At 42.9% G+C, this 144,179-nt stretch overlaps 8 protein-coding genes across 15 annotated transcripts; 3 read left to right on the top strand and 5 right to left on the bottom strand.

The window, feature by feature from the left end:
• Window positions 1–5,154: 5,154 nt before the first annotated feature.
• col1a1b (collagen, type I, alpha 1b) lies at window positions 5,155–33,800 on the bottom strand. Its single transcript, XM_084079192.1, has 50 exons — window positions 33,574–33,800; window positions 30,911–31,102; window positions 29,386–29,411; window positions 29,062–29,097; window positions 28,186–28,299; window positions 27,045–27,107; window positions 26,547–26,591; window positions 26,274–26,327; window positions 25,411–25,464; window positions 24,637–24,690; window positions 24,215–24,268; window positions 24,048–24,101; window positions 23,611–23,655; window positions 23,434–23,487; window positions 23,214–23,258; window positions 22,837–22,890; window positions 21,029–21,127; window positions 20,684–20,728; window positions 20,462–20,560; window positions 20,292–20,345; window positions 20,049–20,156; window positions 19,357–19,410; window positions 18,643–18,741; window positions 18,481–18,534; window positions 18,276–18,374; window positions 17,711–17,764; window positions 17,537–17,590; window positions 16,645–16,698; window positions 15,698–15,751; window positions 15,108–15,152; window positions 14,893–14,991; window positions 14,652–14,759; window positions 14,374–14,535; window positions 13,598–13,651; window positions 13,362–13,469; window positions 13,010–13,063; window positions 12,783–12,836; window positions 12,497–12,658; window positions 12,271–12,378; window positions 10,219–10,326; window positions 9,563–9,616; window positions 9,300–9,407; window positions 9,077–9,130; window positions 8,648–8,755; window positions 8,400–8,453; window positions 8,173–8,280; window positions 7,790–8,072; window positions 7,167–7,354; window positions 6,393–6,635; window positions 5,155–5,717 (listed from the first exon to the last, which is right to left on the bottom strand). Exons 1-50 carry the CDS (start codon window positions 33,653–33,655, stop codon window positions 5,571–5,573), a joined length of 4,362 nt encoding a protein of 1,453 aa, XP_083935318.1. The 5' UTR covers window positions 33,656–33,800; the 3' UTR covers window positions 5,155–5,570.
• A 21,755-nt stretch (window positions 33,801–55,555) lies between these two features.
• LOC311060230 (kelch domain-containing protein 3-like) lies at window positions 55,556–56,719 on the top strand (the record flags this gene model as incomplete). Its single annotated transcript, XM_084078363.1, has 2 exons — window positions 55,556–56,062; window positions 56,171–56,719. The coding sequence occupies 2 exons, from the start codon at window positions 55,556–55,558 to the stop codon at window positions 56,717–56,719; spliced, it is 1,056 nt and encodes a 351-aa protein (XP_083934489.1).
• A 38,496-nt stretch (window positions 56,720–95,215) lies between these two features.
• LOC311060229 (inactive all-trans-retinol 13,14-reductase) lies at window positions 95,216–106,575 on the bottom strand (the record flags this gene model as incomplete). Its single annotated transcript, XM_084078362.1, has 11 exons — window positions 95,216–95,385; window positions 95,866–96,025; window positions 97,006–97,172; window positions 97,685–97,794; window positions 98,106–98,244; window positions 98,603–98,725; window positions 99,042–99,239; window positions 99,982–100,177; window positions 102,723–102,964; window positions 103,957–104,139; window positions 106,419–106,575. The coding sequence occupies 11 exons, from the start codon at window positions 106,573–106,575 to the stop codon at window positions 95,216–95,218; spliced, it is 1,845 nt and encodes a 614-aa protein (XP_083934488.1).
• A 2,872-nt stretch (window positions 106,576–109,447) lies between these two features.
• gngt2b (guanine nucleotide binding protein (G protein), gamma transducing activity polypeptide 2b) lies at window positions 109,448–110,516 on the bottom strand (the record flags this gene model as incomplete). The annotated part of the gene is made up of 2 exons (XM_084078647.1): window positions 109,448–109,576; window positions 110,433–110,516. The coding sequence occupies 2 exons, from the start codon at window positions 110,514–110,516 to the stop codon at window positions 109,448–109,450; spliced, it is 213 nt and encodes a 70-aa protein (XP_083934773.1).
• A 3,941-nt stretch (window positions 110,517–114,457) lies between these two features.
• LOC311060228 (dynein regulatory complex subunit 2-like) lies at window positions 114,458–115,720 on the top strand (the record flags this gene model as incomplete). Its single annotated transcript, XM_084078361.1, has 1 exon — window positions 114,458–115,720. The coding sequence occupies one exon, from the start codon at window positions 114,458–114,460 to the stop codon at window positions 115,718–115,720; it is 1,263 nt and encodes a 420-aa protein (XP_083934487.1).
• Window positions 115,721–117,934: 2,214 nt separating this feature from the next.
• On the top strand, window positions 117,935–119,179 carry LOC311060227 (dynein regulatory complex subunit 2-like; the record flags this gene model as incomplete). Its single annotated transcript, XM_084078360.1, has 1 exon — window positions 117,935–119,179. The coding sequence occupies one exon, from the start codon at window positions 117,935–117,937 to the stop codon at window positions 119,177–119,179; it is 1,245 nt and encodes a 414-aa protein (XP_083934486.1).
• Window positions 119,180–125,081: 5,902 nt separating this feature from the next.
• On the bottom strand, window positions 125,082–133,340 carry mxra7 (matrix-remodelling associated 7). Of its 4 annotated transcripts, none has more exons than XR_014602276.1 (5): window positions 132,897–133,340; window positions 131,218–131,458; window positions 130,441–130,531; window positions 126,429–127,170; window positions 125,082–125,928 (listed from the first exon to the last, which is right to left on the bottom strand). XR_014602276.1 is itself a non-coding variant. In XM_084078782.1 (5 exons), the coding sequence occupies exons 1-5, from the start codon at window positions 133,101–133,103 to the stop codon at window positions 127,056–127,058; spliced, it is 606 nt and encodes a 201-aa protein (XP_083934908.1). In that variant the 5' UTR covers window positions 133,104–133,340; the 3' UTR covers window positions 125,082–127,055. The 4 variants fall into 4 exon arrangements, 3 of the variants coding, with proteins under 3 accessions (XP_083934908.1, XP_083934907.1, XP_083934909.1); XM_084078782.1 differs by having other exon boundaries at window positions 125,082–127,170; window positions 131,218–131,323; window positions 131,372–131,458; XM_084078781.1 differs by having other exon boundaries at window positions 125,082–127,170.
• A 2,429-nt stretch (window positions 133,341–135,769) lies between these two features.
• Window positions 135,770–140,434, bottom strand: srsf2a (serine and arginine rich splicing factor 2a). Of its 5 annotated transcripts, none has more exons than XR_014602213.1 (4): window positions 139,854–140,434; window positions 137,242–138,540; window positions 136,694–136,791; window positions 135,770–136,118 (listed from the first exon to the last, which is right to left on the bottom strand). XR_014602213.1 is itself a non-coding variant. In XM_084077908.1 (2 exons), exons 1-2 carry the CDS (start codon window positions 140,273–140,275, stop codon window positions 138,246–138,248), a joined length of 717 nt encoding a protein of 238 aa, XP_083934034.1. In that variant the 5' UTR covers window positions 140,276–140,434; the 3' UTR covers window positions 135,770–138,245. The 5 variants fall into 5 exon arrangements, 1 of the variants encoding a protein (XP_083934034.1); XR_014602214.1 differs by having other exon boundaries at window positions 137,344–138,540; XR_014602215.1 differs by having other exon boundaries at window positions 138,228–138,540.
• Window positions 140,435–144,179: the final 3,745 nt, after the last annotated feature.

The raw sequence follows: 144,179 nt of genomic DNA, 5'->3' as shown, positions 1-144,179 counted from the left end.
GCGAAAAAGGTTGAAAACCACTGCCATATAGTATCGACAGGGGTGGGGTGAGAGCTGCTAATGTTGTTATGTTGATTGTTCTCTTTTTTTCTGGCTGATCTGGCCCACGGGTTTACTGCCCAGGCCAGTATAGGCCTACTACTGGCAGTAGCTCTAGTTGTCCAAGTGAGCAGACGCCTCTGGAGTTAGCGTGTGCATATTTAATGTTCTTATTAGCTTCTGTCCCATCAACGTCATTTAAATGACACTTTTTTGTAACATACAGGGATCCATTTGTTTGATCAAAGCACCTTAAGCAAATGCCTGCTCAGTCCTACTGTAATTGTAGTTTATTTTCTTTTCTTCTTTATTTTTTACTTTATTCTCTATTCCCAAACTGACATCAAAGTACTGATGTCATAATGTAGACTGGTGTCCAATTGTGATAGTGTGAACTGCTGCACTTGCACTAATGCAGGGGTCTTCAACGTTTTCAGGTCAAGGACCCCCTAGCTGAGAGAGAGATGAAGCAGGGACCCCCTACTCTAAATTGTGTTTCAGATTAAAGTTTTTGTTACTTAGTCTGCTCTTTTTTTCCCTCTACACCAGTCACCTATAGCCTCTTTACAAGCTCTCAACGCCTTGCGAGAGCTTGTAGATCTGCTATTTTTTTGTCTAATGTTCCCCTCAGAAAAGGAATTCTAGGGTTCAAGTGGTTAATGTAAAAAAGCGAAATCCTATCACAGATTTGGCGGACCCCCTATAGTAGCTCTGAGGAGCCCCTAGGGGTCCATGACCCCCTGTTGAAGACCCCTGCACTAATGAATCTCACTGCGGGTACGGGTAAAACCACTGTATGGTAAACAGATGATTCGAGTATTTATTTTGAAATAAATATGTTCACGCGAATACGCGTGCACCGTGCGCAAAGGAGTGCCACATGGAGTGGTTACGCAAGGGATGAAACATTGCATTTATTGCGATTATCTTTGGTATTTTTTGGTCATATTAGCAACTTTTGAATCTGTACTTTGAATTCTACAGTTTGTTGAAGGGGGTGTGCGACGGGGGGAGGGGGGATACCCGCGTGGGCGACATTACAACGTCTAAACCAGTTGCGCTATAAACACGCCCCCTTCTGTGGCCAACGCGGAAGTGCCTTTTTCAAACAACCGCGGACTATTTTTTTCGTCGATAAATATAGTTTTGGACAGAGCCTTCTATTAGAGAGTTGCGCCAATGAGGGGTCAGAAACAGCGCCGGTCACGTGGTTCATGTAGCTGGAAATAGTGACAAGGAGCTGTCGACTTCAATGCATTCCATGAACTTCCGGTTTAGGGATTTGTCACTATTCGCCAATGTATGTGTATGCAGAAGACCTGGCCCGAAGAAGTGAACAGAGTTGGCGTAACTCTCTAATAGATGGCACTGGTTTTGGACCATGACGGAGGTGCGCCGACTCAGCAGACCTTGAGGCCTAGGAGACGCGCCCGAGCGCCTCCAGGCGCGAGTGCCCGCGTCGACCGGCCGATGGTCTGCTAGTCGAATCAGCGCCGTTCGAGTTATGTACCGATAGGGACAGAAGCGAACAGTTTATTTAGCCCCGGTCTCAGTTGCCCCGCCCTGTAGGCCCCGTAGGCCCCGTAGGTTTCTGAGTCCGACCCCTGCTGTATAGTTTGAGGGGCCCATATACATATTTGAGCATGAACCTATATACATTTTATTATACATCAGTCACAGCCCAGGGGCCCCTGGTAATCAAGGGCCCCTGTGCGCTGCATGGCCCCATTGGCCCGGTCCATAATCCACTCGTGAAAAGGGACACCGAAGCCAAACGGGTTGGAAAACCATTGTTGCAACTTGGTAGCTGCATGGCTTGCAATATGCTTCACCATCCCTGTCAAAGCCTGCATTGGTCCTACAGTAACACCATAAGGCACTACGGTCTTGAACCAGCCCTGCGGTCAGGCAGGCGTTATTAGACAGCTCCTCTAAGGTGCTACTGTTGTCAGGATTATCGATGGACATGTTGCTGATTGTATGCATATATATCACTTGTTGCCATTCACCTCACACCCACTCTTGTGGATGTCCTTTAAGGGGGGCCACAGCACCATCTGTATAGACAAAGCACTGGTTTGCCCTGTACTGGCCAGGGGGTAAGACCCATCCTTTGTGTTTATTCCTCCGTGTTGAATCAACCCTTTTGATCACGCTATGTAAATGGCCATGCCACACCTATTGTTTCTTGGTCATGGGACCCCCTGGGCCTGGCTTGGGAGAGAGGTATAAAGAGACTGAGAAAAGATATGAGAGTGACTTCTTTTAACCCTTAAAGACCGGGAACGCATCTGTCATGTTGAGATTTCTTTGGCTATTAAAAAATAGCAGATATACAAGCTCATAGCTTTTTTTTTTTTCAAACATCATGCAAATATGTAGTTCGAACGTTCCAAATGTTTCCTTATATTCAAAGATTGGCCAAATTTTCACGATTTCCCCCCCAAAAAACAGCAGATATACAAGCTCATAGTGCGGCACTCGGTGCCGCACTATGAGCTTGTATATCTGCTATTTTTGAATAGCCAAAGAACTCTTAAAGTGACACATATTTGTTGCCCGTCTAAATGGATTTTAAGAGAGCTTGGAGGGGACCACGCTGAGTGAGCTCATGGTACACTACAGGCCCAGGACAGGACATATGAGGAGAAACATGCTTGTTTTTTAATGTGGTGGGACTCGACACATAAACATATTTCTTATCAGCTTCACCTCAACTGGATATATATTATTTCTGTAACAGTAAGAAGACGTGGGAGGTGGGAGGATAGATGCTATGAGATCTGTTTAGAACCAAAGTGTCTACACTGCAGTGGAAATCATTATGCAGGATCAGCAACAGTGTCCTAAAAGAATAAAGGAGGGAGGTTCAGGTGAATCAAGATGAGAGCAGAAAGGGGATTAATTTATTCTGAAAGCTGTAAAGAGATTGGAGGGGGAGAAATGAACGCGTTGCAGTACAACAGGAAATTGAGGGGACACTCAATGGAGCTTTTCAAACTGCAGCATAATGCATAGACAAGAGATTATTTCTGGCTTTCATTGCAATGGTTTTAAATTGTACTGTTGAAATACAGGGGAAAGAACTAAGATGGTGTTGGATGCAGCCAGGAGATTGTTATTATGGAGAAGATGGTTTCGGATAATACACTGAGGGAAGGATTCACACCAACTCAGAGACAATTGAGTCTGGGTTGTAGAATAGATCCTGCAGTGAATGGGATGACTTTGGGTGGACACTGGGTTATATTCAATTAGCTTGCATTGTGAGAGCTACCACAGTCCACTAGATGGCGGTAGTGCAACACAAAATGTGTCCACTATGTGGTTGCTGCCATTTAGGTGTCGAGGGTTGGAGTGTATCATGATGGACACAGTGCATCATTGGTCAAAACTCCTTTACCCCTCCTCCTAATGACCCCCAGAGGTGGGGGGGGGGGGGGGGTTCGAGGGGGTCCCCAGCTAAATGTGTCAACAATAATTTTAACCTTTTATACTTTGGCTATCGTGAAAATTTGTGCAAATCTTTTAATATAATATTTTTTAAAGCGGACATTTGTAACTCAAATCTTTCAAATACGGGGGTCCACGGCCAAATACATATCAATTTGGGGGTCCTTGACAAGAAAAATAATTGAGAACCACTGTCCTAGTACCTTTGAGATTCCTGACACACATCTATCTCTTACTTATTACTTCCTTATTTGGAGACAGGTTGGTTGGTGTCTTTAGGTTACACTGTCAATACCAAAACAAGAAGACATGGTTTAATTGAATGATTAGGCCTCTATGGAAGCCTAATATAGGAATATTGTGAACTAAAAGCAATCAGTGGGAATACAAAACATTGGCCTTGTTTTCACTGCTGCTTATTAAAAGTTATATTTCACTGCAACGGTTGTGGAACAAGTACATTTTGACCTATATTGTAGTACTATTTTAACCACTTAAACCCCCAGCATCTGTATTGTGGGAACGCTTTTGCTGAAAATAGCAGATTGACAAGCTGCGACGCGTTGTAAAGCTTGTCGATTGGCTATTTTCAGCAAAAGCTTTCCCCACAATAACAAACAGCAGAAAATACACCAGGCATAGAGCCCTGAGGCACTCCTGTCAACCATGTGGGGTTTAAGTGGTTACAGTAATTGCACACCAGTGTCACTGTCGTAAAACAAAATATAAATCAGGCTACAGATTAAGTGCCACTTGGGCGTCATTATGAAGCATTTTCCAAAAGTTGAAACACTAATAAAACGCAGTTTCACAACAGTTGCAAACAGGACAGCGAAAACTCAGCCATTTTGAGTAGACCACTTCATGCTTTATTTGCAGCATCCAAAATAATTAAAAACATCTCGATTTATTATACATGTACAAAATACGTACAGAAGAATCTCTCATTTAAACCATGAAAGTGGGTCTGCTTCAATTTCACTTTTTTTTTTTTTGTAACTCTTTCCTCCCTCTTTTTTTTTTTAAGAAACACTTCATCGGGGGGAAAAAAGTGAAATCAACAAACAACATGAACAAAAAGGGGGGGGGGGGTGATGATGGGAAATGTGTGCTGTTTTAGTTGAAGAGAAATTATCCACAGGGCAAACAGAACAGAAAAAAGGTCAACATTGATTGAACACATGGGCAAGGGAAATGAGATTTGACCAGAATTCATTTTGCTTTTTTATCTACAAAGACATGATTTTTGCATGCATTACATCCACAGTTTATCACCTTTCAGAGGAACCCTTGCCATCGAGCCAACAATGAACAAGAAAACAATTGCACTGCGTTGACAACAAGACAATTTGTCAATTTTACTAGCACCAAAGGTTTTTGCAGGCATTAGTGGCAATAATAGTTACAGTATGGCTGAGATAGCGTTCACTATCAAACTCCAATAACTGGACCTCATTAAGCTGGAAATAGCACCGTTGACTGTAGCTGATTTTCCCCCAATAGCCTTGTTGTGTAAAATATGCCCTTGCGTTTAAGAAAACTGCAGGTGACTTCTTGTTTGAGGTAGCCATTCTTTGTTGTTCTCTCTTATTTGGTGTCGTTTTTGTATGAGCAACATTCAGGTGATTTTCATGAATTTAGAACAAGAAGACACTTCTTACACACTTTTTACAATTTATTCAACACCAGAACATGGTACATATCTTGTTGTTTTCAATGTCCTTCTGCAGTGGTAAAAAAAACACCAGTGTGTCATTGGAGTGTGCGTGGAGTGGTGGTTGTTGCTTTGTTTTTAAACTCCAGGGGGAAATTTTACACAAGTTTATATTATTTTCTTGTTGCCAGTGGAAACAAAAGATTCTTTTTAAAGGGTCCTTGTTGTTGGTTTCGGTCGAAGTAGCAGTCCCAAGAAAATGCTTCTCGTTGATGGAGAAAATAAAAACGTAAAACCGTCTTCAGTAGAGAGTAGTTTTAAAGCTTGTGGACCAATGGCAGCCGAATGAGTTTGGAATGCACGGAAAAAGATTTAGAGATGACTGCTAGAAAAAAAACAACAATGTCCATATTTCGTTCATTTTTTACAAGAAGCAAACTGGGCCAACTTCGACGCCAAACTCCTGATCGGCTGCGCCAACATCCATGGGAGCAATGTCAATGATGGGGAGACGGGATGTTTTTGATGTTTTGTAATCGATGACTGTCTTGCCCCATGAGCCAGTGTGTGACTGTGGAGAGAAAGGAGGAAAGACACGTCACGAGTCTGCCCGAGTAAACAGTAAACAACAGCAACACAGCTGCCCTGAACGTCTCGACCATTCTGAACATGTGGTTTTGTCAAACGTCGCCCTGGGAAACGGCATAAGCGATCAGAGAAACAGCTGCTCTAACTGTTGTTAGCCAACCTAGCTGCACATCTTCTGTTAATTTCACTGTCATCTGTATGCTCTCTGAGTTACAAATCAATAAATTAACAGTGAGGATGTTGTAGGATGTGTAGGATGTGTAGCCTACAAAAATATACAGTATACAGATGTATATATGGTGTAAATATCTCCTATACAATACTGCTTGAGTTCTAATATGGGTACATTTTAAGAACACTAATGATTTCGCTGTGTACTTCATTACTGCTTTAATGCTTTTGTCGCAATCTACTGTGGGTTTTTATGATCACATGGGGTCGAAGCAAAAAACAATGACAAAATCTACCAGCCTTTGTAAAGGCAAGAGTGTGATATTGCACAATTTCTACAGATTGCATCTTAGAATCCCTACAATGCTAAATCTAGAGTATCAGTTTCACTCTTGAGACCCATATGGGGCCATTTTACCATATGGGGCCATATAGAGCTAAGTTAGCAAGCACGAGGAAGATGAGAAATAGAGGGAGAGAGGCTCACCGTGCAACCATCCTCGGTGACGCTGTATGTGAAGCGGCTGTTGCCCTCGGCTCTGATCTCGATGTCGTTGGATCCCTGGAGCAGGACGGCCTTCTTCAGGTTGCCACTGGCAGCGTCCATGTAGGCGATGCTGTTCTTGCAGTGGTATGTGACGTTCTGGTTGGCCTGGTTGGACATCAGGCGCATGAAGGTCATCTGGATGCTGACGTCCTCGGAATCAGCTCCATCGGTGCCGTACTGGAACTGCAGGCGCGGGGAGAGAGAGAGAGAAGAGGGGGCTTTAGTACTGCTCAAAATCAGCTACTGTACACACGTCATTTCATGTATGAGTTATAACAGAAAATATTCTGTCTAGGTTAAGGCTGGGAAATTAACCGAAAATACATCGAAACCAATATTTAGAACAAATTGATCTGAATCAACGTAATCTTGTTTATGTATGTTAATCGAATAATCGAGAAACAGATTTATTTATATATATATATATTAAATTAGTTGTATATCAACAAATCGATACAGTAAAACTGGCCTGTATTATACTTCATTGTACAATGGTGGCATACAAAACAATAGCAAAACTAGAACCTATAGCTAGCTATAATCGTTAATTAATCAATACAAATTTTAAATAAACTTGATAATGATTTGAAGTCATTACACCCAGCCCTCGACTAGGTGCCTGCGGCTTACTTCGGCGACTACAGTGTCACCTTTGCTTTATCTTTTGGCCTTTTTAACCGAGCAACAAGCTTTCAGACGTGTGTTCGTTCTCACCTGGAATCCACCGGTCATGGACTCGCTGAACCAGACGTGCTTCTTCTGTGCGTTCTTGCTGCTGTACCAGTTCTTCATGGGGACGATGTTCTCGCTGGGGTGGACGCAGGTGGCGCCGGTCTCCATGTCGCAGTGGACCTTGATGGCGTCCAGAGCGGATCCCTGGTTGGGATCGACCCAGTACATGCCTGTTGTGATGAGCAGACAAACACAGCAGGAGTCATTAGACTGGCAAGGCTGGATTCAGATATATCATCACAGAGGAAACACAAAACAAAATACACTGTCTTGCACTTGTCCAGTGGTTCTCAAACTTTTCCATGTCAAGGACCCCAAAGTTATATTTATAATTGACTGCGGACCCCCATCTGAAAATATTTTTGTGCCAGGGACCCTCATATAAGATTAGTGTTAAAATGTTTCAAACACATTCAAATTCTATGGAAATAGTAGATCTACAAACTTGACTTGTGAAGTACGACTTTGAACTACGTGAACTAGGACTTTGCACGAGGGAGTCACTCAGACCACCTTATACACCATTGAGCGCCCCTCAGCGCCTTAATCTCCTCTTTCGGCTAAAACGTTTATTTGGACGCAGCAGGAGTTGGGAGAACACTCACCGCTCTTGTACTCGGGGTGGCACATTCTCAGGTCGCGGCACATGCGGGCGGGGTTCTTCTGGGTGCCGGCGGGGCTGCGGAGGTTCTCGATCTTCTGGGTCAGGGTCTTCAGGGTGGTGTCAACCTCCTGGTCGCGGTCGATCTGCATGTTGGGGTCATCAGCACGGTAGTGGCCTCCACGGAAGGGATCGGGTGCCTTCTCCTGGATGGGCTGGCTGACGAAGTCGAATCCGCTGCCGGGGGGGCCTGGGGGTCCGGGCATACCAGGAGCACCGGGAGCACCCTGGTTTGGAGATGGGGGAGAGGTTTAGGAATCAAACATATGGGGGTTTAGGTGGGGCAGGTGTGCATGATGACTACAATGGGATCAAAGTGTCACTTACAGCGGGTCCCATCTCTCCGTTGCGACCACGGGGTCCTGGGGGTCCGATGGGTCCGGGCATACCGTTCATGCCATCCTTACCAGACTGGCCGCTGTTTCCAGAGGGTCCCTATGGAGTTAAAGACAAGCAACGCACTTATTATTAAGGGGTGACACCACTTGGTCCGAGCCATTGTGTACACACATGATCAGCTTGGACAGGTCATGTGACAGGGTGCAAGCACTCACTCTGGGTCCAGCAGGTCCGTTAGCACCAGCAGGTCCTTGCTCTCCGTTAGATCCCTATAGGATTAAGACAAAAACGTTAACAGATTAGATGGATATATACATGAAACACAAGAGTCGAAACTGCATCAGTTACACCTCAACTATCAAGAACACACATGCAAAAAGAGATCCTCAACTAGGATATTACTTAACGCTGGTTACCAGCGGCTGGTATGACGGGTTAATACTGTACGGTATAATATACTCACATGAGGTCCGGGAAGACCAGCCATGCCGGTGAATCCTCTGTGTCCCTTGTGTCCTCTCTCGCCAGCCTCGCCTGCCTCTCCCTTATCACCACGACCACCAGCGGGGCCCTGAAAAAGACAAGCAACGGGGTTAGGGTCATCGCCCGTTCACATACCGGTCACCTGAACCATTAAGAGAGTCGCTTTTTTTAAGCATGTACGGGCTTAAAAGTAGTATGTGTGTGTTGTTATGTTTATGCCTGTTAGAATTGTGTGTGTGTGCGTGTGTTAGACCCTAGATGATGGACGAGAAAGTGAAATATGAGTAAGTCATAATTATGTTTTGTTCACCAGTGGAAAAATGTGTGTATGTGCATGTGTGTGCATGTGTGTGTGTGCGCGCGCATATTTGTGTGTATGTGTGTGTGTGTGTTGTAGGGCTGAACGTACCAGAGCACCACGAGCTCCAGCGGGTCCAGAGGGACCAGCAGGACCAGCGGGACCCTAGAAGACGGAAGAAGACAAAGCGAGGTTATATACGAGTGAGTCAGAGGAAAAAAAATCTCATCTATGAAGAACCAGAATAGTGACATCATAACAACATGGCGGTTTCAATGTAAAATCCCACAATGTAGTTTACACTTGGACTATACGGACTGCCAGGTATACTTACAGCCTCTCCACGGTCACCAGATTTGCCAGAGGGTCCAGCACCACCGGGGGCACCGGGCATACCAGGGGCACCAGGTGCTCCGGAAGGACCAGACTCTCCACGGTCTCCCTAGAAGGAGCACACACACACACATATGAGGTCAGAGATCCACATGAAGCCATTGAAGTCGTTGTTTGTTCTTTTAGTTATTAGATAAATAACAACAGTGACCAACTGACCAGTGATTCTACAAGTCAGTATTGATTATTGGGAAAAGGATTTACCTTGGGTCCACCAGGTCCATCACGGCCGGTGGCACCATCGTGACCGGCACTTCCCTGTAAGGTGGAGAGAGAGACAATCCCATCATCAGTGACCAGCGAGAGAGAAGACACTCACACACACATTTATCCTTGGGTAAGGATCATAGTTTATGATGATTCTGAATATTTATAATACGTACAAATGTTATGACTTCACTAGAAAGTACCCGTTATGCAGAATGTCCCATTTCACAAGTTTTCAAATGTAATTAAAATGTATGAAAATCTTTTGAAAATAGCAGATCTACAAGGTCACAATGCGTCGCATTGCGACAAATTGTATTTTCAAAGTAACTAGTAACTAAAGTTTTCAAATAATTGTAGATGGGGTAAAAGTAGAATATTTGACTCTGAGATGTAGTGGAGTAGAAGTAGTTTATGACAATTCTCATATTTATAATGCATTATTATAATCAATGTTATAATGCATTATAGTGCGATTATAATCACTATAATTGGTCATTGGACCCTGGTGTCCAACATCATGCCTGATGGTCTATGTTCCATGTGCAACTAAGTATAAACCAGGCATGAAATATACAGTTTACATTTGATGGAGTGATTCGGACTATATAAATCGGTATTATCGGTACTATGAATCAGGCCTGTTACTGTACCTCGCGACCAGCCTCTCCGGGGGCACCAGACAGGCCAGGGGGTCCCATGGGTCCTGGGGGTCCACGCTCACCGAGAGCACCGGAAGGTCCCTGTTTGCCGGGCTCACCCTGAAAGTTAAAAGAAGAGATGCTAGAGGTTACTTTCTGTGTAGATGAAGATGGAGGCTCACTGAAAAGGACCCTTCTTGAGTCTTGGTAGAGTATAGTGAGGACACTGTTATCAGCATATTGCATTATTCTATCATTATGCCGTGTTTATGGCCTTTGCAATATAGAACAGTTTGAGACGTGAGGGTAAATTGTCTCTTTCTTGTATAGTCTGTTGTCTATGTTATGACTTCATTTGTCCCTTTGTCATTTTGAAGGGCATCTTGTTGTGCGTTTGCATTCCAAACATCCCAAATTCCATGCATTTTTCTTGACCCAGGAAAAGAGCTAATTAGTGGCTATCAAATATTAGATCCATATCACTTTACAGTACATTCAAAATGGGAGTCCATTGTGGAGCAGAGTATACTAGCGCTAACTTCTGGTGGGCTACAGCAGTGGCTCTTTTCAGGCTTCAATACCTTCCTTTCCTTCACCCAACTACAATGTTGTGCTAAGAAAACGGCAAGAGAAAACCCATAGCTATTTTCACTAGTTTGGGTCACAGGGAAACATGAGATTTGTCTTTTGGGTCTTGAGCTAAAACATTTTGGGCTAAAGAATTATACTCACAGATGGTCCAGAGCAGGGGTCGGCAATAGGCGGCCCGCGGGCCGAAATTGGCCCCCCAGAAATAATATCTGGCCCGTGAGATAATTTTGAGAATTTAATTTTTTTGAAAAAATATATATATATTTTTTTAGAAAAATATTTTTTGATTTTTTTGGGGGGGAGGGATTTTATTTTTATACAGTATCAGACCGATAGTCTCACATATAGGCCGCTATTATATCTATTATATCCAAATACAGAAACTATCCCCACCTAAATAATGACTATTACTCCATGTTGAGAGTGGGTACATCCACACATGTCCGTAAGCTAGCGTGCAACGGTACGCTGGCTACGCGACGGTAGCCCCGTCCACTCCCATGTTAAAAAAAAACCGGAACGGTACTTCCGGTTTTAAACTTAACATGGGAGTGGATGGGACTTCCGGCGTCCGTACGGTAACTTGACGGAGATATGTGGATGCACCCAGAGAATGACAGTGGGGTATAACGTGGGCGGCGCTCGCTCAATGACATCTTACCCTAACCAGGTAAGATGAACACATACCGATCTGTCCACTCCTCTCTAAACACTCTGTTTTCACTGTCAACTTTCCTCTTCAAACTTTTCGATAGCGCCATTGTTGTTGTTTGTATCTCGCTCACTAGCAGCAGCTGAAATGTTTTCTGCAATCAAGCGACAGACTGAACAAATAACAGCGAGCGCCCCCCTATGTATTTTTTATTTAGTTAGTAAATGGCGCATTGTAATTATAACTAATGTAGCGCTCGTTTCAAGAGACTCTGAAATCAAGCACTCCATGATCAAATGGATTCATCTTTTATCTTGGTCTGATTTTAATTCGGTTTAATTATGTTAATGTTCACATTGTTGGTGCCATCAGTCACATATTAGTAAAGATACAGTATGAATGATTTACTGAAAAGTGTTATAAAAAAAGTATTAAAAATTAATGTTAAAATAATTATAAATACTAATTTCATAGAACCTGAACCCACTTTTGAAATCATGCACTCATAAACACGATGCATTTTAAAGGATTTATAACATTTTATAGCTAGATTAGAGGAAAATGGAGAAGAAAAAAAAAATCACCAGAAAAATCGCCTGTGCTGATATTTAAACCGGAAAAAATGTTGATTTATATTGGTCAAACAGAACTGAATTAGACCCAAATTAGACCCGAATTAGACCGAGTTAGACCCGAATTAGACCCGAAAATGTTTGAAGCGCGCGGGCGCGTGTTGTGCACGCACATGTTCGCGGGGAGGCCCGGCCCGCGATGGAATGTCTGGGTGTGATATTGGCCCTAGGCTTATCTCAATTGCCTACCCCTGGTCCAGAGAGTCCACCGAAACCGCGCTCTCCACGCTGTCCGGGCAGACCTACGATACCGCGCTGTCCAGCAATACCCTGAGGTCCAGAGGTACCGGGGGCACCCTGCACAAGAAGCAAAGAACACACACATTTAACCAGTGTTTCACAAACACATTATCTAATGTCTATCGTTATAATTGAAGACTATATAGAAGGAGGAATTGGAACGGGTTGCACTTACAGAGGGTCCATCAGCACCAGTGTTTCCCTTCTCTCCACCGGGTCCTGCGGGTCCAGCACCACCAGCCTCGCCGGGGCGACCAGCAACGCCGGTCTCACCGCGACCTCCTCTCTGTCCCTCCTTGCCAGCGGGTCCAACGGCTCCAGGGGCTCCGGAGTTGCCCTATAAAGAAGTATAGGGAGAAAGTTCAAGTTCAAACTTTATAGTCATAATTTCACAAACATTTTCAACATTTCCCAAAATAGTGAAAAATATGTGAACGGGCATTAAGAGGCAGGGAACTTACAGATGGGCCGGGGGGTCCAACTCTTCCTGCGGGTCCGGGGAAACCAGTAGCACCCTACACACACACACACACACACACACACACACACACACACACACACACACACACGGTTAATCATTGAAAACCTACATCACAATAAAAGAACAACTACATTTTTTTTGTATTATTATAACACAAGAGAATACAATATTGTTTGCATTAAAGATAAGGTTAAAGGGTATACTCACAGGAGATCCAGCACCACCACGAGCACCTTTAGCTCCAGCATTTCCGGAAGGTCCCTGGGGGATGTAAACATTTATACATTATAATACACAAACTATATTAGTTAATTAATAGTATTTTAATAGTCTTTTAAGGTCTAGGTTTAAGACAGCACAGTGGCATGAAATATATCGCAGAGAGAGAGAGAGTGAGAGAGTGAGAGAGAGACATTAACTTGCTGAGCCACCAGTGCATCCTGGCTCTGTACATGTAAAGTATGTCTGGACAAGACTAAGCACGTGATTCCATACTGTACATGTGTGATTTGGCCCGGTATAAACCAGTGACTCCATACTAAGAACTATTGGCCTATACCTGAGGTCCAGCACCGCCGGAAGGTCCAGCGGGTCCAGGAGCACCAGCCTCTCCCTTGGGTCCAGAATCACCAGTCTCTCCCTTGCCTCCGGCCTGACCGTCAGCACCCTGTTATGGCAGGAGGAGACAAAATGTCTGGGTCAGGACAATGTGTTGTGACTGAGACTCTCTGAAACCAGCCCAAATGTCCTTATGGCGTCAGTACTGGGATGTATTATTATGGACAACACACTCACAGGGGGTCCAGCGAATCCAGCGGGTCCGGGAGGTCCAGACTCACCACGCTCGCCCTGTGGAAGGAGGAGAGACAAAACTATTGGTTCAAAAAGGTCATGGACTTCACTCGTTTGCCGTGGCACATTTACGAATACACATGTTTATGCTTGTGCAAAATAAACAATGTTTTCAAATGAATGTTTCCTGATCATCAAAGAGTGTTCTGTATTATAATAGAGTATAGCATCGGTTCTCAAAGTGGGGTCCGGGGACCCCCAGGGGTACTTGAGGGGGTTCCAGGGGGTCCCCAGCTAAATGATGGGTAGGACTAGGAACCAAATGGACCTTACATTAACATTGATTTTACAATATGTATTGGGGTCCCAGAGATAGAAATGCCATTAAATGGGTGTCCGTAGCCCTAATGCATGTCAAACTGGTGGTCCTTGAAATTAAAATGGTTGAAAATCACTGCTAGAGAGCCGTAAAAATCTTCTCTTATGGGGGTCCCTGGCTTATCTTTTCAAATGGCGGTCCGCGGGGTAATAAGTGTCAATTTGGGGGTCCTTGACATGAAAAAAAAATGTTTGAGAACCAGTGGAGTATAGTGTTTTGTTTTGCTTATTGCCGTTGCATCTTAAATGGTTCCATTTCATTTTCTCTGTTTCTTTGTTTTTATTTTCTCTATATTGTCTTTGTATTTATTCCGAGGAGAAGGTGTGTGACTGTGCAAATGTTACAAATGATTAAGAATGTTGGATAAATTAAGAGTTTTATTGTTTGTAGATGAACTTACAGGGGATCCACGTCCACCAGTAACTCCAGCAGGTCCAACGGGTCCACCCTCACCCTTCTCGCCCTGACCACCGGGAGGTCCTGGGGGTCCAATACCACCAGTCATACCACGCATACCGTCCTTGCCGGCGCCGCCCTCGCCTCCCTTGGCTCCGCCATCTCCCTGGGAAGAGAGAACAGTGTATGCAATATGTCGTTAATCGCAATCATTTGAGTGACTATTAATCGCCAACTTAAATGTGTAATGGTGACCGCCCTGAGGCCAGGTGAGGTACTCACTCTCTCTCCCTTGGCACCAGGCATGCCACCGGCACCACGCTCGCCTGGCATTCCCTGCATACCTGGGGGTCCAGCGCCACCGGGGGCACCGCCAACACCAGCCTCTCCCTATAAGACCAAACACAACCAGAGAGAGAGAGAGGGGAAAAAAGAGAGGGTTATTATATCAGCTTTCGTTTTTCGAGACTGGCTGGTGTGTACATGACAATGAGATGAGAGCAGGTGGGGATCGATATCTCACCTTGGCACCATCGCTACCGCCGGGGCCAGGGGCACCACGGGGACCGGTGGGTCCGGCAGCACCAGTAGCTCCACGCTCACCGGGGAAACCTCTGTCACCCTGTTGGGGGGAGAGGGGGGTATCGGTTAAAGATCAAACAATAGAAGATCCAGGTTAATAATGATGGATGCTGAACACTATAGTGTTTTGGAATCAGAGTCCGTAATGTCACTCACTCTGGGTCCAGATGGGCCGAAGGGTCCGGCCTCACCGTTGACTCCCTGAAGGAGGAAGAGGAAGAGGAGGAGAAGGTTTAGTTTAGTTTAGTTTATTTGAACGGAAAAAAAAAAAAAAAACACAAGGTTACAGCAGCTGGAGGATAAACAGACTTATTTCCATTGTATGGTCCTCTCACAAGCAGCAAAAGCACCTTGCAATATAAAATAAATGATAGCGACATACAGTACATAAAGAAAACAAACAAAAAAAGAACCCTACCCCTAGACATTAACCTTTTTACAAAGGAACTTTCTCTAATAGCCAAGCGTTTGTCTGTTGTTTAAAAGGTCAAAAGACCTCCATCAGGTCATCATCAGGCCCATTTACTGTGTCAATATAATCCTAGATACATCTGGGTCAATGGGACTAATCTGTGTGTCAAATACTGTACACACAAGGCCAAGCAAAGCTGTCATTTTTTGAACAAGCACGTTTCAAAATATTGGCTCGATACAGTAAATAACTTTTACCATACTGCCCTTTGTTAATAGTTCAACATGTTGTTGTGGTGTGCAATGACATGACGTGATTATTTGTGACACCTTACCTGCTCACCAGGCTTGCCAGTCTCACCAGTAGCACCTTGGGGTCCGGGAAGTCCCTGTACACAAGAGCAAGAAGAGCGATGGTTATTATACACATTATTGTCAGGATCAGGCCTCCTTCTGTTTTATTTTGTAGTGATATTTTAAGTGTGTCCAGTTTTCAGTGCTGTACTTTAGTAGGTTTTACTTTACTGTTGTGTTCCTAGTGTTTCCTGTCTGCCCTAGTTACTGTTACCTGTCACCTCCCTCTGATTGATTAATACCCAGAGCCTTGTATTAGAGAGTTGCATCAATGAGGGGGCAGAAACAGTGCAGGTCACGTGGTTCATGTAAACTCGAAATAGTGACAAACGCTCATAGACTTCAATGCATTCTGTAAACTTCCGGTTCAGGGCTTCGTCACTTTTCGCCAATAAAAGGCTCTGTAGAAGACCGGCCCGATGAAGTGAACGGAGGTGACGCAACTCTCCTTATATGGCTCTGGTTATCTCCACCTGTGTCCTGTTAGTCCTCTAAGCCTATCCCTGTGTTGATTGTCAGTTGTGTTCACCCGTGTCTGGTTATCCCTGTGTGTACTTAAACCCTCAGTTCCTTAATATGTCCTGTCTCCGGTCTTAAATGTTGTTATTGTGTCCTGTTCTCGTTCTCCTAGTGTTCTCAGTACTCCTGTGTGTACTCTACTTGTGTTCCTGAGTTTGGGAGAATAGAACATCTGGTCCTCCTGAGTTGCACCCTGACACATAAACTGTGTACATACTCCATATGATATAGCAGTGGTTCTCAAATTGTGGTCCAGGGTTCCAAATGGAGCCTTATAGGTCTGTCTCTGAAGAGTGTACGATGTACGCTCTTGAGGTATGGGTCCATGGAATGATGTTTGAGAACCACTGTGGAGTATGTTAAGGGGAAAGCTAGCTTTGGGATTGGTGAGACGCTGTGAACAACCTACCTGGAATCCTGAAGGTCCAGCGGGTCCACCATCTCCCTTCTCACCAGCACCTCCCTAGAAAAGCAAAATGGAGCAAATAAATAAACACTGAAAAAAGGAAGCAGATCGGAAGCAGAACTCGTATTTTCACCATGTTCTGCAATGTGTCTCAAATGTCATGTGTGCTGCTGTGTCCAATAGGGCTGAACGAATGCAGGGAAATATTGAATTGCGATTGTGATTCAATTTATGATTAAGCCTTTTTTTATGTCAAGCTTCAATTCTGTTCACTGTTAACGGTATTATTAGCAGTAACTACAACATTAGATACTGTCAACATAAATTGATATTTCAAGGCGTTATCGTATGTTTTGCCAGTTGAATACAATTAGCATACAGCAGCATACTGAACTGAATGGAAACAATGGCTTCTTGGAACGTCGATAAAAAATGGAAATTATCGGCAGTAATGTTAAGTATACATTATATGACTCCTAGACCGTGAGCTGAGCAGCTTTTAGTACACATTTAAAGGGTGAAATTCATATTGTTCTGCATCGGTTTCATGGATCCAAATATGACCTAAAAAACTTACAATACCAAGTTCAGAAGTCCGTTTTGAACACGCTCCCTTTTTAATGGCAGCCTCTGTGATTTGGAAATCACAGATGGTTCATACTGTGACTTTGATTAATTGTTCAGCCCAAGAGTCCAACTGGGACCAATAACAGTGCTGAGGAAAATAAAGGGAGTCATGTACTGTATTGATGCTACATGCGATTGTCATTCTCTCGAAAAGAGCCGATCTGCAAGCGCTGTGAGCGGGTAGATCGGCTCTGTTCGGTGTGAAACTAAGCATAAGTTTAGGCTTAAGGTATGTGGAGATGGTGTTGATGATGATGATGGTACGTACAGCTGGGCCGGAAGGTCCAGGAGCACCAGTATCACCATCCTTGCCGGCAGCGCCCTAAGAGGAAGACATGACATTATTAGGAGACCATCATCAACACACACATATACACTAAGCTAACTGGTCGGTTAATATAACTTGTTCGTATAGTTTAGACATTTTGAAGATTATACTTACAAGGGGTCCAGCAGCACCACCAGGTCCTCTCTCGCCGGGCTTGCCAGCATCACCCTGAGGAAGGAGACAAAGTCCACATTTGATCTCTGGTGACCAATAAGCGTGTTGCATCAAAAGCTCAAAACTAAACTTATTTCAGCGGTAATAGTAGGTAGTATGCTTATTCTAACATTAAGAGGCAGTGAAATGAACAAGTGTGTGATGCATGGGATAAAGTCGTATCACACCTGGGGAAAAATATTGGCAATGTCTTGTTTAATGTTTTATTTAAAATTAATACAAATAGTAAGTCTTACAGTCTTACAAATAGTAAGACTGGGTCAAAAGCCATGCAGCCCAGGGGGCGTGGCTTCCATTTTGTGTCTTGATGGAGGGATAGAACAGTAAGTGATGGTGTCTACTGTACAACATGTTGTTTCTCAACGTCGGGTCTTGGGACCACCGACAGTGAGGATTTTATAGAGATAAGACATTGTATCAAATGGGGGTTCCGTGGCCTAATGCTTATGAAATTGGAGGTCGATCACTGATCTATCACTGAATGTGAATTTGCCCTAATACTCACGTTAGTTCCCTTGGGTCCGGGGAATCCCATGACACCGGGCTGTCCTCTGGCTCCGGAGGGGCCAGCAGGTCCAGAGCGACCATCTTGTCCAGGTGCACCCTATAAAGAACAGTGGGGGGTCAAATTATATTGAACACATAGTGCTGCAGTAATAATCTTTATCATTGATCCTTTATTGCAGTGATCTGTTCAAATCAGGACTTACGGAAGGTCCAGCTTTGCCATCAGGGCCAGGGGCTCCGGGGCTGCCAGTCATTCCCTACAGAGAGGAGAAACAAGAAGCAATGAACACAACTCTTCAGAGAGCAGCAGCAGGCGTCATCCATTAGCAAGAACCGTGTTTTGTGTTGTCCCATGTGTCGCTTACCTTGGATCCGGGCATGCCGGGCTCGCCGGGGCGTCCACCCTCACCGGTTGCGCCCTGAGCGCCACCAGGTCCGTTGGCTCCACGCTCACCAGGGGCTCCCTGTCATGGGGACGAACGAGAGAGAGAGAGAGGTCAGTCAGGTGAGATGTTTGATCACCATATTATTATTACGCTACGGTTGGAGTGCTTGAATTGTGTTCAGAAACTAAAATGTTGTTCAGAAACTAAAATGAATGAGGGTGTCATGTCAGCGATACACAGTTAATCCTCAATGTTAATGTATTCATTTGTAATATACAAATGTAACCAAACGGGTCCGTTTGTTTATATTTGTATACTCTCACAGTTAAATGAACACTGCTGATTTTACTGTGTATGATTGACAGTATGAATAGTTTGTATGTACAGTAAGCTTGACTGCTTTATACTTGTAATAATACCATTGCTCATGAATATCTGGAATATCTGACAAGACTCTATATGTATATACTGTATGTATATTTTATTTTAGGAACTTTTGATTATCTGGCCTGTTTCTATCCTATGTTGACTGATTTTTTTTCTCTGTCTCTATTTTCCTACACCTGTAAACCTGTGACGTGACAATTAAGCTGATTCTAAGCCTACTTTAATGACTCATTGAACTATGAACTATGGCAGATGTTGCACCGATATGTTAAGTGAAGAAGTAATAGACAAGATTCAGTCGCTCACCTTGCCACCAGCACCTCCGTCAGCACCGGGGAAACCGCGAGCACCAGGTCCACCCTATAATGGAGGCAAACAGAAACACACAGAGTGGGTCACGGATGAGAACAGGGAGGCGGTCGGACCCACGACACCAGACTGAATCCCCCTGGGAATTCAACGTGCAATACATGGATTTTGGTCCTGGGATGAGACGTGCATGCGGCCTCACAATGGGAATTACAACTTGTGTTGCTTTGAAAAGCTGAAAATGTGTTGGTTTTGAATGTGTTCTCTTATACGAGTTCAGTCAGATCACTCACGAATAGATTGAACCAATATTATAGAATGAGAATACAAGTGTGGCTGTAATATTTTATCTCAGCGTTCAGGCTCTGCTACATTTTTCTCCCTGCTCAGCACAGTTAGACAAGTAAGACAACCATCATTAACCATTAAGAGTAGGGAGATAGATATTCAATAACAACCCCCCATGGCGAACAGAACCAATAGCAGAGCCCACTTGTGGTGCTGGGGTAGCGGTGGGAGCTAACAACAAAACAGCCGCAAAAATAGCCCATCTACATGCAATAGTAGATCTGCTATTTTTGCTATTTTGGAAACATTTTGAAGTGAAAGTGGTCAAGTCTGTCTGTGGGTTTTATAAATATTGATTTCCACCTGACAGTGACAGATACGGCAGGTGTAGGTTAACTTACACGCTCTCCATTGGGTCCACGGGGTCCGGCACCACCGGGCTCACCGCGTGCGCCTCTCTTTCCCTCCTCGCCAGAGTTGCCGGCAAGTCCCTGAGGTCCACCGGAACCCTGGGAAAATTCAAAAAAGAAAAAGACTGATATTTAGACCGATGATCATTCAGAGCATGTACTGCCCAAACCTTCTGATAAAGTCAATACATCAAAGTGATTGTACATGAAAATTAGGATGTTTTGGAAACCTACAGGCTCTCCCTTTGCACCGGGCTCGCCTCTGGGTCCAGGAGTTCCAACCTCACCCTGTAAGCAGGAAACACAGAACGCACACACATAAGATAACAGCAGAGTGATTCCTGTACAGTTAACAACAGTGTGTAATCAATACAGGTCACTCTTATATTGTCTGGTCTACTCACGCTGTTTCCCTTGGGTCCGGGGGCGCCGAGGCCTCCGGTGGCTCCAGCGGGTCCACGTGCTCCGGGGAAGCCAGGGGCACCAGCAATGCCAGAAGCACCCTATGATGACACACAGGAGGAGGGGATGTTAGAATATTTTCAACCGCTTTAATTTTTTGGAAAATCATTTTGAAATCCTTTGAAAATAGGGCTTGAGTGGTGAATGATGCGTGTGATACTTACAGGTCCACCCTTGGCACCAGGAGAACCATCAGATCCGGGGGCACCCTGTTGATGAGCAATGAACAGAGAGAACATTTAAATCTAAATGCACTTCTCTACTGATACTGGTCTCCTAAGAATCTTTCTCACTAAGCCAAACTGAGGACGATTTGAATGATCTAATGAAGACGGAACACGGTAAGCAGTTGTGCCATTTTGCATCCCCACATTCAATCGTACTTAATTCTTAATTGGAACAATTGCATTCATGGATATTCAATAGAAAAAACGAATGCATTTGAGTGCAAAAGTAATGAGGGAATGAAGATCGTAATTTGGCGCTTGCTTGGTCTACGATATACTCACAGCAACACCAGCAGCGCCAGAAGCTCCGGGGTTACCGGGCTCACCACGGGCTCCCTGGGGTCCCTCGTTTCCACGGCCTCCCTGAGCGCCAGTCTCTCCCTGTGATGCAAGGCAAAAGGCTGCAGTTTAGTCACCAATACAGCAGTATAACAGAACTGCCTAGATATGTGTGAGGCAAACAGGTGTCCAGCACTGATGTGTATGAAGGTGTAATTGTTGTCTCCGCCAGGAGACTATGTTTTCGTTCTCGTCCTTCCGTGTGTCCACCAAGCTAACATTGGTCAAGCTTCACGTGACACGTGACAATATGTTGAAAGGGTGTGCTTTGATTGGCTAGAGAGACGCATGATGAAATAGAGCCATATAAATAGGTGTGTCACTTCAAAAGATCATTTATATCTTTTGAAGTGAGGTAAGACAGGATTAATCAGGAACAGTACTGGCGGAGACCTGTGCTCCGAGGAGCACATTTTCTAGTTATATACTGTGTTTATGCTGTGTATTATTGATCACTGTGATTGTTGAGACCAAAGCAAAATGGATGTCCAAATGTGTTTGCCTGGTCGATGTGTGTGTGTGTGTGTGTGTGTGTGTGTGTGTGTGTGTGTGTGTGTGTGTGTGTGTGTGTGTGTGTGTGTGTGTGTGTGTGTGTGTGTGTGTGTGTGTGTGTGTGTGTGTGTGTGTGTGTGTGTGTGTGCGTGCGTGCGTGCGTGCGTGCGTGCGTGCGTGCGTGCGTGCGTGCGTGCGTGCGTGCGTGCGTGCGTGCGTGCGTGTGTGTGTGTGAAATGTTTAATATGAGTGTGCTGTCCTACAGGAAAGCCCTTGCAATACATCATGGATTTGTTCCCACTAGTTGGAAGGTCATGATTTTTACACCTAATTATACTAGCACGTTGTGAAGTAAATGTTTTACCTATAATGACATGCCCAAAATAGGGATAGATTATTGATTTATTTGTATAACTAATTAAATTGATTAGTTCCATTAACCTTTGTACCCCTAGTGGTATATGATATTCTAATGGCTCATATGATATTCTAATAGCTCTAATGGTTGACTGTTTTCAGCACCACATGGAGGCTGACAGTGGAGGCAGGACACCATTAGAGGGGTACCCCTGCCACCTGGTGGACACACTGTTCATGTCAGGTGTCTGGGGGAAGTTGCAGCTTGGCACTAATCAGAGATCAGCTGAGCTCTGCATTTCAGGGTTAACTGTTATTTAACGGTTAACCCTGAGGGAAATCTAAACTTGCTGTTATTCTGGGCTGGATAGATCTGGTTTGATTCTGGTCCTTGGTGGGCTTGTAATTTCCCCACTAATTGGGTACAGGTCAAAGTTGGCACAAAATGTAATTTGGCAATAATTCTGCAATTTTGTGGTTCTAGAAGATAATATTGAGCTCTCTATGGTCTGGGGAGGTCAGGTGGATTACAGAGGGCATTTGTGGGTTAGTGATGATAAAAGATATTACTCCTATATGAGCATATGAGACTAATGACTCTAATGACTAAAGAGCAGGTTAAATGTTAAAGCGATACAGATGTTCAGTATATGACTTTATCTGGCGATTACATTAGATACAGTATGGGAGGTACATAACGTGCACTGATGGATTCCACATACAGCACAGACGCTGTACACACACTAGAAAACCCATAGAGTCATCTCTCCCTGTGCTTGCGTATGTGTGCTTGTGTGTGTGTGTGTGTGTGTGTGTGTGTGTGTGTGTGTGTGTGTGTGTGTGTGTGTGTGTGTGTGTGTGTGTGTGTGTGTGTGTGTGTGTGTGTGTGTGTGTGTGTGTACCTTAGCTCCAGCACCACCGGGGAAGCCAGGGGCTCCAGCAGGTCCGGTAGGTCCCTGGAAGATGAAGAAACATGACATTAAACCAAAGACTCACGGCAGCATTGGGTCCAGGTCTTTAATGACATGCAGTCAAATGGCTTAAGGCAGTGATTCTCAAAGTTGGGGGTCCAGGGATCCCCACTTTGTCCCCACCCTGGCACAAAATCTTTTTCAGATGGGGGTCTGCGGCCAAATAGGCCATAGAAATTTAAGGGGTCCTTGATATGAACATGATTGAGAATCACTGGCTTATGGCGTACCATTACTGCGTTCAGTGTGGATGTGACCACGTGATTTTAAAGACGTAATGTCGTCAATCGATCAAAAATTATACTTACAGGGGGTCCAGCAGCTCCATTGTTTCCATCGTTACCACGAGCACCCTGGAGATGAGACAGGAAGATGTTATTATAAGATTATCATTATACCATGACCTCAAAAAGCAAAGCGACTGAATAGCATAAATATGCTTTATGTTTGCATCTTTTAAGAGTCGCTGTCCTGCAGAAATATACAACACAGGACTATGGGCTAAGGACGAGTGTAATGGCCACTCACAGCGGGGCCGGCGGGTCCGGGGCGGCCTCTCTCACCAGGAAGACCACGTGCGCCCTGGGAAAGAGAAGAGCACAGCGAACATTAGGCTTTTATTCTGATCAACAACTATAGGACACCATTCTGACAAATTCGTACTCCAAATGGATCAATGTGGACTGACTGAGGTTAGATACGTACCATGGCACCAGGAATACCGTTCTCACCATTCTGGCCACCCTCTCCCTGTTGGACAAACACAGAAAGAAACAATTAGTTATAAAGTGATAGCAGAAACCTATCAATGCACCATGCCAGCACAGCGTTAATGTCATTTAATGTCATACATTTAAATGGATGATACATTAAATATGTAATTTCCTGCATTGGCAACTATTAAAATGTAAAAATGTATCTTATGTGTGGAAAATAAAAAGAAGATAAATTGTCCTCCAACAAATGTTATTTCATGTCGAACAGTGGAATTGTATCTTCACAAATATATTTATGCTGCATTTTGCCCACTCGAAAATGTTTCTCCTGAGCAAGAGAAACTTTTCGGTATTATACTAAAGTATGTTTTCCAAACATTGGGAATTTGTCTTTCGTCCATTCCATGTGAAATGGTGCTGTCTTACCTTGGGTCCAGCAACTCCGGCGTCTCCCTTAGCTCCATCCAGACCGCTGAATCCCTGAGAACAAAATAAGACAAGAATTGTGAGTTCACACATCATCCCATGACTCAGGAATCAGGTCAGATCAATGCAGTTCAACTGTGTTTCTTTAATGTGATTGTAATGCTCACTCTGTGTCCCTTGATGCCGGGGAGTCCAGGGGTTCCGGGGAATCCGCGAGCGCCCTGTAGGAGGAGAGGAAGAAGAAGAAGGAGAGATCAGCTTTTATGATACAACATGGGTGCCTCTGAAATACAGTTTGTTTTTGTGTAAAATTCAGTTTTTAAGCTATGTGTGTGTTTGTGTTCCTTAATTGGTACCATGTTATAAAAAAATTATGAAACATTAAGTGGGAGTTTTGCATCAGCAATTTGTTTTTATTATTTCTATATGAACATTAACAAAAGTGGTCAAATATGTGTCCTTGTGTTCTACTTTAGTCAGGTCTGCTTCTACCAGTCATAATAGTTGCTACTAAAGATGTGGGAACCAGTATCCTTTTTTTTCCTGGCTGACTTGATCGTGACCTGTGACCTGTGCAGGCATCACTCACCTGAGGGCCAGCGGGTCCACGCTCACCGGGGCGACCAGCCTTGCCGGGCTCACCCTGTGGGTGACACACATGGAGATTAGCAATGGCTAAAGGTAAAAGGTATGGTGAAACATGGCTTGGGGGAACAAAAATAATTCAACACTAGTTTTGTTTTTTCAAAAATAGCCATAATTGAGAACATCTATGTATTTATATATTTAAGTATTTGGAAATAGGTTTTAAGTTATGCATCAACTTGAAACATGATGTTCTCCTCAGAAACAAAACAGACATAACCTGCTTGGATATGGTATGGATAGAAAACTAAATATGACTTTTGTTGTTTTGTTTTGTTTTGTTTTGTTTTGTTTAGTTAGTAGTTTATCTTTCTAAAATATACAGTATCTTGACTTCCTTAGAGATAGTGTCAAATCTGTAAAGCGGGTCTCTCTTGAGAATGAGACCTCAGGTCTCAATGAGATTACCTGTATAAATAAAGGTGGGGTCTGGGGGCGTTTCAAGGGGTCCCCAACAAAATTAAAAATGTAATTGTTTAATTTCAATATCATTTCACTGGCTGGAAGTTGAGCCCCATGAATGTATAAGAAGGACTATTCAGTTCAAAGGTTTCACTCTCTCCACTGCTATCTCCACACCTACAGTATAGACAGTTGTAAAATGTTTCACTAAATCTAATCTAACATAAATCTTCTCTTATGGCACAAAATATTTTCAATTGGGGGGAAAAGGCCTAATACATATCAATTTGAGAAGAATGTTTAAAAGAGCACTTACATCATCTCCGTTCTTGCCAGGGGGACCTGAGGGGCCGCGAGAACCCATGGGACCCTAGAGTGGATGAAGAAACAACTTGGATCATTCATTTGAATTCAAGTAGGGTGTTTGTTGTTCGTACACCTGGATTCAAAAGTCCCTGTTGAATGTGAATGTAAAGCTGTACGGCCAGCTCTCTCTCTCTCTGTGTGTGTGTGTGTGTGTGTGTGTGTGTGTGTGTGTGTGTGTGTGTGTGTGTGTGTGTGTGTGTGTGTGTGTGTGTGTGTGTGTGTGTGTGTGTGTGTGTGTGTGTGTCACATGACAGGAAGTGAAACAGAAAGGACAGGAAGTTGATGTCAGTGGGGCAGCAGAAGGTGGAACATTCTACATCTCGGTCGATCCAGGTAGGTGACTTTAATAGTAGTTCAATCTTAAAGGCCCTGTTCAGACTAGCAGCCCAAATCCAGCCCAAATCTGATTTGTGGCCTATATCCAGATTGGAGACATATTGTTTGTATGCAGTCTGAACAGAAACACACCACATGGAAACTGATGTTTACAAATCAGATTTGAATCACATTTCTTTCGACAAACACTTAATACTTAACTCAGAGAATATACAAATGTAACATGTGTATACTCTCTGGGTTACAAATGTTTAAATTAACATGTGATTTTACTGTGTGGCTAGAAGGATTAACCTTACAACATACAGTCTACAACAGCCTCATCCAAGTCAAACCTTGCTCTTGCTAACTTTCCCCCGCTAAACCTCCGTCATGCAAAAGTTCTATGTGGTTGGGATGAAGATGAGAATGATGATTATGAAGATGATGATGTTTTAGTTAGATAAATCAGTTAGATGATGATGTTGGTATACTTACACCAGCGCCGGGCTCACCAGGCTCGCCTGGGGGTCCAGTGAAACCCTGAGGACCCTGGTTGACAACAAAGAAAGCATATTATTATTACAATGTCTCCATTTGTATGAACATAGTTTTAATTAGATTTGCCTAACTGATGAAATGTAAGCTTTCCATTGAAGCTGTGTGCTTGTGAATCTTGAATCCTTGCAACTAGTGCAGAATTTAAACAGTGAAACTAACTCATTCGGTCAGAAGCTAATTAAAAATGAAATAAGATAAAAGAATACTTACGGAAGATCCAGCAGATCCAGGAGGACCACGGGGACCCATAGGACCCTATTGAGAAAGAAACATCATTACATTAGTATCTCAGTTATAAAAACATGTCACACAAAAGAGCATTCATATAATGTATGAAGGGCCTATGAGAGCAAGCATACATTTTAGGTCGGTCAGTGTAGTTATCAGTTGACAAATATTGTCTCAGTGACAGAATATGCTGAGGAGTTTCTTATGCTATTACATTTCAATCGTCTCATTTAGCAACGGGGTAAATATTTTCCGAAGATTAAAGCTGGGGTCGACAGAGCAGATGTAAGTTGTGCTCCGATGTATGTGCATGTTGCCTCCTATGTCCTGAAGTCCATCCACATCAGGAGGACACATGCCATTTCACCCAAAAACAGTGTACTTTCGTCCGTGTTTTGCAGAAGGTTGCGGAGTCTCAAACCGTAGCAAGCCATTCAGGTGGTTTAAATGTATGTTCAGTGAGAGGAGGTGCATTCATACCATTGGGCCGGGCTGAGCTGGGCCAGATGACTTGGAGTGATCTGAGTATTGAGGAGAGAAGTTCTGTGGAGGAAAAGAGGAGAGAGCATTATAGTCACCGTTCAAATCTTTCAATTTCAGGTGAGACGTTCGCTAGCTTATGTCAAAGATGAAGCGATGAGATTCAGTCAACATTAGCTGACTGTGCTTTAAGATGTTCTGGGGGGGAATCTCATTCCCCCAAAGACACATCACACAGATACAGAACAGCTAAAAACTAATCATTTCTAGATAGTTCTTGAAACAAGTGCAGAAACTGCTCCTATTTTCAGCAGAAGGGCCAGAACCTTCAGAGTGTGCTTCTACATATTAGACCTGCCAGTACAGATTCTGCAATATGGGATACGGATAAAACAGTGAAGTGCCTTTGATAACTGCCGACTTAGACACGCTCAATGTGTGTGCAAGGTCATGGAGCAAGGTGACATGAGCAGTGGTTTTAAATCAACACAAACATCCTAATAGGTGTGGTGACAGACCACACATCTACTGTATACAACTGAGACCTGGGGAGCTGTCCGCTCAATCCCAGTGCTGAACTGAGTGGGAAACCAGAGCTGAACGGAGTCTTTCCCTCAAAAGTAGTCTGTGACTGGTCAGTGTTACTGGACTAAACTTCAACCTGTTACTGGTCAGTGTTACTGGATATAACATTCAACCTAACATGGAGTCGTTCTATCTTGAGATCTTATCTGTGAAGATAAATATCAATTTATGCTTTACACGCCAAAAAGGAGTCAAAACGTCAAAACTGTGTCGCAAATGGCCTTTGCAGATGATGCTGTGTGCCTCTGGAAAAATGGAAAGGTTGCAGACGCTTCATGAAATATCGCGTACTGTGATTGGTTGGGAAAATAAGGGAAGAAGCTCCCGTTACCAAGGAGATGCATGAGACCATATTCACTTCCTTGTTTAATTTCTTTCTGGCAACGCTGTAGTCGAGTTGCAGACAGTACGAATGCTCGAAACTGAGAATGATGTGAAACACGTGGTGTGCAACACGATGTTATTCGACATTTGTTCGCTCAAAGCGTAAATTGACGTTAACCCTGATGCTCCCTGGAGGTCAGGGGTGATGAGTACACATTTTATTTCGACTTACTCCGCCAAGGCCAGGCCTTGGTCCCCCAAGGCCAGGGGGACCAGGGGGTCCGGGAGGGCCAGGGAGACCAGGCATGCCGTCGAGTCCATCGTTGCCAGGAGGACCGGGTGTACCCTATAAAGAAACAGAGGCAAAGACACTTAATGTCAGTAACCAAGCCATTACATTAATTATCCACTTATTGGTATTGCTATTGTCTGTTATGTAGGACACATTATATGACCAATATAATCACAGAATGTCTATCACTATCAAGAAATATTAGATTGATACCTTGATAATAATTATCAATAATATTATCAATCTGTTGATAATAATTATCAACAGACAAAAGACATAACTGATATACAGTTTTTTTTTCCTTCCTAGTTTCCAAATGTATTCCATTGGGTTCTTTCTGTAAATATTATTGCTACATTAAATCGTTTGTTTGATTTGTCCAATCTAATTGACATGAAAACAAAACTAAAAACATTTAGTTCCAGTAATAATCAAAAAGCAATAAAAAGTTCAAATGAGTGAATTTACATTTGAGACCTACTTAAACTATGCACTCATCTATGACTGAATGAATGTTTGACCTTTTGACCCTTAACAATAAAGGTCAATTCCTTCACATTACAGGTCATGGGAGCATAACCTCTGACATGTAAACAAACATGCATGCTTTGTCTTCTATCATTCTATGTAGACTGCATGAGCTTCTGTTTGTTAATAAAAACTACACAAGACCTAATACAATACAGTAAGACATTGGGATAAATTACGTAAACACATTTTGTCCAGTTTATGAGGTAAACGGGATTAGTTAAAATGTATCATCTTTTTTTTTTAAAGAGCATACTGACAACATGAGTGCAGTGAATTAGAACGTACCCTATCTCCCTTCTCGCCAATGTCTCCCTGACCACCCTAAAATGTAAAGAGAGAAATATAGTTAGGTTTCGCTGTATTGTTTCATAGTACAAAACACACTTTGTGACATCTTGGACACACATCCATCATGCAGAATGCCAACATTCACTTTGAATGACAAATATCAGTTATCAAACTTGAAATATCTCTTAAGTTTGGGACAGTGCCCAAGATTAAGTCAAGTTTGGAAACAATCAGTCACACAGTGGTTGTGCAAATCCAAACATTCACAGATAATCTTTCATAATTGTAAAAGTGTGAAAATGTAAGAAAAAAATAAAATACCTCAGTGGGCTCTTGGACCTGGACGGCTAGAGAGCAAACAGAGAAGGAGAAAATATCTCATCAACATGTTCACACTGTAAGATTCAAATCATAACTTAACATTAAACGCCTATAGATTCAGCTGACAACGTAAGCCTAAGGAGATTTAGCTTAGGACTCATGATACATGTCAAATCTACAGTATGTTTCAATAGCATGGCTGAGTACTCCTGAGTGTTGGTTTAACTCTGACCGTGTACAAATGTAATGAAACAGACCCTTATGGGTCCACATAACAGCTAGTCAGAGGTAGAGTCAAGTCTGCATGTTTTGATGACATTTAAGTCACTAGAGCAAAACAAACGGGAGAAGTTTACTTGGAATAATATCTAATGAGTAATGAGTTATGGAGGAACAAACACATCATATTATAAGTTTAGGGACTGTTTAGGGACAAATGCGGTGTAATGCAGTGGTTCTCAAACATTTACATTTCAAGGACCCCCAATATGGTATGCATTAAGCCACAGACCCCCCATAACTCTGAGAAATGTACAAATGGAACCAAATTAATTTGGTATCTCATGGGAGAGATACCAAATGGAACCAAATGGCACCAATGGAAGCAATTGGTTCCATTTGTACACTCTCAGAGTTACAGACCTGTATGGGTCCATTTGGTTCTCAACAATAAATACTTTAGCTGGGGACCCCCTCGGACCCCACTTTGAGAGAACCACACTGGTGTAATGTGTGTGGCCTGTTTAGTCCCATTGTGTTCTGTCACAGGAGGCCTGTAGGCAGACTGCGTGGTCTTATATTCACACATATCCACAGAGTGAGCATAATCCATCTTTTAAAAAAGGAATTGTAAATCCAGAGCGGGTCTTTGTTGCACTGAATCCTCAGGGAACGTTTAGAAAAAGCCTGGAGTCCATTTTCTACAGGTGTGCACCAGCTGTGGCCCAAACTTTTGGTTGCCCCAACTTAAATGGGGGAAGCGCCAGGTGGCGCCACTGTGCCAATACAACCACAAAATGGGAGGGGGGGGGGGGGGGGGGGGGCTGGGGGAGTGGTCCTAGTAGGTAGAGTTGAGATCCCATGGTCCGAAGGGACGGTTGGTCAGTCGAGCTGTGATTGGATGCCGGAACTGCTGGGTGTCATGGCAATCACGGAAGATTGACCACCATTTTACTCATGTTGCATGAGTCGGCCTAGTCGCACATTTCAAGGAGGGAACTGTCCAAATTTGTAATTAATAACATCAGCCAGAGGTTTGTTTTTGACCTAGCCTTGGATCAAGACTATCATGACATCATAGATACGAAAGTAAAAGTCAGACTTGATAAAATACATCTATGATAGTCTAGAGATCCATGGCTAGTTTTTGACCTATCTAGGCCTCCTGTTTAATCAAACTAGTTCTAGCTAATATATCTATGACTTTACCAGTTTGTGTAAAGATAGATAGATATGCTGGCAAGAAAAAACTGAAAAGCGGTTGTCCGGACAACCGAGTAGTGGCCAATCACAGCAGGGTCCGTACCATCGTCCGGGCAGATTGGGCAGCACTCTCCGTCGGGGATGATGGGGTCGGCACAGTCGGACGTGTCCTCGCAGATCACTTCGTCGCACATAACGGTTCCGCTGTCGCACACGCAGATCTGGCAGGGCTCTGGTTTCCATACGTCCTTGTCATTGTACAGCTGTCCGTCTAACGTGCAGCTGCCGAATGCGCCTGGAAGGTGGAAGAGGGGGAAGTATTGGTGAGTTGGATCATCAAACAGTCAATTATTCAATCAATTACACATTGACAAACATCAATTAGGGAAGACACTCGTAAAGGAAGTCCTAAACTTTGTTAGTGTCTAACTTTAATTAAAATGAATTAATTAAACCACACCAAACCCATGCCTAGACATAACCATATTAACAGTGCCTAACCTGAAACAGCTGCAAGCTACAGTATAACCACATAATTACCCCCAGGCCATGGATATCCACTAGGCCCAGTGGCCCACCTATTAAAAAACAGTAGGCCTTAAAAGTGCCAAGAAGAAGGCCTACACTGTAACCACAACGTGACCCTGAAGTGTATTTAGATGAAGTTTGGTTTAGCCACACACCTTCTCCTAATCAGTTATAAGACAGGTGTAGCCTGTCACACTGACAGATACAAAAGCTACAAAGCTACAAAGCATATTTGTAGCTTTGTAGCTGAAGTTGAAACCAGCTCATCTTTTTGGTAGCTTTGTAGCAGCTGTAGCTTTTGTAGCAGAGTCGGATGTATCTTTGTATCTTCATGTCGCTGGCTTCCATTGAAAAAGAATGGTAGCTTGTAACTTTGTGGCAGCCAGTGTGAAATGAGACACAATGACCCTTGACGCAGCATAAGTCTATGACTTGCTGAGTTGCACTACCACCAAATGAAATAGGTGACAAAATGAAAACAGGTTGACAAGTATCAACAAAATGGACAGCAATTCAGCCCTTTTCTGAATAGACATAATAGCTTCTCATGTTCCCCTACATAGGTATGGTAAGAAATGTAATGGTCAACTTTTGGATTAGGTTCTGACAACAGTCAATCATGTCATCACTTAGCTTCATGCTGGTGTTGCATGTTGTAAATAGCATAGATATTCAAGCTCACAACACGTCACAAATGTGACGTGTTGTGAGCTTGTAGATCTGCTATTTACTGAGCATGACTTAGGTAGTGTGTGGCTGGTGAAGTCAAAATTAGATGAATGTTTAAGCCATGCTGATGTCCCAATAATAAGTCTTGGAATTCATGCCTATCGTGTGGTTGAGCACATAAGGCAGAAACATGAAAAGGAATAGACATTTTGATGAAGCCCCACTATGCAAGTAGCCTACAGTAAATTATAATAAAAGTTCTTATAGGGCAGGCCCATACGGCCTTGAGTCCAAATTTGGCACAGGGCTGCTGTGCAAAGCCCATGACTCACTTACACTGTATTCAACATTGCTCCACAGATGTGGCTTAAAGAAAAAACTATGAGAGGAACACTGGAAAAAGACATCTTTTTTCCCCCTGGCTGCAGATGGTTTGGTGAGGCCTGCATGGGGGTTGGAGGGGAGGAGGGGGCGTTCAGTGTTTGGAGGCTGCATTTGTGAGGCTCACCACAAGGAGGCGCTAGTAGTCCACAAAAAGGTTTCACCACACACCCTGCTTTTTTTCTTTTAGGTGATTAACGCATCATCATGATGTCTAGACCATTCTGCAGTCGACGTCAGTGTTCAGCAATTTTCCATTGTTCCTTTACTGAAACAAACTCTAAAATGGAATTATAGTCTTTCATTTTAATCAAATGTCCATAAAGGCCTAAGGTGTTTCTTTTCATGTCCATAAAGGTCTAAAAGGCCTTTCGTTTGCATGTTGGACTTAATGTTCTTAATGTTTGTGTAAAGCACTTTGAATTGCCTTATTGTTGCATTGTGCCATACAAATACACTTTTCTAGCTTAAACTAAATTCAATTAGGATTGCTCATTGACCTAGCCTTATTGGAAACGTTCAAACAAAGTCGGGGGGAAAACTATATAATTTTCTCACACCCTGAAACAAGTGATGTTTCAAGTTCGGTGCAGCTGCAGTGTAAAAGCTCTGTAAAACATCTGTAGGCTGCTCTGCTGTACAGATGTGGGCCCTTCAGTTTTAATTGAGTTTCATTCACAATGCAATAGAACCTGCACATTGCACCCTTGAATATACATTCATGAAACGTTGTTCCAAACGCCTTTCATGCGTTTCTTTATGTTTGAATTCTGATTCAACTTTGTTTGAACTCGCTATCATCAATCACCTCAAGAGCTCATCCATAGACCTGCCCTGCGTGCGTGTTATTTGGCCCTGCCTGCCTGCCTGGGGACATGGAACAGGAGGGGAGAGGACGCCAGCAACAACATCTGTACGCCAGGGAAAAAAGCTAAGCAAATCCTATTCTTTACTTCCAGATCTCGGGAAAAGAAAACAGCCCAAAGCTTCATTTTCACCACCTTTTGCCCCATAAACGTCGGCTCAGGCGGCCTCACGCAAAGCCGGATCAATTCCAATTTCCAAACATGAACTGAAGAAATTGTTCAGCATCCTTTTACGCACGCTCTATATCCAGATGTTGAGCATTGCCACAGCTGTCCCAAGAAAAAAAAAAGAGAGAATGCAGTGTTTGAAAAGGATACTTACTATCGTCCTCGCCTTGACCTCTCGCCAAGAGCACTGTTGCGCTGAGCAACAGCGCTAACCGAATATCCACAAAGCTGAACATGTCTTAAATACCAGACATGTAGACTCTTTGGGGCAAGGGGGAATCCTGGTTTTGTTTCTCCTCTAGACTCCACTCATCAACTTTGGGTCCGTTCTGTGATAACTCCAATCCAAGACCCTAGCAGAAACTCCCCTACTGACTAAACAAATGAGCTAGGAGGCTTTTATATGCCCGGGATATTTTGGGGAGGTCCCGGCCCGTCTCTGTGTTCGAGTCCCAGAGTCCCTCCCTTCATCTCTGCGAGGGGGCCGTCTTAAAACATGTCAAACAAGTTCACGTTTCAGCTCCAATACGTGGATGCTCAACATCATTAACGCGTCGATTCTGCTTCATTTTGGACGTGGCTCATCATTGTCCGGATCTGGAAGTGGATTTTCTTAAATTAATTAATGGTTTCTAGTCTTTTATTGATATGTAGGCTACTTAGTGTATCAGCGAGATGCGTTTTAATTGTCTGGATGTCGAGATACAAGTTCATTGGGTCTAGATTCTTCGTATAGAAAAGAGCTTGTAACGGGAGTAGAGAGGAGGAGTAGCTACTTGGCCAGGTTGTACGTGGCTTGTTTTAGGGGGATTCGTTTTTAGTTTTAATACATATAAAACACTTTTTTTTAAAAGAGCTCCAGCTATAGCATGCATTTTTGTGATACAATGTGGTATCAATTACGCATTTTACGCACGGGGGTGCCAACTCACCCGAGAGTCTAAAAATAGAATTCAAGAGATTATTTTTGCATAACTCGTATGCTATTTTCAATAAATGGGTTTGATAATGATTAATTGGAAGTTAGACAGGCTTCATCCAGCTGCTGTTTCTCCTGTGTGCTGGTTGTGCAGTTTTTACATGTTGTGAATCATGTGTACCTACATTGTGCAATTACAGTATTTGAACAAAACCAATGCTTTAATATTGTATCTATTTATATATCTTGTTTTTCACAAGCAAGAGTGAGTTAGTGTAACAGCAGACACACTAATACAAGCCATGAAGGCAATCCATTACACTCCATAATCCAGGGTTTCCAAATCAGGCTTGGCCCTCTCCATAGCCTGATGATGTTACACAGCAAGCAGGGCGGGACAGAGGGAAGAGAATTTGGCAGGTGTACAAAGCCCTCTGGTTGCACCGAGAGGACACGTAGCAGCTTCTACAACCACGACCCAGCCTGACCTTTCATTTTCTCCCCATACTATACATTTATCTTAGTTTGACGATACAGACTGAAGAAACCGGTCTCGCTGTGCCAGTTGAAATCGAGAGGATGCATTAGTTTAGAGCAGTGGTTCTCAAACTTTTTTGATTTGAACGACCGATCCATAACTCTGAGAGTGTACAAATGGAACCAAATGGATCCATTTGGTTCCATTTGTACACTCTCGGAGTGACAGACCTGTAAGGGTCCATTTGGAACCTCTTCAAGGAACCCTGAGAGTCCCCTGGACCTCACTTTGAGGACCACTGCATTATAGATTTGACCTGTTATCTTTCCAAACTGAGGAATTACTTTAAACCACATACAATTCATACATTGCTGTATGATGGTGTTGCGCAGAAATATCAGCTCTACATCTCACAATGCATCGCAATGCGTTCTGATCTTTTAGATCGGTTATTTTCAAAAGCAATTTTGCCTATAATAACATGCCCAAAATAGGTAGGCCTGTACAACAGGTTGAAAGTGCTTTTTAAAAAGATGCATTTTTTGCAAAAATATGATTCAGATCCTGGACACTGACTGATCATACTGTATGTTCATGTAGAATAATGATGCATTCAAAATATCATTAAAAAATGTCCTGTGCTTCCAACGACAAATATATTGTATGTCTGCTCAAAGTGCTATTCAGGTTAGCTACAGTAAAACTCAAACCTCATTTTGCTGGGGACCCCCTGGAACCCCCTAAAGGACGGACCCCTGGGTGTCCCCGGACCCCACTTTGAGAACCGAACCACTGAGCTAAATACCTGTATCTTTTTTTTATGATGTTCCCTCAGCTGCAGGGAAAATGAAGGGTTTCAGGGAAAGCCTGTGGTTAGTGATTTTTGTCTATATGCGAGGCAGGTATTTTAATTCTCAGCATCTGTGTGTGTCTAATGAAAACTGGTTGGCTGGCTGCTCCTAACACCTGCCATTAGCAGACAGGCAGCTGTCAATCTACATTTTAACGCCCCTTTACATATATATGTAAATATATATAAAATAAATGTATACATCTGTTCTATAGGGCGTTGTGGTATGACTGAAGATTTATGGTTCATATGTACATTTACTATGGCATATATACTGCTTTCGCTGAATGCTTACAGCGTATTGCTTCCAAGCGTGCATTATGGGGTTGGGAAAGTGCCAGCCTTAATATAGGTCATGTTACAGTATGAGTTAGTTGGGTATAAAATCACTTGTATACAGAGTTATAAAAACGTGATGACTTGTTTAGTTTCTGGTGAAAACACTGGACTTTAGGGCTGTCCGAGAACGATAAATTTAACAATAACTATAAATATGTCGTCTTAAAAATGTTCCTCACCACAACTACATGTATAAAGAAAATGTCAGTGGTGAACAATATTGTTGGGATCACTTTAAGAGCGATTTGATGACCAGGGTTATTATCAAGACACTCGGTGGCGCAGTGGTAAAGTCACTGTCCACCACCGCAGAGGTTGTGGGTTCGAATCCACCGCTGCATACGGCTGTGTTGGGCGTCTATGCAAACACAGTTGGCCCGTATTTGGGGGAGGGAAGCAGGGCGGGGAGGATGATATTGATCATTGTACGTACTGCTACGGGCTGGGGGTGGCACCTGTCAGTGGGGATTGTTGGGCGAGAGGAGTAGGACGAAGGCTTTACGTCCTCCTGGTGGGGGCTCCTCACTGGCAGTAGGATAACAGCAGTGTGTGGGGAGGAATTCATTGGCATAACTACTAAATTGGGGAGAAAAAGGGGGTGAAAAATAATTAGCTTATCTAAAAAAAAAAGAGGAAAAAAAGAACGTTGTTATCATTATTGGGGTGGTCAACCCTTTACAAACAACCTGTGACTCAATTTACTTTATTTAAAGCTGCACTATTCAATTTATATTTCTTTGACACCCACTGGCAATTCAATACACCATGTAGTTTTGCTGCTAGACCCTCAAGTGGTCTGGTGTGCCAAGCCGTCTTATTTAAGAGATGTTCTTGCCCGGAGATTAGCCCCCCAGACAGCAGTAACTGTACACCACCCCTTCAACAAAGTTAAAGATGGTTAAAGTTTAGGCTTGGGGCTGTGGTTGGGGTTAGGGGCTGCTAATCCTAGGATTACAGAGAAGTCGGAATTGTTGCCAGCCTGAGATATGACAGCAGATATGTCACTTTAAAGGTCAGCTGAGTTCCCCAGTCTCTGTGTTGATTTCGGAGTTGTGTTGACTTTGGTTTGTCTTTCTTTTGCTGTTATGCCAGAGAAGGGACATTCCTCTAAAATGGATTGAAAGCACAAAGGAAGTATCGCTCACAGCCAACCAGTCTCACTACAGTGCCAAACTCGCTTAGTTGTAGATTGTTACATCATATTGTGTATTTTAATCACTCCCTTTATGTAAAAAACAAAACAAAAACAAACATACAATATGCATTGATTGATTATCTTTATGTGTAAATTGTTACACTTGCATACCTGCCACAAAAGGTCCAGTAATGTAACTGCTGTGGCATAATGTGACAGCCTTGGGCATAAGGTGATGTCTGTCTGAGGCTTTGAGACAAGACACACCTATTACTTGCCACTCTCCTTTGATGAAGAGACGAGTTGTTGTAGGTCGTAGCTAGGCTTTAATGGTTTTAATTTTATGTTATACTGTACAAGCAAAAAGCACCACATTGTTAGCTTGCCTGCATGGCATTGCCAGGATTATTGCGTCGCAAAGTGACGTGTTGTCGGTGTGTTCCGGTTTCGGCACCCAGAACTGACCCATTATTGTGTGGGTGAAATCTCTGTCCCTCCCTCCCTCCCTCCCTCTTGTCTCCCTCTCACTCCCCCTTTCCTCTACATCTCCCCCCTCCTCTCTCTCTCTCTCTCTCTCTCTCTCTCTCTCTCTCTCTCTATTTGAATCTAGTATTTCAACATAAATATATTCACATACAAAAAGCTAAAGATTCCATGGCACTCTTCTTCTCAATGTAAGAAATATTTAATAAAATAGTGTGTGAATGAGTGGTAAGGAGTGGCTGATTGAGTACCAGCTGGTGTGAATGGTGACTGAGTGGTGTCTGAGTGTGACTGGCTAATTACTAGGTGGAGCCTGCTGGTGATTGGCTCCTGTGACCAGGCTGGGGACTATAAAGCTAGCTGTCTCTCCTATGCTTGGTGAATTCCATCTTGCCAGTCTTTAACTGCATTATATCTGTAGAAAAGAAGAAATCCAAGCACTCAAAAAGAGGAGAGTTAAAGAGAGTTAAAGTTAAAACAAGTTTTATTCTCTAAATATAGAATGACCTTTTTATAAGATACTTTTATACTTCCCCTCCATTTTTTGAGTGCTCGGATCTCTTCTTTTTTAAAGTTTTTTACATTCCTGCTGATCCTAGAAGCACCATACACCTTTAAGATGTTTGTATCTGCTGTGAGCACCTGGTTGGCCTGTCTTTTCACACAAGTTCTGTGTTTGAGTGTTTTCAGATTTGCCAGTGTTTTAGAGGTGTCACCGTTAACATGGGTTACAGTCTTGGTAGTGTAGGGGTGGGTGGGTGTCCTTTTTGTGTTTGTTTGATCATGTGTTCCTCTTTGTTTGTTAGGTAAGATACCTGTAAGAGCCATATGATTTCTGTTTCTCCTTTGATGACGTCACTGCAGGGCATGGTCAAGGTTGGTCAGGTTATTTGGCAAGGTCTGTAATCAAGGGCAGGTGTTGCTGATTGGCAGCGGCAAACAGTTTTTTGACTGTGTTGATGAGGCCTGATAGTCTGTATGCCGTATTTTTTTATGAACTCAGCGGACACATTTGGACATCAGTTTTATTGAGCACCTGCTCAACATAATTCTCGGCCGTCTGCAACCAGTAGTGCAATACCTGTGCTTTGTTTTGGGTTTGGTAAAGGTAAGCATGGTTTTCTTTTGATTAGGATTATATGTTCAGGCCCCACCCTGAGGTAATTACCCATGTTTTGTAATTTAGACAATAAACCACTGTATTTTGGATATTTGACTGGTTGTGTTTGGGGACTGGGAAGGAGGGAGTTTTTATGTTGCACCTGTGGTGACCTCTAGGCCGGGTTGTAGCGATATATACAGTATAGCTACCATTCCATGATGGACAGACTGATGGATGAGTTGCTATTATTTCATAACTTTAACTTTATTTTAAAACATCTGATTTTACTTCGTTCTTAACCACTTACGGCCTATATATTGTACTTCTTATAGAATGACGAATAGCCGATCAGCAAGCTTGCAACGTGTTTATTTTTATTTGTTTTATTTTCTGGGGAGGGGGTAATTAAAAAAAAAAAAAAAAAAAAACGTAATAGACATTTAAGAAATTGCCCATAATGACTTGCCCGAAGGACACCAGGTTATCAGTGTCTACTAATCATCAGTGTAGAGTGTGATGTGTTAAACGCAACATAGTGACCATTATTAAACTTGTGACTAGATGAATACATAGATGGATGGAGGAAGTCTGTCCACTGGACGATACTAGTAGCACAATCCGACTGAGTTACTTTATGTGAAATGTAGTGGAAGCTCACAGGACAGTGTTTAAATAGAACTGTGTAATTTGCTGCTGTTTGCCTTGGACTGGAGTTGCTGCAATCTATAATATATTTTCCTGTGGTGCGTCTCCCTTCGTCCAGACTGGTGGTTTGGGTGGAAGCACTTTGAATGGGAGTATGGAGGGTTTTTTTTTTCATCATGTCTCTCAGTCTCCACGCTGCCTGGGATGACTCGCTTTCTCACAGGTAGCGGAAATAACTCCTCTCATTGCCACCGCCGTTTAAATCAGGCTGAAGTTTGCCTGCATACCAAAGGGGATGTGAGAGAGTTTGAGCCCCGAATCCAGTTGAGCACCAGTTGAGGATGTTTAAAAATAACTGTCCCGCCCTTTCACATGTACTGTAGGTAACCTCCAAGGTTCAGTATGTCAGGCAGTGTTTACTTTTTATCATCAGATGCCTCTCCTTCGAGAGCAAGCCAAGGAGCGAGATGCATTTTGGAATTGGAGCCGCTGAGCCATGCATGACTTGGAAAAAAGGAAATCCCGGATTTGCCATTATTGGCTGCTTTCGGAAGGATCAGCCTTAGAAATGTTAAGGTGTAGGCCAAGGTAGTCTTGCATAGCCAGACGAGAGAGAGAGAAAGGGACATCTCCACCTAGTAACATCTAAATTCAATGTAGGGGCTAAAACTGGGAAAGAACATTTAAAAAAAAGAATAATTTCAGAACCATGCAGACTTGAGGGCGGTCCTTCATATTGGGGCTGTATCAGTAGGCCTATTAGTTTTCAAAGCTCTAGGTGATGTTAGCAAAGGGTTTCTCCGCTGTTCTAGCGGAGAAATTTAGATTTCCCCAGACGTATTGGTAGGCAGAGATCGGTGATCGTCTGGCTACGCAAGACTAAGGCCAAGGCACCTTCACATCAACACCATTATATTTCTGTACTGCTGTTTTCCGTAATGAAACCTAAAGTTATAAGCCTCCCTTAGAAGCTTTTGTGAACAGAAGCTGTCCGTTTAATCTTTGCAGGGCCACACGTTTGCTCAAAAAGCACAGTGCAGACCCTCATAAGGGGCAAACAAAGTAACAACACAACAGAATAAAAAACACGTCTTTGTAACACGACCTGGCATACTTTGCACAAGTCATGGAGAGTCTCCACTAATGGGATCACCTGCTTTCCACTCTACATGAGAGTGGAAAAGCGATCCAGGTTCATGTTGTTTTCTCGGGAACGGGCATGCTTCTATTCAAATCCCAAGCATAAATTTTGTACAGTAGAAGCAGGCAGACCTCATGTGAATTTTGTGTAATATATTACCGCGTATCTTCGCTGTCGGGTGGAAACCTCATACTGTATGTGTAAAACTGTTGCTTTTCAGGATTCAAATTCCAAAATAGCGCCACATTTTGAGCTTGTAGATCAGCAATTTTTTGGCACTTTTGTGTGAGACTGTAGTAGTAGAATTAATTAACGAAAAAACATAAGTTCAAATGAGGAGATAAGAGGTTTCTGCCTCAACAACAACGGTATATATTATTGCAGGCAGCATCATGGCGGCCAGGCACAACATGAAAGGCAAAGGCACTGGTGCTAAAACTGTGTGCAGCTGTGTGCGGCAGAGCCTCTATGTGCCGGCAACACGTAGCATCTGCCTGGCTCGAGCCACGTGTTTCTACTTGTATCACTTCAGTTTATGCTAGCCAAAGTCTCATAATGCCAAGCGTTCTCTCTCCCTCTCTCTCTCACTCTCTGTCTCTTCTCTTCTCTTCTCTCTCTCTATCTCTCTTCTCTCTTTCTCCCTCCCTCGCTGTATTTTCTTTTTTCCTTTCCCCTCCATCTATCAATCAGTGTCTGCAACACCATTGTTCTGTGTCAGACCGAAAGGGGCTATAAGCGTTCATTTTTATTTACAGCGGCTGACGAAGGCCAATATTTACTGGCTATTATACCTTAGTTATGTGCTATTATGACTTTGTCAGTTATCGTTGAGACTCATCATCAGAGGGCCAACTTTCCTGTAAATACCTGTCTCGTGCAGAAACTTCATGTTTTCTTTCGGCGCAATCCCATTGTAATCACAACCGTTTGAGACAAATTATAGGGTGAGCGCCGACCCGCTCTGCGTTTAATTGAAAATGTCTGCGATGAAGTGTAACTCCACAATTTAAGACATCTCTTAAAATATTTAAAAACTATATGCTCGCCCCAAGGCTGCACATCTCGCTCCCTCAGTGTTTATGATAAAGGAATAAAAACTTGTAGTGAAATGTGTCTTTAGATAGCAGCTTTTTTCCCCCTTGGCTGCTGGACAACGTTCTGCTTGCTGACACGTTCCAAGATATCTCAACCTGTTTTCTCAAGCCACGCTTTAAAACAGAGTGTGTTATTTCCCAACGGACCAAGGAAATTAACCTTTCTTTGGCAGATAAACCAATATAGGCCAACTGGAATGGGTAGCTTGATGTTGTCAAGGCCTTTGCATTTTACCAGCCTTTAAAGGACCATTCTGGTGGCCCAGCATGTTTAACCTATTAAAGGGGAATTTCACTTCTGGGGTAATTTTCACATCTAATCTGACTGTTCTGTCCCCCAGATAGTTTTTAAGTTGCTTGGTTCAATATCTAGGTATTTGATATTAATTTCATCAGACATCCCCCCCTGTTTTCAACTTGGGGTTAGGGTTGGCTCCATGTTGGACTCATTGAAAACACACGGCCCTGATTCTGGTGACTGATATTGTCCTTCTAATGAATGGGGAGAAAATGGGGAGTTTGAAGTTGAATGGGCTTATATAGGAGGGGGCGTGTCTGATCAAATGAATATCAAATTTCTAAATATTGAATCAAGCAACTTAAAACTGCCTGGAGTGCACACAAGAGTATGTGTGCACACAAACGTCTGTGACACGTTGTGACGCGTTGTTTTGTGAGCATGTCAATCGACCACTTTTGGCAAAGAGATTTGGTGTAGAGGGGGGAAAAAAGGAGTGGACCGGGTACAGAGCCCTGGGGGACCCCAGTCAACTAAGCACAGGGTTTATAAGTGGTATTAACAAGGCACAGCATCTGAGTCAATTCATACCGAGGCCTCCGTTAGAGGTCTTCTTCATCCAATGTCCAGACAGAACCCCACGTGCACAGACAGGCAAAACCGGTGTCATTGTCCGACATGCAGCGACTGCATGCCCTGCACCAGTCACCTCTGTGAAAATAAACCTAAGTTCCAGCTTTGTCCTAGACTCACCCAGTCACTGTCAGACCGAGACGTATAAATTCAGAGAAATAAAGTGACTTCCACGCGGCGTTATGGGCAAACGAACTGAATTACAGGGTGCGTTCTCCCAAGTCCAGCTCTGCATGGCTGTTTGTCCTAGTGAAGCCCTTTGTGAACTGCAATCATGTCATATAAGGCCCTGGATCTTTTTCCCCTTGGGTTTCTGGCCTGGGGCTGGTTCTCTCTGGCCTAACATCACTCTTACTGTACATCCACGCCCTATACAGTAGTCATCAACCAGGCCCATCATTTTCCACTACTGCATGTGTGAATACTGCTGTGTGATAAGGTAGAGATGACAGTGAGTCAACGTCATAGGCCCATGCTGCAGTGTTTTTAGCTTGACGACCTGAGTTAAATGGGAAATGGTGCATTTGTGTAGCGCCTTTATCTAAAAGCGATTTACATTGTGCTTTACATCAGGGGTCTTCAACGTTTTCAGGCCAAGGACCCCCTAGCTGAGAGATGGATGAAGCAGGGATCTCCTCTATATTGTATTTATCCCTTTTGTGTTTACTTGGTCTGCTCTTTTTTCCCTCTACACTTATACATCTTTGCCAAAAATAGCCAATCTACAAGCTCACAACGCCTCGCAGCGCGGAGGCGTTGTGAGGAGAAACCAGGGATCGAAATGGGAACCTTCTGATTCCAAGACGGCAGCGTTACCTTCTGAGCCACTGTCCTCTGTTGACTCTGAAGATTGAGGGCAATTACAGGGATTTTTAATTAACGGTGCAGCAAGTGATTTTTGTTTTAGTTAAAATAAGTGTTAAATAGCTTTATATCCTGATAGGAATCATAGCTAGAGAGTGTTTGTTCAGTAACAGGGCTCTCCCCGTCTCTCCAGCTCTTTAGTAAACATAAAATCAGGAGACATAACTCATACAGGATACAGGATAAACAAATGAAATTGGAAGTGATTACACAAAGAAGTGTGCAGACACAAATTGGAAATGGAACACTATCAAAATTGGCTGAAATAGGCAACCCACCTGAAAATGAATTTTCTGTTTATTAAAGAGCTGGTGAGAGAGACGGGGAGATCCCTGTTACTGAACAAACACTCTATACAGCAATGATTAATATAAGAATATAGAGCTTTAACTTTTCAACAAAAATCAAATATCACTTACACAACCATTAGTTACAATCTCCCTTTGGTTATCCTACATGAGAACATAATCATCACCTGTTCCTTTACCTGTCAAAACTGCGAAAAATTGCCCGTTGATCATAATCATGTCTCTTTTGTGCATGTGAAGAAAGCCCTTTCAATACAGAATTTGGCACAGACTCAACTCACCCACTGAACTACCAGAACATTGCTCCCACATGTATGTCAGAATGTGAGGCCAATAACCAAATTGCGTGTTTACTGTTTAGATTTTGCAGCAGTGTGTCATTACCCCAGGCCTGTGAATTCCCACACTTGACATCAGTAAGTCTGGGAGGATGCAGGTTGACATGTAAATATGGTCATCACTGTTACATGATCATCAGTTCTTCAATAAATGTTACAAAAAAGAATGAAGACAGCTCTGTAAATGTTACCTGTGACCTTCCATAAAGTTTCATCAATCAATCAATCTAAAGCATCTACATTTGGCAAGGAGCCAGTACGTATAAAACGAGGAATGGAGCATTGCAGACTTGAAGCCTCCTAGCTGTTTTTGAAACAGGAGCTGCTAAAGCAAAAATCCAGCCCCCTTGCTCAACTCCGCCCACGAGGCATCGCACCGCCTCCCCCGTCCGGGGCGTGAGAGAAAATGGCGAGGCACCCAAACCCTATACCAAACCCAGTGGCCTTTATCGTGGCCCTGTGTCCTTCATGGCCCAATTAAGATGACAGTTTAATGAAAGTGTAAGCAAGCCTGTCGTTTGATTACAAGGTCAGATTTGGCTCTTTATGCCCACATGCATGAGACCAGTTAGTTTGACGTTTTATGAGACAACACACTGGAGAACACCAGTCAAGGAAGAGACAACAACCCATGTTGAAACGTCTCTCTATCTTTTAACTCGAGGCTTTCTCCAAGCACAGATTTTCAGCGAAAGGTCTCTTTTTCCTCAGCTTTTCCTCGGTCCAGCTTTCTTTTCATCTCTGCATCTGGACTTCTCCAGAGACCCAGCCCCCTCCTCAGCCCCATCGCTCCATCCCTCCCTCTTCCCCCCTCCCCTCCCCTCCCTGTTCTCCTTCCTCCCATGCTCACACTCCCCCACCGGTGCAGACGACCAGTCAGACAGTGGATGGAAAATATGACTGAATTCTTCCCTGACTTCAGATAATGTGCAAGCCTGCTGGCAGGCGTGACCCCACTAAACAGGAGGAGAGAGAGAGAAAGAGAGAGAGAGAGAGAGAGAGGGAGGGAGAGAGAGAGAGAGAGAGAGAGAGAGAGAGAGAAGACAGGAAGAGAAAAGACAGGAACGTTTTCCTTGGTTGTTCCTTTCAGTGTGTGTAAATCAAGTTACTTTCACTGCAAAGTGTTCTTTTTGCCTTTCCTGTTTTTTCCTCACACGGCCAAGATGACCGAGATATATCGTTTGGTCGATCAGAACCTCTGTTGCATCTCTGGTAACTCTGTGCAAGAACACAATGTGACAGAAAGGGTTGTGAAACCCCCACACTTATTATAACCACTACAAGCAGCTGTGTGGGTTTATACTTCTGTTCATGGAAGTAATTGCTTTGCCCGCAGAGAGAAGCTACCGAACAATCAATATTCCTGAGACATGAGAGAATGGGTGTCGTAGGCGATGACAGGACAGCAGGCTCAATTAAAAAAGAACTCCAGAATAGCGCGTTCAAGAGCCCCATCGCATGGTGATGTTTATGCTGGCTGTGTCTGCGTGTCAGCATGACGTCAGATGCTACAACACAAAACCCAAGGAGCCTCACACAGCACATCTGGGTGTCATGTTACAGAGCCACGAAAAAAAAAGAAAATCAAAACCCAGGGAGACACTTATGTGACGGATAGAGAGAAAGAGAGAGAGAGAGAGAGTGAAAAAGACAAACCGAGGAAAAGAGAGAGGGAGATTTTAGCTAGCAGAATAATGTTGGGATGGAACATTCTTTGGGGGAGGAGTGACCTACACTTTAATGCACGCGTGTGGGTGTCCTAATTAGACACGTATGTCCTGAACTATTTTGCATATAGGCAGCTCAAAATGGTTTCAAAGTCAGAGGCATTGTTTGAGATTTCTGCTTCACGCGTTGCTCCACACAGGCTCTTGATTCCATTTCTGACTGACATGCGTGCGACACGCTGTTGTCTATGGAGGAGTCTTTCAGACACTGGGAACCTTTTTTCCGTGTTTCAGCTTGAACATAATTTCCAGGCGACCTGGAACAGTCGGCTGCGCGCTGCTTGCTGCCCAGAGCAACATCTGGGAAAAGACGGCCCTTCTCGTCTTTTCCTACAGCAACAACGCATTGCTCAGCTTTTCCCCTCCAAATCCTCCAAATCATCTTCATTGATCGTGTCTCTTTTGACAGTGAAACATCGTTATCGGTGTGTGGCTGAGAGGCTGAGAGGTGATGATAGACGTACAGGCATCTAGTCAAAACAAACGTCCATTAGGGCTCTTTATGCGTTATAGACCAGCTCTCCAGGAGATTGGTTGCATTTTAAATGTTTGTGACTTGCACGTCAAGTGCCATCCGTCATTAGTTCATCCTCTCTTTCACCACTGTCTCTTAAGTTACACATCATCAACAGCTAGTGTGTTGGAGTGTGCACCTCTCAGGAAGGGGAGCCGTGCTTTGAGACTGACGTATGCTCCTGTCAGTAAAAGGTAGTATGTGAAAATCATCGGGGGGGGGGTTGGAGTGGAAATGAGCTCAGAAGTGCCTCCTGGAAATGTCGTTAGCCCAGCCGCCTGCCTCCCCTCCGCACACCACCATAAATACTGTGGCCTACAGAGATGTTCCCATTCAAGAGAGGGAGAGAGAGAGAGAGAGAGGGGGAATACCACTGAAGAATAATGGGGAAAGGGACAGAGGAAAAGGAGAAAAACACTCGAGGAAAGAGAAAATGAGATTATGAAAATCAGAACCAAGCTTTCATTTGCTAAGCAACAAATCAGTGTCAAACCTTAAGGAGGAATATAGAAATTAAACATGAGAATATAATGTGAACTGAACAAGGGGAAGGAATATGACAGACAGAAAGCCATAAAGAAAGGGAGAATGGAAGGGAGGGGGTAAACCTCAGGTTTTTTTAGGGAGACTGGAATGGAAATAGAGAAGGCTGGAACTCTGGGAGGAAAATTTAAATGCCCGTCTTGTGAATGACTCACGCTCTCCCCACAGCCACAGAAATGGACAGCTCTCTAGTTTCTGCATTGTTCAGGCTCATTCGGCAGGACTGCTTTTTGGGGGGTGACTACAATGGCCGACAAATGCACTAAAAGTTATACCACAGATGATGTGTCACTTTTTCACATACAAAACGTGTGAACACACGTCACCCTGTAGGTTTTTGCCTGTGTCAGGCTAGTCTCACAGTAGCCAGATGATTAGACAGATGCCAAATGTCTGGGGAACAACTGTTGAACAATTGTCAAGGATCAAACAAATGCATGACAGCCATATGAATGAATTGACCAACCACAGACCAGTTTAGACCAACCAGCCCAGCCAATCAGAGGCCATGCAATCTGGGAACCCATTCTGTAAAAAAAAATATATATATATTGTTTTTTTTGTTTCTGCCTCTGGGGGCACAACCTCCTTTTTTCGTGTTCAACAGGAACTCGAGTTTGGCTCCTCCCTTTTCAGTCCGCTCCATCAGGGTGCTCCTGTGTTTATTCCTACTAACAACAATATTACTTAATATAAAATATTAAGGCAGTAGAGCCGACAGATTTGAGAGATTAATCAGAGGCTTACCTGACTTTTTCTCTGGCAAAACCCGACCATGCTGACTTGTGATTCAGATCGTGCCGTCACTGGAATTGCTGACGTAATGCCTGATTTATTCTTGGTTGCGCGACAAAGGTGTGCAGACAAGGACAGTATAAATCACTCTTAAGGCCTGACCAGATGAGACTATAGTTTCAGGGAGCATTTTCCCAATTTCATACCTTGCCCCCAGAAATGACATATTGGGTTTCTGGATGTTAGGTGTGTGTCAATCATTTGATAATAATACTGAACAAAAAGGCACACTCCTCTGCCGTGTGTTGGCTGTGTTGTCAGTAGTGTCAGTCTGACCCAGGTTGGTTTGACGCAGGCCAAGAAACAAGCTTTTCTCTCTGCATGTTATCTCAGCCTTGGCAGTCAAACTCTCGCTGGATCTTCTGTCCTAATATTTTCCCCCGTCTACAGCTGGTGAATCCATCAGTTCTACCTGGCAGCACCGCACCATCCCTTCTTTTCTTATTTAAATCTTTTTTATTGAGGCAGCAGTCAAAAAAATGCATTCGGCAGAGCAAATATGTCGTCATTATAAAGCCATCCCGGCTTTTCGAGGATCTTTTCGTGGAACTAATACTGCATAAAGAGGGCCAACTTACCTGAGGCAACCAAGATAGTGAAGTGAACAATACCTTTTCCCACTGAGCCCACTATTTCCCAATTTTTTCATCAAAATCATCTTTTTAGTTGTTATTGTTAGCACAGTATGCCACATGAGTTTTTCTTAATTGTTATTATTAATAATTTTCTTTGTAATGACGTTACAATGCATTGTTCGGAATTAGATCAAATGGAGTTGTAAAATAATAACTCATAATTGATATTGGTCTGTAATTGAAGGACTTCAAATTTATAAATGATGCTGGGAAGAAGTCACATAAATCATTGGTTCTCAAAGTGGGGTCCGGGGACCCCCAGGGGTCCTTGAGGGAGTTCCAGGGGGTCCCCAGCTAAATGATAGATTAGGCACCAAATGGACTCTTATGGGTCTGTAACTCTGAGAGTGTACAAATGGAACCAAATGGACCCTAACGGGTCCATTTGGTTCCATTTGTACACTCTCAGAGTTAAATTGACATAGATTTTACAATATAAATTGCGGTCCAAGTGATAGAAATGCCATTAAATGGGGGTCTGTAGCCTAATGCATGTCAAACTGGGGGTCCTTGAAATGAAAATGGTTGAGAATCACTGCTAGAGCCGTAAAAAATCTTCTCTTATGGGGGTCCCTGTTATATCTTTTGAAATGGGGGTCCGCGGGCTAATAAGTGTCAATTTGGGGGTCCTTGACATGAAAAAGTTTGAGAACCACTGACATAAATTACTTGGGCATCGTATGCCAGTCTGAAACGTAAAGGACGGAAAGAAAACACACTGTCATGTTTGGAATTCATTATGAGCCACTTTTCCCGTGCCCCAAATGGCCTGCGGCACAGAGTCTGCGTTTAGGTCCATGCATCTGTGCTCCATATGTGATGATATCAGTGGAGAGATGAACCAACGGCAGCACAGGAATGCTTACATGCAGCCCACCTCAACAACGCTGAAACCTAACAGCATGCGAACGTCTGCCAGAAGCTACACAGTCCTTTACTGCAGCAGACGTTCCCAAACTTTTCCATGCCAAAAGGACCAAAGCCATAGGCTCTGGCTGCAGCCCCCCTATAGCAAAATGGCTTGGGGAAAAAGCAGATCTATAAGCTCACAATGTCTTGCATCGCGTCATGTTGTGAGACTGTAGATCTGCTATTTTTGCTGTTTTTATTTTGGAAAATTCCTTGAAACTGTTGACAATAATAACATGCCCAAGATAGGGGTGCCAGCTTGAAAGTGGTTAAACTGGCACAATATTATTATGAATTAAATTTGAATTTAAGGCTGCACTATGTAACTTTCCTCTTCTACCCTGGATTTGAACCCGGTTTCCTGCGCAAGTGCTGGAATCTTTTTTTTTTACCATTGAGCTAATCTTGCTCAGGGGATAAATGTAATCTTGACCATAAGGTCAAGATTTGTGTCAGATCCTGTGTCTAGGTGAGACATGACCTTTGACACGATCCTAATGTCTCAATAGAAGACTAAATACAACACCCCAATTGTATAAGTTACTAGAAGTTGCTTAGTTATTTCTCTAGCACAATCAGTCAACACTGCCGGTTGTGTATGGATGTTTTAGACAGACAGTTTTTTGGTTCCTACTCAACTGCTGCTAAATTGGACGGGCCAAACACATTTTTGGTGCACCGTGTTTCCGCCCGGACGCCTTGTACCGACGCACCCTTAAAATGGCCGCTTTTTTCTTTTGGTCAAGTGGAACTGTTGTTTATAAAGTCATTAAAGTCGTGGTTAATAATTTAATTTTGTTTTTGGGATGTACATGACACGAAAATTACGGAAATATTAACGTGACTGGGGTGGCTATGGAATACGGACATTAACGCAAGTGACTGCAAAGACATAGTAAGTGGCAAATGTTTAATTACTATTAGCTATTTTGGCTAACTTCCCTTCCGGTGTACTTCCCCTACTGAGCCTACTGGGCCGAAATATTGCTGAAAGAAAATAAATATGCTCAAAAGAGCCAAATGTATAGTGAACAATTAAAAGTAGACGAAACAAAGGCCATGTGCATGCTGGTAGTTGTGGCCAACTATTGTCCGGAAATTCTACATGTTCTTTGGTAGAACATAGCTGAACAATGAAAAGAAAGAGCACAGTGATAACAGTACATAACAGAATTAGCGCGTTGTATTATGAGATATATAGGCTAATCTACCATACAGAATGATACATTTGATTCATAAAAAAGTGACATAGTGCTGTTTTAAATCATTTTCATTTTTTAGCGGCCAGCTCCTGGCCCCAGGGGCCCCCACTTTGTGAGCCAATGCCCTACTGAACCGTTCACATTTCTCATGTGAATATTGGCCAGGCTTGCTGTCTTTACATTGGAACATATTCCCTGTGTGTCCATGCATCATCACCAGCTCCTGGGGTGGTGGTGGTGGTAGTACGTATCCCCCTGTAGAATGCCTGTCTTCACTTCCTGCCAGAGTTGTTTTTCCAGCTCCATGGCTTGACATTACATCAGCATGTGTGTCAGTGATGAATGCGAGGCTGCTTCCAGGATCCTACCTGGTCGGATTCCCTCTAGGACCTGGCAGGAAAACACAGGAAGGATCCTCTTAACTGCTGAGCTAACTGCTGAGTTAAGTGAGAACCTGTAGCTGTACGTTTGGCTCTCGAAAAAATAAACAGAAAAAAAACGTGAAAAGAATTTGTTGGAGGCAACAAGTGCCTGTACTGGTGAGGCCCTCCTACTATGGCAGTGGCTGAGGAGGTAGCGCAGGCAGACGAACGGCGGTTTGATACCCGGCTGCTCCTGGCTTTCTGCTGAAGTGTCCTTCATATCAACAAGACACTGAACCCTTAGTCCATTAAAACTGGGAACGCATCTGTGTATAGCCATTACTTTATACTTTGGCTATTCAAAAAATAGCAGATATACAAGCTCATAGTGCGGCCCCCTCCCTTCCATTCTCCCTTTCTTTATGGCTTTCTGTCTGTCATATTCCTTCCCCCTGTTCAGTTCACATTATATTCTCATGTTTAATTTCTATATTCCTACTGTGTGAGTGTCCCGCTATGAGCTTGTAGATCTGCTATTTTTTTTTATCTTAAAACTTTGCACAAATCTTTGAATGTATTTTTTTAAAGTGAACATTTTTACTCAAATCTTTGCTTCTGGGGGGGTCCCTGGAACAACATATTTTGAGATGGGGGTCAACGGCCAAATACATATAATTTTGGGGGTCCTTGACATGAAAACGTTTGCGAACCACTGATATTATTGCAACATACATATAAGCATATATATTCAAAGATTTGCACACATTTTCAAGATTTTTCAAAAACAAGCTCGTAGTGTGGCACTCTGTGCCCGATGAGCAGGTTGTTACTTTATTGGTTTCCTCTGATGTTGTGTGAATGAATGGGTGAAGGTAAAAGCTCATTGTAAAATCCTTAAATAAGGCGTTACAGAAATACAGACAATTTACCTAGTACAGTCAATGCAATAATAGACAATTATAGGGCCGTTAACCAGTCCTTAAAAGCCAATTCTGTCAGACAGACTCCTATTGACAACATTATCCAGCCCCAATGACAAAGAGTATAATATTCTTTATTTTTCTACAGTTAAAGTACAGAACATTTATCTCTTAAATAAATCTCTTATTTTATTTTTCTGCTAGTTTTTATTTATTTATTATGTTTTAGCTTTATTAGGTAAATTCGGTAGTTAGTTTTATTCCCTCCAAAACTACTGTGACTAAGAGTACATCCCTCCAAAACTATAATGTGATACATGACAGACAAACAGGATAGATGGGAGGATTTTGCATGCAGGTCACATTTTGTTCCAAGGCTTCAAAGTAAAATCAGAACCATGAATGTGTGTTTGGGGTAAAGGGGGCGGGGGCTAATAGTCCCCTGTCACAATATAGAGAAATGAGCATTAGAGCCGCCTGTGTGTTCTGAGCATGTGCAGTAGACCCCTTTGCAGTCCAGGCCCAGAGCTCGCTGAGCAGCACTTGAGAGTGGTTGAGGAGAAAAAAAGTGACCTCAATTGAAAAGAATGCAATGTGGTTTACTCTCCCTCCCTTTAGCATCCAACTCGGGCAAAACGCGTTCTCTTAACCCACTGTTTAGCGGGAGGGAGTGTATATGACTTTGACCATTTAAAAACGCCACAAATCGCCTCCTCTCTCCTTCCTCCCTTTTCCTCCTTTCTTTTTCACCTAACCCTTTTCTCTTTTTTCCCTCCTCTCTCTCTTCTTTTTTTGTCATGAGAGGATGTGAATAAAGTTGCCACGTTAAATGCTCTCTCCGTGTATCACTCTCTCCCTTGTTCTCACTCGGGCAGAAGTAATGCTTAAGACAAACAAATAAAAGTGACGCTGGCACGCATCCTTGCATCCTTGGCATACTTCACACGTTATGAAGGCAAGAACAGCTGTAGTTAACCATTGTAGTTAACGGGTCTACACATAGTCAAAGAAGCACCGCCTGAGAGTCTTTGTGTCTTTCTGCTCGCGTCGACACACGTTTCATTTACCTGATCAAGCTTTGAGGCAGGATTTGAGAATGTCTTTCAGTTCCAAGTAAACTCAGGCCGATCATAATGCCGATAGCCGTCATTACTTCCGCTTGCCTTGCCTTCCCTTCCCTTCCTTTCCCCCCTGATTGTGGAGTTAGATTGGATGTAATTGTGTGTGACAGTGACAGTAAACTTTGGCTCCCTTTTAGTTTAACTTGTGTGTAGTTTGACAGTGACTCTCTGCAAGCATTTTGCTGTGGTCATTTTGGTTCAATTGACGATGCACAAGAGGGTACAATGCCACTTAACCCGGGGACTGGGGCATAACACTGTCCATGGAAATATAAGTGGAACCATGTTACATTTTAAATTAAAACACACTGTTTGAGGCCTGTAGACAGATATTCCAAGTTAGAAGCCAATTTACCACATTCCCAACCTTTGTATTTGCCCTGGGTGAGGGGAGTGATTAAAGGACCTGAGAGGGGATATCTGATAAGCCCAAGGGCTGATACTATAACTGATAAGCCCGAGGGCAGAAGCTGAATTAACACAGTTTAAAAAGAAGATGAAGCACTAGTCTTGTCAAATGCCTTTTCTGCTGCACAATGATAAGCTATTATATACATATATATCATAATCTCTCAAATACAGTACACTGCTCAACACATACAGTGCATCTGTAAGCGATTTTATATTCTAGTCTAATTGGTTTGATCATTATATAGAGCACAGACAATTTTTGCAAATTTCAACATTTCAGAAAGGGTCATGTGTTTTTTATCATCATCATCACCACCATCGTCATGGTATCACAACAACAAATCAAAACTTTAATCTTAAACAGTGAAATCCAAGTATAATCTAAACTCCAAAGTCATTTCCTTTTCAGCCAATTAATGGCCTGAGTCAGTCATGCAGTATGCTGCAAGAGTGTGTACAAACGGAAACCACATGGACCTGTAAGGATCCATTTGGTTCCATTTGTACACACTCTCAAAGTTAAATTAATACCAGGGATTTTGTTGCGTATGCTGAACACCCATCTCTTTTCACTGGAAGTTATCAGTGTCATCATGCATGCAGACCCCAGCATGAGAGGTTTTGCACACTTGGAGGCATTCTGGTGCCAGCCACATGCTCCAAAAGGTGCCAGGAGCCAGAGGAAGGAGGAGCAAGATTTATGCTTGCCTCTGCCTCCTGTGTCACCCTGGAAATGCACAGCTAAAGGGTTTCAGATGTTTGGGGGGGGGGCACTGAGGCAATGGTGTGCTTGTATATTTGTGGTGACGTCTTCTAGCCCAAGGGTTCCCAAACATTTCAGGCAGTGACCACCAAAATTATCATATTTGAACTGGGGACCCCCCCCACCCTGACGAGCACTTGGAATTTGAGGCATTACATTTAGTTTGACTCCGTTCCACAGATAAATATTGTGAAAATAGCTGAACCACGAGCTCACAACGCCTCACACTGCTTGTAGATCGGCTATTTTCACAATGTTTGCCTCTTTCTCGGGTAATATTTCACAATTTGGCTAATATGTTTTTTAAAAGGTCTTAAAAGTTGTAACTAGAAATGTGCAGATATCCTGTATACACTTATACCGTATGTTGGTTTGTTTACTGTTGAGTGAGAAAACAATGTTGCACATTAAGCTAATCATCTGGGGACCACCCAAAATAATTTGGATAACCCCTGGGAGCCAGTTTGGGAACCACTGTTCTAGGCACTATAATGTTTGATGGCGGCTGCTTGTAAATCCTTTCTGAATTAAGTTAGTAACCGGTTAATTACAGCACTAGTTCTCAACATCCGTTTCTTACTTCCTCTTGTGAAGGACTTGCAAAGTGAGTGTAGCCCAGTGACAGCGCGTTACGTTACATTTCACATCGCAGGATTACATTTGTGCAGTTTTGCATTGGTTGCATCATCCTAGCCTATATTGAAATTGGCTTAAGGGAGGACCGGCAGGGTGGACCTCTGACGTCATGCTCATGTCACCATGACTCAGCCATAACCATATAAGGAGTTCCCAATGCAGCTGAACCCAAATATGGAGTGTGTTGTCTAACCTCAATGCAGCTACACCCAAATATGGAGTGTGTTGTCTAACCTCAATGTGTCGTCATGCATGGCGTCAGGTGCAAACAAATCAGTCAGCTCCATATATGGGCACAAAAGGGGGCATGCCTATATATGGGCATATACTGATGACATCAGGGATCTCCATTTATGGGCATATCAGTATGCCCATATATGGGCATATACTGATGACATCAGGGATCTCCATGTATGGGCATATCAGTATGCCCATATATGGGCATATACTGAACTGATGACATCAGGGATCTCCATATATGGGCATAAAAGGGGACAAGGAATGACAGATACAGATATCTCCATGTATGGGCATAAAGGGACAAGGACTGACTATAGAGATTTCCATATATGGGCATATCAGCATGCCCAAAATATACTGATGACATCAAGGATCTTCATATATGGGCATAAAAGGGACTGACAGAGATCTCCATATTTGAGTATATCGGCATGCCCATATATGGACATATACTGATGGCATCAGGGATCTCCATTTATGGGTATAAAAGGGACAAGGACTAACAGATACAGAGATCTCCATATATGGGCATAAAAAGGACAAGGACTGACAGATACAGAGATCTCCATATATGAACACATCAGCAAAGTGTGCAGATCAGAATGTCTGTACAAATTGGCGTTGTTGTTAGGCATGCATGACGGTTCTGTGTGTGTCATCAGACCAACCTATATCTTGCGGGTGCTGCTAATCACCGTGTACGTCAAGAGAGAGGCAGCCGGACAGAGATATTTAGTCAGAGAGACAGACACAGAGACCTCCGACGTAGAGAACGAGCGAGCGGGAGAAAGATGTACTGGACCGTGTCCAAAGCCAAAAGGCCGACGCGAACCCATCATGCTGCAGTAGCGGTGCGGCAGAATGTGTACTCATTCGGAGGGCCTTGCAACGGGGAAACCTGCAACGACGTCGATCAGATCAACGTGCACGTCTTCGACTCGGTGTCCTTGAGCTGGACGAAGTTGCCACCAGTGACTAGAACCAGAAGTGGAAAATGTCCCCTTGAGGTTCCCTCCATGCGCGGGGGCCACGCGGCCGTGCTTGTTGAAGATACCGTCTACATCTGGGGCGGGATTACTTACAGAGGGCTCTATAGCAAAAACGTCACTTACGCATTTGATATCGACACCCACAGTTGGTTCAAGACCAGGACTTCTGGGACTATTCCAGGAGCAAGGTGCGGCCACTCGGCCTGCGCCTTGGGGACGTTCATGTATGTCTATGGAGGATTAACCATAAACGATGCGTTTGAGACTGAATGCAACAGCAACATCTACAAGCTGGACACCACCACAATGGTCTGGTCTTTGAATAAGACCAGGGGCACTCCGCCACCTGCTTCATCAAGTCACTCTGCCACCATCATGGGAACAAAGATGTTTGTATTTGGGGGCTGGGGTGACCAGGAGGACTACAACATCAGAGTGTTTGACACAAAGACCAACTGCTGGCTGAGTATGCCTCCCGCACAGCTTCTTCCAGAGCCACGCTTTGGCCAGTCAGCCTTTGTCTACAATGGAGAGCTGTACATATTTGGCGGCTGCACCTGGAAGCAGACCTTCAATGATCTGTGGAGATTCAACCCAAAGACCTTCGTCTGGAAGAAGGTTGAGCCCAAGGGGAAAGGCCCGTCTCGGATGTTTGGGATGTGCTGTTGCGTGGTGGGAGATCGTATCATCCTCTTTGGAGGATACAAGGGAGGATACACGGCGGCCGCCGCTGATGACCTGCACATCTTAGACTTCTGTACTGGTCTGAAGACACTATGCAAGGTAGCTGTCATTCGGTTCCGTCTGAAGCGGTCGGAGCTCCCACACAACATCAGGTGGGAACTGGCGGCCATGACTAACAACAAGCGTGTGCTCGCTGCCAACAAGCCCGCTAATAAAAGGAAAAAAGAAACGGCAAGCCCACTGGACAACGTCGCGACCACTAAAAGACGAAGACTAAACTAGATGGGGTCTAATAATGGATCTTGGACTTCCTGTTGCCAGGCTATGCCCTCAGTCCTGTACTGTATGGTCGGTACTATGATGTCTGTCATCTCCATAGCTGGGCAAAGTTTCAGTCCGACCCGACTGCCAGTGATTTCCAGTATTAAAGTTTTTTAAAGTATACTGTATATCCTTCTATAAATTACGCTCTTGTGCGTGTGAGTGAATGAGTGTGTCCCCAGCCCAGCGTATCTCGAGAACCGCCTGACTGATTGAGAAACTCAGTGTCCATCCATTGTTATCAGTAGGAATAAATGCAGACGCACCCGGGAGGAAGTGGACTACGAAAGGGGAAGAGCCAAACCGAATCCTGTTTCTACACAAAAAAGGAGGTGTTGCCCCCAGAGGCAAAAACAAAGGGGAAACAATATTTCTTTCCTTTTTTTTTACCGAATGGGTTCCCAGATTGCAACGGACCAGAGGAGGGAGTGATGCGCCTGATGGGAATTCGGTCAGATCTGCAAATCCCCATATATGGAGAATCCTGATGTCATTAATAATATGATGTCATAGTACTGACCTCCATATATGGGCATAAAAGGGACACAGACAGACAAACGGATATACAACAGGCATCGGCCTAGTCTATCTATAGTATAAATAAAATCTCTGTGTGTGCATACTTGTATCATAGTACTGATGTACTGGTCAGACTGGTCTGGACTCTATATTTGGGCGTGGCCGACAGAGCACAGACATTTGCATAATATTGTTTGTTATTCACCCAACGATGAATATAGTATACACAGTAGGGCAGGGGGTTTCAACGTTTTTCAGGCGAAGGACCCCTTAACTGAGAGAGACAAAGTAGGAAGCCCCACTATACAGTAAACATGTCATTATTTTTTGTTTTTTTAAAGCCTTACATGTTTTTAAGAACATGTCTGTTGACAGCTTGGACTTATTCCACTGTTTTTTCTTTTAAGTGACTATTGTCTCCAAGTGATGCTGCATCTTTGATGGCTTATAAAGTCGTTGACAGCTCTATCATCAGTGAGTGTTTTTTTTTTTGTTAGTTAGTTAGTATTTAGTTAATGTGTATTTTCAGACATTTTCTTTTGGGAGGTGACAAAACAAAAGCCCCCTGTTGAGGACCCATGCTTTAGGGCTTCAATAGTTAGTTTTGTGCGGAAATCAATGCATTCATATAAATGGTAAAAGTTAGCCTTTGTATATAGTGGATGGACTTACATCCCGCAGTATTACGTTTGAAGAAAGTGAATTTCCTTTGACTTTCTATCTCTTGATAGAATTGGTTGTGTTCCATGTTGATATAGACTGGGCATGGGTGAAACAGACCTGACAATTGCAGTGCATTTGAGACCATAAATCAGTGATGTTGAGAACCATGTAATTTATTTCTACACAAGAGTTTTAGGTAGAGAATGTGTTGATCCAGTTGGATCAACACATTCTCTACCTAAAACTTAGTATTGTACACTGACTGTACAATACCCGTAATGCTTGTTGGCATAAAAAGTAGCACTTTTCAATCACAAATATCACTGATTTCAGTTCCCATCAAACGATTCAAATCACAAAGATTGTAATCATTCATTAACCATATGGAAGATCCTGAGATTTTGCACATGGCTTCCTTCAACCTTTTTTTCTCACCAGCGATGGCAAATTATCATGTTGTGCCATCATTAACCACTTTTTTTGTTGTGTGGAGAATTGTATTATTTAGCACTTCCGTGCTCCTCCTCAACATTCCCCGCTGACAGGTGCCACCCCAGCCCATTGGTGTATGTGCAGCGGCGACAAAGATCTTTAGAAAACTCAGCATAAACAACCGCTGCTATGCAAATTAGAGTCTTCTGGTTGGTGGTCGGTCAGGGATCAATCAGAAGGCTGACAGACAATGGTCAATTGTGTTCGTATAGACCAGTGGTTTTCAACCCTTTTCATATCAAGGTCCATTATTTATTGGGCAGTTGAGCCACGGACCACCGTTTGATGAGATTTAGCTTCTCAGACCCAAAACTTTGAATATTTTGTTGTCGTTGGATACGATTTTGTCCACAATTCCATGCTGTATTGATGTTGGTACCATAGGAGAGATAACAGGAAAACGTTGATCAAAATAACAATTATTCTATATTCTCTAATTGTGTAGACTTCTTATAAATTAAGTAATGCAGACGTTTAACAATTGAACTTACGGGTCCATTCGGTTTCATTTTACGCTCTCAAGAGTTAAAGATCTATAAGGGTCCATTTGGTTTCCAACTGCCCATCATTTAGCTGAGGACCACCTGGAACCTCCTCAATGACCACTGGTGGTCCCGGACCACTGGTTGAATAGACGCTTGGCAAGCCAGATGTGTCTGTGGTGCATCATTAAGCCCTATTTTATACTTCGTCGTACGATCGTCCTTCCTTAAATGGTAATTTTCACCTATAATGACATCTATATTGCCAAAAATAAGGACGTCAGGTTGAAATTAGCTTTAAAGGGAGAAGAACTGTAATTCTTGCTTTGCACCTGTAAAGGCGCTTTTGAGGCAGGCACACCTGGAGAGCCCTGAAACCAGGTGAGCGTGCAGGTTTTCCGCTCATCCCACCAGCATCACCATCACCACCCATTTCTTCCAATCTCCCTGCTACCCTTTCACTGTCCCGTGAGCTACGGCTGGAATTTGAACACAGACTTGACACCCCTGTCCTCCCCCCATACCCCGTAGGTATGGGGGGCGTGCACATTTTTTTTTACATTTTATATTTTAATTATTATTAATAGTACCGCTATTAATTTAAAAGTACCAGAGGTTTTTTTTTTTTAAACTGTCAGTCTTGACTTAGGGGGGCGAGATGGGCCGGTTTGAAGGGGTGACGCCCCCCTCATGCACCCCCGTGATGCCGGGCCTGCCCTGTTAATGGCAGCCAATAAAAAACCTCCCATAAAGCAGTGATTCTCAAATTGGGGTCCTTGACGCGGTTCCAGGTGGTCCCCAGCTAAATCATCGATAGTTTGGAACAAAATGGACACGCTTGTAACTGTAACAATTGGAATGACAGCATAAAGGAAAAAAATCTAAAATCTTCATCACTTTTGAATGAAGATCACTGAGCCAGATAGTTTTGATTCAGTTGACTGTGGTCGTGATCTTTTTCTCCAATGCAAAATCTTTTTTTTTTAAATAGCCCATCTACAAGTACACAGCACCAAGCATTGCCGCGGCTCATTGGGAGCTTGTAAAGCGGCTATTTTTGAACAGCCAAAGCATAAAACAGGACGTAGGTGGTTATGCCATACTGTACTTTCAAGGCTGTCACCATCCCCTCATCCTAGATTTCAAAAAATATAAAATAAAACTATTGTCTATTGACCTTCGATGCTCCGAGTACGTCGACACCACAGGAGCCTAAATTAGAGAGCAATGAAAGCCCTCATCTTGAAGTGACTACGGTAACTCCCAGATGAGCTGGAGCGAGCAGAGAGAGAGAAAGAAAGAGAGAATCACAATGCAATTGTCAACTGGCCACCATGCGTTTGACATGGCACCGAGTGTAGGCTCAATAAACTCACAGTCTTAAAATAAATGTAAAATTAGAGGGTTATAGACTGAGAAAAAAAAAGCCAGTGGGTTTGGTTCTTGGCCTCTCTCTCTCTCTCTCTCTCTCTCTCTCTCTCTCTCTCTCCCTCTCTTATTATTCCTGGTTCCCTGCCAGGTAGAGCTGAGACACAAAGACAGACAGACAGAGAGACGGAGTGTAGAGAAAGAGAAGAGAGGTGGAAATGAGAGGGCTCACTCTCTCTCATTTCCACCAAGGAAGAAGAAAGCGAGGGGGGGTGTAGTGGGAAGGTAGGTAAAAAGAGAGAGAGAGGTAAAGAGAGAGAGAGTGAGAGAGTGAGAGAGTGAGTGAGAGAGATAAAATAGTGGCACACATTGAGTGGGAGACAGACAGACAGACAGACAGACAGACAGACAGACAGACAGACAGACAAAAAGACAGACAAAAAGACAGACAAAAATAGAGAGAGTAGGAGATTTGTCTGTGGGTGTCTCTGACTCTCTGATCCCGGCTAGTGTTTAAACAGGGAGTTGGATGACAGGGCTTATGTAGGAAATTTGGGAGGCGCAGTCCTCCCCTGGTTGGAAGCACAGCCATTTTGTGAGATCTGTATTTGCAAATCTCTGCCTGACAGATCTTTAGCCTTTATAAAGACCGTTTTGATCTGCCTTTCCATCCTCGGAGATGGGAGATGGTGCAGAGATGTTGATGTGAGCATTTTTTTCCGCTCAAGTTTAACCACATGAACCAACCTAGCATGCCTATATACAGTACAGTATAAGAGATTTGGTGTAGAGGGGAAAAAAGGACCGGACAACTACATAGCCCTAGGGGACCCCGACCGCGGTAAACTAATAGCTATAGGGTTTAAGTGGTAAAACATCATAGGGAGCAAAGCTGAGGGAAGCTGATTCCTGCCAGTCTGACATATTCTGTTTCATTTGTAAACATATTACAAATACAAATCTTACTTAGTGATGTCACAGGGGTAAAATCATAGTTATAATAAATGCGGAAGACCTGAGCACCGAGCAGGCGCACTAGGGTTTCAAACAGTACAGTAGATGCACGTGCAGTAGCGTTTTAGATGCGGAACTTGCGGAAGTCTTGGAATCCCAGATTTCACCACCAGGCGACGGCAGCTTCACTGTTCTACCGCGGTTCTGGGGGCTTGGGTACAATCCGTGACCGAACCCTTACTTCCTGTTACCCTCATTGGCTGTGATGTTGTCCTTGTTCACTGTGTTTACATCTTTATCTTGATTTCAGAATGAATCACATTGATGTAATGATGGCAGCCATAGACAGAATTGTAGGCCGTAAGCCGTTACGTAAACCATCAACAATGAACTGAAAAGCACACCAACAGCGAGTTTCCCTTTGAGGCAAACAACCAAACCACCTCCACATTGAGGCCCACACTGAACTTCAACAGCATAGTGTGTCTCTCTCCCTCACATTGGACATGGTTTGCACATAAGGAAATCCTCTCTCGGCGTGTAACTGTTCCAAAACCTGGAGGCAGGCAACCCTTCTGACTTGATTTCTTTTCCAGTCACATTCTAAGCAAGAGGAGTGAGCGTGTGCTGCTGGCTGAAGCTCCAAAAAGTGTCCAACAGTGACAAAACCAGATGGCTGTTGGACGCCGGTACTGCAACCTGAGCGAACATAGTCTCTGAGGACCGCAGCCTAGAAGAAGTATGATCAATATTCAGGCTGCAACAAGCGTGTGAAGAGATATCTTATTCTGCTGAGGGAGATACACCTTGTTCAAGTGTGGTTCCGACTAAAAGTTTTAGATCAATACTGTGTGTTTCTGTCTGCAGTGTAATGACTGTCTGATCTCTTGCTTATGGTGTGTAATATTCCAGCTACAGTACAAAGCTGGCAAAGCGAGCAAAGGGCCTTGAGTTGGATTTGAAGCTGGAATTTAGACTTTATCCGTACACATCTGGTGTGTTTACTTTGTGCGATTAATGTGCATTAATTTTAACTGGTGTATGTGTCATGAGTACACAGAACACAAATATTTCACAGTGACAAAGCAACATAATTTATGTTCGAAACAAGGTTGATTTTTTTAATGCGAATGATAGCACCAACCTGTATGAATGAGGCATCACCAAATTAATAGATTGATGTGGAATATTTGCTGTTACATTTTTGGATAGCTTATTCATCATGCATCCCATTGTCCAAGGACCTTTATTTACTGTACTGTATGCACTCTTACCAGGCGAACCCCACATTTGACTATTTTAAACACAATCACACAATTACCATCATCACACATTACGATCGAATCCTCAATATCCTATATCTGAAAGTTCCGCCATTTTTATCCCTGATCATAAAAATGTATTCTTGTGCCTTCGCCATCACAGAGTCAGATCAAACACCAGGCCCTGTTTCTGATTTCCACAGCCGTTTATGAGAGCTGGTTTTAGAGTGGTTGGCCAGGGTCCTCACAGTAGCAGGTCCACCATTAGAGGAGCTAGTTTTGTTCCTTAGTTTAGAAGATCAAGGTGTTTTTATTGTGTTCTTGTTGGCGTTCCCTGCGTAGGCCTATTTTACAATAGCCGTTGGTAGCTGGGTTTTAAAACGGAGACAGAAGCAAGCTTGTGGTCCTTGCCAAAAGGCTGAGGTACCCAAAGGCCTCCACAGAGGAAGATATTGAATGTTGAATCACTTTGCTCTACCGGTGTGTCATGACACTGACCATGATACTGACATGATACTGGCATGATACTGACATGATACTGAACATGATACTGACCATGATACTGACCATGATACTGTCATGATACTGACCTGATGCTGTCATGATACTGACCATGATACTGACATGATACTGACATGATACTGACTATTATACTGACATGATACTGACCTTGATACTGACCATGATACTGATATAATACTGACATGATATTGACATGATATTGACCATGAGAAGAACACGCTAAGTCTGACCAGCTCAATGAATCTGGCAAAACAGACAAACCAGAACACCCATGACCAAATCTCAAGTCATTGTTGAGGATGAGAAAGGGTTCATATATTTTCAAAATTTTACAAAATGTTATTACCGTGTTTTCCGTTTTCATAGGTGTATAGGCTTTGTATAGCATAGTGGTTCTACAAGCAATGCAGTGTATGTGGTTTCAGAGAGTTACATGGAGATGTACTTTTACTTGGTTTTTTATTTATTTTTTAAAAGCAATTACTTTTGTACTTTAACTTGAGTAAAATGTTGACTGAACTACTTTGTAGTTGAGTAATATTTTACTGGGGTTACTCAAGTACTAGTCTCGCGTAGCCAGACCCCACAGAAAATGAAAAACAGCGACCTCTGTTTTCTGATATTAGGCAGAATCTGTTCTTGAGAGATTACTCAAGTACCTGTTAATGCAAAAAAGTGTGGATTGATTTGAAAAGTATATCTGAAAACAGATTGAACTTCACAGGTCCATGACTTCATGTTGGATTTGGTCCTGTAAGTGTTGAACGTGTAAATAATATATCATAAGATGATGTGATTTTCAATCTTACACTGTAAGACATATTATCTGGAAAACACCACATTGCACCCTTTGTGGGTTGCCGTGCCACACATTTAAAATGCAGGAACTCTGACCTTACTGGCATGAAACGTGCTCAAGTGGCTCCGTTAATTACGGAAGAAGTTGAATAAAAGAGGGGCCTTTCTTTACTACCTGAAGCTAAAGTGTTGATTGTAGCCACGGGGCATTAGCAGGTATACTGAGGAGATATGCCCATAACCCATAGGCCTGGCTCCCTGGCGATATAGAGCACCATAAAGCAGGTCTGTTTCCCCGTAGCTAATGGATAGCATACGGCAGGTGGAGAGCGGTTTATGTACCTGTGTGATGGCGTGGCAGGTCTTACGTATAGCTTCAGAGACTGGCAGACGCCGCGTTTCTCAGTGAAAACTCGATTCTGCAGTGGGGTAAAGTAACTAAGTACATTTACTGTAAACACAGTGAACATAAGTACTGTACTTAAGTACAATTTTGAGGTATTTTTTACTTCACTGGAGTATTTCCAATTTTCAGTACTTTTACTTCTACTCCACTACATCTCAGAGGCAAATATTGTACTTTTACTCCTCTACAATTATTTGAAAACTTTAGTTACTAGTTACTTTGTAGATTTTTAATATTTTTACAAAACATACATCCCACTTCAGCCCTATATATATTTTGGGCCATTTGAAAATAGCAGATCTACAAGCTCACAATGTGTCGCGATGTGACGCATTGTGAGCTTGTAGAACGGCTATTTTCAAAAGATTTTTATACATTTGAAAACGTATTTCTATTTCTATTGCAGTATTGATACTTTTACTTAAGTAAATCATTTGAGTACTTTTTCCACCACTGCGATTCTGTAAACTGCACCCCCCGCCACCTTTGAGGAACATCTGAGCTAGGAACACCTGCAGAGCACGGTAAACCCTTATTGGCTATTAGTGTTTAATGCTGACAAGACTGCACCTTTACAACCCGTGGATATGAGCTGGTTGGACGAGTGGCTCTCAAAGTGATGTCCGGGGACCCCCAGGGGTCCTTGAGGGAGTTCCAGGGTGTCCCCAGCTAAATCAATCAATCCTTTTAACCACTTTAACCATTTGAAAATAGCCAATATACAAGATCACAACGCGCCTCGATGTGTAGCATTGTGAGCTTGTAGATCTGCTATTTCCAAAACAATCTTTTTGAAACATTTTAATCACAACACAAGTCTTGTATGGCGGCGGCCCCTGGCCTCACAATTTCTTCAGATGGGCGGTCTGTGGCCAAATACATATTAATTCGGGGGTCTATGACATGAAATTGTTTTGAGAACCACTGCAGTAGCCACCGCAGGGATTTCAATTTCTAACTGGAAAAAAATATCCTGATTTACCGTATTGGCTTTGACGGCCGGGGCCGTTCAACTTAATATAAATCAGCCTGGACGATGAAACATGATCGAAACTATGGTTGGAGGATTAGATGATATGGCAGGTAGGACGGGTCCTGAAACATGCATAGTTTGAAACAGATGCACACACTCTCTCTCTCACTCATTCCAATAGCTGGCAGGGCAGAACAATCTGAGGATGATCAAGTACTGTATGTTGATGCTGGAATTCAGCTGAGCTCACTATAGAGAGGGGCAGAGAGAGAGTGAGTGAGAGAGAGAGAGAGAGAGAGAGAGAGAGAGAGAGAGGTGTACACAGTAGAGACAGAATGGGAGGATCTATGTGAGAGAGAGAGTTAGGGAGAGGGAGAAGACTTTATTTGGTTTCTCCACGAAACTTGTCCCCCGTCCAAACGGATAAACATTTGAGCGAGTTGAAAGTTCGAAACGCCTTCTGTCGGTGCAGAAGGGTAATACACAGCTCACGTGCTGAAAGCAGTCAGGGGGTGGGTTCTGAGCATCAGCTGGTTAGATTGCACACATTAGAATGCACACATTCAGAAGAAGGTTAGAATCCACGTCATAGTTTTTTCTTGTTTGTTTGTTTTCTTCAAAGCACACTGATATTATAAGGGTTTGTTTGGCTGGGAAGGCGACCTCCTCGGAGCTTAATTGTTTCAAGAAATCTGGTACTGTATACGTTTCTGTCTCCAGGCAGGAGACACTTCTTCAGTGACTCACTGAAAAAAAATCACTACCGTGGCTGGATGAGGGAAAGAATGAGTGTGAAACTTAGTTCAGGTGCAAGAGACTGAGGAGTTCTGTGTATTTTCCACTTCACTCAGTCGTTGTAACCTTGAGACAAGAGACTTATTTCGAGGTCAGCGTCATTGCAACGAGAGCCTGCGGTACTTTCGTTTCTATGTTGTACTTTCACGATTGCACCTGTTCGTCAGGGATTGCGAACATCTCTCTCTCTCTGTCTCTGTACACATGCAGGAACGCTGCACAGTGAACCATGTCTCTGTTCCCGTAAAGCAGCCAGCTTCAGCCTCCGGTGTGTTTCAGCCAGCCAGGGGAACAGAGCGTTGTTCACGGCCTCTTCAGAGGAAATACCAGAGAAGAGATACAGAATCCAGGAGGAGGAGAGAACAGAACTCTGCTCAGCCAAGGGGGAAAGGGCATTTGGTAAGGAGAAACAGCAGTCTCCACGTAACGTTTTCACTACAATAATGGAACACAGTGGAGGTGGGGGTGGCGGGGTGTTAGTCATCAGCCATGAGTCGGGTGTAGGCGGGCTGAACGGATGTCAGGGCTGAGCTCTCATTCGCTCGGCCATATTTAGATAAACCGTTTGTCCCTGCCTACTTGGGTTGTGTTGAGCTATGCTTCGGGATGGAAGGATGATTTCTGGTTCTCTCTCTCTCTCTCTCTCTCTCTCTCTCTCTCTCTCTCTCTCTCTCTCTCTCTCTCTCTCTCTCTCTCTCTCTCTCTCTCTATCAATGTTTAATTCTCTTTTTTTCCTCTGTCTGCCTCTCTCTGTATCTGCCTGCCTAACCCCCCTCCCCTCCCTGTCTCACTCTATCATTATGTCTTTCCACATCACCTCATGGAAAGTGTTTGACTTTTCCTGCCGGTCCATCCAGAGTACCTCGTTCAGCCATTTAGAATCTGGCTCCCTGTGACAGATTCACATGCTGGACCAATCTGTTTTGAGATAGTGGGTCATGAAATGTTTTGGAGCACACACCTTGACTAAGGGTGAGAAATTGCTTTGGCTCACGATGTAGCTGAGAAAATGGTGCGTGAAACAAAACAACGTAACCAGCTGATTTTGGTATCAAGATGTGTGTTTAGTTTTTTTGTTTGTAAATCACAGTTTGGGCTACAATTTTGCACAAAATGTTTTGAAACACTAGAACTTCCATGGACATGCTGTATAGGTTATGGCGGAGCGGCATGCTCTGATGCTGGGCTATAGCAACAAAGAGATGCAACTCATCACACTAGCTAGCCCCATGACTTCAGCTGAATGTCATTCGCTCTGTCTCCCCCATACTGTAGTTCTTCCCAGTTTCCAGTAATAAATGTGAAAGAAATCAGTGAAACACATTTCACAGTGTTCATTTAACCATCTTTAACTATGGAACCATTTGGACACTCTCAGAGTTAAATCAACACTCGCTTTACAGAAGACCCCCTGACAGACAGACAGACACGCGCACACACACACACACACACACACACACACACACACACACACACACACACACACACACACACACACACACACACACACACACACACACACACACACACACACACATCCTTTGACTTCTTTGAACCATGCTGAAGAAGTCCAGTTTCGTGGACACCTCTCTTGAAATGTTGTGTCACTGTCCCATGAGTCACTGTAATCTCTGTCTGCCTTTGTCCACGTTTGCACACAAAAGATGAAGAAAGAGGAGGTTCTGTTTTCTCTCTCTCTTCTCTCTCTCTCTCTCTCTCTCTCTCTCTCTCTCTCTCTCTCTCTCTCTCTCTCTCTCTCTCTCTCTCTCTCTCTCTCTCTCTCTCTCTCTCTCTCTCTCTCTCTCTCTCTCTCTCTCTCTCTCTCTCTTGCCTGACACAAGGCATCGAGCACTCATTTCCCAGGCCTGCCACATCAACAGAGGGAGTATACTTGGCCGAGACGCAAAGAATACGAAACAACCATGTCCTCACTCCCGAACGAGAGAGGAAGAGAAAAGAAAACGTGAACAATCTGCCACAGAGAGATGCAGGGAGAGGCTGAGGGCTTTGGCAAAATGTTTGAATGTAAATGGTGTACGCATACTGTACATACTGAACACGCACACACAAGCACACATGCATGCGCACACGCATTCAGCCTTCAGCTTACTGATAGTGACTTATAGTATTCTTCTTAATGAGAATCACTCCACTGTGGCCAAGTTACTTTGCTCAAAGAAAGATTTGTGTGTGCGTATTGAGTATAAAGCTTACGGTACGTGGCATCCTGTGCCATAAGGCGTTATGCTTTGTCTGCTTTGTTCGTGTAAGACGAGGAAACCTCGATGAAATACAGTAGATAGATGTCTTTATAGTCATTTGTTCGAAGGGGGGGCCGAGTCACATTTTTGTGCAGCCCTGATTAAACAGAATGAGTCATCCGAGCCGTGTACCAGATATTCCCAGTGAATCCAAGCAAGATTCGCTGTGGGACTGAATTGTCTAGTCCAGTGGTTTTCAAACTTTTAAATTTCAAGGACCCCCATAACTCTCAGAGTTACAGACCATTTGGAAACCCCTCAAGGAACCTTGAGGGTCCCTGGACCCCACTTTGAGAACCCCTGGCTTGTCCAAGCGAGTTAAGAACGTGGAAGGTCAATAGGTTCAGTCACATAAACTCTTTATTGTCACATCACATGTTTACAGGTCTAAAAAGGAATAGGGGAAAATAATAGATAGAGATAGAAACAAGTAAAACAGACTGTACGTCAAATATTCTAATATGCTCGTCAATTATATACATAATAATGTGCATTTATTATAATATTTAAATTGCAACAGATATAGAAACTCAGTTCTTTGTGCGTATGGCCTAGTCTCATGTGCAGGTTGTGAGACATCTCTTACAGTATAGCAGCAAACATGTCAGTGTACATTAGCTACAAGTGACAGAACACAAATACACTAGCTGCAATAAAACTACCTGCTAACACACTGATGGTGGCGTGTGTGAGTGGGAGGGGGGGGGGGGCTAGCAGACAGCGCATACTGTATGTCATCGAGGTTGTCAAGCAGACCCAGCCCGTGACAGATGTTTTGGAGTCATTTCAGCGAGAGGGGAAACGCTCACTATAGCAGGGGTGTGACGAGCAGTTAAGTCTAATTGTTATACTTGCGTACCTGACAATGACTGTGGTCGTCCACGTTTAAGGCACTTTCCTCACGCACACCTCTTCGTTCTACGATCCAAATAACTACAATTATAAACAGTGAAGCCCACAGACCTCCGCAGAGTCAAGTATAAGTGGATTAGAAATTAGAATATCACATGTCAAAGACATTTCATAGACAAACAAGAGGGTTTGTCCTTAGGTTTCTTTGCAGTGACATAATATTACGCCCAGTTTATCTTCTGAAGGACTTTGGCATGAGCACTAAAATAAAACATACAGCATCCAAAAGTTACACACATATGTGAATACAGAACTATTAAGCCAGATGAGTATTTACACTAAAGTATTACAGCTAATGACAAAGCATCTTTCTCACTAAAACCCAGTAATGTTTGTTTAGTCACAAAACTCTTGACTTCTGCATTTTAAAAGATCAGGGTTAAAACCACATTTAATGTGTTCTCCTGCTCACCAGCGCTCCCCAGAAATGCAGTGCTTTTTTATCAACCCCATGCCTAACCACCACAAAGCATGGAATAAAATAATGGAAAGAATTACTCTGATCATAGCTTAGGTGACTCGCAAAGCGGAAAATGTCATTTCTTCCTTTAGTGTTGTTGGGGAATGTTTGTACCTCATGCTGTGTATCAAATGAAGTCGTTTTCAGACACAGATCAGTTCTCAGATCACAGTTCTCTCATCATGAATCATGAACTGCATGGATGGAGGACATTAAAAGGCTTCGGCGCTGGACTTCCCTCACAGCCCACCTCTCGCTCAACATGTTGAGACACTGAACAGACTGCATGCATTCCTCATCAGAACTAGGCCCTTTTACAAGGTACCATTAGGAAGCAATCCCAAAGCTGATCACTATCTGCTACTGCCTTGACAATATAAAAAGGAGAACTAGTGAGCAGTGACTTATGTAATAAACAGGGGGAATTGGTTTGTGTATCTATCTAAGTATTCTTAGGCTCATCTGTTTTTCTGCACAGGGCCTGAGAGCTGCAATCATGACAGGCAGCTAAACATACCGCTAGATGTGTTTATGCTCTCTCTCTCTCTCTCTCTCTCTCTCTCTCTCTCTCTCTCTCTCTCTCTCTCTCTCTCTCTCTCTCTCTCTCTTTCTCTCCCCTCCCATTTACAGTATGTGCCACATCTTCACTCATCCCCCACTTCTTTGAACCCGTGTCTCTTTCCCTCTCCCCCACTCTCTCTCGCTCTCTCTCTCTCCCCCCTCATCTCTCGCTGCTAATTTTGGTCCTGTCTCTACCTGTTTTGTGCATTGCTTAAGTTCTTCAATTCAACAAAGCCCCCCCCCACTCCTCCTCTGCTCTGATCCCCTTCCCAGTGGTGCATCCACACAGTGGGAGGGGGAAGCAGCTCCGCTAAAACACTTGAGGCATGCTGACAGTTCAGGGGCTGGGGGTGCATGCTCTCCTCCAGTCTCCACCCTCTCCCACCCACTAAGCCTATAGACCAGCCCCTCTGGGCACGGCCCAATCCCACTCAGCCACACCCTGCACTTGCCTTGCCCTCGGGGATGTGATTTTTTTTTGAGAGGGGAGAAATCTGTGGCCGCCCCACGGAACTGTCTGTCTGTCAACAGGTTTTGTAGTGGCTACACGTGCGTGGGCACTGCACTGTACTGTATACTGAAGAATGGACACAGGATTCTTTGAATGGACCGTTATTAACCACTTTAACCCTGGAGTACCTATTTTGTGCATGCCAGACAGTATAGGTGAAAAATGACATCAATAATGAGGTCAAGAATTTCCAAAAATCTAACATTTCAAAAATGTCCCAAATGTCTATACATTTCATTAAATATTGAACAATGTTAAAAAAAAAAAAGAATAATCGCGTCACATTGATATGTGTTGTGAGCTTGAAGATCGGATATACGTATATTTGTTATTTCTGAACTATAAAATGTAATTTTGTCCAATCTGTGTGGTAGAGTATGTTAATACAAAATAACTTATACAATTGGGTTGGTTGTATTTTGTCTCCCTGCTCTTCTATTGAGACATTTAGATCGTGTCAAAGGTCATGTCTCACCTAGACACAGGATCTGACACGAATTTTGACCTGATGGGCAAGATTCAATTTATCCCCTGAGCAAGCTCAGCACTTAAGCAGGAAACTGGGTTGAAATCCGGGGTAGAAGAGGAAAGTTACATAGTGCAGCTTTAAGTAATTTGTTTAATTGCTTCTATGTAATTAACTTAAACTAGTTTCATGTGTGTCCTATCAGTGTGACTCCATGACGTCCAGTATTGTCGTTTGATTACATAAAACCATTGGATCACAGCGAAGCAACAGTAGAATATTACAATCCCAGCTCTTTTAAGGTACCACACATTTTTCCAGCCATTGGCTGCCTTTTGCTCCAAATGTTCAACAAGCCACTGTGTCGAACGTTTTTCCACTCCGTTTTAAAGAAACTTGATATCTTTGGCTGGAGAGAATGCTTTTTTTCACTTCTTTTCATGTCATGGCAGAGACAGTAGTACAGTACAGTAAAGGCCCTGCTGCATGGAGTTCTCAGTGTACCGTGCAAGCAGGTTACAGGAGTACAGTACAGTACTGGACAGCAAGCAGAGCAAGGATTGATGACTTGAGGCCTGATTTATACTCAGTGGTGGAAAAAGAACTAAAGTGTTTTACTTTTTTACTTAAGTAAAAGTATCAATACTGCAATGTAGACGTACTCTGTTACAAGTAAAAGTCTGGAACTTGAGTAAAAGTACAAAAGTATTGATATCAAAATGTACTTAAAGTACCAAAAGTCAAAGTACTAAAATGTTTGAAAATAGCAGATCTACAAGCTCACAACGCGTCGCATCGCGACGCGTTGTGAGCTTGTAGATCGGCTATTTTCAAATAGCCTAGGTATAAAATAGGGCTAAAGTGGTTACTGTATGTTTTATAATGTAATAATTTATATCTGCAAAGTAACCAGTAACTTAAGTTTTCAAATAATTGTAGTGGAGTAAAAAGTATAATATTTGCCTCTGAGATGTAGTGGAGTAGAAGTATTGGAAATTGTAAATACTCATGTAAAGTACAAATACATCAAAATTGTACTTAAGTAAACGTACTTAGTTACTTTCCACCACTGCACTGCTGTACTGCAAGCAGATTACAGGAGTACAGTACAGTACTGGACAGCAAGCAGAGCAAGGATTGATGACTTGAAGCCTGATTTATACTTGGTCGTATGACAACGTCACAGACCGAAGATAGCAGATCTGTAAGCTCACAAGGCGTCGCAACCTCTGCGCCTTCTGAGCTTATTGATCGGCCATTTTCGGTCTGCAACGCTGTCATACGACGACGGAGCATGCGTGAGGCATTAGAGAAAGGGGAAACATCTTTTTTTGTTCTCTCTCCTGCACACGAATTCAATTGCTAAAACATCTGGAGTCACTTATGAGGCTGTACTGCTGGGTCTGTGCTGCATTGCTACAGTGCTAACAGTCACTTCAACCTTGGTCACAAAACATTTACAGTACAGCAGAAAAACTGAAACAGAACGGAGTCTCTGAAGTTTTGTTTTTATTTTCTATTTTTTGATAGGACATATAAACAACTGAAGTTGTCCATGTTGCGGAAAATCTAATAATGTTCCCATGGACATCAAGTTCCTGCCTCATTCAGTGCTGTACATTCCAAACTGGAACATTTTAATATGCTGTTCAATTCATTTGGAGTATCGGCATCCTCATGGATAAGATCAATGAATTCTCTCATCCGGTTGAACTCCAGACCAGAACCAGACCCGCCATCAGAAATAAATGACTTACAAATGTTTGTAATCGTACAAGAAACAATCCTCAACACAGTACACTGTATAATATTGAGAGTTTTTCATAAAAGTCTCCTGTGGACAGGTGTTGAAAGTTATTACTCGTGCTATATAGACTTTAAGCAATCCATCTGGTTCGTCCAATGTGACTGTGATTTCCACGTAAAACAAATAAACATAACATAACATAACTCTGAGAGTGTGCAAATGGAACCAAATGGATAAATGAGGATTTTAGTGCATACAAAATACCTATGAGGCCAGTTTGCTTCAACAGCCAGTCAGTTATTTTAGATTCACCTTATTCTATGTTTGAATGACTGATCATTTCTCACCTTATAATTCACGGATAACGTTAGCAAACATGTTTTTCTACTGAATTTGCTTGTTTGCTTGTTTTATTTGCCTTTCAAACCAATTTTTAACTTAGTGGTTTGGCTCGAGAGGTCCCTCTCTACTTCCAGAATCATAAAACACTCACAAAACAGATTATTAAACTATCATTGAGGGGTGGACCCTCATGCAATGGAACAATGTATTATTGTCTTTGATTCTGACTATAACAAAACCTTGTTTATGTACAGCACAGTCTAGGACTTGAAATACAGTGGCCTATATGTCTGACCCTCAGTCCACTGCTGTCCACTGGTACATAATACTAACATGATACTGACCATAATACTGACATGATACTGACCATAATACTGACCATGATACTGACATGATACTGACATGAAACTGACCATGATACTGACATCATGACATGATACTGACCATAATACTAACATGATACTGATCATAATACTGACATGATACTGACATGATACTCACATGATACTGACCATGATACCGACCATGATACTGACTATTATACTGACGTCATGACATGACACTGACCATGATACTGACCATGATACTGACACGGTACTGACCATGATACTGACACGGTACTGACCATGATACTGACATGGTACTGACCATGATACTGACACGGTACTGACCATGATACTGACGCGGTACTGACCATGATACTGACACGGTACTGACCATGATACTGACTATTATACTGACATTGTGACATGACACTGACCATGATACTGACATGATACAGTATCATGGTCAGTATCATGATACTGACATAACACTGATCATGACATGACAGCATTTTAGCAGTTTTAGGCAGCAGTCACACTCACGTATTTTCCATGTCATGTACAATTAGGATGACAGTGAAGGGCTGTCGGAGAGTGAATGCTTGTGAATTGTATTTCCTCGGACACAATGCTGTCATACTTTAGAAAGTAACTGCAATTCTGATCTCATACAGTATTCACTGCTTGCTTTAATTTTGCCTCAAACATGACACAACAGCGAAATAAATAAATAAATTAAAAACAAAAACAAACAAACCCACAAAGGTCTCCTCTGCAGTCATCTTCCTTTCCCACTCCCAGATGTTTGGTAAAGGAGAACCTCTTTACAAACATCTGTTTCTTGAAATCCTCTACCGTTATTGTCTGTTCTTTTGCCCAAAAGCTGCTCTTTGTCTGCAGTCATTCCTGATGGAGATCAACTGAGCGTAAAAGTTTCTATTCTTGGAGATCTTCTCCTTTGCTGTCATGTCTTGTCCTGAATGATGCAGTTCAGTTGTTGAGCTCTCTAGTCTCCTGTGTGATGCTGTTGACTTCCTGGTGGATATCACTGATCACATTCCTGTGCCCTGTTTTCTTTCCCATCTAAATGAAGTGAGCTGTAGTTTTCGCATTAATAAATACGAAAACTACAGAAGACAGACCAAGTAGGAAAAAAAGGACCATTTTATCATGACTATTAGTGAGGACCAATTATATGAAGATAGGTTGAAAGTGGGTGAAGTCGTCCTTTAAGGTCACAGTCTTACTGCTATCAAAATAACTTGAGTACAGACTACTGGATTGTCATGAAACTTGGTGTGGATGATCAGTAGAATTCACAAAGAGATGATTTAAGTTTTTTGTTGAAAAGGTCTCAATCGAGAAATGTAGCACACGAGAATAAGTCACGGTTTGCCCCCCAGGTGCATTTAGTTTAATTATTAATGCAAAAGAAAAGTGACAGACACAAAGGTGCGTGTGTGTGTGTGTGTGTGTGTGTGTGTGTGTGTGTGTGTGTGTGTGTGTGTGTGTGTGTGTGTGTGCGTGCGTGCGTGCGTGCGTGCGGCCCTCATTTATCAACGCGGTGCAGACCAAATAATGGGCGTACGGCGAGATCACGGCAACTTTCGGCATTTATCAATATATCCTGACGTTGGCTTCATCCTACCGTACGCTGAGATCTCACGTCTGGTGGAGACCAGTTGTTGACTTTGGCTGCGCCCGTTTATTCCATTGTAGACCTGCCGAGCAGCATTGTCTGACTGTCTGACAGGCATCTGGACACATAATCCACTCCTAAATGTATATCTACACTATCAAATAATCCCTGTGAAAATATAACATTTTATAAAGTAATTTAAACAAACTGCTTTAACAGTCATTCGGTTAAAGGACAACTTTGTTTTTTTACAACCAATGTTTATGTTTTAGATTGTAATTAAAGTAAATAAAAGATGAGTGTTAATTTTTTTTTTTTTACTGCTTTCTATAGTTTTAGCAATTTTCACAATCTTTTTTACAGTGTTTTCACAGTGGGCGGGGGCATTCTGTCCGGTGGCTAAATATGTATTTTTTTAACACATTAACCCGGCGTTTTCTTTATTATTATTTACAGTAGCTCTTCTAGCCCCCAATAACTCACATCTGGCCATCTCAGACAGCCGGACCTTTTTTATTGTGTAAAAAAGGCATATTTAGCCACCGGACAGAATGCCCCCGCCCACTGTAAAAAATATCGCAAAAAATGCTAAAACTATAGAAAGCAGTAAATGAAAAAAAAATTACACTCATCATTTATTTACTTTAATTACAAGCTAAAATATAAACCTTGGTTGTAAAAAAACAAAGTTGTCCTTTAAGCTTGCAGATCTGGCTGCATTGGCTATTTGAAAATAGCAGATCTGCAAGCTCACAACAGGGCGTTGTGAGCTTGTAGATCTACTATTTTCAAAATATACGAGCGCTTCTGCGAGCGCATTTTCGGGACTCCCGACCATCTTTTCATGGACAGTGAGGTGTACAAACTTACAGTAGCTTGTCCTATGGTATGGAGTTATGTCATAGAGAGTTATGAAGACTACAACCTGGCTGGGTTAAGGATATAAACCTGAGTCGACGCTCCAATCTCTTATTAACGTGGCGGCACGGAATCACTGCTTTATTTTTGTGTAACTCGGTTCTTCATGTCGTAAAATCGGGGTGTTTCCAGAATATTTAAGGGCGTGTTATTTAAATGACGCTCGGTTTCAGCCGTGACATTTATCAAGGCTCCGACCCAATGTATGCTAGGATCGGCTGTATAGGATTCATTGATAAATGTGACTTTGTCCTTGGTGTACGACCGAATGTATGGAAAAATATACGCCGGTTTATACGCTCCGTTGATAAATGAGGGCCAGTATGTGTGGCTGTGTGTGTTGGGGGGATGACTCGTGTCAGGTGTGCGTGGTTTGTCTGTGTGGGAGGGGAGTGTCATTCCAGCACTTCTATCCACATGTGAAGTTTTGTCTCCTGTGTATGTGTGTCATTGTGTTTTATTGAGTGTGTGTGCATGCGCGTGTGTGTGCGTGTGCGTGTGTCATTCTTGCACTTCTCTCCAGAGGTGAAGTAGTGTCTCTCCAGTAACTTCAGGCTGGCACAAGCCATAACAAGTCAGGTAGTGTTTTTAACGTCGCCTGGGGCTATATTCCATTCACCTAAACTTTAACTATAGCCATACATTTAGCCGTACATACTGTATATAAAATCTGAAAGCATGTTTTTTCAATATTTATCTGTGGAACAAGAGTCAAACAACATAATGCCTCAACTCCTACAAAGCTTGTCAGGGTGGGGGGTCCCCAGTTCAAATATGAGTATTTTGGGGGGTCGCGGCCAGAAAAGTTTGGGAACCCTTGACATAATAAGTATACGCCCCCTCTACAGTACCATAACCATAACCACCAACATTTAAAAATTGCTTAAAGGGATATTTCACTTTCAAAAAAACTTTCAGTCATTTTATAGTTTACTCAGGCTTTTGTGAGCACCCCAGACCGTTTTTATGTTGTGTGATTCATTATTTAGATATTTAACATTCATTTTATCAGACACGCCCCCTTCCTATACAAACCCATTATAACTTCAAACTCCATTTTTAACATGTTAGATTCATCAAAAACACCCGTCCTTTTTTCTGGTGACTCTCCCTGCCCTCCTAATACGCGAGGGGGCCGTGTTTTTTCGATTACCTTTTTCATTTATTCTATTTAATGTTTTTATTGTATTTACTTTTTTAAATTTTCAAAAAAATATATTAAAAAGAAATGAAAAAAAATATCGAAAAAACACGGCCCCCTCGCGTATTAGGAGGGCAGGGAGAGTCACCAGAAAAAAGGACGGGTGTTTTTGATGAATCTAACATGTTAAAAATGGAGTTTGAAGTTATAATGGGTTTGTATAGGAAGGGGGCGTGTCTGATAAAATGAATATCAAATATCTAAATAATGAATCAAGCAACTTAAAAACGGTCTGGGGGGCTCACAAAAGCCTGAGTAGACTATAAAATGACCCAAAGTTTTTTTGAAAGTGAAATATCCCTTTAAAGTCATTCTTCAGACACCACGTAAGAGCCTACAAATCGCTTTTTTGGGAAACCCGGCACTCCCAAACTCAATTAAAATGTGCTATTTTGGGGAAAGAACGTGAATATTTTTCAGATCATCAAAAGTCAACTTGAAAGTCGGAAAAAAGATGTGCAGTGAATTTATAAAAACCATGAGAACAGCATCAGAGACTGTGAAAAGGCGGAAAAAACGGTCCTGAATCATTTTCCTTTGTTATTTTTATACACAGATTCAAATGAGCGGATGTGAAGTGGAAGGCTGTTTCCTAGTTTTGGGGCAATAACAAAAAGCACCACAATGGAAATAAGCTTACGAGCTTTTAATGTGTTTTATAATTTTGTCGGTTATGTACAAATTATGTTCATGCAATATGGATATGCATTTTTTTTCAATAAAGATGGGGCCCACTTGAAAATCTTAAAAGTCTGCCGTGTTTAGTGGTCAGATGTGTGGGCCACGTGCATTTTCAGAGCACGTTATGATCAATCAATCGATTGTGTTCCAGCTTGGATCAATGGAACTAGCATAGTATGCATTACGTTCTTATCTATTATTCATGTCATTATGAAAACACATATATCAAGGTTTCAAAAGACCCCCTTGTAATGCCCTCACGGGCCTTGAGAACCACTGCCCGGCCTACAGTATATACCTGGGGTCTTCAACGTTTTTCAGGCCAAGGACCCCTTAGCTGAGAGGGGGATGAAGCAGGGACCCCCACTACATATTAAATGTGTGTTTTCAGACATTTAACCACTTAAACCTTCAATACTTTGCAAAGTTGACCGTTGGCTCTGTACTTGGTCTGCTCTTTTTCCATCTACACCAAACCTCTTTGCCAAAAATAGCTGATCTACAAGCTTGCGCTGTGCGAGGCGTTGTGTGCTTGTCGATCTGATCTATTTTCGGCTAATGTTCACCTCAGAATAGAGATGATAGGGTTCAGTGTAAAAAAAAAGTCCCTATCGCACAAAGATTTGGCGGCCCCCCTGTAGTTACTCTGAGGACCCCCTAGGGGTCCCGGACCCCTTGTTGAAGACCCCTGGTATATACTGTAGCTACATTGATAGGCGTGGGTCCATCTGCTCTCTTTGTGTGGCTCCCGTGGCTCGTCCCACTCACAGACAGGGGGGCCTGTGAAGCACAGTCACCCTGCTCCAAGCCCAAACACTGGAGAGTGGAAAGGGTGAATCATGAGGCTCACTGTCTGTTCCGACGGTTTGTGCTTCAACAATAACCACCCAATGGCCAACGTTTTTACTGCACTGAGTCTGGAAGAGAGAGGACAGAGTCTGGAAGAGAGAGGACAGAGCCTGAAGCGGATAGACTAAAGAAAACACAAACTCCAGTTCAATGAGTGTCATTGTTAACAATGCCACAAATGGTCTGACTCTGAGACCACTTTGACTTAAAAGTGCCACGCAAACCCTGTCTCTAGAACTTGTATTTTTCTCAGGAGGTATAAGGGTGTAACTGTTAATCAAACTAATTGATTTCTTCGATCATATATATTAGTTTTTTTTATTTTGTCAAAAGGACAGGAGCTTGTACATCCGTTGTACGACAAAGTATAAATTAAGGCTTAAAGCTTCACTATGTCACATTTTAATAACTACAGAACATTATACATACAAATACAACAAATACAAAAGTTTCACTTCTAAGTAACAAATCCCACCCTTCCCTGACTCTGCAGACTCAGGGTTTCGCTGCTAGAGGCTTTACTGTGACATTTACTGTGACACTCCACACATGGCGACTATTCCGCACGTTGCTTGGTCGAATCCTTCTTGCTCTTCTCCAATCTACTCAGGCGTTTCATTTCCTGATATAGCCCCTATACGTGCTGATGTCACTTCCTGTGTGCCACAGCTTGATTGGCCAGATGCCTCGCCAGTCGCCATTGGTCATACCCAGAGCCATTTAAGGAGAGTTGCGTCACCTCCTTTCACTTCATCGGGCCAGTCCGAGGAGCCGAATAGTGACAAAGCCCTGAACCGGACGTCTACGGAATGCACTGGAGTCTGTGAGCATTTGTCACTATTTCGGGTTTACATGAACCACTTGACCGACGCTATTTTCTGCCCACGTGGTGACGCATCTTTCTAATACGAGGCTCTGGTCATACCCTACCAAACACTCATAGCGAAAGTAATGGATAGTTGCAGCCCTACTGGGAGGTAAGATGTGTCTTCCTGTCCACATGGCCGCGTCTCTGAAATAAAAACATGTTGCTATGATGACTCCTCGGGGAATGGGATGATCCTGCTGCCATGAGGCCTCGTTCTCCAGACCAGACCCTAGTGAAACAACATCCTGGGAAACACCCCACCACCATCACCACCATCACCATCACCACCATTACCACCACCACCACCACCACCACCACCACCATTGCCACCATGAGAAAGAAACCTTCCACAAGCTTCACAGCAGATCAAGATGGAGGAAATGGTGTCAGTCCTGTTGAGACACACACACGCGCGCGTGTGCGCGCGCACACACACACACACACACACACACACACACACACACACACACACACACACACACACACACACACACACACACACACACACACACACACACACACACACACACACACACACACACACACACACACACACACACACACACACACAGGACCTGAGAGGCTGCAGGCGACAGCCCAGGCTACAGCATCTGTTTGCATAGGGAGGAGGGCCTTATACATCAGAGACCTTTTCGGTGTTTAATATGTTTATTATCTCCACTTCATAACTGTAGTCGTTCTATGTGAAAATCATTTATTATGTCCATTCACTCGAGGGGAAGGAGGGTTCGAACAGCTCGTAACACAAATCTAGGGGTGAAATAACAAACAGTGGAGGCGGAGAAACCCCATCAGGGAACTGATTCTGCCACCTTCTGGTCAAACCCTTTTCCTCGTGTCTGAGTGCTAAGTCCTAAAATAAATACATGGGTTGACTGAAGATCAAGACCAACGCGTGTCTCAGCAGCACTGTGCAAGCTCTCTCTTTTCCAGCACTGATCTAAGCCAGTGAGTTCTCAACCTTGTCAGGCCATGCGTGACCACCCAAAAAAATCATTTTTGAACTGGGGACCCCCCACCCTGACAGGCACTTGGAATTGTAGTAACATTTAGTTTGACTCGGTTCCACAGATAAATATTGAGAAAATAGACGATCTACAAGCTCACAACGCCTCGCACTTCGAGGCGTTGTGAGCTTGTAGATTGGCTATTTTAACAATGTTTGCCTCTTGCTTAGGTAATATTTGACAATTTGGCCATTTTTTATAGTAGTATAGTTTGTTGGTTACTTTTGACGTAGTGTTGTCTTATTATTATGAGGTATTCAAAATGTCTTTATAAGTCCTTACATTGTCACTTTAGAAATGTGCAGATACCCTGTAGCCTATACACTTACAGTATACTGTATGACTGTTTAGTGAGAAAACAATGTTGCACATTAAGCTAATCATCTGGGGACCCCCCAAAAATCATGTGGACCCCCAGTTCTTGGAACCACTGATCTTAAGCTATGGTGGTGAGAAGAGGCCGTCGGTCAGGCAGACCTCGAGAAGACAGACATGAAACAAAACTGTTGTTCATGTTAACAGACAAAGCAGATGTTTTTCCACTCTGTTTCCATTCCGCCACTTTTTGTGTCACAGCCAGTTGTTAAGAAACGCTCAGTTTAAGCCCCGCAGAAAACAGTGCTAACTCTTCCCAGCTATAGCTTTAGTTTTTTCGTTTGTCAGTGGATTTCTCTCTGCTCCGATGGGAAAGGACAATATTTTATTGCCTCTGAGGCAAATAAACTTGAGGCAAGTCTGGTCTCTCTCTCTACCAAAAACTGCACAAGAATGGCTCTCCATGCGAGGTTAGCTGGAATATCACTCCCACAGAAGCCCCTCCCTTGCATACTCTGTCTTCCCCTGCCAATAGTGGACTCGCCCCCAACTTCCCCAAGCTGTGTTACCTTGTAAACATGAGCCCACACTAGATATGGACAGGAGGGAAAATGATAAATGCGGGGGGTTACTGGGTGGGTGGCACCGCTTGGTGGAGGGGGAGGAGATGGGACGTCTGGGAACGACATCAACACTGAATAGTGAAATGTGAGATGATCCCCAAAATATGTACAGTTTATTCAATTGTTGGCCATGAGTACAACCGTTTTGATATAAACACCAGTGTAATTCAGACATGACAGTAAAAGGTGCAACAGTTAACTTTATTGAATTTTATTGTCATGATTAATTGCATCGTGGTCATTGAGAATTTCCTCACTGAATAAACATTTTAAAGAGTTACTGCCCTCACACCAGAATTAATTAAGACTTCATTCATTAACCTGGTTAATTCTGTCTCCCTGCAAGATCCTCTTTTTTTAAGTGTTTATTACAGAATCAAGTTTTCCAATCTTCCTCTATCTGTCACAAAGATTGCAAATTTGTCGTTTAAAAATGTTCAACTGCATGAATGTCTTCAACACACAATGGTCTTTTCTGTTTAACAGTGTCCGATAAAAAAACTCCCACGTATAATCTGCAGAGAACATGAAAATATTGTTGTATGGATGCCAAATCCTTCGAATATTCCCAGGCTTGGAATCCAGCCAGAGGTTCTTATCCTCCATGCAATCCAAAAATACAGTGTAAACTACCATCACACAATAGAGCACAGTTCTGTGGTTTTCCAGGTGGTGATTACTTTTGTTTGAATGATAAATATCTCCCTCTGGCATGAAAGTGGCGCTCCCTGTCATGCTGTCATACACGAGTTGCACCACAACTGTACCATCTGTAGCCTCGTTTATACTTTGTCGCACGATAGTGTCATGAGCTGAAAATAGCAGATCTACAAGCCATTTTCCAAAAGCTGAAGTACGAAATTTGAGTGGTTAATACTGTGTATACCATAGGTTTAGCAAATTATCTAAATCTGCAAGTTAACTTGTAGCTAAAGTTTTCAAATAATTGTAGCGTAAAAAGTTTACAATTGTAGAGTAAAAAGTATACAATAATGGGCTCTATGCACAGCAGCCATATTGGACAGAAATTGGGCCCCTTCCTTGCTTCCTTCACAGGTGTTACCAATGACACTGATGAAGGCTCTGTTCCATTTAGTGTAGCACAGTGGTTCTCAAACCTTTTAATTTCAAAGACCCCCATAACTCTGAGAGTGTACAAATGGAACCAAATGGGCCCGGGAGGGTCCATTTGGTTCCATTTGTACACTCTCAGAGTTACACCCTCTCAAGGAACCATGAGGGTCCCTGGACCACACTTTGAGACCCACTAGTATTTCTAGTGAACCAACATGCACAATATCAGCACCCTCACCCTGACTCTGTTTGATCAGAATGGAGCAGAGCCTTCATTAGTATCATTGGTAACACCTGTGAAGGAAGTAAGAAGAGGCCCAATTTTTCTCCAAAATGGCTGCTGTGCATAGAGCCTATTGCCTCTCTGAGTTGTAGTGGAGTGGAAGTATACATTTTAGAAAAAGTGGACAAACTCAAGTAGTAAAAGTACCTCAAAATTGTACTCAAGAACAGTACTTGAGTAAACGTACGTTACTTTGCAACACTGGGCTGAGGTTTATGAAAACTCATTCAAAACACATTGTATAATTTTCATGGTCGAAGATCTAAAAAATAAGCCTGTGTTTCCCTGGTTGTGGCTTTTGTTTTGGTACTGGGTATCCAATTTCTACAAGCTCCAAATCTGGGAGTTTGAGGTCACGCAATCTAAACCACAACCATAACTACTTAAGCCCTATGCAAACATTTTCAAATGCAGCCGATTGGCGATCTACATGCTTACATTGCATCGTGATGTGAGCCGTGTTTGAACATTTTCACCTATAATGACATACATGCCCAAGATATGGATGCTAGGGTGAAAGTGTTTAACCACAGCACACCCACACCCACACCTAAACACCACCTTTTTAACTTTATACCTGAATTTAGGTCAGCTCTGCTCTGGCTGTTTATGCAATGCATCGTGGGTACTGTATTATACTGCCCGTTCAGGAGCCACTACCTTCCTCACTTACGTTGTGAGCTTGTAGATCGTCTATTTTCACTATGGTTGAAATAGGGCTTAAGGGTACAGTCACACAGAACTTTGATTCTGTCTATACGGCGGATTCTGCCAATGTTTTTCCATAGGAATGGAGCGGTTTGTTGCCGTTGCGCAGCTTTCCGTGTGCGTTTTATGTGTTCTGTGCACCAGGGCCTCTCAATGCTTCCCCCCTCTGTCCAATCGGATGAGTCTGGCAATGTCAAGACAGAAGGCGCTGCAAGCTAATACGTTTTTTTTTTCATGGTTCTTGGGTGGGGGCAGTGATATGGGACTGTCATTCCATTCCTGGCATCTCTTTAGAAATGGAAGGTCACAGGTCAACTATTTGTTGTTGCCAGGTGTCACCTGAGGAGACAATAAAAGCATCAGATAAGAACACACTCCACATTCTCCAGGAGTTGTCTGATACTTCTAGATAATACCCCCCTCGTACATGGAGGTGTAACCCTTATACTACGCCCCCTCGTACATGGAGGTGTAAGCCTAATACTACCCCTCTCGTACATAGAGGTGTTCCCCTAATACTACCCACCTTGTACGCCTACTTTCAAATGCCACTCCTATCAGAGACCACTTGTACAAATGGAGCCAAATGGACCCTTAAGGGTCCATTTGGTTCCATGTATACGCTCTCAGAGTCAAAGACCCATATAAGATAGATGGATACTTTATTTGTCCTTGCGGAAATTCATTTTGTTTGTACCAAGCAGCCATCAGGATACAAAAAAAATCACAATTATCATGATAGGGGTCCATTTGAACCCCTTGTGGTGACCTGACCCGACGTCGAGACCCAGTTGAGTGACTCAAAGATAAAGGCCAAGAAAACGGATTCAACAAAATCCATGTAAAAAAATCGTTCTAGTTGTGAGACATCTACAAAAAGAAGTTGTCTCGGTTTACAGAGAGCACAAAGCCAAACATCCAAAATGTTCTCCTCTTCGTGGGCCTCTCTCTATTCCAGACTCTGTCTCTCTACCAAACTCTTACATGCAACATAATTTATAATCAAATGTGCAGAGCAGCCCTACAGGAAATATTGCTAACAGCTGAAAAATGGAAAGTTGAACGCTTGCCATGACACATTCCACACAGCTGAGTCAGCTATCGCACTGATGTAAAGTATAAGTAATCAGTAAGTATAACTAAGTAAATAAGTAACTGAGTGCGTTTACTCAAGTATACTGTACTGTAAGTACAGTTCCAATGGACTTTTTACTTTACTTGAGTATTTCCATTTCTTTGACACTTCGTACTGCTCCACTACATCTCAGAGGCGAATTTTGTCCTTTTTGCTCCACTACGCTTATTTGACAGCTTTGGTTAGTTGCTTTGCAGATTTAGATTATTAATAATAATTATACAATTATGAATAAAAAAATCACTAAATCTTTCGGAAATAGCAGATCTAAAAGCTTACGAACTTGTACAGTATATCGGATATTTTAGTATTGAATAGCTGAAGTATAAAATAGGGCTTAAAGAGGTTAATGAGCAATAATGACATGATATAAGATTCTGAAACGGGCATTCTGCAAAATGAATACCTTTTACTTTATGTACTTTAGTTTGCTGCTTTTGTACTTTGACTTAAGTAAGATTTTGACTGCAGGACGTTTACTTGTAACAAAGTATTTTTACTCCGTGGTATGGCTACTTGAGTACTTCAGATTCAGAGTCCTTCTTCCACCACTGAGCTATAGCATCTGGCGCAGGAGGAGAGTCACTGGTAATCCACTCCTCCAAGGTGGCAGTATGTCAATTACAGCTCTGTGACACCAGATCACGTTCAGATGTGCCAATAGGAAGGAGGAAAACTGCAGGATCTGGGGCTGAATTCTTATGTAATGTCACTAATCTGAAACAGGATTTCTAAGAATGAAAAGTAGTTTCTAAGAATGAAAAGTAGTTGTAAGTTGAAAAAAGGTTGGTTTATAGTTCTGTCATATGAACGTACTATACATGTTCATGCACACACATGCACAGTCTCACACACATGCATGCGGATGTAGAGTCAGTGATATGCAAGGCGTTTTCTTCAGGATGGGAGCCAATTATTTTATCACTTAGCACACGTGTGACTGCACCGTTCAACAGAACAGACACAGTTTCAAACATTAGTTTTGTAGGCTACAAAAAAAAACTAAAAAACGTTTGCCCTCTAAAAAACAGAGCCCTGCAACTCATTCCCCAGAATCTCAGCATTCCCAATTGTGAAAGATATTTATAAGTGACTGGGTTTTTCTGGAAGCATGGGTGTAGACCAGACGTAAGGGTCTGCTGGCATGCACCTCCTTCCCAAGGTTTTTTAACGGGGAGTTAAATGGAATCTTCCGATTCCCAACAGCCTACCCCACCCCCTTCCAGACCAGAGCAGTAGAAGAAAATACATTATGAATTAATCAACTAAGATCTGCTATTTTCATTACTTTTTAAACTTTCTGAAAATGTATGAGAAAAATGATTGATTAAAAAAACCTTCTTTTGGCCTGGGCCGTGGCGTCGCGGTCCAGGCACCCTGGTTGAAATCCCTTAACAGACAGCGTGCCGCGGGTTCGCGTCCCGTTCCCGACGGCCTTTGCTGCGTGTCTTCCCCCATCTCTCTCCCCATTTCCTGTCAGCCTACCGTACTTTCACTATCCCTCTCCCAATAAAGCTATAAAAAGCCACAAAAAAAAAATCTAAAAAAAAAAAAAAAAAAACCTTCTTTTGACTAGTGTGAAAAGTATTTATTTTTAGAAATACACCACACACACACACGGGGGCACACACACACACACACACACACACACACACACACACACACACACACACACACTGTGTACATATAGGACATTTAATTTACTCGCGACCCATACAAATGTATCGGTGAACCAAAAATGGGGTCCCGACCCATTGTTTGGGACACACTGTTCCAGAGATTCATGGTGAAGATATGGACTACTGGGGAAGGGGGGCGTTCAAGCTCTCTCTCTCTCACCCCAGCGTGTCATGTGTTCCACTGATGCAGAACTAACCTAAACAACGTGTGGTAGCCCGAGTGCTGCTCCCATGGCCACATGTGCACACGGCCCTGTATAGACTTCAGGAAGTAATAGTCCACAGTGATTCATATATTTTGTACAAACGTTTGAAACGGGGAGAGAAAATGGTCAGTGAGTTTTCACTGGTATAGTTCTACCTAGCTCTGGTCTATAGCCTTAAAGGAGTTCTCCTTAAGGAGAACTCCTTTAAGGCTATAGACCAGAGCTAGGTTCTACTGTACTTTCCATTTAGCTCAACAGAAACTATAGCCTGAAGCGGGGCAGTTTTTGGCCAGCATTAAAGCTTTTTGGGGAAAGTCTTAGCGTCTGGTTTGGGGGGTTTAGTTAGTAGTTTATGGGGAAAAAACACCGAAATACTCGGGCACGCTTGGCACTGTGACTGCCACGGGATGCTCCCTCAAATCTTTTGATAGCGTTTACTTTTTTTGCTTGCGTCTGTAAACCCCATCTTCGTCCAGTTCTCTCCACACTCTCGCTAGACCGCGTCTTCCTCTCTCGCCGGCGCCGTGTACTGCTCGGACTCTCTGATGAGAGCCCTTTGCTTTGCAGATTGGAAGCAGCTGTGGGCTTGCTGGCAAGCTTCCACCGGTGGGAGGCTCTACAGCTGGGTTCCCCTGCCAAGCACCGGGCCCCATGCACGCGGGGGGAGGGGCTCTCTCTCTACCACATCTGGAAAAGAAAGAAAGCTGCCTTAAAACAAAGAGTAGAGAGAGAGACAGACCAGCAACACGCCTGGCCTGTCCTATAGCTTTTTGTAATTTCAAGGACCCCCAGTTTGCATTAACCAGGGCTTCCCGACAATAGCTGCAGACTATGGTCTTTGGCAACGGACCCCTGGTTGTGAAACACTGCATTAGGCCACGAACACTGTCAGAGTTACAGACCTGTAAAGGTGACCATTTTAGGTGATCACCCTTTCACCTTTTACTGTAGGTGGAAAGGTGATATGATACTAGGCGCTCATAGTCCGGTGATGTCGGTCAGTAAAAGCAGAGAGATGTGTTGAGGTGAGCGGTGAGTCGCTTATCACTGCTCAGCTCAGTGACGTCATGTTGTAGTTTTCAAACCCCCGTGGTGAAAGAGTGATCACCGAAAATGGTAGCATGCGCCCCCCCCCCCCCTTTAGGGTCCATTTTCTATAACTATCCATCATTTTGCTGGGGACCCCCTGGAACCACCTCAATTTGAGAGCCACTGTGCCACAGTGTCTCTCAGCCAATCAGCGTGTTGTAGTGGCGGTGGCTGGGAGGGGCTGGGGGGAGGGGGGTTATTCTGTCCATTCTTAAAAACACACGTTTTCTGTACGTTAATGTTGTTGTATTATGGAGTGTGGCAGATACCCATCACACGCCTAATTGTAATTTAACATTCGGGGGACACACTGATCTACAGGGGGTGTGGTTGGTGTTGAAAGGAAGACTCTAGTGATGAAGAGTAGTAGGGGTAGAGTGGAGTGGAGACAAAGCGAGAGAGATAGTTGAGAGTGGACAGGCTGTCTGCTTTTAAGAGGCAGCCCTCTGGGCCTCCTGCATGCTGACATAAGAGCGTGTGTTAGCATGCCTGAGAAAAGAAAGTGGTGTGTGTGTGTGTGTGTGTGTGTGTGTGTGTGTGTGTGTGTGTGTGTGTGTGTGTGTGTGTGTGTGTGTGTGTGTGTGTGTGTGTGTGTGTGTGTGTGTGTGTGTGTGTGTGTGTGTGTGTGGGCGGGCGGGGGCAGACTAAGGAGGAGTTTGTGCTGGTCAAGAGGAACTTATCTTCCTCCACAAATCTCCTCGTTTAGCTGAAACAACACAGATAAATGACATTGTTTCCTAATGACAAGCACAGAGGTTCCCAACATTTTTCTGGATCAGGGCTCACTTTAAAATCGATTGCGAACCACCCCATCTGACCACTTAATACTGGTCAGATGGGGTGGGCACGCAATAATTTGCGGGCCCACTTGCAATATCCTCACTCACACATATTTTTCTGTCCCTGAGCTTGTTTGTGGAAAAAACACCTACATAAATCATTCTCTACAAAGTTGATTACTTTTACAGTTTTCTACAGGAGTTTGTAGAAATGTAATAATTAGTCACATAGACCAGGGGTTCCCAAGCTTTTTTCAGCTCGAGACCGAAAAGAGAAACAAATACATTATGAATTAACCACTTTAAACCCTATTTAATGGTGAAAATACAGTAGCACGTCGCATTGCGAGCTTGTAGATTGGCAATTCTTACAACATTTTTTCAAATTTATTTTGTACATTTATGGAATTGCTTTTTATTTGCTTGACAATTGCGGGGGGTTGTCGTAATTAAAAACAAAATGGGTCCGTGACACAAAAAATGGGTTCCAACCCATCGTTTGGCAACCACTGGCATAGACTACACAGCCATGGTGTCTTCATAGTTCTCTGTGAGTCAGTCGGACGGCGGGGCAGGGAAGGAAAGTAAGAGTTAGAAGCTGTGCTGACCTCTATTTTTAGTGGAGTGGTGCACATTATCGAGCCACCGTAATTACATGCTTTGGTCCAGAGAATTTCTAGCCAGGCAAAGTCAGTGTAATTAACTCTCCTCTTCACTCTTTTCTGAAACCAAGTTCAGTCTGGCCTCTTTTTTCCCCCATTCCTAACAGGTGCTGCAGTTAACGGTTTAGCAGAGCTATAACTGTTATACTTAAACAAGACTAAAGGTCTGAAAGCCACGCTAGCAGCTCCTTCAGTCTGTGCTGCTCTGGAAAGTGGCCAAAGTGTGGAGTTTGAGGAAAGGCCATAGGGTTCATCTCGGATGCTGCCTATTCGATTACAAGATTATGTGAAAAGTTGTCATTTTGGCCTTGAGGATGGCGCTAGATAGATGGTGGTCATGAGTCAAATAGTGTTAGTTCCAGGGAGCATAAATGCACTCAGCAAGTTTCATGGCAATATACGCTTGTGTGAAAGTGGAAATGGTGGCCTAATGGTGGCGCTATAGAGGAAAGGCCATTGAGTCACCAAAATCAGAGGCCATGCTCTGGGTTTCATTATAGGACATGTCATGGCAATCTAGTCAGCAGCAGTTTTTGAGTTATGTTGTTTGGGTTGAAAGTGGTTTACAGACAGATGGACCAACTGACCAAAACAGCCATCCTGAGATTACTGAACTAAATGAACTAAATTGATTCAAAGGGTCTAACGCTGGGTTCACATTGGATGTTTAAAGCATCATAAACTGCTGTGAAGCGCCAGACGAGTCAGACAGACAGTAGCCTATCCTTTCTACGCCCATGTTAGCCAATTCATCTGTCCATACCGCCTGCAACGGCTCCTGGTGTTCAGTAATCGTTTCAGTGTCTGGTCTATTTTTACCATGGTACTTCTGTGTCCAGTGTGAACCCAGCATAAGAGTTTCTACTTTTGAGGCCAAATTCTGTGGATCCAAACTATGGTTGAGTACCCGTCCCGTGGTATCAACGAAAGGCATGTTTGTTGTGTTGTTTCCTTTCTCCTCATTCTGCATTCAACTTTTCAGTTCCAAGCAGGGCTTTTTTTTTAAATAAAACCTCCAAAGAATTTGATTAGACAGCTCATATTAAACAAGCCTTGTTATCATCCCATCTGGGAAGCCACTCCTGTGCCAGGAAATAAGAAAAACGCATCAAAGGGGAATCTACTTTCAGTCCTTTAATTTCACCCAGGCTTGTCATTTGAATTTAAGTATAAGTACATATAAAAAGTGGATATTTTATTACTCACATAAGCTCACTGTGCATCACCAGTGGTGGAAGAAGTACTCTTTCTTTACTTAGGTAAAAGTCTGAGAAGTACAAGCTCACAACGCGTTGTGAGGCGTCAAATGAACTTCTACTGTCGATCTGCAATTTTCGGATAGACAAGTATGAAATGGGGCTTAATTGGTAAATGTATGTTTTGTAGCAATAATCACAATCTTTAAACAAACGTATAACTAAAGTTTTCAAATAATTGTAGTGGGGTAAAAAGTACAATATTTGCCTCTGAGATGTAATGGAGTAGAAGTATGAAGCATTGAAAATGGAAATACTCAAGTAACGTAAAAGCACCTCAGAATTGCACTTCAGTACAGTACTTCAGTGAATTGCAGATCTACTATTTCTGATGCTGTGACGCTGTTGCATGATCAAGTATTACATTACGAAAAAACACAGGATTCAAATTGAAAAATAGCAAAAATAGCAGATCAACAAGTTCAAAACGCGTCACTTTGTGCTGCGCTTCGAGCTTGTAGATCTGCTATTTTTATACTTTTGTGTGACGCTGCAGTATGATCAAGCAGGGCATTCATTTACAAAAAAAAAACACAAAAACCTTAAACATGGAGATAAGAGGTTTCTGCCCGACAGCAACGATATACTTAGTTACTTTCCATCACTGTGTGCTGCATTGGTTCTCAAAGTGGTGTCCGGGGACCCCCAGGGGTCCTTGGGGGGGTACCAGGGGGTCCCTAGCAAAATTAATGAATAAAGCGTCACAATCATTTTAACCCCTTTATCCATATTTTATACATTGCTATTAAAAAATAGCAGATCTACAAGCTCATAGCACGGCACTCAGATCTGCTATTTTTGAAAAATCTTGAAAATGTGTGCAAATCTTTGAATATATATATTTTTAAAGCGAACATTTGTAACTCAAATCTTTGCTTCTGGGGGTCCCTGGAACAAAATATTTTGAGATGGGGGTCCGCGGCCAAACACATATCATTTTGGGGGTCCTTGACATGAAAAAGTTTGAGAAAAACTGCTTTACTGCACAGCAGAACATGCACAGCCTTAGCTGTAGTGACACACAGAGGGCTTGTACAGGGCGAGTGGTAACACACACACACAGCATCCCACCACCGTGGGCCTGGGAGAGGCTGGGACAGAGGGGGCATTCTTCTCTGCAGATCCCCCTGGTCGTCCCGTTTTAGACCACAGCCCCGCCAGCCAATCTGTTCGCCGCTTACTGAGGAAATGTTCACTTAGCGCAGGAAGTCTGAGGTTTCCCCCGCTTTACCTTTTGATGCCAGTGCTTAGCCAAACAACACGGGGGTTATTAGCCGGGTCAGAACAACATAGGTGGGAACCGAAGGCCCCGGGAGAGTCTACAAGGTCAATTTGACTCTGGATAATATTTAAAGAGCGCTAATATTTTTTAAGAGTAATGTTTAAAATGCCATAGGGACTTCTCTGTGGTTTGAGTCCCTCCCTATGGCATTAGATCAGTGGTTCTCACCTGAAAATCTCTACAGCGCTTGTGGCCCACCCATCTGACCACTTAACACAGTAGCCGACAGGCTGCCGTGTTAAAGGAGAATTCCGGACTAGCCCTTTTCTTACCTTTTATATGATGTTATTATATCCTATAGGACGAGTGGTACAGTAGAACATTTTCATAACTCCACCGCAGCTAAAAACGTGAGCGGATGGTCCTGGTCCGTGCGCTAAATCGCATATTTCTATTAGATGCGGCCCTCCGGAAGTCTCCGGAGATTTCACCCATGATTTCATCCAAGCCGCTTGTAAACACTACAGCATCATGTCAGTATCATGGTCAGTATCATGGTCAGTATCATGTCAGTATCATGTCAGTATCATGTCAGTATCATGGTCAGTATCATGGTCAGTATCATGGTCAGTATCATGGTCAGTAGCATGGTCAGTAGCATGGTCAGTAGCATGGTCAGTATCATGTCAGTATCATGGTCAGTATCATGTCAGTATCATGGTCAGTAGCATGGTCAGTATCATGGTCAGTATCATGTCAGTATCATGTCAGTATCATGGTCAGTAGCATGGTCAGTATCATGTCAGTATCATGTCAGTATCATGGTCAGTATCACGGTCAGTAGCATGGTCAGTAGCATGGTCAGTATCATGTCAGTATCATGGTAAGTATATTGTCAGTATCATGGTCAGTAGCATGGTCAGTAGCATGGTCAGTATCATGTCAGTATCATGGTCAGTATCACGGTCAGTAGCATGGTCAGTAGCATGGTCAGTATCATGTCAGTATCATGGTCAGTATCACGGTCAGTAGCATGGTCAGTAGCATGGTCAGTATCATGGTCAGTAGCATGGTCAGTATCACGGTCAGTAGCATGGTCAGTAGCATGGTCAGTATCATGTCAGTATCATGGTCAGTATCACGGTCAGTAGCATGGTCAGTAGCATGGTCAGTATCATGTCAGTATCATGGTCAGTATCACGGTCAGTAGCATGGTCAGTAGCATGGTCAGTATCATGTCAGTATCATGGTCAGTATCACGGTCAGTAGCATGGTCAGTAGCATGGTCAGTATCATGGTCAGTAGCATGGTCAGTATCATGTCAGTATCATGGTCAGTAGCATGGTCAGTATCATGTCAGTATCATGTCAGTATCATGGTCAGTATCACGGTCAGTAGCATGGTCAGTAGCATGGTCAGTATCATGTCAGTATCATGGTAAGTATATTGTCAGTATCATGGTCAGTAGCATGGTCAGTATCATGGTCAGTATATTATCAGTATCATAGTCAGTAGCATGGTCAGTATCATGGTCAGTAGCATGGTCAGTATCATGTCAGTAGCATGGTCAGTATCATGGTCAGTAGCATGTCAGTATCATGTCAGTAGCATGGTCAGTATCATGTCAGTATCATGTCAGTAGCATGGTCAGTATCATGTCAGTATCATGGTCAGTATATTATCAGTATCATGGTCAGTATTATGATCAGTAGCATGGTCAGTATCATGGTCAGTAGCATGTCAGTATCAGGTCAGTATCATGGTCAGTATCATGTCAGTATCATGGTCAGTATATTATCAGTATCATGGTCAGTATTATGATCAGTAGCATGGTCAGTATCATGGTCAGTATATTGTCAGTATCATGGACCAAACAGTCCATTTGTTTCCATTTGTACAGTTTCGGAGTTATGGGAGTCCCACTGATCTAACTTCACAAAAATGTGATTTTTTGATGTTGAACTTGCTCAACTCTGACCTATGTGCTTAATACTGAGGAGAAGAATTTGGCCACGTGATTTATTTTCTCCAGTTTCATCATGACGTCACTGGCAGAGGAAAATAATACATTGTTCTGTGAAGTACACTTTGAATGTTGGAAAGTTTTAATTTCCCAAATGCCTCCTTGTGTTTGAGTTTCTTTGACAGTATTGTGTCATTAAGAAAGTATATTTTGCAGCTAGTTTCTCAGAAAGGCTGTCTCATATTTTCAGTACATTTGACAAACCCGTTACTGTTTTAATGGTCATTGCGTTTATTTGGTTTATGCAACAAGATCACAAATCCACATCTGGCTTAACACAAAACCAAACCATAAAATGTGACAGCACAAATATATTCTGTACATTGTGCAGAATTTTGGTAAAAATTAGATGATATAATACTATGACTGTCAACCAATTGATCATCATCACTAATGTTCAGTACAAGATGACACCATTTCTGTCCACTCACTCTGTGTCTCATTGGCAGGCTGTGGACAGTTAATAGAAACTACAGCCTTTCTTTTCTTGAAAAGTTAACAAGCTGAAATAAGCTATTGTTCTTGCATCAATTAAAAAACAATTTAAATCTTGTTTGAAATTACCAAACCTACAGATGATGTCACTAGTAGGCAGGTTTTTGAACTGTCCACAGCCCTCCTCTGAGACGCAGAACGAGACAGAAATGGTCCCATCTTATAATGACCATAGGTTGAAAGTGGGTGAAGAACTCCTTTAAACACAGCTGTAATATATACGACTAAGACCAAGTGGTGCCTAACTTTCATTGTTATAACAGAATAACACAATCTATTGCATCAATAGATTGTTAATCTAAAATATTCTGCATTGTTTTGCTTTGTTTTGTGAGCCATATACAATTAATAGGCTCACAGCTTTTCAACTTAAAATACTGGCCACACACTCATTATGTGCCAGTATTGATTTGTCTATTGATTTGTCATCATTCCTCTATTTGACATTTACAAATCAATCTATCATTCATTATTTAATAACAAGAAATTGCACTGCCCCAAAATTTTAAGTTACACTATCTACATTCACTTCCGGTTCTTAAGTTAGAGATGTGGAAGCAAAACAAGGGTTGAGATAAAGGAAATTGAAACGTCAACAAGATACATGTAAGGACATTACTGTACAATGGCCTTTCACTTAAAACTAAATATAACGCCTCATATCTCAGTATTCCTCTCAAAGCCAGCAGGCTCAGATACAGCAGACGGCTCTCTGTGTATTCGACCAAAGCTCAAGTACATGATAAATGTACCCTATCTGTCTAAAGATTACACATCAGGCCAGGGTACCTCGTTGTAATCAAGGGTGCTGTTATACCGTTCTTTCAGAATTCAAAACATTAGCGTGCAGTTCACCACCATTGTCCACCAGGGGGCTTAAAGAGCTGCGGTTTGGGTTTTCCCCACCTCACAGCAGCTTCTTCTTGGCCATCTCAGCCAGATGCTGGGCCTTCCTCCTCTTCAGTTTCTTCTTCAGAAACAGCAGGTCGATGTAGACGATGTGATCCAGCACGGTGGAGGAACACAGCAGACCTCCGTGCAGAGCTCCTGCAATCCCACAGCTGAACACGTCTTGTCCTGGAATAGGCACACACACACATATAGGGTTGAACAACTACCTGAAATTCAAATAAGGGACACTCGGCCGGGCGATCTTTGTTTCTAAGAAAGCTAAGGGACGCCCAGAAAAAAATCTCACTGCTTATATGTACAGGTTTTTTTGTATATTAAATTAACCACTTGGACCCCAGCATTCACCATCCATTATTTTGGGGGGAACATTAGCCAAAAATAGCAGATCTACAAGCTCAAAAAGGCGATCCAAGTAGCCTAAAAAAACAACTCGGGTCCAGTTTACTAAGTCTAGAGGGTCTAAATGGTTACAACCTGTGTTATGGTCTATGCTGTTTGAACAATCTTACAACACGTCATACGACGGATTATCAATTGATCTTATCTTCTAGGCCTAACTTCACTGAATTGGGCTCCACTAAACATTGATTCTGGTGATGTATTTCCACCAGAAGTGTTGCTGGTCCTGGAGGCAGGCTGTCTTACCAGAGATGTAGAGGTTTTTGACCGGAGTGTCACACCTGTTCTTGGCCACGGCCTCAGCGTGGAAGCGGTCCAGGTTGTGTTCTGCAGAGTACATGGCTCCACGCTGGGCTCCCAGGTAGTGCATGTTGGTGAGAGGGGTGGCTACCTCCTGGAACACCAGCTGAGGACAAGAAAAAAACAAGACTGTGGATCTCTGACACCATGTGGCCAGTCTATGAAGTCAGTACTAAACAATCAGAAGGAGAGAAGACTGGAGACCCCTGTCAAATCCAAAAACTCCTCTTTTTGGTATCTGCCACTTGGATTAAGGTGACTTGATAGATTGACATCAAGAAGGGCCTCAGCTACCTTCACATCTCCTATAGTAGGCATTTGTTTGCGTGTTGCTGAGTGTTGCTCACAAACGTCAGTTGTATTATAAAGTTATATAAAAATGTGCAAGGCAAAGAACCCGAAAACCTACTACTTCCATACAGAATGGAACTATTTCTATTTCGAAGGGCTATTCCAAAGCCCCCTCGGGTAATGTTTTTCTGCAATGGGATAATCATTTTTTGGGGTAGACCTTGTTGAGCTGGTCATTTTAAAAGTAGTTCTCAAGTAAAAAAAATGTGGACAGCAATGATTACTATTGGAATATATATCAATGTAACACTTTTAACAAAGAATATTGCTTTTACCCCCCTTTAAAGTTCAGAAAAAAGTATATTCTTGGATTTACTTATTTGGCCAACTGGTAGCATGCACCAGAAATTTGGGGCTGATCAGTACAGTGGACTGGTTTGTGAAATTAGCCGTGGACACACACACACACACACACACACTCACACTCACACTCACACTCACACTCACACACACACACACACACACACACACACACACACACACACACACACACACACACACACACACACACACACACACACACACACACACACACACTCACTGTCTTCTAGATGGCTTGGCCCCTCCAGTGCCATGCCGTGGAAAGACAAATCATAGCAATGTAAAGTAAAAAACATTCATTGGCATTCATTGATGAGTTTATAGAACAGAGAAGAAAATCATATTAATTAAAGACTTTACTATGAATACAGTGGATTAATTGGACTGCGCTTTTGTGATGGAGAGTTAAGTTACCTTGTCTTTGATTTTGGGGAATATAGTGCAGGCCCAGTTGAAGACGTTGTTTGCGAATCTCATCTTGTAGTCGTGGTATTCGTCGCCCCTCTTACGCACTGTGGTGTCCGTCCACTCCTCAAACCACTCATAGTTCACCATGGTCAGTATGGTCATGCAAGACTTTCCTGTAGACAGACAAGACACGAGGTACAGGCTGTATTAGTTTCCCACTAAACACACATGCATGCATGGCGCACGCACGCACGCACGCACGCACGCACGCACGCACGCACGCACGCACGCACGCACACACACACACACACCAATTTCTATGTTCTTTTATAAAGACCCAGCATGGCTCTTATTATAGGATCTGGTGTACGGTATACAAGTATGTCAATATACATATACACTACAAGAAAGTAGTAAGCAACGTGATGGCCTTACTGGGTAATTTAAGCTCAGTACAACATGCATGTGTCTGTGTTTGCTGGATATTTAAAGTTGGCTGCCATTTTCATATTAATTCAAGTTTGTGGGAGTTTGTAGCGTAAAACAAAGCCTGGTGCAGTTATAGGGCGTGTAGTAGCAGCAGTAGTAGTAGTAGTAGTAGTAGTAGGAATAGTAGTACACAGTAAAATTTGTTCACTGAACTCTAGAAGTGTCAGGTGGTGTTATTAAGTGTGTGTTTGTGTACCTGGGTGTCTGATCTTGGCCTCGGGGTCTTTAGCAGAAGGCATGGTGATGAACATCATGGGAATGTTATCAGGCGCTTCCTCTTTGCTCAGAGCGAAGTAGTCCTCCATCCTACAAACACAGGAGTTACCTCAGATTTTCACAATATTATTATAGCTGTTGTTGTTATTATTATTATTATTTTGTCTCTTCTGACAAGATGTTACATGCATGATTCATTCTCATTCTCCAAGCAGAGGCAACAAACAGCAGAGACTGCTCTCTGCCTGTGTAAATGATTCTTACTATTACTGTTACGCTATACGCTAGCTCCGCCTTGTGGGCTCTGAGAGCAGCACAAGTGGAAAAATAGCCAATTTAACATGGTTGTGATGGGGCCCACTCTTCCTGCATCATATTCCCATGTGTGTCATCATGCTTACGATTGATCCAGGTCGTTGTTCTTGAAGAGCCAGAAGTTGGTGGACACCAGGCCCAGCTCCTCCTGGGTCCCCTCGAACCCGGAGAACACCAGGAAGGACCCCCTGCCGTGTTTCATCATGTCCAGCCTCTGTTGAACATCTGTGAGGGACGTAAAAGTAGCACATTTACTTAAAAGCAGCACTACGTAACTTTCCTGTTCTACCCCAGATTTGAACCTGGGTCTCCTGCGCAAGTGCTGAAATGTTAACCACTGAGCTAATAGAGCCTGCCTGCTTGCTCAGGGGTAAAATGTGATTTCAAAATGCACGTCAAACCAGAAATAGGATTGTGTGAAAAGGTTGTGTCTAACCTAGACACAGGATCTAAATGTCTCAATAGAAGAGCAGGGAGACAAAATACAACGACCCCTATTTGTTTAAGTTATATTGTATTAATATACTCTACCATACAGATTGGACAGAATAACATTTGTGAAGTGTATTAGTATAGTACCTACCAGGCTTTGTTGTGACGTGAGGTGGGACCAGTTTCTGGAAGGTGGTGAAGAGGCCACAGTTGGAGACGATGATGGGAGCGTGAATCTCCACTTCCTCGGAGAGGCCCTTCCTCACCTTCACACCTTCATAAACACGACACACAACAGAGACAATTCATACCAGAATGTCGCCCTGATTTAATACATAGGCTACTAGATAAAAAGAGTGAAATGGGCCATTTACTGTAGGAATATATTTTGATGCCAATACTTTTGTACTTTGACTCAAGTGAAAGTTTGAAGGGTTCTGTAACAGAACTGTTACATTGTGGTAATGCTACTTTTATTTAAAACATCTCTCATGGGGGTGCGTGGCCTAATGCATATCAATCTGGGGAAAGTTTGAGAAGCACTGTATTAAACTGCTCCTGTGCCGTAATGAACTGGAGTCAGTCCTTACCGTAGGCTGTGTTGTTGTCGTTGACCAGGATCTTGGTGACGGGGGCCCTGACCAGACAGGTGCCTCCGTGGTTCTGGATGGTACGGATGATGTGATAGGCGATCTCACTGGCGCCCCCCTTGGGATAGTAGGCGCCGCGCTTGTAGTGATGAATCAGCAAGGCATTGATGACGATACTGGAGTCCTTTGGTGGCACACCTGGAAGTAGACACATAATGTCATATGCACATAATAGTTGTTGTTTTAAACCCTTACATTTGCATACATTAACTATGTTAGAACCTAGCCTGGGAGCGTCCCTCTTTTGGCTCGTACAGTTCCCGTTCTCACTGGATTTATTGTGTTGTGTGATAAGCATCATACAATTATATACATTGGAATACATTGTGCACACTTCATCTGTCTCAAAAGCTAAGCATAGTTAATGCCTCTGCTTCTGATATCCCCCCTATGGTGATTCATATTTATGGCCGGTGGATATATGTTTTATCCCTGTTTCTTGTCAGACTGAATTAAATACATATACATACTGTACATAAGTTAACCACATTAACCCTCGCATCCCTATTTTAGGATTTCATTTTTTAAATGACAAAGCAGCGAAGATAGCCGATCTACAAGCTCAGGAGGAGCAGTTAGGCAGGGACACCTCGACACATCGGTTGGGGCCGGGAGTCGAACCTGGGACCGTCTGCTTCCCAGACAGGCTCTCTACAATTTACAATTTACGATTTTGGCATTTAGCAGACGCTCTTAATCCAGAGCGACTTTTAGTAAGCAAGGACAACACATTCAGCTATGGCCGCCCACCCCAAATGTAATTGTCATATGATGAGGTATATAAATTGAACCCTGCTTACAAGGTTCCCAGATTCAGTCTTGTACTCTTAGAGGTGTTACGAAGACTTTGGTGACATTGGTAACGTCCAGGAGAACTGACCATAAAACAGATAGGAAAAGATGACGTGGAGGTCTTTGTTGGAGGTCAAGGTCTCGACCAGGCCAGTGGCACCAGTGCCAGTGAGGGTGAAGATTTCTGACACAAAGTGTGCGATGCGGGTCTTGAGCAGGAACAGAGAAAACCAGCGTGGGATTAGCTTCAGGGTTGCCAGGTAGTGGGTCTTCTTGGCAGAGACCTGTTGGAAAACAAAAGGACTTCAGGAATTCACATTAAAATGAAAATGTCTGCGAATCGCCATAAAGCTGCAATCCGGAACTTAATATGTTAACCCATTAAGACCTGAGACCGATTCTACATATGTCTTCCACATCCTGACAGTTTAAAAAAAAACGTATGTTGCTATATCAGTCATGTATTTGGCCCCCGACCCCCAAATATGTTGTTACAGGGACCCCCGGAAGCAAAGATTTTAGTTAAAAAATATATACTGTATGTATTCCAAGATTTGCAACCATTTTCATGATTTTTCAGAAATAGCAGATCTACAAGGTCATAGCGTGGCACAGAGTGACACGCTATGAGATGTATATCTGCTATTTTTGAATAGCTAAAATCTAAAATGACACAGATGCTTTCCCAGTTTTAATGCGCTAATGAATAAAATGTTATTTCATCCAATCTGTATGGTAGAGCAGTGGTTCTCGACCTTTTTCGGCTCGGGGCCCACTTGAAAATCTTGAAAGCCATGTGCGTTTTCAGAGCATGTTTATTTTAATGATCAATCAATTGATTATGTTCCTGCTTGGATCAATGGCAAAGATCCTATTTATCGGTATAACAATGAAAACTCAGACCGATCTATTTTTGGCATGTCATTATTATACAGTAGGCGATAATAGTTTATAATACCATTAGACGGCCCAATCTAGTGGTATCGTTCCAAGGAACCATCACGCCAGAAGGAAATGTTTGGATCGGGGCGGTGCACCTGATCTGGCGCAGCGCTCAGGTCCTGGACCTGGTGAGACGAAGGAGGAGCCCGGCCAGGAGACAACCCACAGAGCCTAGTCCCTCCACGTGCCAGAGCCTCCCCGAGTCCCGGCAGAGTACTTCCGGAGAAGCGGACTGCCCTGTCTTTCCCTATAGGTCTGACCGTGGGTGCTACTGGGACGTAAGTCGGGGCTTGATCAACCCTGGCTGGGTCACCTGGGTGAGGGTGTATGTTGTATGTTGCGAGACCCGAAACACCCTATGACCCCAGGCTACAACACTGATGATACGTCCCAGTTGCATCCATGTGATGTTTTTCTTTATCAGTTATTCTATTTATAGTGGCTCATAGGAATTTATAGTCTACGTGACAACCAGGAATAGTTTGGTGACCACAGGAGAGACTGTTGACAGCCGGAATGTAGACGGCACCCCGGGAGCAGTATGGGTTAGCGCCCCATGCTGTGTCTTCCGTGAGGAAGAAGCCCAACAAACCCGCGGTTAGGCCTTTAGGAGGGCCATTCCAGCGTACCGCAAGCAGAGCTAATACCATTAGACGGCCCAATCTAGTGGTATCGTTCCAAGGAACCATCACGCCAGAAGGAAATGTTTGGATCGGGGCGGTGCACCTGATCTGGCGCAGCGCTCAGGTCCTGGACCTGGTGAGACGAAGGAGGAGCCCGGCCAGGAGACAACCCACAGAGCCTAGTCCCTCCACGTGCCAGAGCCTCCCCGAGTCCCGGCAGAGTACTTCCGGAGAAGCGGACTGCCCTGTCTTTCCCTATAGGTCTGACCGTGGGTGCTACTGGGACGTAAGTCGGGGCTTGATCAACCCTGGCTGGGTCACCTGGGTGAGGGTGTATGTTGTATGTTGCGAGACCCGAAACACCCTATGACCCCAGGCTACAACACTGATGATACGTCCCAGTTGCATCCATGTGATGTTTTTCTTTATCAGTTATTCTATTTATAGTGGCTCATAGGAATTTATAGACTACGTGACAACCAGGAATAGTTTGGTGACCACAGGAGAGACTGTTGACAGCCGGAATGTAGACGGCACCCCGGGAGAAGTATGGGTTAGCGCCCCATGCTGTGTCTTCCGTGAGGAAGAAGCCCAACAAACCCGCGGTTAGGCCTTTAGGAGGGCCATTCCAGCGTACCGCAAGCAGAGCTAATACCATTAGACGGCCCAATCTAGTGGTATCGTTCCAAGGAACCATCACGCCAGAAGGAAATGTTTGGATCGGGGCGGTGCACCTGATCTGGCGCAGCGCTCAGGTCCTGGACCTGGTGAGACGAAGGAGGAGCCCGGCCAGGAGACAACCCACAGAGCCTAGTCCCTCCACGTGCCAGAGCCTCCCCGAGTCCCGGCAGAGTACTTCCGGAGAAGCGGACTGCCCTGTCTTTCCCTATAGGTCTGACCGTGGGTGCTACTGGGACGTAGCGAGGGTGTATGTTGTATGTTGCGAGACCCGAAACACCCTATGACCCCAGGCTACAACACTGATGATACGTCCCAGTTGCATCCATGTGATGTTTTTCTTTATCATAAAAGAATATATGAAATAAAATGCTGATCGACAACTTCGTAGATCGTCTATTTTCACTATAATTGCATGACACTGTCGTGCGACAAAGTATAAAATAACGCTTGGTTAATACCAGATTCGGTTAATTTACTTTTATTTTATTTTAAACCACGTTTCTCTATTAATCTAAAAAGTAATCGATGGATTAATCGCTAAGAAAATAATAAATAGTTGAAGCGGCCCCAGTCTGTTCTATACCTTCATGATTTTGAAGAACGTCTCAATGGCGGCCGTGTCATCTGGGAACTGCTTCTTCAGGTGGGCCTCCATCTCGGTCTTGCCGGTGTAGATGGTGTACTCACGCTTCTCCTCGCCCAGGCCGATCTGGATGGTGTCAAAGTGCTGGTCCAGCTCGTGGAACTCCAGCTGGCCCTCGCTGATCTGGTCAAAGGCGATGCGAAGAAGGCTGTTCTCGTGGAGCTGGCCAATGTAGTGAAGCCCTGCGTGATGAACGAGAAGGAACTGATTGAACTCAAGTCAGAAAAAAGAACATACACGTATTATGTACTGTATGTACTTTTACACTATGGCAAGAAAGCCGGCTTGGTTAATTGCCTTCCAGATTCAAATGATGCAACACTCTTCCTGTTGATTTTGAATTTACAGTTTGCAGTATCACCTCTTTCCCTTTCGGGATTCAGAGACAAATATGCATCATCATCTTACATTATCTTGGAAATGTAATGCAGGGAAGGGAAATGGCTTGAGACAAGCTTTCACATGCATCCACTTTCATCCGATAGCCTGGAAACCAGACGAATCTGCCACAGCTATATATTTTTTTACCCTGGGCAGATTGGTCTGGCACTCTTCGGTTTGAATTACATTTCGCTCACCCCAGAGTTGTGGGTGACCAATCAGAGCCCACTATTCAAAGTGGGATTTTTTTTGCTGTGACGTTTGAATCTGTTTGTAACCGCCCTTTGTAAATGAATCTTCCACACCGAAGTTCCAGCCCAATATCTACGCAGTGATATTAGTCTGGACATGCCAGGCTACTCTCATCCTTCTTTAATGAATAGTTCAGGAGTTATGCACACTGGCCATTGACCCCCAAATTCCTCCACATATGAGATATTGAGTTGGAGGTGAAGGTCTAATCATATTAGATTATATGCCATTGTGTTGTGTTTTGACGATGATACTGCATTGAGTCATTGCAGGCAGAGAGACTTGCATACAAAAACAGCCAATATATATGTTTGCCTCAGCTAGGCCTACATACTGTATAACAAGGCATTCCACAAACATCGTTTGTTGTATACCTTTAGATGAGCAGGCGATTTCACCCACACGCCAACACGCCAGTGTTGCTCAGCAAGATCTACCAGCTCACAATGGCTTGTGATGCAACATGTTGTGTGAGCTTGTAGATCGGCTATTTCTTTGATATCTGCTGGCTTTATATAAATTCCCACATGGGTTCTCTTACCGACATCAAACTCAAAGCCTTTCTCTATGAAGGTGTGGCAGCAGCCTCCAGCCTGCTCATGCTGTTCCAGCAGCAGGACCTTCTTCCCCGCCTTGGCCAGCACAGCTGCAGCTGTCAGGCCTCCGATACCACTGCCGATGACGATGACGTCCAGGTTCTGAGGCACCTTGTCAACGCTGAAACCTGGACACAGATCATTGGCACACATGTTTCAGAACATACATCTATACCAGTCTTTATCAAACTTTTTAGTTTGATATTCATTAGGTCACGGACCCACATTTGATATGATTTTTCTTTTGTCTTTTTATTAATCTCTGGGACCCCAATTTACGCTATCATCAGTGTCAATTTAACTCTGACAGTATACGAATGGAACCGATTTCTCTCTCTATCAATCATTTAGCTGGGGACCCCCTGTAACCCCTGAAGGACCCCTGGGGGTCCCCGGACCCCACTTTTAGAACCGCTGATCAATACAGTATGAGTTCACTGTCCTTATTTGAAACCATTATCATTCTTTGTTTCAATACATTCCAAAGTTATAAGTTACAAAACTACAAAACTCACAAATTAAGTGGTGTCCAAGAATAGGTAATCTTATTGTGGTCATTTAATAGTTTTAACCACTTTCAAACCGGCCGTCCCTATCCTGGGCATGTCATTAAAAGGCAAATACTTCTTTTCAATAGTATCAAAACATTTCCCTCAAAAAGCTAAAATAACAGATCTACAGTAAAAGCTCACAATTCGTTGTGATGCAACATATTGTGAGAAGGTAGATCGGCTATGGACTTAACAGGATGCACAATACTTTGCAACTTGTCTCGACGTAACGTGAGGAATAGATAAATGTTTAAGTTAAAGTTGGTTTCAAATGTGTGTTATATCATTTACTATTGATAAGATTCAAGTCTGAAGGTTGCCTTGCTCGAGTCTGTCGATTGTTAACGCGTAGTTCCTGAACAGGGTTTTCTATCTCGGCAATAAATAGCAGATTAGGGTGTTGCTATAATCTCGTGGTCATAATTTCATTAAGATAAACAGCACACATGAAAGATAGCACTTCTAGTACAGTCACTGGTGCATAATTTAAAATCTATTGTTGCTGTCGGGTAGAAACCTCTTATCTCCATGTTTTTTCATAAATGAATGCCCTACTTCATCATACAAGTGTCACAGTGTCACACAAAAGCAGTGAAAATAGCTGATCTACAAGCTCACAACACGTCGCACAATAATAACAAAAGGAACGGACATACAAGGTTTCCACCTGACAACATGCAACGCAATATGTTATGACAGACAGGGAAAACTTGGGTCGTATAATAAAGTCTAAATTACATTAGTGACCATAAAAGATAAAACTATTATGTCAGGGCAGCTTGACATAGAAGGGTCCTTTGATTCAAATGATGTGGTCTCTAGTTTCCAAGTGAAATGTGTGTGTGTGTGTGTGTGCGTGCATGTGTTTTCAATGATTAAACAAACAGTGTTATGAAACCGCATAGCCACATTATTAAGGACTGTTTTAATCAAATAGGGATTATACACTTTGAAATGTTTCTCCTGCTATTGGATGAAGTGGATTTGGTGCAGAATAGTAATGGCTTCAACAACAAGTATTGTACAAGTCTCCATGCAGAATGTGTTGTACATACTATACTGTTCAGCTCATGTCCTATCTTCAGCTGTAGATATTATGACTGTACTATACCCATTAAGACCTGAGGTCGATTATACAAATGTCTTCCAAATCTAAGTTCTAAACAGTTTTCTGAAAAATGTATGTTGCTATATCAGTGGTTCTCAAACCTTTTCATGTCAAAATGATATGTATTTGGCCGCCGACCCCCCATCTCAAAAATATGTTGATCCAGGGACCCCCAGAAGCAAAGATTTGAGTTAAAAATGTTCGCTTTAAAAAACATATATATTCAAAGATTGTGGGTCCCTATTTGCACGATTGATAGTTTAGAAACCAATGGTATCCTTAGGGGGTTATCTGTCACTGTAAAACACTGATTTTACGGTGTAGATTCAGCTCAGTGGTTGTGCGTGGTCTAATTTAGATCAAACCGGGGGTCCTAGAGCAGTGGTTCTCAACCTTTTCAGGCCTTGACCCCCCAAAATAATCGTATTTGAACTGGGGACCCCCCACCCTGATAAGCACTTGAAATTGTAGGAGTTGAGACATTGCATTTAGTTTGACTTTTTTTTTATAGTATAGTTTGTTGATTACTTTTGATGCAGTAATGGCCTTTTTTCTTTTCTTTTTTGAGTTATTAAAAAGGTCTTAAAAGTCCTTAAATTGTCACTTCACTGTCACTGTCGTCGTCCCCCCCCCCCCCCCCCCAAATAAAAAATCATTTGGTGACCCCCGCCTGGGGGTCCCACCCCACAGGTTGAGAACCACTGTCCTAAAAAATCTAAAACGGTTTAGAATCACTGCTTTTATTTACCGTTCTTGATGACTTTGTCCCTCTTCCTCTGGTCAAGCTCGCGAGGGGCAGGCGGTCTCACTGACTCCAGCGAGAAGGGACTCTTCTTCCCAAACAGATACCAGTACGATCCACCGGCCCATACCGCCAGCCACACCAGGAAAATCAACAGCCACATGACGGCAAAACGAAGCCACTATACTGTCAGAGTTGGTTGATTAGCTGTTAGTGAAAGATGCTCACTTGGCCAACTCTCTTTTATACTGCACCATGTCAATAAGGACTGTGGGCAAACAAGGGCAAGAGTCAGACATGTAATTCTACTCTTGTTATGACAAGCAGTAAAGATAAAGACGAAGGGTGAAAGACACTGTTTTTTTCCCAGGAGATTATACAGTCAAATAAGTGTTGGCACCATATTCTATTTCCGGCCTGTAGGTGTCAATCGATCTTTTTTCTGTAGTGTACACACAGTCACATCTGCCGTGTTTGTTTTATTCTGAGTGCAAAATGGACTCAAAAGGGTCCATTGTTACATCCTGAGAGTATATGATAAAATAAAATGACCCGCACACCGTCTACACTTGCACTATAGGGACAACTTTATTTAAGCAACGTTTCGGTCAATAGACCTCCTTCAGGCATCCAAGGTCAGGCAAGGTCTATTGACCGAAACGTTGCTTAAATAAAGTTGTGCTTTATCATCATATCGGTGTGCTTGGTCATTTTATTTCATTATATACGTCGGATCCCTGCCTACGCACCCGTCTCTGAGCTGATCAGGTGTGCATAAGATAGTACAACCTGAGAATAAAAATTCAGATATGACATTATGTACATTGTAGATATGACATCACAGAGCCTGTTGAGGACACTGATGAGCTTCAGGTCTCACATGCAGCAATGTGGTGATTGTCCTCAAAAGTAACCGTGTGTGTGTGTGTGTGTGTGTGTGTGTGTGTGTGTGTGTGTGTGTGTGTGTGTGTGTGTGTGTGTGTGTGTGTGTGTGTGTGTGTGTGTGTGTGTGTGTGTGTGTGTGTGTGTGTGTGTGTGTGTGTGTGTGTGTGTGTGTGTGTGTGTGATTTTCATAATAGGTTGAAAGTGGTTCATTATCTGTACTGTAGTAAAGACATAAAGGTGCACCACATTATGTTTAAAGTCTACTGTGAATTAGCCACAACATATCCCTTATCTAAATTACCTTATCAGATAAGAGTAAATGTGGAGATATCCCATCCATGCAGCTTGCTGATAAGCTTTCTGAAATGTATGTACTGTATATTGTGTGTGTGCCTTATGCTGTATCTCAGAAAAACTGAATATGTCGCAACCTATTATATACTATACTTATTACTTACAATATATTATACTATATTATATTATATTATACTACATTATATTATAAAGACTGAGACTAAACAAACTACTATAGTTGGATGCTCCTCAAAGCTCAAAGAGCTGTGTAGAAATGAGCTTAAAGTCTTTGACACAGGAAGCTGCAGTGTGTCAGCGGACCAAAGAGCATGGCTAAATAATCCTATTATGAATGATGACTCTATAAGCAGCACCTGACCTGGCACACGACTCGAATGACTTTGTGTCACCGTGCTCTCGTGTCGTAACAGATTGACCCCCACTGCTCTGTGCAGAGATGGCCTGTACTGTACAATACTGCTTGTTATTCAATATTGTAAAGTTGTATATTTCTGAAAGTTGTTTTATTTTCTTTATTGCACCCGATTCTAGTTTATATATCGTTTAACTTATTGTCTGTTTGTTGTGTCTATTGTATTGTATGTTGATGTGTATGAGTTTTATAGTGGGTGTGAAGAATAGCCATGCTTAGACAAGTGCTAATAGGTGGATCCATATTAGAGTTAAGTAAATGTGGGGTCTTGGGACAGCCAGGGGTCCTTGAGGGGGTCCGCAGTTGCACGATTGATAGCTACTCCAAACTCCGAATGGACCCTTAGGGGGTCTGAGATGTCTCAGAGTTAGATTAACACTGAAGATTTTACCGCGTCAATTGGGGTCCCACCGCCCCAGAGATAAAAATGCTATCAAATTAATCTGTGATGTAATGCATATCAAACTGTGTGTGTGTGTGTGTGTGTGTGTGTGTGTGTGTGTGTGTGTGTGTGTGTGTGTGTGTGTGTGTGTGTGTGTGTGTGTGTGTGTGTGTGTATGACAACAAGCGATCATAAAGTATTAATCAGGTATACTGTACAGCTGTGGTAGGCAAAAGGCGGCCCGTGGGCCAGAACTGGCCCGTCATGTTGAATGTTATGTTTTCACTGTCAACTTTCCTCTTGAGACTTTTGGATGAAAAAATCTCTCACGTTTAAAAAACAAACCAAAGCTGTGTTTCACATGCCTTGAATGATCCATTGTTTCTCTCCGTTCTAAGAGACCTTGAACCATGAAAGAGCTCTTGTTCGAAAAGGAGTATGACTCTCTGTCTCCAGATAAAATGAACAAAATATCCTCTAAGTGAAACATTCAAGGATGACGCTTGCACAACAAGGATTACATAAGCATTTCTGTGTGCACCTGTAACATTTGATTCCACATGCGTTTCTATCAATTGTTATACCACATCTTTATGTAGTATCCTTTATAACAATATAATTATTATTGTATATACGGTTGTTCCAGGTCCTAAATTAGCCATTGATTGTGTTCTAGCCCACAATCTAATGGCTTTGAAAAAGTTTGGCCCGAGGCCAAACTTACTTGCCGACCCCTGCTGTACAGACTAACAATAACATCAAACAGCCAGACCAGGTCAAAGCTTTGTACATCTATTTGTGTTTAATTACAAATTGACCAAGGTACATATCCATATCCATATCCATATCAATATACAGTATATAATCCAGTGATAGGGGGGAACAGGGAGGTTCTGTGGTTGTACCAATACAACATCACACCAAACAGTCTCCGAGCCTCTTGAAGGCTCTTCCACATGGATTCTACAGGATGGGAGTGACTGATAAAAAAAATCCCCAAACGACAACAGCGGAGTCTTCCTGTGGCGTCGTATGTGTGTGTTATGTTATTATACAGCCTCCCTTGTCTCCCTTGTAGGGGTTCTTGTCATCTGGAACGCCTTTGATCAGGGGGTCCTCTGCTGCCTTGCCCTCCACCCAGTCAATAGTATCTTGACAGTTTGCACCGACCTGTTAGTCAGAAGAGAAAGGTAGAAAACAACCCTGTATGTTACAGTCAGTTTTTAAAAGTGTAATATGAGGATTTATATTAAAACGGAAATAAGAGAACATATTGCAATTGATAACAATTAAGATAATGACTACTGGTAGGTTAACAAAAATACTGCCTATACTTATTTTTCATTCATAATGCACACAGTCTACACTTAGATTAAGCTCATATTTTTTCATTGTGTTAATACTCCACCAATTAAACCCTCTATATGTTTGATCCAAGTCCCTCAGTGCTCTAGTGTCTTTTTTGTTTTCTGTATTTGTCGCTGAAAATAGACGATCGGCAAATAGCTTGTCGATCTGCGAATGCTGGGGTTTACTCAGTGGTGGAAAAAGTATTCAAATGTTTCATTTAAGTAAAAGTATCAATACTGTAGAAATACTCTGTTTCAAGTAAAAGTCCGGAATTCAAAATTGACTTACGTAAAAGTACAAAAGTATTGGTATCAAAATGTACTTAAAGTTCCAAAAATAGTACTCATTATGCAGAATGTCTCCTTTCACACCTTTTCTAATGTACAAATTGTATATAAATATTTTGAAAATAGCAGATCCACAAGCTCACGATGTGTTGCATTCCGAGCTTGTAGATCTACTATTTTCAAATGGCCAAAATATATATAGGGCTGTTGGTTAATGTGTGTTTTGTAATAATAATCAAAATCTACAAAGTAACTAGTAACTAAAGTTTCCAAATAATTGTAGTGGAGTAAAAGTACAAGATTTGCCTCTGAGATGTAGTGGAGTAGAAGTAAAAGTACTGAACATTAAGTGGATTAGGTGGTTAAAAGGAGAGGAGCTTTGAACTCACTGCTGTGCGTGGGGTGTTAACCTCTTTCGTCAACTGATCCATCTCCATTTTCAGGATTTCCTTATCAGACATGTCCCGAGCCATCCTGGCTGTGGGAGCAAAGACATCATAGTTTTAATTACTACCTGATCATACAACATGCTTAATTACCACCTGATATACAACATGCTTAATTACCACCTGATATACAACATGCTTAATTACCACCTGATATACAACATGATAAATTACCACCTGATATACAACATGATAAATTACCACATGCACACACTGGTTCATAACCCTGACCCTAACCCAACAAATACTGGCAAATGCAAGATTATAGAATACTATATCATAGTATTCTATAGCCTGGCAAAATATAACACTATATTATATTGTTCTATATAGTATAATACCAAATTATTAAATATTATATTATAGTATTCTACAGTATGTAGTATAGCACTATATTATTGTATTCCACATAGTAAAGTATTATATTATAGTATTATATTATTATATACAGCATAGTATAATACTAAATTCTATTGTATTTTTCTATATGGTAAAATACTAGCCTATATTAAAGTGTTCTATAGTAAATTACTGTATAGTATTCTAGGTAGTATAAAACAATACAATATTCTATTTAGTATAATGCTATATTATAGTATTCTATAGAGTACTATATAAAATAATGTAAACTCTTATTAAGCATTATCTCTCCATGGCATCCTATCCTCCCCAGTGCCTACATCGTTGATGCCACTTGTATTTATTATTTATTATTATACACTTGATGTATTCTGCTGCATTTCATTCAAATTCAGCCGCAGCTTGTCTTGGTGGTTGTATAGTGAGAAGTAAGAAATACCTTCTTAATGTAAGACAATGAGACAAACGTCTCCCTTACCTGTTGAATGGTGGGATGCCCCGTTAAACCAGAGAAATGTGTTGAGTTGACGTCTCGGCTTCCCTCACACTGACTGAGGAGCTGATGTGCTGATGTCCGTTCTGCTGCTCTTCGCCAGGGCTCATCCCTGCACGCTCCTGACGAGGAGGAGGAGGGGGGGGGGGCTCGGCACAGGATTTGGCCTCCGGATGTCACCAATCCCCCCCTGATCAGATTAAACAATCAAGAGCCGTAATTCCCACAAGCCTCACCTGAGCAAGGAATGGAGGCCAGCACACATACAGTACACACAGCTCTGTGCCATGGCTCTGGTACTTGTGTAGACTAGCTATGCCAGTGGTTCTCAAACTTTTTTATGTCAAGGACCCCCAAATTGACGCTTATTAGCCAGCGGACCCCGATTTGAAAAGATAAGCCATGGCCCCCATAAGAGATTTTTACGGCTCTCTAGCAGTGATTCTCAACCATTTTAACTTCAAAGGACCCACACTTTGACATGCATTAGGCTACGGACCCCCATTTAATGGCATTCCTATCACTTGGACAGCAATTTATATTGTAAAATCTATGTCAATTTAACTCTGAGAGTGTACCCAAATGGACCCGTTAGTACTTGTACATTTGTACACTCTCGTTTTGTACAGTGTACATTTGTACACTCTCAGAGTTACAGACCCATAAGGGTCCATTTGGTTCCTATCCATCATTTAGCTGGGGACCCCCTGGGGACCCCCTGGAACCCCCTCAAGGACCCCTGGGGGTCCCCGGACCCCACTTTGAGAACCAATGCTGTAGATGGAGAGAGAACGGTTTCACACCCCGGGTTCACTTTTCCTGACCTAGTGATCAGGAAAAGTGAACTTGTCTTCCAGGAGGAAGGAGTCCAATCAATCAGGTGATTGTTTAATCCAATCAACTGCTGTAAGCCTTCCAACTTCACTCTAGTCACGGGCTTCTCAAAGTGGGTGCCGTGGCACCCTTGGGTGCCTTGACGCAAGTCCAGGGGTGCCTCAGAATACTTAATAATAATATTTGGAATTTATCAATGTCACTTCAGTTTAACCACTTAGACCCTCTATACTTAGTAAAAGGGACCTGAGTTCAACTGTACTTGGTGCGTTTTTTTTCCAGCCTACAGAACACCAAGTCTCTTCACGAAAAATAGCAGATCTACAAGCTCACAACGCGTCACAACGTGACTTTAGTTACTAGTTACTTTGAAGATTTTGAGTAATATTACAAAACATACACTAACCACTTCAACCCTATATATACTTTGGCTATTTGAAAATAGCCGAACGACAAGCTTGTAGATCTGCTATTTTCAAAAGATTTTTCCACTAACAAACTTGTGAAATGGGACACACTGCATAACAAGTACTTTTACTTTTGGTGCATTAAGTATATTTTGATGCCAATACTTTTGCACTTTTCCTCAAGTACATTTTGAATACCAAACTTGTACTAGTACACTGCTCCATATTGAAACGACAGAGCCCCACTACCCCAGTTCCCTTTCAGTGCTACACACACACACACACACGCACACGCACACGCACACACACACACACACACACACACACACACACACACACACACACACACACACACACACACACACACACACACACACACACACACACACACACACACACACACACACACACACACACACACACACTCACTCGTAAGTGACATTTGCTGTTGGACAGGACATGTTATTGATCCTGTGTTAAGCCCTATTCACACTCCCTTCACTCCTAAGCCATTTTCAGGATCTGGGCTAGTCTCATCTACTCCAGATTAACCCCAGACACGTGACGTCACTGTGGATTAACAGCGGGCAGCGTAGAAAACACAAGAGCCAGTTAAAGGGATAGTTCTACCAAAGAAATACTTTTTTCCTATCGATTAGTCACCCCATGGAGAGTAGAATTCATGGATTTGTTTTTGTTTTTGTCGCATTCCTAAGCCAATTAAGTTGATGACCAGCGGACCGGTAGGCAGCGGTTCCGGTAGGAGACATAAAGGAAACACTTTGTGTCTCCTACCGAAACCGCTGCTGGTCATCAAATTATTGGCTTAGTAATGCGACAAAAAACAAAAAAACTATTCATAAATTCAAGTCTCCATGGGGTGACTAATCGATAGGAAAAAAATCATTTTGGGGGTGAAGTGGTGAACTATCCCTTTAAAGTCAAGTAGCAAAACAGACAGAATCACCACAGTTATGTACAGTGGTGGAAAGTAACTAAGTACTGTACTTAAGTACACTTTTGAGGCTGTTTTAGTTTACTGAACTGTACTGAGTATTTCCAATTTTCAATATCAATACTTTAACTTCTACTCCATTACATTTCAGAGTCAAATATTGCATTTTTACTCCACTGCAATTATTTGAAAACTTTAGTTTCTATTTACTTTGTGGATTTCCATCATTATTCCAAAACATATATTAACCACTTCCGCCGTAACGTATACTTTGGCTATTCGAAAATAGCCGACCTACAAGCCCACAACGCGCCACGATGCGACGCGTTGTGGGCTTGTACATTGGCTATTTTCAAAAGCTTTTTATTCATTTGAAAACTTGAAACGGGACATTCTGCATAATGAGTACTTTCTACTTTTGGAAGTACATTTTGAATTCCGGACTTTTACTTGTAACAGAGTATTTTCTACATGGCAGTATTGATGACTTTTTCCACCACTGCCCCCAGTCCCCTGCACTATCCATGGGGAGTCAGTGGAGTTCATGGACACAAGTACCTGGGCGTACACCTGAACAATAAGCTGAACTGGACTGATAATGTTGAGGGCCCTCTACTGTGACCTTTTCTGGATCACTTCACGGCCTACTGGTCTCTGTATATAGCCCCCCTTACATAAGAAATAAAGTAGTGTATACAAATGTACTTTCAAGCAGCATGCTTGAAAGTATGGATATGTCTTCCAGTTCAGATGGTTTGTGGGTAATGTATTTCTATTATTTTCAACCTGTAATTACGAGGTCATTGCTGATGTCAGCAATGACCTCATCGAGGCCCGCTAAGTATATAACATATTTGCTGTTTGCTATTATTCATTTTGAGCTACGCACAGTGGAATCACCGAGGCCTGTTTAGACATCATGGCAAAGAAAAAGGAAAAGGGAAAGAAGGGGGGTAAAGGTAAGGCAAGTGGACCCACAGCCGAGGAGAAAGTCCAGCAACTTTTGGCAAAGTTGCACGAGGAAGAGAAGCTGAGCATTCTCAGCATACAGAAACTGAACTACGAATGGATGGGTGTTCTTCGCAAACAGCTCAGGGTCGATCTGCGCAAAGACATCGATCTATCCAAGGTGATCTTTGAAAAAGTGCTCAAGATTAAGGATAATATTATCCAGTCTTTGGCGGATGACCTCAACAATTCAGAGAAGCAGGCGGCCCAGGCCCAGGTCTCTCACCTGCAGTTCCAAGACAAACTGCAGGACCTGCAGGTGCAAAGACTGGTAGCTCTGGACCAACACTGGAAAGGCGGTCAGCAAGAGCTGAGCGCCGAGCTGAACTCCGAGAGAGATGAGATGTTGGTGCAGCATCGGGAAGAGATTGACTACTTGAAGGATGTATCTGTGGTGATGCGCAAGCGCGATTTTGACATGAGATTTGATGCCAGCCTGAACTACCAAAGCCTTTGCAACGCGTTGCAAAGGCTGCAGATCACAAAGAGGGACCTCGCGGCGAAGCACCTCGAGGAGCAGAAGAAGAGAGACGATATGCTCGAGCTCAAGCAGGACGAGGACACTTACGAACATGCAGAGGCAGAATTTAAGGTCTCTTTGAAGGCCATGGAAGACCGTTGCTGCACCAAAGGGATTTTAGCTACCGGGAGGAGGCTGCGGGGGCTACAGAAGATGCGGGACACGATGGTGCTACAGCTACAAGCGGGATCGGGCGACAACGGCAATCAGAGGGAGCGGGAGACCGCGGAAATGAGAGCCAACGTCGGAAAGGTGGCCATGAAGGCGACCAGGGTCAAGGTGAGGATGAGTCGTGAGCGCACCGCGGCAAAGCACCGGCTTACCAAGCTCGTCATGAACACCAGCTCTGCCGAAAAGAAGCTGCGGGACACTCGCACGAAGGGGGAGAGACTTCTGTTTCGAGCCCAGATGTGTGCCAAGATAGACGGCGAGCAGGTAAAAGTCCTGCCGCCAAGCTCAAAGGAGGAGGGAGCTCACGCAACGGAGCCACCGCCCAGAGCAATAGCAGAGGAAATGGCGGAATATAGGGAATTGGAGCAATTCTGGCAGCGCTATAATAAGGTTCGACTGGAGCAGCTGTATCTGAAGCAGCAGCAAATTGCTCTGACACGAGAGAACAAGCACCTGCATGCTCTTGTGGGGAATTACTTTTGATTAATTCCATTAAAGGCACTAAACCTTTTGAGGGGTTCAGTGCTGTGTCAGTACACAGTGTATACAGTATATAAGGCACTAGTTCTACACGTTGTGTCCGGTGACCGTGACCCCCATGGTCCAAAAGGACTACCCTTACACCGGGCTGTAAACTCAGAGAGTTTACAAAATGGAACCGGCTCCACTCAGATTTACATGATCCGTAAGGGACCATTTGGTTGCTATTAATATTTTAGCTGTGGACCCCCTGGAACGGCCTCAATGACCCCAGGTTTTGAGAGCCACTGGTGCTGATGGATTCCTTCTATTTTCATCCCCGCCAGGCAGCTAGCTTTGCACAAGCCTCAAATGTGGGTGAATGAATTCTGCAGAACAGTGCTTCTGAAATGTTTATATATATATTTCAACTACCCCCATAACTTGATGCTATAGGCAACTGCAAATGTCTGTATTTTATGTAGCTGAGCATAGGGGTGCAACAATTAATCAAACTAATCGATTTAATACATTATAAAAAAAGATCATCGATAATCAATAATTTAACAAAATAATAGATTAATAATCAATCCCTGTTTTGGGTCTGTAATTATATAAGCGAAAATGATGAAAAAATTAATAAAATCTACAGTAGTGAAAATAGCAGATATACAAACTTCCAACACGTTGCATCGCGACAAACATTAAACGTTTACTTTAATGATCAATCTATTGCTTGGATCAGTGGAAATAACATAGTATACTTTACGTTTGTATTTATTGGTATCACAAAGAAAACTATTTTTTTACATAATAAATACCGTTATTATTTTTTTCACATTATTTTTTTACATTAATGTTATATTATCATTAACTTCTTAGTGTTTTGCACAATTACTTTGGGGCCCACATACTGTAGGTTGGAAATCGCTGCTCTAGAGGAAGGGCCAGAGAGCAACCTGTTCTTCCTGAGGAGGCTCAGGTTCTTTGGCATTTGAAGCGTCTGTTGCGGCCAGTCACATCAATACAAGCGCCAACATTTCCTTCCGGTACTCAGCTGCTGAGTAGCAGCGGCGTTACCCATATTCACCCTATACCACCATGTAGAGGACCCATGGGACTCGGTCAGTCCTTGCAGGTAGCCATGAACCTGTACAATGATGGCGATTGTCGCTCCACTACCAGGTGTTCCGTCTGGTTAGCATACTTATGACAAAGGTATATTTATAGTTACATTTGTTTTTGTTTTACTTCGTTTTGACTTCATGTTCATCCATTTCAGTAGTTCGTTTTCAAACATGTTTGCTAGTTTAGTTTTTGTTCATTTTTGTGTTACTTTGAGTCAGAAAGCTCAGAACAATAGTGAACATAGTAGATATTTTCTCTATTTTTTAAGAAACATATTGGATACTGGCGAGACTAAAACTAAGGTGTTTGTAAACACACAATACAGTTTCAGTTAGTTATGGGTTTACATTTTTTTCGCTTAACTAAAATGTTTTTTCAATTCTGGGTTTAGTTTTTCTTTAGTTTTAGTTAACTACAATAACCCTAATGACCAATGTGACTCTTGCTCTCGCTTTCATTTGTGGCCCTCCTTTTTTTACCTGGCTTGCTATTGATTCTAATCTGCTGTGTTTCTATTATCTGTTCTTGTATTTTTATGATTGTTACAATAGCCATGGCAACTGACTTTCCCTCGTGGGAGCAATAATGATCTATTTATATACACTGTAGCCCCTCTGGTTCTCAAACCTTTTCATGGACTGGACTCCCAAATGAATATGTACTGTATGTGGCTGTGGACCCCCTTCCGAAAAGATTTTGCGTCAGGGACCCCCATACAAGATCTGTGTTGTTAAAATGTTTCAAGAATATTCAAATGTTTTCACCTTTTTTTCCCAAGATTTTTTGAAAATAGAATCTACAAGCTCACAACGTGGATGCCCAATTGGGTCTCCTAACGCAGCTGACACCGGGTAATTGAATTATTGGCTTAGGAATGCGACAAAAACAAAACAATTTCCATGAATTCAAGGCTTCATGGGGTGTGTAATTGATAGAAAATAAGCCATTCTTTTCGACCTGTAATTCCGTATTTGGGCAAGGCTGAGGTCAGCAATGACCTCATCAAGGTTGGTCATATATTACATTTATATTACATTTATATTACATTTACCATTTCATTATTATTCATTAGCAAAGCACAGTGGGATCACTCATACAAATTTATACATTATGCCAAAGCCCAAAAAAGGCCCTGCTGGACCCTCGGCTGAGGAGAAACTCCAGCTACTTTTGGAAAAACTCAAACAGGAAGAGGAACTCGGCGTTGAGAGCATGCGGCAAGTGAACTGCGACTGGCTGGATGTATTTCGCACCTCGATCAAGGAGGATCTGCGTCAAGACATTGACCTGTCCAGGCAAGTCTTTGAAAAGGTGATCATGAGCAAGAGCAGAATAATCAAGTCCTTGGCGAGTGACCTCAGCGATGCGCACCAGCAGGCAGCCCAGGCCCAGACCTGTCACCTGCAGTTCCAAGACAAGCTGCAGGCTCTGCAGGTGGAAAGACTAAAGGCTGTGGACCAGCTGTGGACAGGCGGTCAGCAAGAGCTGAGCGCCGAGTTCAACTCCGAGAGAGACGAGAGGTTGGAACAGCACTGGGAAGAGATTAACTACTTGAAGGACGTATACGAGGCGATGCGCAAGCGTGATTTTGACTTGAAATTCTATGCCAATCTGGACTACGAAAGTGTTAATGACGCATTGCAGAGGATGCAGATCGCAAAGAGGGACTTCGCAAAGAGGGACATAATCGCGCACCAGAAGAAGTTAGACGAGAAGGCCGCACTCATGCAGGACGACGAGGATAGTTACCAAAAAGCAATAGTAGAATTTAAGGCCGCTTTGAAGGCTATGGAAGACCGTTCCCGTACCAAAAAGATCATAAAGCAGGCGAAGAAGCTGCGGAAGCTGCAGAAGTTACGGGACGTGATGGTGCTACAGGCAAACTCGGAGGATGCCGGCAATCAGAGGGAGCGTGAGTTCACAGACCTGAGAGTCAGCACGGACAACGTGAAGGTGAAGGCTCGCCAGGTCAAGGTGAGGATGGGTCGTGAGCGCACGGCAACGAAGGATCGGCTCACTAGACTCGTCATGAACACCAGTGCCGCCGAAAAGAAGCTGCGGGACATTCGTACGAAGGGGGAGAGACTTCTGTTTCGCGCCGAGATGTGTGTCAAGCTAGCAAGTGATCAGGGAAAAGTCACGCCCTCGAGCACAACGGAGGAAGGAGTGCATGCAACTGAGCCACTGCCCAGAGAAATAGCAGAGTCAATGGCGGAATATAGGGACATGGAGCGATTCTGGCAGCGCTTCAATAAGGTTCGACTGGAGCAGCTGAATCTGAAGAGGCAGGAAACTGCTCTGACACGAGAGAACCAGTACCTGAATTCTCTTATGCGGCATTACACAGAATTTTGAGGGGTTTAGTACTACGTCAGTAAACAGCCGTAGTATATAAGGAATTGGTTCTCAACGTCAGGTCCTGGGACCACCATGGGTCCAAAAGAGAGTGCACAAATTGGTTCCATTTGTACACTCTCTGAGTTAAATTAACACTGAGGATTTTACAGAGCAGATTGATGTTCCAACCTATTTCTGTTTGTAAATATTTTTTCAGTGGGCGTGGCGTAATTGACTGAGTTAAAAGCTTTTCTTCCCAGTTCCCCAATCTGTTTCATACAGATTGGGCATGACAAACCTTTAGACACAATACTTTATTTTACCTTAAACCTGATTTGAAGAGTGCGCAAGGAAAATGTTTGATGATCGCCTCATTCCAATCATTTTGTATTATTACTCGTCTTCATATAGATTTTATTTGAATGGCAGTGGCAGCTGTTACAGTATGGGAGTAACAGTGGGATCAATTGGCTTTGCCGGTTGCTGATCTTGGTCTGGGTCTATAGCGGATACGGAAACGGTGTGTGCGTGTATATGTGTGTGCAAATGACCGAATATACTGATTACTAAATACTCCCTACAGCCTTATGCTGCTTTATTACTGACTCTACTGCCTTATGCTCCATTATTACTGACTCCCTACTGCTTTATGCTGCCTTATTATCGACTCCCTACTGACTTATGACTCCCTATTACCTTATGATGCCTTACCACTGACTCCCTACTGCCTTGTGCTGCCTTATTACTGACTCACTATTGCTTTAGGCTGCCTTATTACTGACTCCCTACTGCTTTATGCTGCCTTATTATTGACTCCCTACTGCCTTATGACTCCCTATTACCTTATGATGCCTTACCACTGACTCCCTACTGCCTTATGCTGCCTTATTACTGACTCACTATTGCTTTAGGCTGCCTTATTACTGACTCCCTACTGCCTTATGCTGCCTTATTATTGACTCCTTACTGCCTTATGCTGCCTTAATTACTGACTCCCTACTGCCTTATGCTGCCTTATTATTGACTCCCTACTGCCTTATGCTGCCTTATTATTGACTCCCTACTGCCTTATGCTCCTTATTACTGACTCCCTACTGCCTTATGCTCCTTATTACTGACTCCCTACTGCTGTATGCTGCCTTATTACTGACTCCCTACTGCCTTATTCATCTTTATTACTGATTACTGACTCCCTACTGCCTTATGCTGCCTCATTACTGACTCCCTACTGCATCACGCTGCCTCATTACTGACTCCCTACTGCCTTATGCTGCCTCATTACTGACTCCCTACTGCCTCATGCTGCCTCATTACTGACTCCCTACTGCCTTATGCTGCCTCATTACTGACTCCATACTGCCTTATGTTTCCTTATTACCGACTCCCTACTGCCTCATGCTGCCTTATTACTGACCCCCTACTGCCTTAGGTTCCCTTATTACTGACTCCCTACTGCCTTATGTTTCCTTATTACTGACTCCCTACTGCCTTGTGCAGCCTTATTACTGATACCTGCTGCTTATGCTCCCTTATTGTCAAGTGGTACTGCCGTTCTGTTTGTGTTGTAATCAGTTGCAGGTGGGGCCTGTGGGGCCCCCCTTGTTTGTGCATGTGCATGTGTTTGTGCATGTGCATGTGCATGTGCATGTGCATGTGCATGTGCATGTGCATGTGCATGTGCATGTGCATGTGCATGTGCATGTGCATGTGCATGTGTGTCACGCACACAACGTATTTATGTGGCGTGTGTGTGAGGGGTGCACTGTGCCTCCTGTTTGTGTTAAATTCCCTACTGCCTTATGCTGCCTTATTATTGACCCCTTACTGCCTTATGCTGCCTTAATCACTGACTCCCCACTGCCTTATGCTGCCTTAATTATCGACTCCCTACTGCCTTATGCTGCCTTATTACTGACTCCCTACTGCCTTATTCAGCTTCATTACTGATTACTGACTCCTACTGCCTTATGCTGCCTCATTACTGACTCCTTACTGCCTCATGCTGCCTCATTACTGACTCCCTACTGCCTTATGCTGCCTCATTACTGACTCCCTACTGCCTCATGCTGCCTTATTACTGACTCCCTACTGCCTTAGGCTTATTACTGACTCCATACTGCCTTATGCTGCCTTATTACCGATTCCCTGCTGCTTATGCTCCCTTGTTGTCAAGTGGTACTGCCGTCCTGTTTGTGTTGTAATCAGTTGCAGGTGGGGCCTGTGGGGCCCCCCTTGTTTGTGTGCATGTGCATGTGTCACGCACACAACGTATCTATGTGGCACGTGTGTGAGTGCACTGTGCCTTCTGTTTGTGTTAAATTCGTGTCATTATTTGCAGCTTTGTCTTGCATGCATTCAGTCACAGCTGTTTATGCCGTACTCATACAGACACACAAACATACATGCTGTACTTTCGTTTTATCACTTGTCTTTTATTTGACTGTTATGTGAGTAGACTCCCTACTGCCTCATGCTCCCTTATTACTGACTACCTACTGCATTATGCAGCTTTATTACTGACTGCCTATTGCCTTATGCTGCCTTATTATTGTCTCCCTACTGCCGTATGCTACCTTATTGGTGGTGCCGCGCTATGAGCTTGTATATCTGCTAGTTTTTTGAATAGCCAAAGAAATCTAAAATGACACAGATGTGTTCCCGGATTGAATGGGCTAAACTCACCTGTTCCTTGTCAGACTGTCATTTAGTGTGAGTTTAGTGTCTGTATTTGAGTTCTTGTTGGTTATTAAACCTTTTTGAGTTGAATCTCGCCTGGCTGCTCGTTCTGCATTTGGGTCCTACTTCACACTCTTACCTAGCCTGATCATCAGCCTGAAGCTGTGTGGAGCTTCAGTCTGACATTGGCTGCAGTGTCTGCGATTACCAGGGGGAGGGGATTCAAATTTCCTTAAACCAATCACAAGAGATCCACGGATCCGCCTACATCTGATGTCATCGCACAGCTTGTTTTAGCAGATATTCGCTGATTGGCTTGTCGTTAGACCACCTCCACCTCCGACTCTGATTTGACAGTTTTTTCTTCGACCGTGAAAAGCCATAGGCTCACATTATGACACCAGACCAAGAGGAGCAGTCCACTCAGAGAGTGGGCGGGGTCTATGGTCTGGAACCAGGCTAACTCTTACTCTGACAAATATAGGAATGACACAAGTCTCAAATGTGGTTGAATTGAATTCTGCAGAACAGTGATTCTCAAACGTTTTAATTTCAAGGACCCCACCATAACTCTTGAGAGTGTACAAAATGTGGTTCCATTTGAACACTCTCAGACTTACAGACCTGTAAGGGTCCATTTAGAACCCCTGAGGGTCCCTGGACCCCACTTTGAGAACCGCTGTTGTAGAACAACCGTTTTCTTTTTTTAAACGCCATTCAGCCAAGCAACGTGTTTCACTCATGTTTCCCTTTTTTCCCTCTTTTTTTACAGACGAGGGAAAAGGGGATTTGAGCCCTCCCCCATGTTGGAAGCCACTCCAACATGGAGTGGCCTCTTACTTTACTAGAGTTTGTCAATTTTATCAATACTTTGTACTTTTACTACTGTACATCTGTACAAAACATACATTAATTAAAGGGATATTTCACTTTCAAACATGTTTGGGGTGTATTTTCAATTACTTTTTTCATTTATTCTTTAGAATGCTTTGGGAAAATGCCAGAAAATAGAAAAATAAATGAAAACATTTATTGAAAAACCATGGCCCTCTCACGTATTAGCAGGACAATATCAGTCAGTTGAACCAAGGACTGGTGTTTTCTATTTTGCACACAAGTAAATGTACGTGCGTGCAACACCTTCATGTGATATTATTATTATTTTTTAGTTAGGAACACTTTCCATCTGACTGTAGTGAGAGGGAGGATGCTCTTTCACACACAGTGCCTCACATTGCAGTCTACTATCACCGTCACTAGAGGGCAGCAGAGATTTAACTTGTAGCCCACCTGCACTTGCTCTTTTCATCTATGGACTTGGTTCTCAAAGTTTAACCCACCTTAACCCTATGTTATACATCAGTTGTTCAATAACAGCCAACTGAAAAGTCATTAATCATAGTGAAGAATATGGAATAATCTTTTTTAAGATATGAGCAACACAAATCTTTTATGGGGTCCCCGGCACAAAATATTTTCATATGGGGGTCTGTGGTGGGCACTGGGTGTCTTTTACCTTTCTCTCTCCTCTGTGTGTCTCAATGTCAGGGTGAACTGCCTCTTCCTGTCTGCAATGAGGAAGAAGCACATGCATTATATACTTTTTAAAGTCACACAAACGAGGGATTGACCCCCCTGTGTGTGTGTGTGTGTGTGTGTGTGTGTGTGTGTGTGTGTGTGTGTGTGTGTGTGTGTGTGTGTGTGTGTGTGTGTGTGTGTGTGTGTGTGTGTGTGTGTGTGTGTGTGTGTGTGTGTGTGTGTGTGTGCGTGCGTGCGTGCGTGCGTGCGTGCGTGCGTGCGTGCGTGCGTGCGTGTGTGTGTGTGTACACTATAAAGAAGCACAATTATATTTATTGATTGAATTGAATACATCTGCCAATCAATTAACCACAGCACTGCTCTGATTTGGCCCGCCATGGCCCCCCACCCACAGCAGTCTTAATTGAGTGAGAGTTCACAACAAATGCAATTGCTTAACACTTTGACAAATTAATCACACTAAAACCATAGTTACTTAACCAACCTTTCACAGTGGTGTCCGATTCTGTCTTTAAGCGCCTCATGGCTGCAGCTGAACCAAGATGTGTGCTGAAAACTGACCAAGTACCTAGTTACGCATCTTCATCCAACTGCTGAACACACTGAGCCAGACAACACTTCAATGGGGTCAAGAACAGAACACACACACACACACACACACACACACACACACACACACACACACACACACACACACACACACACACACACACACACACACACACACACACACACACACACACACACACACACACACCACTGTCAGTTTAAATGTTTTTAGGAAAATAATATACTCAACACTTACACATAGGTCATTACAGTAAGATCCTCACCTCATGTTGTAATTTTACATATTGCAAATGAAATGTCCAAAGCAAAAACAAGCAGATCGACAGTCATCTGCTGTCAGCTATTCTTCTGCCTGCACATACGGCATGTCCTGGTTTTCAACCTTTTTCATGCCAGGGACCCCTAAATTGATGGCCGCGGATCCCCATCTGAAAATGTTGTGTCAGGGACCCCCAGAAGAAAAGATTTGAGTTAAAAATGTTCGCTTTAAAAGATAGATGTATTCAAAGATTTGCACACATTTTCCAAGATTTTTCAAAAATAGCAGATCTACCAGCTCATAGCGCGGCACTCGGTGCCGCGCTATGAGCTTGTATATCTGCTATTTTTGAATAGCCAAAGCTAATTGGTTAAAATGATTGCGACGCTATGTTAATTAGTTTTGCTGGGGACCCCCTGGTATCCCCCCAAGGACCACTGGTTGACAACCACTGTCCTAGTATAAGCGAATAGGGCAAGGGGATCAACGTCACGTGATTCCCTTGTTTGACCCGGCAAAAACTCGGATGTATCTCTCAAAGAATATGATTATTGGCGGAAAGTCTAGAATATTTGGCGGTCCTCTTTTAGTTTTTTCACAAGATCGGTGGTTGTTGCAATGACCTGCGCTTCAAATACTTCACCATATGTTGGCTATGACTAACTAAACCCATAAAATGTGTGTTGTTTTACCAAGTTCAAATACTTTGAGAAATAAAATATACACCCCGTGAACTTTAAAAAAAAAAAAAAAAACATGACACCCATTAACAAAGCAAGAGGAACTAAACATATGCTGCTTTTTGTAACAAAAATAACAAATACAAGAAATAAATAAAAAGTTTATTTATAACAAGTTTTATTTGCACAAGTTCAAATTACATACAGTATGAATAGGTGCATGTAGACACAGTCTAAAACCCTCCGCTGATGTTCATCCCACACTACGGGAGTTCCTCACAGTCTTATTTCTTTCTTTATGAGGGCTGTCAGTGTCCACTTGTTGTGGGGTCTTTTGATCCAGAGATTCCTCCTTGCAAAAAAACAAACACCTGATGAACTTTGCAGAGAGCCATGCCCAATGGCAACAATCAGATCAGCCAGATGGACAAATGGGAAAATTTGTGGATTTGGCAAAGACATGATGACACCATTGCAACGACAAACTCCAGAGAAAAGACATACAGTCTTCTTCTTGTTGGAAGTGATCAATCTATCAATCTATTTATGAAAATAAATAATGAATGATATTTCACTGTGTGATGCAACTATTGGTTGTTCCAAGTCGAAGATTTTAAACAAAATTTTAAACAACAAACAACAACAAACATAAAATGGTGGTAATTCTGTGTCACTAACAAGGCTCGGTCAGCCTGACACAAACAGCATTTTGAAAATCCCGTGAACAAACAGAACATGTGACATGGACAAAAAGACTGCACAAAAGCAAGAGGTAATAACTAAACAAATGAAGCTTTTCATAACAAAAATAACCAGTGAAATAAATAAAAGTTTTCTTTATAAAAATGGAATGACTTCATAACACGTCACCGTCCTAAAATAATGGCTTATTTTTCCGAAAAACAGAATAAACTGAACCAAATATATAATATATTTCTTAACCGTTTATATATGAATATTGACATACAAATAACGCTGAATGTCAATTCTGTAACATAAGAGGATTAAATGACTTTAACACATCCACTGCCAGGCCCGTAGTCCTACGGGCCGTTAAATCCAACCGTTAACTGCCGTTCCCGTAGTCCTACGGGGCGGGTGTTTTCCCATGTTAAATCGTGCAGGTGCAGATTCCGGATTTTTTTTGCACTTCCGGTCTCGAAGGGGGCGGGCCGGAAACAAAATAATACTGTTTCCGGTTTTTCTCCCGCCTCCGTTTCCTGTCTAGCGTCTAGCTTTGGACGCCATTATCTCTGGCTTGTTGTTTTTCTCACCACATCCACCATTTTAGCGTTTTCCTCTCGTTCTCCAGAATGCAGTGTCGGATCGCGGCACGGTTTTCAGCGTTTTGTTCGGTCGGGTCCCGTGTTTGTGTCGAACCAAATGAACGCGGATTTTAAACGGATTTAGCGGGGCCTATGACGGAATCAAAAAAACAAAAAAGGTAAGAAATAGCGTGGCACTACGATGGACGTTCTGAGATTAGCCGATGGCAGTCAATGTGTTAAATGACCAATTTACGGCCAAGTGACTTAGGCAAAACAGTGCAGGTTATAAAATTGCCTAAGTCACATTGCCTTGTGGCTTAGGCTACATAAAATGGCCTAGGTCACACTCTTCACTTAGGCCATTCTACTACTGGGGTGGGAACAGCATGATCTTTTCAATAAGGATGTAGGCGATTTTACCAGAGGTGGCCAGCATCATAAAGAGATGATTTTGGCAGAAAAAAAAAAAAAAAAAAAAAGATCCTCAAAAAATGACATAGGCCATTTTAGGATTTATATTTTATTTATTTTTTATCAACGAATCAACACGAAAAAGTTATAATACAAGTTTATATTTGCTTAATTTATACTATTTTTTTTATAACGAAGGTACTGCTTGCTGACATGAACAGATTTTCACGAATGAGAACTTGTCGGCATCATCGTGCGATGGGGTATGACCCATTAGAACCGGGAAAGCATCCGTGTCATTTTAGATTTTAGCGTTGGCTATTCAAAAATAGCAGGTATACAAGCTCACAGCGCGTCACTTCGTGCCATGCTACAAGCTTGTACATCTGCTATTTTTTTAACACTTTTGAAAAATCTTTGAAAGTGAGAACTACTGGTTTAGAAGGCATTCGTAGAATCTGAGCCAGGTCTTAATGGGGTATAAATAAACCTTAGATGGAGTAAAGTTTGAGCTGCTGTTCCATGTCTCCTTCAGACACCTCCCCGAATGTCTCCTGGTTGTCCTTCAGCAGCTGGAAGATGGCCGCCAGCTGCTCCCGTTGAACTCTGGGAAGGAAGCAAACGTCAAATCAACCATGTGTACGTACATTTGATCAATGGTGGCTATATCACCATTGATAATGGATAGTAGTGATGTGTCGTTCATGATTGATTCGTTCAAAAGAACTAGTTCATTGCCGCGAACGTGAACGAGCTCGTTCACTTTCTGAAACTGTTACGTTCACGCGCGACGTAAAAAAAAAAACGCTCCCGCGATGGTGTTTTACACACATTATAAAACACACATTAACCACTTTAGCCCTATTTTATACCTAGGCTATTTGAAAATAGCAGATCTACAAGCTCACAACGCGTCGCATCGCGACGCGTTGTGAGCTTGTGGATCGGCTATTTTCAAATATGTTAGTACTTTTACTTTTGGGACTTTAAGTGTATATTTTGATGCCAATACTTTTGTACTTTTACTCAAGTAAATTTTTAACACTAGAAAATAGCGCTACTGAACGAGAATGTGAACGAATCATTTGAACGAATCATTGCCGTGAACGTGAACGAAATCGTTCGTTCACTGAAATGAACTTTTTTTCCCATCACTAATGGATAGTCTGCAACTATCCATTATCATAGCATTTATTCTATCGATTCGTTTTTCAATTAATCAAATAATCGAGAAGCGCATGTTTTGGGATAAGATTTTTTTATATAGCAGTGAATCGAAATGAAACAATTTGATTATTTTGGTTAATTTGGTTAATTGGCAAAAATGTATTCGCAACTGTCACAACGCGTCGCCAGGTGACACGTTGTGACCTTACTGATTGGCTATTTGCGACCTTGTAGATCGGCTATTTGTGTTTAAATTCACTCGAAGACTCCAAAAATATTGGGGTTTTTTTCACTAAGAACTTGCATTCTTTGATGGGCCTTGTAAATACATACAGGTAAGCGTGTGAAGGATTTGAAATGTTGTCAGCTTGACAAAATGCACAGCGAAAGCTTAGAATCCATAACAATGTTGCAGTAAAAGAAAAAGGACAACAGACAAGCCAAACCAAGCCAGTTTAAATGCCTGTAAATGAGTAATAAAAGTTCAACTTTTATCACTGTGAAAAGGACCCATTTACTAAATTATTACTGTACAAATGAAAAGTCTCATGAGTCAGTTGTTTAGGGTGACCAACCATTGGCTGTATATGAACAATAATATAGTGTATGTAGATGCCGCATTGGCCAGTAGATGGTACGTCAACGTTGCCGCCATATTGGTACAAAAACACCTACCTTAACTCCACTGCAAGAGATATTCCTGAGTTGTAGTGCCTGAGACAAACGCTTTGTTTGTCCTGTTTTATAATTACATTACTGTTACTATCTAGGTAAGATATAGTATTTTGGTATGAAAATCCAAAACATTTTTAATTCAACCATGTATCCTGTATCATAAGTGTCAGCATTTGTAACAAGCCAACTGGTTGATAATCAGTTGAAAATTCAGTGAGTGATGATTTTCTTTGTGGATAGACCCCCTGCTTCTTTAGACATGCATGCATTAGGAGGAGCGGCCAAAATCTTTATAACGCTGCCAAAGTGTGCAGCACTGCACATTAATTTCACATTGGGAGCATTCCATACAGTGTGTGGATTCCATCTACCATCTATGGATGACAAACCATAGTTTGGTGGGGCCCCCTAGTGGTGGAATAGAGGAGAGGCCTTGGAGGATTAACAGAACACTGACTAGTCTGACCTTCAGTCATAGAGGTTAAGCACACAATCATGCAGGCTTGTTTTCAATCAACACCTCCACTCAGCAGCAGTAAAGGCTGCTATTATACTCTTGAGAAATGGAGAGCCAACTCAGAATAATGGCATAGATAATTGGTTGGAAATGGAAAATCTAAACCAGAATAATGGTTTAGATAATTGGGATGGGGGGGGGGGGGGTGTTAAAAGCCATACGTTTGGGAGGTGAAAAACCTCTCAGATTACTGCGATGGGACTGTATATGCAGGTCAATTCCTGGCCACTCTGGGAGGAAATTTTACATAACGGAACGGCTAAAAATGCTACAAGTCAGAGCTCATTGGTCAAGATTAGTTTTTTTGTTACATAGGCTTGTTTTTCTTGACCACAATGTTAAAAATGTAATTTAAATGTTATTTAGATGTTAGATTTAAACAGACGCTAGGTTCATTGTTTACCTGGCATCCTATAGTTTCAATGTACAGATTTATTCTTTTGATAGCAAATTGTTTAGACTGATGCTAAAGGTTCTTGGTTTACCTGTGGTCCTGGTTTACTGAGGCACTACACTGTCTCTCTGCGTTTGATGTATGTGTTTATCTCGCTTAGTCGCTCTGGATAAAAGTGTCTGCTAAATCAGTGGTTTTCAACCAGTGGTCCGGGGACCACCAGTGGTCCTTGAGGGAGTACCAGGGGGTCCCTCCCCAGCGAAATGAGTTAACATAGCGGCACAATCATTTTAACCGCTTAGCTTTGGTTATTCAAAAATAGCAGATATACAAGCTCATAGTGCGGCACCGAGTGCCGCGCTATGAGCTTGTAGATCTGCTATTTTTGAAAAACCTTGAAAAAGTGTGCATATCTTTTGAATATTTATATATTTTTTAAAGCGAAAATTAACTGATATCTTTGCTTCTGGCGGTCCCTGGCACAAAACATTTCAAATGGTGGTCCGCGGCCAAATGTATAACAATTTAGGGGTCCTTGGCATGAAAAAGGTTGAAAGCCACTGTGCTAAATGCCTAAAACTGTAAATTGTAAGATTGAACGGATAGATTGCCCTGGAACACTCTTTGTTCAGTGGCCAGAAAGTGACCCACCCTGGGGGGGATGATGATGATGGGGGGGGACAATGGTGACTCATACTTTACCACACATGTGCTCCACTCTCTCTGCCAGCCTGTCACAAGGCTCACAGAGAGGTAAAGTCTTTGGTGAATTCTATTCTGCAAGGATGAGAGCAGGATATAATTACAATATCAAAAATATATATCTACTGTATTATTAACCACTTTGAACATTTGAGCAATGCATCCCTGTTTTGGGCATGTCTTTGTACTGAAATTTCACAATTATCATAAATAGCAGATCTACAAGCTGATAGATGGGATAGTTTTGCTGCACGACGCCCTCGTACGACAAGGTATGAAATAGGGCACAATGGTTCTCAAAGTGGGGTCTGGTCACCCCAAGAGGTCCTTGAAGCGGTTCAAGGGGGTCCCCAGCTAAATTAGGTGTGAACAACACACCTTTAGGAGGAGGAGTTTGAGATATTTTTTTGCTCACACTTACCTTTGTTCCTCCTCCAACTCGTCTTTAGACATCATCGTCTGCATCTGTTGTGTTCGCACCGCCCCCGGGCCGTACTTGAATTCTGTGTCATCTGTGAAAAGAGTGAAAAAAAATAATATGAACATATAATAATAAATGAACACACAATATAACTGATGAGGCAAAACTAGAGATAATATCGGGCCCCCAATATTATATTAACATAAGAATTTTATATCGGAAAATATATACAAATATACCGGTTTATATTTACCGGTAGTAGTTTAACTGCTGCTGTGGGCATTGTTGTCAGGATTATCTTATGTTGTTTGAGACTATAATAGTAAATATGGCAGTGCCACTATGGCACTTTTTTCCATGACGTAAGTTGAAGTCGTTCTCTCATTTTGCACAGAGCATGTTTACATTTGGAAAGCCTTGTATGAATGCATCCAGTAATTCTACGGCAGGAGATAATGTGATGTTGTTACCTGACATTAGCTTTGGTGGAAAAAAAGTCTGCATATAGATTGATATCGGAATCGGAAATTAAGTGTTGGACAATATCAGGAAATCGGATATCGGGGAAAAAAAGGCAATATCGGACATCCCTAGGCAAAACCACTAAGAGAAGGCCTTGACATAAAAGCATGTTTTCAGAAGTGATTTAAAATACGTTTTGCTAGCCTCAGATCCTCAGGCAGGGCATTCCAAAGCCTGGGTGCCCGCCCGGAACCGTAAAAGCCTGTTCGTCACAGGTAAACGAAGGGAGACTTGGGGACAACCAGGAGTACTCACCTAGGATGCCCAGGCTCTCTGGGGGTCCGTCGGCCTGGGAGTGAGAGAAAGCACATTTTAGGAGCTCCGTATCAGACAGCCCAATGAATGACCTGTGACCCCTCCCTGACGACGAGGCCCCGGACGGCGGTGAGTCTACTTCTAAACTAGATGCAGGCTCGTGGCCGGAGAGTGTCGATGTGGACTGTTCAACTGTTGTTGTTCCCAATTCTTCAGTGTGAGGGTCGAGATGTGACTCCTTCTGTCAGAGAATTAAGGGTGAGATTGGGAGGGATTGGGATGTTTTTTTTAAGGTTTTGCTTGTTTTTGACTTCCGTTAGTGCCCCTGGTGTCAAAAGCACCAACCTCCTAGTCTTGTGTAGCCAGACGTATCACATCTCCGCTAAGCCGCCTACCAATACTACGTCTGGTGACATTTTTCAATCCCATGTAGGGGCTAGAACAGCGGAGACAACGGCTGCTAACAAATCTAGTCCCACTGCTTTGAAAACAACCCAATATGAAGGACTGTCCTAAACCTAAAGTATTAGAAATGATCCTGCAGTGTACTGTTATTTCTTAAATCTCTGAATTGCGTTCACCCAGTTCAAGTACATTAAATTTAAAGATGTGACTCACCAGACGTATTGGTAGGCAGAGATCTCTAAAATGCCTATACTGTAGTACCAACATCCCAAAGTTTCCAATCAAAGGGCTTGCCAACGTTTGTTTCAACTCAGCCCAGGCCCTGACCCACATATAGGTTGCAATGCAGTGATTTGATGCCAGGGAAAAGGTAAATCAATGTGTTAGCTCAGGTTACATTTTCATCCCCCATATCTCCTGATGCTGATGAGGCACACGGCTGTGTGGGACAGACCCAGGTCACCTCTCCCTTCCACACAGTACACACACTCCCCTGGGTGCGGATTTGACACCCCGTGCCAGTGATGTAAAGTAACTAAATACATGTACTCAAGTACTGCACAGCACAATACTTACTACTCTCTCATTGTCGTCTCTTGGCAATGGCAGCCATCTGTACAATGCTGTACAACTTAATGGGGTATTTGATTACTGAAATGGAGCTAAATGAGTTCATTAACAATAGCTACTTAACAACTGTAAGTACTTTAGGTTATTAAAAAAGTACTTTATTTTCTGGGGATGGGGGATTTGAGAGTATTATAAATGTACCAAGTATCTGTGAGAAAGGGTAGGCTATATGTTCAGTCATTGTGTACAGGAGTAGCCTATGAGTTATTATTATAGCATAATAACCTGCGTGATGGACAGGCAGTCAAACCTATATAAACCACACAGATACAGGATAGGTGGGCCCTAGGCACATCTGGGCACCTCAATGTAAAATTGGCTATTTTGTCCAAAGTGTAAAAAAAAAAGGTCTTTAAGTAATGTTAAGTATATATGATGTGAACATGCAGGTTCATCATATCAGACTTAATTGTATCCTTCAACTTCTTGTTTATGCCCCAAAAATGACTGGATATAAAGGTATTGTAGCAATTATAGAAATATTAGACCTTAATTATCAAATGTTTAAGCATGATCTAATCATGTATACTTAACTTCATTTGTTTCCCCAAATATTTTATTTTGGACAAAATTGCCAATGTTACATCGATGTGCCCAGATGTCCCTATAAGTGCCCACCTACACAACAGACTGACTATACTTACAGACAGATGCTCTTGGGAGGATCTAGCAGTACTTAGTGCTGTACAGTCTTCCACTGTCTGCTTCTTCTTGCCTGGTCGATCTAATCCTCCAGCTTTAGTTTCTCTCGTGGAAGAAGCAACATTATAACTCTTTGCAAATAACGATGTTGCCACAACAATGGCGAGGAGAGTGAAGACGATGGCTGACAATATAAAAGTTACATCCATTATTCTATTGTTTCTAGTCGCCGCAGTACGCCGTTTATTTATATTACATACAGGCCTACAATGCAACCTTTAAATAACATTACAAAAGCGAGTTTTTTTTAAAGGTTTCTCCGCTATTCTTCCAGTGTGTTATCTTTATAATAGTGCATTCATTCAAAGCACAGCACAGTGCTGCATCCTGCACTTTGTCCTCCTGCAGATAACATCAACACACAGACAGCACACTACTGTATTAGGTGTATGTGTCCCATAGGCTGGACGGACTGCTGCTTGCGCTGTGATTGGATACCTGGTCGTCAAGGCAATCTGATTTTCGGACAATACTGATATCAACATTATCCCCTTATTGCTTTGTTTATTTATTTGTTTTATGTTTTACATTTAGGTCTCAAAGCTAAGTAAAGTAAGTGGTAGTGTTTGGTTGAAATAAGACTTTTAAAAGTAAAGGGTATAGACACCAATTAAATCCAATTAGGAGGGAAGTCAGGGAACCCACTACTTACCAACTTCAAAATGTAGTGTTCCAGTTGTTTAAATCGCTTCCGATCTCACATGTATCCTGCATGAGTTCTCTCCTGATTCAATAAAATTGGTATCCTGTGCCCTGAAACATACATATATATATATATATATATATATATATATACATATACATATACATATACATATACATATATATACATATACATATACATATACATATACATATATATATATATATATATATATATATATATATATATATATATATATATATATATATATATATATATATATATTTAGTTAAAGAGCTGGAGACACGGGGAGACCCGTTACTAAAGAAACTCTATATAATAGTAATTTTAACAGGGACAAACATATTAAGAACCTTTAAGGGTTGTTCACACTCACAGCAAGCAAAAAAAAACTGCAACCATATTATGCGAGCATCCACTTTAGTTAGAAGTTCTAACACCAATTTATCGTTCTAAACTTAGAACGACAAATTGGTGTTGATGACCAATTATTCATGTACTGTACACGATTTTTTTTTGTATTAAGTTTTGGCCAATGGATTTATACTCACAAATTAGTAATAATCTTCTGCTACAGTGCACAAAATATATTACAATTGTATCTAATATATCTCTCATCGCACCATCTGATCTGATGTATTCATCGATATGTATCAAAGTTTCTTCTGTTTCCATGCGTTTTCCCTGACAACCAACAAACCAATCACAGCTCGATAGTCCCTTCAGGCCATGGCATCTTGGATCTAGGGATGCAGGACGTCACATCCTTAAGTTTGGACACACCCCTACAGTCCACCTAACTGCTGTGATCCATCTTCAGTCACGTCCAGGGTTTACATGACCCACTGCTAATCTCATCAGTGGGCAATCTGCTGGATGTATTGGTGGACAAGTGTGTGTGTGTGTGCGCGCGCAAACAGAGATTTAAAGGGTCTGTGACAGCATTATGTTCCTGTAAATAAGGTCAAGTCTTTGAGTCGCTGCATGCATTGCATAGGGTTGGGATCCTTTTTAGGATGTTAAAAGTCTGGTTCTTTAACGATTCTCTCTTCACGCTCCGATTCCGTAAGGTTCCTAGGGGTGTCCAAAAGGACACCTTTACAGGTCTGTAACTCTGAGTGTACACATGGCACCAAATGAACCTGTACGGGTCCATTTGTACACTCTCAGAATTATGGTGCTCCTTGAAATTAAAAAAGTTTTGAGAAGAACCACCGGTATTGTAATTGTATAGGAGACATGAAGTCCAAATACCAGCTCTGACAGTGTGGCAACACTGGTTCCAGAAACGGTTCCAAATGTGATGGAACCGATTCCGGTTCCTCAATGTTGGATCCGGTTCAAACCCTATATGCATGCACTGAGCAGAGCGTTGTTCACTTTTTTACGACACGTACACTTCTAAAACCCATGTCTACACTACAGACAAAACAAATCAAATAACTGGACATTAACCAAAACATTTTTTTTTTTTAATTACCATACGAATGTACACATTTATAATGGCTTCCACAAAAAGAAACCTGAATGAACTGAGATGAACCACACTTTCTGGACATAAAAGTCAAACATCACATCATGTGCCATTATATAGCAGATTCCCCAAAAGTCATTAGTAAATCCACACAGGCCAAACCTTTACCACAAACAATATTTTATTGGCATTCACATGAAGCGATTAGAGGACATCCTAGGGGGTAAACGGGGTAATGCAATACACAGATTCATTCACTCATTAAGCAGCTGGAACTGCCCTTTTTTCAATCACCAAGTCATAACTAGACTACTTCAACAAATGGGCAGAAACCAGCTCAGCAGCGGACAAACCAGAGGAAAGACAGTAAGACCAATTTATACTTCGTCGAGTGCCATGTCGCGCACCGAAAAATAGCAGTTCTACAAGCTCACAACACGTAGCATTTATGACATGTTGTGAGCTTGTAGATCGGCTATTTTCTGTGCGCAATCAAGTATAAATGACCCGTGAGGGGGGGGGGGGGGGGTTGGGGTGGGAGAGCATTTGAATAGAACAGTGGTTCTCGAAGTGGGGTCCGATGGAGGGGTTCCCCTGCAAAATGTGTTACCGTGGCTATTCAAAATAGCAGATATACAAGCTCACAGCGGGCCACTTCGTGACACGCTGTGAGCTTGTACATCTGCTGTATTAGGAAAATTCTCTTCTGGGGGGTCCCTGGCACAATGGGGGGTCGGCGGCCAAATGCATATCAATTTGGGGTTCGTTGACATGAAAAGGTTTTGAGAACCACTGGTATAGAACATGGAGGGGGGAGGGAGAGGGGGGTAGTCACAACACATGAAAGGATGAATGATCTGCCACACCTGTGATTTTTTTTTTTACAAACCGGCAAACGGCAGCGGAGGGTCGAGCCCCGGACCAGCACCGGGCGCTCAGCACCGCAACACGCCACACCATCTCACCACCGCACTGCACCGCATCTTAACAGCTAACCAGCATTACTCAACAGCTACACAACTGCGCCTAGTGCACAAAAGATAACACAGGAAAGAGGGTTAGAGTCATAGGGAAAGCAAATTTAACCAGACACAAAGAGGAGGGAAAAAAATGTTTTTGGCTATTATATGGCTACAAAATGGCTACAATGCCAAATTAAGAAGTTGCTTTCTGAGAATACTCTTTAGAACATTCTGCGCTTAGATCACTGTACATTATATCATATTTGCCTAGAACATTGAGACACATTTATGCATGGCTGTGTGCACTTCCAAACATGACAATTTTCTACTACGATGACAATTTCCAAATAGTCTCATATAACTTTGATACACGAGTGTCAAAACAAGTGATTTCAATATACAAGTGGAAAAACAAAATTCAACATGAATTTACTGAGCAATACAAATGTGCATGCAATTAACTCAAAAGATTAACAAAAAAGGTAGAAAAGCCTTACAAATCCCTTTCAACATGCTCACCCAAGCATACAATAATACCACATATACAAGCAAGCATACAGAATTAGCTTGGGTACGCAAAGTCAAGGAAGCATTTTCTTTCTTTTTGTTTTTACATTTTAGACTTCCAATTCCAATAACCTTTTGGTCTGTAATCTGTGATGGATGTCACGTGGCGTCCACTTCCTCAAAGTTAGCCTCTTCCTGATGACCTCTGCAAAGCTTCAAGCATCTGAGATCTGGAAAGAAAGACAAGACAACGAGTTAACTTACTGCTCAACCACTAGCTGGCTAACCATCTCTTTAGCTGACCTGCATGGTTATATGTTTTGAATAACATACTTTTTCCTCAGACTAAAAGCCTTTATACGTATACTTTGTTGCAGGTGGTGGCGCACACTGAATAAAAGCAGATATACAAACTCAAAACACGTCTTGCAGCGACGCTCAGTTAACTTCTGTGAGCTTGTAGAGACGCTATTTTCAGCACGCGACACTGTGCGCAATTAAGTATAAATCAGGGTTATTAAGGAACTATATTTTTCAGATTGTTGGATTGTCCATCATCTGGAATTACCAACTTCCTAGCAGACGTGGTAATGTAGACTTCACACATTATCCCTCCCAAACCCTAGCGCTAACAAACGTAACTTTTTTTAAAAACCTGGGCATTATTTGGAAAAACAAACCTTGGGTCCAACTCCAATCCCCTTTGCGAGAGGCTGGGAGAAAAGCACAGACACAGGCGGGTACAGACAGAGCTCTGTGCATCTGTGGTCCTGTGAACATACCTCACCACACCACCTCATACACCAACTGACAGCCCCGCACCAACCGCCATCATGACGACCTGCTTCCATAGCACACACCGTTGCCTTGGTGACCTGCTCCTTAGCAACTGCCATCGCACGCCCAGCAACAGGCAGGTCACATGGGCGGGTCACACACTAACTGCTCTCATACTGCCACACCCCAAACTGCTCCTCTCTTTGCAAACAGGACTCCGCAGCTTGGAGGAAAAGATTCCACATTTAGGTGAACGTTTCGAGTCAAGCAGCCCTCCCCCCACCCCACAAATGCAGTCCCCAGTATGAATTAAAAAATATATTAAGCTATTAATCACTTGAGCTATTAATCACACCACCCATTTCTTATTTGATAAAGCAAAGCAATTGAAAAGAGATCCCCATCCGTGTGTGCTCTTAAAAAAAATAACAGAGGCTCTCAACTGTAGTCCTTGGGGGTCCCTAGCACTGCTGGTCATCCAACCTACCAGGAGTTAAATGCATTGACATGAATGATGATGATCTGACTGACCGGGAACTAGATGAACCCGGGCAGCATAGTAAATGCAATTAACAACCTGGTAATAGAAAAAAGCAGTACTATGGCTGCTAGGACTGTAGTCGATAGCCAATGATCACACTGCACTGGATTGTAGGCTACATCAAACCCATCCATGAACCCCATTTGGTACATCTTGTAATACATCTAAACCTCCCTTCTTATCCAAAAGTTGCAGAGTCAGAATTCTGCAGCCTATGTTGCCATCAAGTCGTTGAATTTAGTGTATTCAAGACGGCAGAATACGACTCATGAAAACACTACCAATAACAAAACCTAAGTATCACCACCCGTCCTAAAGGCACTGAAGAGCCCACCCTCCCTCTTATACCGTCTCAGCGTGTCCGGGTTAAGGCTCTGCTACGTTGTCCTCTGGGGATTTGGGCCGGCTCTTGGATCTGGACCTGGATTTGGACCCTCTGTTGGAAGGCGGGGTTCGACTCCGGGACTTGTTGGACTTTGACCGGGACCTTGACCTGGAGGGGGACTTGGTTTTGCTCCTCCGGGGGCTCCTGGACTTGGACTTGGACCTGGAATAGGACCGGGACCTGGAACGGCTGTAACGGGAGCGGCTCCTGGACCGGGAACGACTCCTGCTCCTGGAACGACTGCGCCTGCCGCGTCGACGAGGACTTCCCGAACGACTAGTGGGAGAGAGGGAGGAGATAAATATGAACTCAATTACTCATAAGGACGTGTACGCCAAATAGCGCTTCCTTTGCCTCGCACGAAATCCATCACGTGGTTCTCAAACATTTTCATGTCAAGAGCACCCAATTAACAAATATTATCTGCCCCTTTGAAAAGATAGTGATTTAATGCAGAATCGTCTATAGCTACTGCAGGTGGGGATTTAACAGTGGGGAGACTGACATCTTAATAGGAATTCTTAGACATTAAAGATTGTATTGCTACATCCCATGTGCAGAAGGTATAAACAAGAGTAAAGTTCTTAGTTTTGATCGTACCTTCTCTCATTTGGGTCAGCTTCTAGCTCAGTGTGGTGGTGGTGTGAAATTAAGCCCCGCTGAGGACCCCTGGGAGTATCTGGTCAAGATAAAGAACACCCCCCCCCCCCCCACCCACATGCAGAGGCATCTCTCGAATTCTGTACGTTTCCAGTGAAAGTCACACCACGTGCCTGTAGCATAGAACTACATTTTGTACAATCTTCTTCAAACATTTTGGGAAAACGCCCATGTACTACAAGCTTTTCGCTGCATAACATCGTCATACGACATCGTTTCTCAAGGTGGGGCCCGGGGACCACCAGGGGTCCAGAATCAGAATGACCCTTATGGGGCGTGTAACTCAAGAGCGTACAAATGGAACCATTGATTCCATCTGTTCACTCTCAGAGTTAAATAAACAAAACACTCACCCTGCGTTTTAACAGCGGGCAACTCTCGGGCGATGCCAGGCGATATCGCCCAAAAAGATAAAGAAAATCCATCTTTTGGACGATATCGCCCGGCTTCGCCCGATCGCCGGCTCTCATAGACTTTCTTTATATTTTGGGCAATATCGCCCGAGAATCGCCCAGTATTGCCCGCTGTTAAAACGCAGGGTGAGGATTGGGGATCATGAAACACTGTGGCAAATAAGTGGGGGTCCGTTGTCTAAATGCATATGGTCTTTGTTTGGTTTGGTTTGGTGAGTAGCGAAAGTGTATTTTATTTCAATGTTTACTACAGACGAGAGGCTGCGCAGCCTGCGCTACTGCGGGAAACGGTTAGAGGAGCTACGGGGTCCTAGCCTTGGATCAAGACCATCATAGATGCATTGTATAGAGTCTGACTTTTTACTTGATATGCAGATGTAAAAAGTCGATAAAATACATAATCGAAAGTCTTGATCCAAGGTTCTAGATATCAAAGAGGTCGAGGATCACTGTCATGCGACGTGCGAATATATAAACCCAAATTTGTTCTATCTTTCATATTACTGCATAGCCTACCTTCTGCTTCTCCGTCCTCCTCCACCTCCGTACCCTCCGTATCTCCGTGGCGGTCCCCCGCCGCCACCGCCCCCTCCTCCCCCGCCACCTCCTCCGCCGCCGCCGCTGCCTCCCCTGCGGCCGTAGTGGGAGTCCGGTGGGCGGCCGTAGCGGGCCATCTGCACGCGGAGCTCCCGGCCATCCAGCAGCGCGCCGTCCATTGCGTCCATGGCGTCCTCGGCGTCGCGCTTGTCGTGGAAGCGCACGAAGGCGAAGCCGCGGCTCTCCTTGGTGTAGCGGTCCCGCGGGATGTACACGTCGCCCACGCGGCCGTACTTCTCGAACACCCGGCGCAGGGTCTCCGGAGAGGTGCGGTACGTCAGGTTGTCCACTTTGAGGGAGGTCATCCCCTCCACGTCGGGCGGAGGCCGTCCGTAGCTCATTTTAATGAGCTTTCGACTTCAATTACGAACCGCAAATCACTCCCTGTTAACAAAACGACTCTATATTTGTCCTATAATTTATATGTTTCGTTATAAGTGTGAGAGTTCAGATGGTTTCGGTGAGAACGTCGCTTCTCTCTCTCTTGTGAAATGGCGGCAGAAGAATAAACAACTCTCCCTTTTTGTTGTTTTCCTCCTCCTCCCAGACTAGTGTTGCCAGATATTGCGGGAGAAACAAGGAACCAGGCCTATGAAAACAATCCCAAAAGAAGCAACTTAGGCCAGGGGTCTTCAACAGGGGGTCCGGGACCCCTAGGCCCTAGGGGGTCTGCCAAATCTTTGTGTTGCGCTGTTGTCTTTGCGCTGCGAGGCGTTGTGAGCTTGTAGATCTGCTATTTTTGGCAAAGAGTTAGGTGTAGATGGAAAAAAAGAGCAGAAAAAGTTTAGCTGAAACACAATTTTATACAATATAGAGGGGGTCCTTGCTTCATCTCTCTCTCAGCTAGGGGGTCCTTGGCCTGAAAACGTTGAAGACCCCATTAGGGCACATGAGCACTTTTAGACCAAAGCTCACATTGTGACGAAGCGTTGTGAGCTTGTAGATCTGCTATTTTTTAAAACTGTTACAATAAAATGTGGATTTTTTTTTTTTTTTGAAACATTCTAACAACACCAAATGCTCCCTGGCACAAGACATTTTCATGAACATATTTGAGAACCACTGGTTTAAATACTAGTGGCAAAATACTTTTGGGAAGCAAGCCTAAATAAGCAACTACACGTTAGAAACCAGCCCGAGAAACCGCAACCCGCAAAACTACCAATATTTACCAATATTTATTTAAGCAACTTCACAGAACAATAAGCCCAAAGTCGCTTATAATAAGTGGACATGGCAACCCTGCAACTCTCCCTTTTTGTTTGTCTCCTCCTCCTCCTCGAGCGCCCTCGCTCCAGGCCACACTGCCCCCTGTGTGGCTTGGAGGAGAAATAATAATACAAAATCATAATCATAATAATGATCATAATCATCATCATAGTCATAATCATCATAATAATAATGATGATGATGATGTTAATAATAATGATATGATAATAATATTCAAAGACGCTTTACAAAAAAAAAGTTATTAAAATAAAAATAAATACATGAAAATAAATCGGAGGTACAATCACAGTAATTCTCTTATCATCGCTGTCCCATTCAGCTCTGTTTGCAAACCCACGTGAAGTCATTATAATGAGAAACCTCCTCAAAATAATCACTTCAGACTATTTCAAATGAATGAGAAACTTTCTCCAAACAATAACTTTGTTATCTCAAAGAAAAAAAAAGAAGTTTCTCAAAATAAGTTACATTAACTAATAACTATTACATTAAAGAAACATTTGGACATTTGTGGAACTTATTCAAGAATCCCCTAGTCTGACATATTTATTTTGCTGATTGTTCTTTTTCAGAGCCATTATGTGGCGCTCGCGCTGCACTGCACTGACTCGACTGCAGTCGGCGCCGTTCACTCGTAGCAAGGTCACGTTCAGGAGTAGTGTCGATCGATCCCATGGCCTAGAAGGTCATGTACATATATACTTGTATTGCTCCTAGTGTTGATGATTTATTGTATGTTATTGTAGGTTTTTAAACGTCTTGATGAATTGAATATATAGGGCCCACAATGGAAACAAGCCCTCCCCTTGGGGCTTTTTGTGTCCTTTTAGCATCATTGTTTAATCGCACTGCCTACTACTACAGCCTACTATTGTATTTTCCAATGGTTCACATTTTCATGAAATTGTTTTTGTTTGTGCTATTTATGTTTAGCCTACAACAATACATACTTGGCTTTCCAATAACAAACTGTTATTGCACCTGGGTAAAACAGAATCCATTCTTTTTGGGTCCAAACATTCCCTCAGTAAGGTAAATGCAAATGATTTCAAGGTCAGAGTTGATGATATAGTAATCTCAAGCAAAGAAGAGGTTACCTATTTGGCTGTATTCTTGACAACAAACTGACAGGTGAAAGTACAATGGCATCAAAGGTGTGATCAAAAAATTAAATCAAAGATTTTTGAGTAGAATTTCCTCTATTGTCAACAAAAGTGCTCTCAGGACTCTTGCAGGAGCCCTCATTCAATGCCACTTTGACAATGCTTGCACCTCTTCCAACATCTCAATGTCACTAAAAGACTAAGCTTCATTAGACTTCCCAAAACAAACTGATTCGACTACTTCTCGGCCTGGGGCCCACCACGACCCATCTATTTCCAACACATTTTGCTAGTCTAGGATGGCTCAGGGTAGAAGACAGGGTTAAGCAATAAAAAATGGGATTGGCTTTCAAGATAGTCAAAGGGGCTCTGCCCTCAATGCCCTTAATCGGGGGTCTTCAACAGGGGGTCCGGGACCCCTAGGGGGTCCTCAGAGTTACTACAGGGGGTCCGCCAAATCTTTGTGTGATGTGATTTTTTAATTTTTTACCTTAACCACTTGAACCCTAGCATCCCTTTTCTGAGGAGAACTTTAGCCAAAAAATAGCAGATCTACAAGCTCACAACGCCAAGCTTGTAGATCGGCTATTTTTTGGCAAAGAGGTGTTTGGTGTAGAGGGAAAAAAGATCAGACCAAGTAAACAAAAAAACTTAAATCTGAAACACAATTTTATACAATATAGAGGGGGTCCCTGCTTCATCTCTGTCTCAGCTAGGGGGTCCTTGGCCTGAAAACGTTGAAGACCCCTGCCCTTAATAATACCCTCATCTGACTAACTACCTAAAAAAAGTGAGCGACACCCACATCCACAATACCAGAGGGAGTAACACTACCCACCTAGTACCCACCTATAGAACAAACATGGGTAAATTATCTTTCTAATGCACTGCCACCAAAGTGTGGAATGCCCTGACACAATCCCTCAAAACATGTGGATCTCTGGCTTCCTTCAAAACAGGCCTGAAAAATCAATTTTTCAGTAGGCCAAAGGGGGGAAGGGGGGGGGGGGGGGGGGTAAACTCACCTCTCCCATTAGGAAGATGATGGCATACACTGCCAACATTCCCCGAACCCCTTCGCCATCCCCCACACTTTTCCCCCCTATACTCTGTACATATAGTGTTTTATATTTGTTGATGATATTGTATTTTGGTGTTCTTTTTTATGCTATGATGAACTGAATACATAGGACCTAAGGACCACAATGGAAACAAGTCCCCAGGACTTTTTTGTATTATCTTTTTAGCCTTAATGTGTGATTGTACACACTGTCCGTCCGTGCTGTTTACATTTCTGACTAAAAAAGTATTCAATCAATCAATAAATACTGTGAATCAGTTGACTGTATTTAACTGTAAAACAATGAGCAGTTGCCCTGGCAACAACAGCCAGACAGAAGACCACCCAATGGCAGCGAGGCGACAGTCAGATCATCCTTCTGGGCTATAGGATCTAAATTGATCTCGCGAGAGCGTTGTTTGACCAAAAAAACAGCAATACAACAACAACACAGATCTACAAGCTGGTAGCACAGGGAAGTGCTACCTGCTGCAAGCTGGAAGTCTCGCCTAAGCTTGTAGATCTGTGGTCTTTGAGGGGGCGGGGCGAGGAGCGACACCGTGGTACTGCGGATCATATAGACAACACGGCTTTAGGAGATTCTATGGGAGGACTGCGCAAAACCCAGGGTTGCCATGTCCGTTTATTATAAGTTACTTTTGGCTTGTTTTTCCTAAAATGAAAATCGCTTGTACATTTTGTTGTTTGGGGGTTGCAGTTTTTTAGAGTCTTGTTTCTAATGTGTAGTTGTTTATTTCGGCTTGTTTCCTAAATCATAATGTTGTTTAAACAGTGGTTCTCAAAGATTTACATATAGGACCCCCAAATCAAAATGTATTTGTCCACGGCACG

This window comes from Gymnoscopelus microlampas (assembly GCF_963454915.1).
Source record: "Gymnoscopelus microlampas genome assembly, chromosome: 14".
Lineage (NCBI taxonomy): Eukaryota > Metazoa > Chordata > Actinopteri > Myctophiformes > Myctophidae > Gymnoscopelus > Gymnoscopelus microlampas.
The sequence above is the reverse complement of the archived record's forward strand: the minus strand, read 5'-3'. Positions and strand labels throughout refer to the sequence as shown.

What these genes read in the sequence shown, in the direction of transcription:
- mxra7 (XM_084078781.1), bottom strand. Translation starts at nt 133,103, where the DNA reads ATGGATGTAACTTTTATATTGTCAGCCATCGTCTTCACTCTCCTCGCC. An exon ending in CCTCCCAAGAGCATCTGTCT is followed by an intron (nt 131,459 to 132,896) that starts GTAAGTATAGTC and finishes ATTCTCTGACAG; the next exon opens with AAGGAGTCACATCTCGACCC. An exon ending in AGAGAGCCTGGGCATCCTAG is followed by an intron (nt 130,532 to 131,217) that starts GTGAGTACTCCT and finishes CTCTTTTCACAG; the next exon opens with ATGACACAGAATTCAAGTAC.
- srsf2a (XM_084077908.1), bottom strand. Translation starts at nt 140,275, where the DNA reads ATGAGCTACGGACGGCCTCCGCCCGACGTGGAGGGGATGACCTCCCTC. An exon ending in GGAGGACGGAGAAGCAGAAG is followed by an intron (nt 138,541 to 139,853) that starts GTAGGCTATGCA and finishes CTCTCCCACTAG; the next exon opens with TCGTTCGGGAAGTCCTCGTC.
- col1a1b (XM_084079192.1), bottom strand. Translation starts at nt 33,655, where the DNA reads ATGTTCAGCTTTGTGGATATTCGGTTAGCGCTGTTGCTCAGCGCAACA. An exon ending in GTGGACCCGCTGGCCCTCAG is followed by an intron (nt 24,269 to 24,636) that starts GTGAGTGATGCC and finishes CTCCTCCTACAG; the next exon opens with GGCGCTCGCGGATTCCCCGG. An exon ending in CTGGTCTTCCCGGACCTCAT is followed by an intron (nt 8,454 to 8,647) that starts GTGAGTATATTA and finishes TTAATCCTATAG; the next exon opens with GGATCTAACGGAGAGCAAGG.